General features: G+C 40.6%; 1 protein-coding gene across 1 annotated transcript; it reads left to right on the top strand.

Moving 5' to 3' along the window:
- Positions 1-41,142: 41,142 nt before the first annotated feature.
- UGCG (UDP-glucose ceramide glucosyltransferase) lies at positions 41,143-77,238 on the top strand. Its single transcript, XM_036403528.1, has 9 exons — positions 41,143-41,401; positions 65,820-65,961; positions 69,233-69,335; positions 70,246-70,347; positions 70,736-70,848; positions 72,707-72,885; positions 73,340-73,426; positions 73,847-74,036; positions 74,796-77,238. The coding sequence occupies exons 1-9, from the start codon at positions 41,304-41,306 to the stop codon at positions 74,964-74,966; spliced, it is 1,185 nt and encodes a 394-aa protein (XP_036259421.1). The 5' UTR covers positions 41,143-41,303; the 3' UTR covers positions 74,967-77,238.
- Positions 77,239-144,179: the final 66,941 nt, after the last annotated feature.

The raw sequence follows: 144,179 nt of genomic DNA, 5'->3' as shown, positions 1-144,179 counted from the left end.
TCTTCCTTTCTCAAGCTGTTTTTCTCTGCTTCAATAGGGCATGAGATAAGCATATTTCCTTTATATATATTCTAAAGGTATAGTTTCAAGGATATAAGTAATATTCTAAAATTTTATATTCTAAAATTATACTTCAAAAGGTTATTATTGAAGAACTCTTTATGGATTAACTGCAAGCAAAAAGCAACATCCTTAACGCTTTAATTCCAATCCTCCTAAATCAACCAGGGTTTATTGCAAACAAAAGATAGGTTCAAAGGCCTTTTTCCATGCTTTATTTTCCTCAGTTATTATTAGAATTCACAGCTCTCCCATTGTCGGTGTCCACACATTTCGCACTCACAAATACACACGTCGCCTGTTTGTACCTGACACGAAACACAGCTTTGTATTTCACAATAGTAAGAGTACAATGCTGTGAAATACAGAGGTCCAGACTCAGGGAAGGTACCTCTGCAATGTCCTTAGTGATATAACAAATCAAACAGGAATTATCTGAAACCAGATATTGTGTTTAGGTGGAGGAAACCAAACAGAAAACTGGAGAAGGAGCAAAGATGAACACAAAATTTGCATGTGTTATTGGGTGGTTCTCTTTACTGAAGACAGTTTTCCAAGTCTCAGTGTGGTTATTACACCAACTAAGCCTCTCAGACATTGTTTCATGCATATTTTCTGCACTTGCTAAATATTTGTAGTGGTTGTTAGTTTCTCTGAGCTCATTTGATGATGGAGCTGAGGCATTTACATTTGTTTTTCTCCTGTGTATCCAGAACTGTGAAAATTTAGGTATTAATGAAATTCTTAATAAAAAGGGCAACAGTTAGGCTATTCATAGTACTGACATGGAGTTGGTGATAAGCTGCAGCTTTTTTATTCTCTTGACTTCAGTAAGTATTTGTAAATAGCTTGAATAGTTCTCTCCAGGATAGGTCTGTGGCTGACCAAAACTGCCCTAACATCTTGGGCAGTCATCTTGAACAAAGTGTCTTGGGATTTGGACATGGAGAAGCTAAGTGCTTCAGCATTACAGTATTTATTCATTAAAGTCACAGTATTTATTGCTGTTGTCACTGGGTTTTTTAATGAATAGCAAATTAACAAATTTTGAATAACACAGTTGAAATAATAATTTTTTAAGTCAAATAATTGTGATGTATTTGTAGACTGAGGTAGCTGATAGAATGCTAAAGCAAATCCATGAGGCTCAGCTTATCAAGTGTTGCATTCTAATGTAAAAGTTTAGTAAAAATCTATTTGCTTGAGTGACATATGCTTTTTTACTTAGGAGGCTTACATATGGGTTAAAATATGGAGATCTCTTCTACTGAACGTTTTTGCACATAAAATGAGTAACTGTAGTAAATACACAGAAATATGATTTGTGTCTCCAAATGTCTTGACTTTGGCTAATGTTTAGCAATTTTTTACAGTAGCACTTCAGTTAAACCTGGCAAAATACATTAATCAGGATATAAAACTGTAACAGAAACAAAGAGATGCTGACAGTGGTAGGAAGCGTTACATCCCATGAGTTTTCATAAGTCTCCTGAACAGGGAGAATGCATTGTTGTAGTTTGTTCTTAATGGCTTTAATGGCATTGATATGCACTAAATCACAGAGAAAATAATAATTTTTTCATGTAGGAATTGCAGGAAGATATTTCTGATGTTACAGTGAAAAGCACAGGTGTACCTAGAAACTATCTGAATGTTGTGGCTATTGTAACTATGATGGAGCGGTTTTCCTGGATAAATGGGGTTTTCAGAGATATTTGAGAGTTTCTCCAGATGCTTTCTTATCACAGTCAGACTCAACATCTTCTGGTCTGAGCTGAAATGAAGCCAAGTTGTTGACATTCCGCATACTAAGTTTGACAGGTCATAGTATTTTCCAGCTCTGAAAGCCAGTTAACTATCAGATTAATGACAGGACTATAGTTCAGATACCATCTCAGGAGCTTCTACTGCACTTACAGTGCTTACAAATGGGACTTACAAATGGGAGGGCAGGGGAACAAGTCTGAGCATTGAATCTCTGCTGCTGGAAGGATGGCCTGCTCTTTCTGTCAAGCACTTCAGGCGATAATGAGAAAAAAGAACAAAATTAAATTGGTCTTTCTCTCTGCCAAAGGAATCAGCAGCCCCCAGTGATTGTTAAAATGGAGGCCTTAAATAAATACTTGTAGCAGGAGAGTCTAAGGAAGTAAGAACCTGCAATGAAAAATTCTTTGTGTATGAGGTAAGTGTCCCACTCTGTACTACAGTGGGCAGTGAGCAGGGATGACATCATGATCTCACGAGGACTAACAGCTGGTTGTGAATTCTTTTTATATAAGCTTAACTGTTCACTGAACACTTCCAGACTGTTAAGGTGTTGACAGATTCTTGGACATTAAAATCCAAAACAAATGCAGTTTTTTTGCAAGGCTGTGATGTAATACATCAGATAACACACTAATGGGTATTTGGAATGCACTCAGAAACCGTGATGTCTGGTATAGGGTAGGGCCTCTAAAAAATAGGCTTTAAAATATATGTTTTTTAAGAGCTAGAATAAGTACAGGTCTGCAATTAAATATTTCAAGGCTTTGTAACAGCAGTGGTAGTTCGAAGGAGAGCTCAGTTTTTCGAACTAGACAGAATCTTTGACATAATGATCAAGCTCAGAATTTATCTGAGTTCAGGAGATGTCAAGATGTCTGCCTTGGGACTGTGCTGATAATATTCCTGCTGCAATTTTTAAACTGTCCTTCAAACAGCTCGTGGAGGTGAAAGGCAGCATTATGGTCAGAAAACTTCAAGTGGACCAATAATGACAGACTTATTTCTTTCCCCTTCACCTTTCACCGGTCATTAGGTGTTGCCAGACCAATATGTATTATCTATTTATTTTGTCAGCAGATGCAATGAGTATTGGTGGCTGTTGGAGGAGACCAGACTGGAAGTAAAGGGTTTTGATATAGGAAGCTACATTGAACATTTCAAAACATCTGTGAGTCCCTGTGCATTTTTACTTGGTTTTTCCATACTTGTGTCATCTGTTTGGCTTCATCTTCCACATCTGATAGACCACAGAGGGAGGCTTGTTTTGAACTGACATTAAAAAGCCATAAAAGTTTAACTACCGAAAAACCATCACCCACTGTTTACTGAAATGTTGTATTGCTGACATTGTAAGCATTGTTGAGTAAAATATTTTCCAAATTGTAGCATTTAGTAAATATTTGTAAGCACCAATGCTTTCTCTTTATGTGGATGTGTAAAACCTAGTGACAAGGGTTTGGTATTTTTTTTAAAGGGAAAACAAAAGAAATTATCACATAGAAAATAGACACTATAGGTACTTCATAGCAGGATTTGATTGTTTTAAAGAAAAGGTCCTAAAATGTATGTTACTGATGGTAGCCACAAGATTTTATTAACAGTATATTAGACAGTGTCTAATATACTCTGGGGACTGGCAATTTTGAGGATGTTAGTTGCCCAAGAAACAGAGGTAAAACTAAAAGTATGCAATGTGCTTTGCCTTATCAAAGTGTCATCTTCTCACTTCTGATGCCAATTCTTATTCTTATCCAAACCTGACTTTGAGTAATGTATTACAACAGAAAATGCTTTCCGAATAATGGATCAAAGTGTCGTAATTATTGCAAAATATTTTAAAGTCAAGTTTCAGCTTATGAATGTATTTGAACAAATTATTTGGTGTAGTGAGAGGGTAATTAATGTTCTGTTCTGGAGTTCTTTCTTATTTTTGCTGCAGTACAGCAGGTCAGATTTTTTTATACCACAGAAATTAATGAAAGTGATGTTGCCTGGTTTCCTGCTGAAACATTACATTTAATGTTAACAGCTAGAGTCATGGAAAAGAGGAAAATGTAACTGGTGCAAATTCTTAGGTTATTGATGTAGCTGGCACAGCTTATATGCATAAACTGTCCGAATAGGATATAATTACTTTGTTCTTAGGGAAAGGTGGAAGAAACACAGCCTTGGAAGCTGTAGCAGTAGCAAAGAGTTCACATATAGCAATAGTTGTCTAAAAGAGAGTTTGTCATGTGTCCCTAATACCACTGGACTGTGCTTACAGTGACAAGCATCATTTGCTTCTGTTTCACAAGAGTATTGCATCCCTGTTATGTATGTCATCTGAGCTTTTGTGCTGGGAGTGCCCTCTGACTGAGATGAATTTGTACATAGATATGTTTTAAGTGCCTTCATGTGTCCTCTTATTTACCCTCCTTCAGTTCTGTGTCAGTAGCAGTATCTAAGTCCATTTCTTCTACTCAACTGGAGACACCTGTACTGTTATTTGAGTAGAGGGGTCATTTTTGTGTTGACAGAAAGTCAGCCGGAGAGAGCAACTTTAGTTAGTAGGCTTCATCTCCAATTCCTGCAATAGTCCTAACTCCTGTCTTAGGCCTACTTGGTCTACAATAACTCACACTACTGTGCACTTTTTGTTTGGGAAGTTCAATCCAAGTTCATAAAGGAAGATGCTTAAAAATCAAACACCCTTTCCTTAAACTCAAGATCAGAAAAGAACCCAGACTTGGACCCTCACAGCATGCCATGTAATCCCATTCTGATATCCACTTCCTGATGCCCATCCATTCCATTCATCATGTGTATAGTTTCCTTGCAATGCCACACAGCAATGTCAAATTATAAAATTAGTAAGTTATTTGAATGAGAAAGCTTCTTGCACTGCATGATTTGTAATGTAAAGGTATAAGAATGATACAGTCACGTAAGAAGTGTTTGCATAACACTCATGATGTTACACTTCCAGAGCCTAATTGCATGTTCCATCGGTATTGCAGGGAGGACAGGAGCATAGTTACAAGACTCTTTGACATATTGTCTTCTGCAGTGTTATTATGTCATGTCATGTCATGCTTTTGACATTCACTGTCAGAAGTTTCAAAACTGTCAGAATTCCCATGTAACTAATATGACATTGGTTAGTAACTAATATGACATTGGTTATAGCTTTTGCACAGCACTGGAAAATTAGGGAATGTTTTCATAATATGCGTTGTGTGGACTAAGAGGAAGTCCAACTGAAGTTTCAGTCCAGCCAGCTCTCCCTACCTGAGCAGGGTGACAGGAGTAAAGAATTACTATTGGAGAGAACTCTTGAGCAGCAAAAGTATAAAACTAAAATTTCTGTTCAGAGATGCAAACTTAACAATGCTTAATTTGTATTTTTGTAAATTAAACAGAAAGAAGCAAGCTAAAAGTCCATATAGAGATATTTCTGGTGTGTTTATTGCCCTTATGAATTTATCTAACATGAAGCAAACAAGAAAGAATAGTCTTTGGTACTTGAAATGACAGAAGAAATGTAAAAGCTTTAAGCTGTTTTCAATAAACTGCACCCCATGCCTGTGTCCCTTTTTTTATGTATTATTCCAAAACTGTGGTGTTCTTTTCAGGAATGAGACTCTCAGCTGTAAAAGTTAAGAGGCATACCTTGATTATTCATTAACAACAGACTCAGGCAAGGAAATTTCCTTGTTAGTATGTGCCATGAACTGAAATTGATGGGCAACACTACAGTTTCAAACAGTTTTGTTTGGTTTTGGGATTGTTTTTGTTGGTTTGGTTTGGTTTGTGGTTTTTTTGGTTTGTTTGGTTTTTTTGTTTGTTTGTTTCTTTGTTTTGTTTTGGGGTGTTTTTTTTGTTATTTTTGTGGGTTTTAAAAAATTTGAACTTCATTTTCACTATAATAATAATTTATCTAACTTTTACTTGAAAGAAAACTTCTTGATCGTTTTTATTCTTAAAGCTGTCCTATAAGATAGCAGGTAGTGAAGGGAGCTAAAAGGTTCCTTCTGTTCTTTTGTGGTGGATTGTTACACTCTGGAAGCAGCTGTAATGTAAAATGTCTTTTGGGAAGTTCAGCACTTTACTAAAAGCTACAAGAGCAAGATTGAGCAACAAAGCAATCCCATTTATAATTTCTTTTGGCAGGCATCTAGAGGCAAAGAAGCAATTCATACCTCACAGATTACACAGAACACAGGAACACAGGGAGAACATAGAGTCTTTGTTGCTGGGAAAAAAAATCAAAGCAGCAAAGACTTTCTTCAGTTTTGATGGTCACTTTCTGAGGGTAGCTATGTCCCTACCTGCAGCTGATGCTGGAGACACTGAAATATAAGAAAGCAAAGATAAAATTCACTCTTCGAAATAAGTCAGCTACTCCATTCCCTGATCTTCATGTCATCCATCGTTGTGCTTTGTGCAATCTTATATTGATCAAGCAATTTCCTTTTTTTTTTTTTTTTGCTAACATGAACATTCTTGCTGTGACTAATACTTGTTCTGGTAGTTGGAAGATATGAGTGTAAACCAGGGCACTATTATGCTGCACTGGGAATGTAGATTTCATGAGAGAGTGAGCTTTGGTTTCAAATGTGCTTATGAGCAAATCAGGTTTTGATTTACTCAGGATCAGTATTGTATACTGAAGTATTTACTCAGTAGGATATTTTTGGAAGAGAGAAAAATTTTTAATATTATAAAACTCTTTGTGTTGATGACTCAGCTCCCAGTGAGTCATACTCTATACTCATATTTCATTTAGTTTTCACATCCTGAAATCTGGGTCTTGGATGACACTTTTATATGGCTGGAAGATTTATCACAATGCAGGACAAAGATAAGCCCATTTGTTTTTTGCCTTAGCCTGCCAAAATCCACTCCCTCCTACTCAGTACTTAGCTATGTGAAACTTGGTGATAAGAAGCTCCACCCCTGATTTTGTGGCTAGTTCTGCGTAATTCTTTTATTGTCATAGTGAATAGATAAATGAAAGAATCCATCCCAAAGAGATTGCAGTTTAGACTGGATAAGATTGAAAAAGATAACAAGAAAATAGAAATGGGAGGAATGATTACAAGTGAAAGGTAATAGGCACCTTTCTTACTAGTATGCATATATTAAGCCTGTTGGTATCATTAATGAACACTTTTTGGAGATGCACATTGTGTTTCACAAATTCATGCTGAATTGTGTTGCAATCCATGTGCAGTTCAACAGGAAACTGCTCAGGAGTTAGCAGGACTGGCTAATCTTGGAAATGTACCCAGCAACGAGATGTTTTGATTTTGAGGAGACGTTGTCTAAATCCGGAAGAGAAGGGAGTTTTAGAAAATGTGGCAGACAAAACAGAGAAACAAAAGGAATCAGTAAATCTGAAATCCCCACCTATGATATTAAAACATGTATGGTGCTTGTTTAAAACACATGCTGCCAAAAAGAAATGTCCATAAAGTCAGAAGGCTACAGAGTATATAATAGGAATCAGTATAAGGGAATCTAAGGCTGAGAGGGCCTTTTCTGACACTGTAGTAGAATTAAATTTGTAGCAACCAGTAATCCTCAGTTGAACAGCTCTTGAATGTGGCAATATGATAAAGCTTGCTTTGTGCCAGGTCTCTTTCATGTGAAAATGTCATTATTTGACCTCCACTCACAAGGGCTTCACTTCATGTTGACAGCAAGACTTTCCAGTACAATGTGTAAGAGCAAACCAAAGAGCAGTTTGCAGAAATTGTTGGCATACTGTGTTTCACAGTTGTGCAGTCCGTGTGTGCCATCAGCATGCCTGGAGTAGTCAGTTAATTTTTGCATTGGACTGTACATATTTACAAAGCCATGACTTTGCTTGCAGAGTGCTTACCCAGTCCCTATTCTCTAAAGGACTATAAAGAGTACCTATAAAGATGAAGGATTACAGAAGTCACCATGAGAAACACATAACTGGATTTGAGTTTCGCCTCCTCTTCACTGAATCCTTTCCTTCACTGTAGTAAAAGGGCAGAATTGGAAGGAAAGAGGGCAGGACTCAGCTCCCCTGCTAAAACTGGGCTATGAAGGGAATTTGTCTTGTGGGAGCATATAATTGCCTCAGACTTCTTCGGGACAATGCTGCTGGTCAGCCATCAGTAGGGCTTGTCCTGTTGGTGAGTGTGATGCGGTTTTTGGGTAGTAGAATGTCCCACTGAGCCAAGACAGCTGGAGGTTAATGGACCGGGAAATTCAGAGCATGAAATTTGCTTACTGTCTTAAACACTTGTAAGGTTTGTCATCCCAGCTGCGGCTGCTAGTGAGCAACACACAAAAGGAGGCTCAGCATGACTGGCTGTGAGAACACACATTCATGCAGCTGTATGGGGCAGCTGGTTTTATCATGTGATTAAACTGTGGGAATATCTTAGAAACTTACTAAGCCTTGTAGCACACAACTTTATTTAAAGATGGTGAAGGTTATTTCTTCACTAACTCATACCTAACATGAAAGCCAGGAAAGATATTCCAAGATTTTTCTTTCTAGGAAGTTTTGGGGACATTGATTATTCCTTTATTAATATATTTAATAAACTTTTGTTAGATATAATATTAGTTATGCGTACATTTGCAGAGTGTTGCAGCACATACACTATGCAGCCACAGACCTGGTAGGGGGGTAGTGTTGCTGTCCTGTAGGGGCTTGTCCTGTGTGTGAAGGTCCTGAGGTTTTGGGGTAGTATGGTCACACTGAGCCAAGTCAGTTCCTGTTTTAATATGTATTACACTAAGGGCAAAACAATTAGTGAAGTTTTGGTGATACCTAAACCTAAAACAAATGCACTTGATAGGATTTCTTTCTGGTTTTCTTACAGGGTTCTCTCAATGTCACAAATATCTTCTAAGGCTGAAAAGGTAGAGTTTGTGCATGGAAGCATGGAAGTTTAATGCTGAGACAAAGCTTCTCTCATAGGCTTGGAGGTGTCCAAAAGCATGCCCTTTAGCCTTCACAGTACATGAGATTGTAGTGGAATAGCCTTTGCTACCAACCAGGATGTAAGCCAGCCAGGGTGTAAGCCATGTCCAGCAAGCCTGGACTCCATTTTTCCTGTGTTCTCAACATGCAGTGAAGCCACTCTGACCTTGTAAGCAAATTGCTTTGATGACTTATGGCCAGACGATTCAACAGAATATTATAATACCTTCCACCTGCAAAAGCGTATAAAACCAGCTGATTGTTCCAGTCAAATCTTAGAAAAATCATCCCAGATTACATGTCTGCTGATGAGGCTGATGGATCATTTGAGCATCCAAGAACAGACATCTTGGTATCACTCCTATGCTGTGGTTGCAACCACCTGATGTTTTTTGTCTAGCTGTGGCCATCTTCTAGCACTTTAGATAATGGCAAACTCCACCCCAGAGCTTCCCTCCCACCCCCGCATAATACATAAAAAGCTGAGTGTTGTTGTTCTCAGAAAAACAAAATCATTCCAGGTTTTGGGGGTGTGACTGCATGAACCTTGCAGAGCAACAAATTCTATAGGGACACCTAAGGTGTCTGCCCTGACAGCTCTCTCTGGAGACCTTAGGAAGAGGTGAAGAAGACCTTAGGAAGAGGTGAAGATTTATGGGAATGTACATCTCAGCAATATTTAAGACTGATAATAGTGAAATAAGAGATTATAAAAGTGCTTTTTCTTGTGCTGTTTCCACAGTTGTACAGCATAGACACCAGTGCCAAGGGACCAACAGTACAAGAAGAATTGCTGTCTGGAAGTCAAAACTAGTTCAATTCAGGCTTGAAGTAATGCAAGAACTTTTAAAAATAAAGCAAATTATTGCCTGGAAGTAATATTTTCTCAGAGATTCTTCATCTCCAGCATTGGAGGTTTGTTGAAAAGCAGTGCAGAAATGTTCAAACAGGAGGTACAGACTTGATGTAGAAATTGCTGAATTTCTGCATCTAAGGAATTCTATACTGTCTGTCCTCAGAAGCTCTGTGCCAAGTCATTGAAGAAAACACTTCCTCAGTATCACGTAGCTGCCCTTAAACTTATTACCCTCAAATCTAATACTAGCAAACCCAAACAAATTAAGCCAACACATTCTGGCTAATGCTGATGCTTTCTGATATATGAGATAGGGTACAACTATGATGTTTGGAGGGGTAAACAGTGCACAAAAACTAGAGCAAACTGCATGGGTGAAGTGGTGAGATGAGTCAGTTCAGGAAGCCAAACAAGAGTAAAACCATTTGACCACTGTCTTCAGCAGTAGCTAAAATTATAGTTCATGTGCACTGTACCCTAACCCTGAGAGCTGCTTTTTTAAAGCAGACAAGGTAGCCACTTGAATCCACTTCCTCTTTTCTTGTGGGAAAGATGAGTAAGAGCTGGTGTTACTTTGGTTAGTATTTATTGTTTGTATTGTACTGGAGCCTCATGTATTGTACTGGGCCATCTTGTGTAACTATCCATTAACTGGGAATTATTCCCCCCCACCCCCCCCCCCCCCCCATATCTGATTTCCTTATGATAGATATAATGGTTGGTGAGTTCCATCCCTTAATTCTGGCAAGATGGGACCTATGTAAGGCTTGTCAAATGACATGTCATTCAGACACTACAATGATGGGATGAAGTGTAAACACAGAAACAGTTAGGGAGAGCAGATTTGCTTCTGGAATTATCTGGATCTCAGATTGGAAGAAATGGTTGATCCATAACCAGGATAATTTCTTAAGCCCCCAGACAGCTGTATGGCAGTGATTAGGAATGTGGGAGGGCCTACAAGTGCCAAGCAGGCAGCAGGCTAGGAAAAGCAGGGAGGCAGGACCTTCTCAGGAAAACTTCATCACTGAAGTAAAGGCACCACTGAGCCAGGCTGTTGGGTTCTCTATTTTTGGATCCCAGATAACTTTAGTTTCTTTAGTTTTGGGAGGGGTTGCACCAAGAGCCTGAATACAAGTTTGTAAATACAAAGAGTATTTGCACATTTAAATTATTCTGTGACCTCGTTTTAGACCTAAACTAAGCACTGTACATGAGTGATAAGGTGGCTTAGAGAGAGAGAGCAACTTTGCAATTATATATAAAAATCCCCCGGACAGCTATAATATCCATAGTTTGTATTTGATCTCTAGCAGACAAACAACTTTTTAAAATAATTATCCTCAAATCATGAAAGTCTCAGTCTCTAATATATAGGTGTAACTACCAGGTAAATCAGGAATTCAGTAATACATCCATAAAGACCTTTCACCATAGTTGAAGGCAGAAAAAAATAAGTAATACTTAGTCCCTATCTATGATTTCCCTATTTGATATTTTTTCTTTTGTATTCTTGTGTTTTCAGGTAGCTTGTCATTGTTCTCTATGACAGCAGATATAGATTGCCTAAGTGCATGTCAAATAATTTCAGTCTGCATAATTTCTCTCTAAGCCTATACAAATTGCAAGTATATATTTTTCTTTCCATGCTTTGCACTAAAGAACACCTTAAAGGTTATGATAGAGATTAGATCCTAAGTATAAGCACATAACAAAAGATATTTTCATGTAATTTAAACTAGCCTGAAATGGATTTTTTTTTCTTGAACTTATGTTCTTCAACAAGCTTTTAAGTTCTGAAGTACTGTATTACCACTTAAAAAAATAATGTCTTACCTAAAGAGGAGCATCTTTGAGATAGGCAAATAGTTGGCTGAAAATGCTATAGGGACACATTCAGGTGTGGTCCATTGTTCTCAAGGTATCATAGGTATCACTTTAGTTGGTGCTACATCCCATTAGACACCTATTTAAATTTTTTTTCAAATGCTGCACACTGAAAGCACAAACCAAGTTAAAATAAACTGAGAGGCAAAGTCTCATTAATAACCTTCTTTCAAACTCTTACATGTTCCACTTTAGCCTTCTCAAAAAGATGGTTTGAAAGCACCCTGCCCCACTAATTACATGTATTCATTTTCTGTTTTCGTTATGTTTTCTCTCCACAGGTTTTTAGAAAATTAACTATTTTACATTCACAAATCCTCACAGTTAGGTAGCGTCAATATTCTCAGTGTGTGTATGTATATATATATATATGTATGTAATGGAGTTTGTCTTTTAAAACTTGGTGACAAAGCTAGAAGATCACAGAGTTGTTAATGATGAAAAATATCTCTAAGATCATTGAATGCTGTTAACCCAGCACCACCACACTCAACCACTACACCACTACAAACACCACATCTACATGTTTTTTTAACACTTCTGGGATGATGATTCCGTTACTTCCATGGGCACTCTGTTTCAATGTTTGACAACACTTCTGGAGAAGAAATTTTTTCTAGTATCCAACCTAATCCTCCTCTCACACAGCTGTTTCTTTTGTCCTGTCACTGGTTGTCAGGGAGAAGAGAGTGACCCCCACCTGGCTCCACCCTCCTTTCAGGCAGCTGCAATGCCTGACAAGGTCTCCCCTGAGTCTCCTCCAAGCTAAACACCCGCAGCTCCCTCAGCTGCTCCTCATACAACTTCTGTTCCAGACCCTTTGCCAGGTCCGTTGCCCTTCTCTGGACTTGATCCATCTGTTTCTCGTAGTGAAGGGCCCAGAGCTGGACACAGCACTCAAGGTGTGGCCTCACCAGTGCCCATTCCAGGGGCACAGTCACTGTCCTCGTCCTGCTGGCCACGTTGTTGCTGATACAGGCCAGGATGCTGTTGGCCTTCTTGGCCACCTGGGCTGGGTCATGTTCAGGCACTGTTGACCAGCACCCCCAGGTCCTTTCCTGACAGGCAGCTTTCCAGCCACTCTGTCCCAGCCTGTAGTGCTGCATGAGGTTGTGACCCAAGGGTGCTTCACCTTGTTAAACCCTCATGAATTAGCTTTGCCTCCCCACTTGAGAATGGAAATTTGCAGTGTAAGACTACTTATCAAGAGCTAAATGATACTTCAGATTCACATCTGGGATTGCTACAAGCAAGGGCTAGCTCCGTGAGCTAACTCCTTACTCAAAACAGCTGGCTGAAGAGAATTCTCAGCTAGTATCAAACTGCACTAACGCTTAAGAGAGATGCACAGAATGAAATGGCTTTATTTTTTTGTTTTGTTCTCAAATTACTAATCTGAAATACCATGTTTCTCTGTCGATGCCCTTTCCCTCCAGCCCATGTGGGAAACAGAAAGCACAATTCCCTCCACTCAGACCATTTATAGCACCTTTGAGAAGATAAGTTCTGCTCCTTCAAGCTTTGGATTTGCTCTTATAACTCAATGTGGTTTTTTGTTACTCTGTATCTCAGGTTGTTTTCAGTCCTGCCTGTTAATTTTAAATTAACACTGTACCAACTACCATCTCATAGCACCTAAGCCTATATGCAGTTTGGATTTCTAAATGTATTTACATAATAATAAGATATAAATGTACTCCCATGCACAATAATCAAACCTTCCTTGATTTCATTGTAAGATAGTTATTTGATCTACTGAGATATTTTAGGAAATCTCCTTCTAAGGCTACCAAGCTTTGCCTGTCAATCTTTGCTTCATATGTTAGCTGAAATGTTTTGTTCCTTTACTTTTAACATAGTGATTGAGAAGATGTGCCATAAATGAGTACAAGAATGGGGAAAAGGCAGTTTTATGCACTTATCTTTTACTCAAATTGACTTTTCTTTTCTTTTCTTTTTTTTTTTTTTTGTGGGAAAGGAAAGAAAAGGACAGACACTGACTTAAGTAAGATATATTGGTAGCTCTGAGTATAATTGCAGTTTCACTGTTGGCCACAGGACTGGCTTTGCACTAAAGGCCTTCTTTGAACTGCAGGCTGTACATTTAGATTTCATCAGCAAAAGTACTTTCTGGTGCAACTGGCTTGCAGTATTTTCATGCAAATGACACAGAGGATAAAACTAGATCCTAACTACTATAAGATCACCAGGCAGATTTAGTGTAGCAAACACATTGCAAAGAATAATAATCATCAATGACAGGAGTGAGTTGATTCTTCCCACATTGTGCAACACTTTTATGCAACATTCTTCCTCTTAACATGATGCTTTTTTTTCTCCCTCCCAAGATTTTTCCCCTAGTATGATATTTTACAAAACAAAGAGAAGCTACATTGATATATGATCAAAAGTTCAGTTTAAGGTGATTAAATGCTCTGAATGCAACTAGACACACATTTGTTTCACTAAGAAAAAAATGCAGACTTCATAATTTTTAAACAAAACCATCATTTTTGTGGTGGGACTCATAATGGGCAATATATATACAGATGTATTTAGCCACTTGTCTTCATCTTTAAAGCTCAAAAGATAGACAATTTGCAGCATAGTGTGTTTGGGAAAATTGCAGCTTGGAAATTGTCCCAGTTATGGGCTTTCTGCATTCTGAGTTTTGTGTTGGCTCATGTATACACACATTGGTGATTTTAATAGCAGCACAGCTCACCTAATCATAAAGTTAGCTGGGGCCTGCAAAGAGACAGATCTTTTCAAAATGTTGTCTTACTCAACAGGATTTCCAGGGAAGACGAGTGAGGAACTTGAAATACCTAGACTACTGATATATCAGTTATTATTATTTGTCTAACTGAGCCTTTTTTAACTAAATTTTTATATAGACTCTGCTGTGTGGCTTCTGCTGATGGTTTATAGCTGGTCAGTTTGCCAACATAGATGTGTATCTGGAGAAGAGTCCCTTTTACAAACAGCTATGAGTTTGATTTAGGAAAGGTTGGTTAGGAATTGGCAACACCCAAAGGAACAAGAAGGCAAACATTTGAATAATTTGTATGTATTCTCTCTTTAAACCATAATAATGGGAGTGTTGTAAGTGCAGAAGGTGAGGCACAAAGAGATGGTAGATCCTGCACAGATGTGTGCCTGTGATTCGGACATCACAGCAAACTGCAGAAGGTTGCAGCATTTTATAAGTTGGAAAATCTCCAAAAAAGCAGTAAATATGGGACCGTAAGTTTGAAATACTTGTTGTAATAAGAATATTTACTTAAATAAAACAAAGTAATGAAGGTATTCACAAACATATGGTTTTTAGCCCAAGCACTAATGACATAAAACCTTCAACAACTAGAAAGAAAATAACAGGGTGGTAATTCATAAATGAAGAAAAAATTGAGGCTTGCTGTCACTATACCTCAGCCTAAGATCGTAGGTGCTCTTTATTGCCTGCAGAATAAAACTGCAACATTCATCACAGCACACTGTTTCCCAGCTATTAAAGACCACAGATGAAGATCACACAGTTGACTATTCTCAGAGAATCCATCCAGGATTTACAGAACAGCATCATGAACGACTCCTCTGCTGAGGCACATGGCTAAAAATATTTCCTTCCAGTCAAAGTACCCTTTTCTAATTTTGCAGTCTGCAAAAAGCTGCTTTAGTAGAGCAGTTCACTTGGCATATTTTTTAGCAAAAATCAGTGCAATAAAAATTTTTAACACCAATGCAGCATTAAGAAACAAGCATTCTTTATTTAGCACCAGACACATGAGGGGATATTTCCTCTGAAATACCATGCGTCCTGAGTACAGAAAAGGTTTCTGTGTGCATACTATATTTCAGATACTAGATAGGCTTTTCAGAAGAAATATATATATGATAACTACTTCTCTGGAGTCATTAGCTTGTATTTCCTCCCACTGGCACATGCGTTCTCTTGTCCCAGGTGTCTCTCCAGTGGTCTCCAATGGCTGATGATCGTGAAGTTATACTTGACTGCCTAATGAACTTGGTAATACATCCTGAATTAGGAGAAAAGTTGGCATAGCTAGCCAGGTTCATTAACTTGCAAGTCCTTAGATCAATGAGGTATAGTCTCTTATTCCTTTCCTTGGTTAATGTTTATTGTAGTTGTAATTGTATGGTTCCACAGGCTAATGATTTTGCAAAATGATCATTGTATTAACTCACCAGGTGCAAACAATTCCTCCACCCTCCCATATTCTCTCCTGTGTTGTGGTGGGGAAACTGTATAACAAAATAGTTTGAAATGATGTCACTGTCCATACAACTACTCTACAGTTTCTATGCATGAGGTGTTTATAGCAATGTGTCTTGACATGAGAAATATCATAGGAAACTCTGTGATCCTCTATGGAACTTGAGCAATCTGGACAATCTGCTGTCAGAATCAAAGATGTTTTATGTGTCTGTGTCTGCAGAACCACAGACTTCTGTCCAGTTATTGGTATTCACAGTATTAGAAAATGATTCTGTGCTTCTTGCAGACACCAGTGTAATGTAGTTTTCATTAACACCTCTTTTCTTGAAAAGTTGGTGATATGAATTGATACTTGCACATTTGTGACCAGCAGCTTTTAGAGTTTCTATGTGGAAAATCTCAATCTGAACCAGAACCCAATCTGAACCAGTTTGTCCCATGTGAAGACTACTACTCTGCTTACAACACCAGAAACACCAGTTTGTGACAGACTGCTAAATGATGTGAGGGCCAGTCAGCACAGTAGGGCCACCTCACTATCAATCTTTGTGCAAAGCGGGGTCAGAGGACCTCAGAGAGTGAACAAAAATCCCTTATATTTTCTGTTTGACCTTTCAGTTCACTATTAGAAGTTAACATGGGTGACAAGAATGTCAGTCCCCAAGCCCCTGACATCCAGACATTTGCATTCCTCAGAATGGAAAGGAAATTACACAATGCTGGCTATCTCCTAAACCTAATGCCAGCCCAATGCTGACCTACCTGGTCTCCAACAACTGCAGATGATCTCTTCCTCTCAGAGGACATGGGAGGATCACACAAAAAATAGTAGACAGAGCATTTTTGTAAGCACATACTGATTAAAACAGTAGAGAGAAAAGATAATTTCTCTTGATGTCTAATTTAAAATGGCTGTACCCTGTTTTTAAGTGCAGCTTTGGTCTCCTACTTGAATAGCAATATATTTCAAAGCTATATTTCACAGAAAATAGAACATTAGTGAAACTTGCTGTGCTTCAGATTAAAATGAACTGCCATAAAATTTTTCCAGAAATATTATTGTTGAATTATTATGAAAAGAATGACTAGATACAAACAGAAATGACCCAAGAATACTAACACTTTGTGTTAATTCCCATTTACTTCTTAGGTTACATCAACTACTTGTTGATGTAACCTAAGAAGTAAATAGGAATTTTTTGCTGGATCAGAAGGGAAGTGAAACAGCACATTAAGTTAAAACCAGGATATCCAAGAAGACAGATGACTCTGGGTCATATTCCAGCATTAATTTCTGATGTGTCTTTGGGTAAGTCAAACAGAATGATTAATCCCAACCAGCTAATGTTGCAGTAATGCCTAATTAAAACTAATTATGTAAATTATTCCTGAAAAGGGGGATTATTCACATGTATTTGAGTTGTATGCTCCTCTGCAGTCATGGCCCTCTCTCCATTTACTATAGAAGAAAACTCTGGGCTCACTTAGATATTTAGCTTGTGCCTTCTTCAGATATAGGTAGCATGAATCTGTTTATTAGTTTTCTTTAAGTTCTAGTTAAGACTTTGTTTATTTTCTCTAAATCCATATGTTTAAAACATAGTTATTCTTCTTTTCATCATGTCTTCTACAGTTGAGTGTTTAGCTCTTTGGAGATAGGACCGTCCCTCAATAAGTGCATGCAGTACCACACAAAATTCCTGGAGGGTTAAAGCACTACTGTAAGATAACCTCTTCTCTGACTCTTGAAATAGGTGATATTTGCCTTGCAGTCTGTAGTCCAGTGGTTACAGTACAGTCTAAGCTTTTGCTTCAATCAGAAATGAGTTTATTTGCTAGTGAAGGTGACTAAAAATCAGAAAGAAAAGCTCAAACTAAAAAGCGTTAAGATCAGCTCTTTCTCTTTTTTTATTTTATTTAATCCCTTGTGTTGGAAATAACATAGTACTTACAGAGACAGTAGATCTCAACTGGCTCTTGGCTCTGATGAATATTTCACTTCATGTTGACAGACTAGGTGGATTCCAGCATCTCCTGAGATCCGGGGTAGGAGCCTCATTAGGAATGTGCTTTTTGAATAAATTTCTGTTGCAGATCTCTTCCTGAAGTACTAACTGTTTTGAATGTCACAGAGAAGGGAGAATATCTTCTTGCTCTGTCTGCTATCAACTCAGATCAGCAGGGCCTTAGTCTCCACTAGCTGTGGGGAAAGACTATGCAACTGCAATAAGTTGTCCAAATAAAGGACGTATATGTGCTCTGGCACAAACACAAGACATTTTGTGGGAACATATCTGCCCTCAGAACAGCCACTGGAATTCCATCAGCCAGCAACCTCACCTCTGGTCTGCAGCTACTGGAACTCTGGTTTAGGATAGTGGCAGGATAGATGAATGCATTGCATTCTTTAGAGACTTCTGTGGGGATGGGTATTTCTTGGGCAAGAGAGAAACTTAATGAAAATTAAGTATTTTTACCCCAAATCTGCTTTCTTTAATATTTACATCCCCAGTTTGTTGCCTGAAGAACACCTGCACAAATGTTTACACCTGCTTTTGCAGTGGGGCCCACACAGAGAAAAGTGTAAGGTGAGCACAGTTTTGTGTGCCCCAGCAGCAGATACACATATCTGGCACCACCAGTGCCCAGCTGTCCAGACAGCAAGGAGCTGCATCCCAAGTTTGATTTATTATCTTTGTCTCTTCTTCCTTTGTAGAGTATGGCATAATAAACATTAGGATCTTTAGAGCAAGGGCTACCTTTTCATTCTTTGTCAGTGTGACATCAATCACTGTGGCATCCCTATCCATGTCTGGAGTTTCTATACATTACCCACCATTTAAATAGTAACTAAGAAAAGTAAGTGATACCTGTGTGCCAGCAGCTGAGATTTTAAGGGTATTTATGTTTATAGTTCTTAAAGAACTGTGGAATCCTCCCTTTTCAAATAGCACTTTATAAATCCAAGTCATATACTTTTCAAAATTTTACCCATTAAAAAAAAATATTTTGCAGTTTTAGCTATGAATGATGGCAATCATCCTTATCCTGTGTTGATCTGTAAATAAAAGTCTGAATGCTATAGAACTTGGGGTAAACTCTGGGTAAGGATTAGGGACACCATGCACTGCATGGTCAGCTGATGCCACTGTGACAGTGATGACTCTTGAACCCTGCAGCAGCCCATGACATAAATCTGATGTAAACCATGGATGACCAAGACACCTCCAATTCTGCAGCTGTAGACCTTAGGTACTCCTCTGTCAGTGGTGCTGTGTCCCAGATTTGCTTGTACGTTGGGTGAAGCGGAAACCCAGCACCCATGAACTCACAATGACAAGAGCCTGCATTGGGCTAGCCCCGCTTAGACTGAGCCAGTGCTGATGCAGAACAGGAAGACATCAATTCATTCAGGAAAGGAGAAGAAACTGAAGGATCCTAAGCTTAAATTTATTCAGAGGACATAGACCTGGCAGTGAGCTTAGGACTTAGAGGCGGCATAGATCCTGCCCCAGTCCTTGTAGCAGCAAAAAATGAAGATACCATTGCTAAGATTATTTATATGGAAAAACATAATTGGATAAATTTTTTTTAATGTTCTGATAGGATAATGTAATGGCTGGAGGGAGGAGGTCACATTGCCCAGTCTTAATAGTATTTATCACATAAGGAGCAGAGATATATGGGCTACTTTTACTTAACTGTTAGCTCCAAAACCAGCTTTTTGTGTAAAATTAACAGCAATTATGAATGAGCTGAATAGCTGCATCTCATAATGGATGTTGCTATAGAAATTGTAAAAATATGCTTGTTCTTAGAATTACAAGGAGTCCCAGGAACTTTTAGGTCCCTTCCAACCCAAGTCATTCTATGAGTCTATGACATGCAGAATAATAGAAATAAAAAAAAAATTATAATCATTCTCCTTAAGTGGTTCCATGACACTAGACAAAAATGTGTAGGCCTGTTATAATTCTTATCCACAAAGTCAGTCTCATGTCATTTATTTGTTTTCTAACACTTCACATGATCACTTCAAGCAAACACTCTTGAACAATCAGGATACAAGCGTGAAACTTCATTTACAGCTTGGGCTCAGGCAGTTCTTCAATATATTTTGCATTTTTTATGCCATTGCTTTCATGGGAACCTCCAACTCTGCTGCTAGTAATTGAGAAAGGAAAGATTCAGGAAGTTCTGCAAAACCAGTTGATAACAGTGGCTGCAAGCAGTTTATGTGTCCTAGATGAGACAGAACAAAGGGAGCTTTAGTAGGAGACAGGATGGAAGAAACTGTAGTCTCTTGAAAATAAATCTGTATACTTGAAGAAACAAGGTATGTATTTTTAGTGTATTGGTCCCATCAGTCCATAAAGAGCAAAATCCATGTGAAAGTACATATCACACTTATAATAGCTTCAGGCATTATTGAAACTGCCAAATTAGGGGCAAAATTTACTTGACTGGGTAAATTGCAAGCAACACACAAACCACATGTGAAAGTAAGAAGCAGCAATGCTTCCTTAATTTTGGCCAGAGCATGAAAAACTGAACCTGGCCACATTCTTGGTTTTCCCTTGTAATATACTGTATTTCTTGGGCTCTTAAGTGCCAGGGATGCCACCTATGTGCATTATACTAGCTTCTGCTCCTTTATTGCCACACTAGGAGTATATTTTTTTGCCAAGTAGAAATGAAGGTTGGGGCAAAGCTTCCTGGGGCTCTGTTTACCGGCTAGGCATTCAGTCCTACTAAAATTGTTACCAAATGAGGGAATGTCGCCTCTGAACTATCAAAACCAAAATATCGTGACTTGTCAATAGACAAGGACAAATGTCACTTTAAGTGTACTTTATTAACAGAAAAATATAGATAAGTGAAAAAGATCTATGGATTGAACCTTTCTATTAAACTAAAAGAAGGAAATTTACTTTTTCTCAAAGGCAACTTCTTAGATTTGTACAGTTTATTTGTTAATTTGTATAGGACACAGTTGTAACCTAGAATTTTATGAAGCATTAATTTTATGAAGCATAATTATAATATGAAAATTTGAAATCACTGTTCTTGATCCTGAGTTTGCTCTTGTAACATTGCTGAATTAATCCTACCAGGATTAAAGGAAACTGGTTTTTGAGCAAAATCATGACCATTTTCTAGCAGAAACTAATTGCTAATTTCTGGGGAATTATTTTATTTTTGTCTTCCTGGAAATTCTCAACTTTGACAAGCTCAAAAAGTATTTCATCTACTGTGTCTTTTAAAGCAGCACTTCAAGGAATATATTTGGCAAATGCAGTTTGATACTTTTGCTAGCATATGGAGTGATGCTGGTATTTTTGATGATGGCTTGGTGTGTTAGTGTTGTTTAGCCATGAAACTAAGGCAAGACATTGCAGTTCTACCCTATTCTATTGCTGATAAGATGGGAAGATGAAAACAGGAATGCAGAAGCTCAGGGATTTGGGGGTTTGTTCCTGTGTTGTGTGGCTAGGTCGTGTTGCTACAAAGGGAGTAAAACATCTGTGAGAAGAGTGAAATGACTGTCTTTAACTCCAAGCTGAATCACAGTACAAGTGCTCCTACTGCTCATTGCCAGGTAGCTTTAGAAGTCCATCACCAGGGCAAAGGGAATCACAGAAGACAGGTTTACACTGAGTGAAAGATTACTGATGGAAGACTTTGCACATACACTATAAACGTGCTTTAAAAGTGATTTGCAGTAAAGCTTGTGCAGAATCCTGCTGTTGAGTGCAGCTGTCGTAGAGAAGGATGATGGTATTGGTTCTGGAGGGGGATAGCTGGACTGCTAAGTGAAATTTAACCAACTGCTGATCTCCCTGGCTGACATGAAGGAAAGTAATTTACTCTGGAGTCAATGAATCTCATTTACTGCTGGGTGAAGTAAATTATTGCTTTTGAGATTCCTTTCTCTGAATTGTTAAAAAAACTGAACAAAAATAAAACCTTAATTTTATCACCTTAAGAAGTCCACTGAACTTTGCATTTCAATTATCCTTTCAGCAAAATGTGATAACTCTGTCTAGTTGCTTCCCTGAACAGTTGTGAGAATAAGTTATTGTTCCTAAACATCTTGCAAGCTGAAAAGGGATGAAAAAGGGAACAGTCAATGTTAACATTTAGGAAAAGGAGAGCAGAAGAGGGAAAAGGTTATAGGTATGCTTTTTACCGTTTCCTCACCCAATATAGCAGTCACTTCAGAACAAAAGAGGCCAGGCACATGAAAACAATTCTGAGACACTTCTGTCAGGATTTGCAGGCCAATACTGCAGCAATGTCTGCTCATGGGTCTTCAGGATCATCTCTCATCATACTGAAAATGTACACGAGAGTGGGGGTTGATTTACAAGTGCAGGAAGAGAAGGCTAATCATTTACTGTTGCTTAACATGGGCTCAGGCAGTATTCTTCCCAGGCCTTCTTGAACACACCCTGGTACCTGGGAACACTTTCATATGGAACAGTTATGAAATACTGTGGCTGATGTAGTTCTGATAAGAAGCTGTAGCAATATTTATAAACTGCTGAGCTCTATAGATAGCAATACACTTGGTAACAGGAAATGGGACATGGTTGCTTCACCTGTGCAATTAGTGAAGCAAGTCTCTGCATGTTCATATACTCTTATACGACATGAACTCAATAGCAAGACCCTATTGGCACTTGGGCTCATCAAAATGCCATGGAGATAGTAAAGTACCAGAAGGCACTGTGCTAAACTAAAGAGCTTAGAAGGCACTGCCTTCTTACAGTAAAATTCTCTAAAACCTGTACTGCTGTGTAAATAATTACAGCACTGAAAATGCTTGACTGTTGGTTTGAATGGTATACATTATTCTCAAGTTGGGATTGCTTTTTGCATCCATACAGAAAGGTTTTAATTTTCTAAAATGCCTTTCAAACTAAGGACCTCTGTGAATGCTGGGCCTCTGCCTTCAAGCAAAACCAAATAAAGCAAAATAAATATAAAATAATTGAGAGAAATTAAATTAGAGAAATTAGTCACAGCATCTTGTGTCAAAGTTTTGCTCATGTCCCTCAGCAAAAAGATTTAATTTACTTTTTCCCAAGCACTAAGTTAAATTGGTTATAAATAGCATTTTCCCAGCTCCCTCTCCCCTAAATTCCAGATCCAAGGAATTTAATCTGATTGGAATCAAAATCCATGGTCTCAGTGGCCATAAACTTCAGATCAATGTGGTCAGGTTTTGTTTAATCATTACCAAATTTCACACCATTTGAATCCATGTGATCTGAAGTGAGTCAAATTAGCTTTTTTCCTGAGAGTTAAGATTTCAAAACATGTTGCATAAATATGATTGTCTTACTTTTAAGAAGTTTTGTCAGAAATCTACTGTGTATATAGAAGAAGGGGAAGGCAATGGAGAGTTAGCAACAGAATATCACTGACCATCTGCTGGCGTGGGGGGGGGGGGGGTGCTTAGCACACAGTGGAAGAGGGAGATGGGGGAAAATTTTGGTAAGTTTCTAAAATCTTTAAATGTATGACTCTAAAGACACAGAGACCACATAATTGTAGGGTTCATGTTTAACATTTGTAATAGGGAAAAGCTTCTGTAAGATGACAGCAAGTGTGATCTTGGTGATGGAAAACCACTGCCCTGACAACATGAATAGAAACAAAGCTCTACTCGTCTCTGTACTGGCTGCAAATAAGTATAGCATTTTAGTCCTGTCTGTTGTGCAAAAAGGAGGTTTTTCTAGATCTCATATACCTAAAAATACAGAATAAAAAAATTAAGAAGTCATGTAAGTGGATATAAGTTGGAAGAAAAAGTTGGGAAAACATGTTGAACCTTGGGAAAGGAGGAAGAGGTTTATTTTCTGTCCTGTGTATTGCTGATGGCGTGGTTGGCACTGTGTGCACTGTAATCACAGCCATTAGAGATACACAAGTGTTTGCTGCAGATACTCTCAGTAAAGTTCTTAGCTAGTAATGACTTTTACTAGTGTTTCCCTTTATTACATGTCAGCAGAAATATATTATTCTATGGACCAAACATTCCTGCGCATTGCTGTGCCAGCTGGCCACTAATTCATTTCAGTGAGAAATCCAACTTGCAAAACATGATCAGGGTGTCTCTCTTTGGTAAGCTGCACACACAGTGCTTATTGCAAGCTGGACACACACATGGGCTTTGACAGAGTGCCACAAAACCACACACCACTTAGGTATGTTTCCAAACACTCTTGCCACCTATTTTTCTGTACTGCAGTATTAGAACATATTCTGGTGACTGTCAAGGTTTATGAAGGCCTGCACGTCTCTGACTTGATCCCCTTTTTCTGTTGCTGATCCAGGCTGAATTATTTCTCTTTTTTTTCATTTGGTTGGTCTGGGGTTTTTAAAAATAATAACCTCAGCTTTTTGTTTTACTTTACCACAATACCATTTCATCCTCTTTTTTTTTATGGGGTCCCTCTTCTCAGATATGTGAGATCTTTTCTCCTTTACAGCAGATTTGAAGCAAAAGTGATAATAAAGGGAAAACTGCTGTATCTATCCAGGAGAGAATTTTTTTCCATGCAGGCACTTCAGAAGACAGAGTGTTCTCTGAGCCATAGACCTCCTCAGAAACCTACTTTGTGGGAAACAAAGCTTGGGATGGTGAAGGTGAAGAAGCTGGAACAAGCTGCATGTGCTGAGAAGGGTCTAAGCAGATGTGTAACCTGTAGAAACATGCCAGAAGGCTTTCTGGAGTTAAGCTAATCCTCCAGGACTAAGTATCTGGAGAGCTTACAGCTACCATGATCATCTTTTTGCATGGCCTACATATATGGTAGACAATCTCAAACCTGTATTTTAAGTATGACTTACCATGTACCTCATTTTACTGTCATTTGTATCACTACGGCTTGAATGCCTTAATAGCTCTCTTTAGAAGTCAAGGGTCTGAAAAGACATCTCAAATAGGTAGTAAGAGAGATGAAGTTGGACTGAAATGAAAAAATTACTCATAAAACAAAGTTTAGGCAGTGGAGGCTCCTGACTACCTAACACACAGAGAGCACAAAACAAGTGGATGGCTGGAAATTTTAGCATCAAGTTATACTGAGTAGTGAGAGCACAAGAATCTATGTGCTGTGTCAGTAAATGCACATAAAAGGTTCTAAAAGTGAGCATTGGAACAAGGGCAGTGCTCCGGCAGCTGGGTTGCTGAGAAGACATAGGTATGGAGGTTCTCCAGCCTATGAAGATCAAGATAGCTCTTTGAACATCTGGCTCTTCATTCCTTTATCACTGTTCAAGCATTTACATCAAACACAGCAAATAAATTATGCCAAGTCTCTTACAGACTTTTAGAGTACTCATTCTCATATTTTAAAGTATGCCTTACCTTCCCTCTTACTTCAAGCCCATTTCAGCCCATTTCTCCAGGAACAGATCTTCAGCTGTATAATGGGAGTGATCTTCTGAAGGGAGAGAAAGAAGGGCAAATTCAGAGCAGAGTGTCCACTACAGATGTGGGGCAGCACAGCCAGGGTGCATGGCAGAGGAAAGCCCTTTGAAGTCAGATGGGCACTCTCCTCTTTCACTCATGTGTGAAAGGATGAGGTTCATAAAAAAGAGAATTACAGGTTCACAGATTCAATTAGAAGTGCATAGCACACAAAAATGCAGAAAGTATTCAGGGAGCATTTACTTTGCTCAGGGACATCCAGATATTAAGTGTATTGAAGCCAAAATTGAATCCACAGACAGTAATCTATATATGGCACAGCAAAAATGTGTGGCATTTGCAGTATCAGTGTCACCTCTCATATTACCTTTTTGCTTTGGAAATGTTCTTATGGAGCCCTTTGCCACCAAATACGAGCCCAGTACTTGGGTGGAAAGGTTTTTTAACATGTTGTTTCCTTTGTGGTTCCAAAGAGGCTATAACGTATCTCTGAATCTCTGTACAATAGACTGATCTGGGGCTTTACACTGGGAAAATGGATGTTAGAACAGATTCCCATTCAGAAAAAAATGTGTGGATTAGAAAAATAGGAGAAGTGCAGCAAGCTTTGGGACTAAAGGGGGAAAGTGTTTGAGATATGAATATCAGAAAATAATAGTAGTATTTAGATACTAAATAAAGAAACTAAATAAACTTACTAAATAAACAAATATACTAGAACAAAATTATTCTTCATAATTTATTTATTCTTCATAATTATTCTTCTTTAGTGTCTTGAAAAACAAGCCTTAATTCATTTGAGCTGGCAGATAGGAACAACTCTAATGTTACCAACTCTCTTAGAAAGTATAACAAAGAAAGAAAGATTGTCTTTCAATGAAAACATTTCGCAAAACACTTTGGTAACCTTCAGAATCAGAAAGACTGTTGTAACAAATATTTAGTATTCTTTATGTCCTGAAGCCAATTTTTGCTGTTTACAAAGCTCTCTAAAGTTGCTGAGGATCATTTCACTGTTCTACCAACACATCCACTGAAATTGCCTTTACTTTTAAGTTGATAACAAATAGAAGATCTTGGTAATGTGCCCAATGAAGAGGGACACAGAGTTTACTTTCTTAAGGAGAGCATGGTTTAAAATTAAGCCCTAATTTAGGGACATCTTAGAAAGTGATTTTGTACCTTACATAGCAAAATAATTTTGTAATTTTTGAATCATTTTTATTTCTGGGTACATGGCAACTACTTGCATTCTTATATGCCAAAATTATCACAGCAAAATTGATTCAGCTACTGCACTTAAATATGTGCTTTAAGCTCTAGTATTTTATATTTGTTCCATTGCTCTAGAGGGACTATGAATTGGATTTCTATATATGAATGAACATCTTTATACTCCACGGTATTGCAATTAAATGTTTTAGCTGTAATCTTAATTTCCCTTATTTATTGTGCCATCTTTGTTTATTGCCTTTGTAGAATCATGACTAAAATCTGACAAGAAGCTGCCTGAGGAACAGTCTGGTCTCTTTGTAGTACTACAGAGTATGCAACTTAGAGCAGAAGTGAAATGAAATTATACTAAAAAATCTAGAATATTTTGCATATAAGTACCCATGATTTTATTACATTTGCTCACATAGTAAAATGCTCACACAGTGAACATTTTAAAATTGCATTAATTGGAAATTGTAGCATTGGGAATGATTTTCCTAGCTCTCAGAAATATGGGTAAAAATTACAAACATATATATAATAATGTTGGTATTCACTGTGTCAAAGGAAATAATCTGTTAGCAAAATTTCAATTTCATAAGTATAGATAAAGTAGGAAAAGATAAATATAAATTAATTTGGCATGATCAGATGTGAAACACCATATATTTCAGATACCACAGTGCGATTCAGGAGAGCAAAAATTGGATTTGTTCTGTTTCAGTCCTTGCAAAAGTATTGGCACTGAGGTTTCTTTAAAACTTCAGAACATTTCTAGGACAAATAATGAAAATTTCAATAATTACTTGGACATGCAGCATGGACTTACTTTAATATCTAGAAGTGGGTCTTTCTAATGTTGGGTCAGACTTTAGGCTGGTAGAGGTGAATATAGTTCCATTGCAGTCAGGGTTAAATACTAGGATACCAAAAAAAGCATCCTGGGCTGCATTATGAAGAGCAGTGCCAGCAGGTTGAAGGAAGTGACCCTGCCCCTCTGCTCAGCACTGGTGAGGCCTCACCTGGAATGCTGTGTCCAGCTCTGGGCTCCTCAGTAAAAGAGAGGCATGGAGCTCTTGGAGTGGGTCCAGCAGAGGGTATGAAGGTGATTAAGGGACTGGAGCATCTCTCTTATGGGGAAAGGCTAAGAGAGTTGGCCATGTTCAGCTTCAAAAAGAAGTGACTGAGAGAGGGCCCCATCAAGTATTTGAAGGGAAGGTATTAAGAAGCTGGATTCAGGTCCTTCTTAGTGGTGCCGTGCAATAGGACAAGGGGCAGTGGGAATAAATGAGGAATATGAGAAAGGACTTCTTTACTGTGTGGGTGATCTTGCACTGCAACACATTGCCCAGAGAGATTGTGGAGTCTCCCCAATGGACATTTTCAAGAACCATCTGAATATAATCATATGCCATGTGCTTCGTATGACCCAGCTTGAGCAGGGAGCTTGGAAGAAATGACCCACTGTGGTCCCTTCCAACCTGACACATTCTGTGATTTTGTGAACTGTCAGTGCATTGCATCAGTGTGGAGTCGGCTTTGGGACACCAATTAGGACAGTTGCTGACATGTTGCTTACTCTTTTGCTTTAGCAATACTTTGTCATGGGCTACATATTTAATGCATAATAGCATGTATGAACATATATTACCAACCTATCCACCCCATAACCCAAGTGCTGATATCTGTCCTTTAAATAAGAGCGTATTTACTAATGTGGTAAAACATAGTGAAGTAATTTATTTTGCATTTCCCAGAATAAGATAAATGCTATGGAAGTAGTCACAATCATAATTTTACATTCCTTAATTAATTGGCTTTGTCTGTCACATCATTGTCACATTTCCTTGATATTTAACTGTCTCCATACAAGGTGGAATACATGTAGGCAAAGGTACAGAAGAATATTGGGGAGTACTTTTGCTGGAACCTTAACTCTAATGCAGCTACAACCTTTAAGTACCTAAGTGTAGACTTGTACCACTGTGCCAAACTCTGCCATAGGACTCCAGTGCTCTGTGCTCTCACCCCTTTTAAGTTTCCATAAAGTTTCTCAAAGAGGTTGCATTCAGATCCCGTGTGGTATCCTTGCTTCCCATGAAAGGTCTGACACCTGCTCCTTATTCCTTAGGGATGAAGAGAAGGACTGCAGTCAATAAATCCCAATTTCTTTGGCACACAGCCCTCTAACCAAAGAGTAATTTGCCATGTAAATGTCTGGATCAGCCAGAGGAGTTTTTTCCTAGCCTTTGGAAAAGCTGATTACTTCATGCCAAGCATAGCTGTATTGCTCAATGAGAGTTTATCAGCCCCACTCTCTACACAAGTAGCTAACTGTGAAAAGACTCAGTGGTGAATAAGTTCCTGCTGGAAATAGTCTGGAGTTTCTTTCAAAGCCACACCTGTTCATGTGATACAAGCCTCTTAGCTGAACTGCTTGCTCTCTCATGGCATTGAGAAACAGAATGTCACAGCCCAATGAAAAGCAAATGCATATTGGGCATACAAACATATGCAAGCAAGGAAATGGCTTTAGCCTGCAGAGAAATATTGCCCATTTAACCATATCTAATGCTTGTACTCTCTCTCACACACAAAACGTTTGATGCCTGAGTATTATTTCTACTTGCTTGAGAGGGAAAAGGAATGAAAGGGCAAAGGACAGGTTACTAGGAGGGGATGCATAAAATATTTCTGATTCAACTGTGATGAAGTCAGCTGAAAACAAAATGCCTACTGGTTTTCACAATTGACCAGGACCTCACAGTTGTGATACTCAGAAACAGAATATAGCCTTTCCATATTCAAACTTACAAAAATTACATGCCTGAAAAGAACCTTTAACTGTAATAAAAACCAGAACAAGTCACAAATAAATGGATGAGAATATATATTATTGTAATAGTCCCTTGGAGTCCATGGAGGATGCAGTAATTTGTAGACTCTTCCTATTTATCAAAATCAACTGTCACACCTTGCACTGACGCCATGGGTTTGGAATACATGATGCAATGCAACAATGGCTCATGATGACAAGCATGCAGAATTAACCTGTTCCCTGTATTACAGCTGATCCACCCAGTTATGACTCACTGGTAAAGGACTGAACTTTTTGTCCTGAGGCAAAAGGGCACAGCAGCTGTGTCTCCCAGACACAGTGCCAATGCTTTCATGACATCTTCAAGTGCACTCAAGATAAGACTGATCCAAGAGCAGGTTTTTTGTACCACAGGGATTTTTGGCACAACAGGCAAATAGCAGGCTTGCAGAGAAACAAGACAGATCAAAAACCCCGTGGCTTTCGCTTTCGCTCTCTGGGCTGAGGTCTCAAACTTAAATGAAACTGGGGCAAATTACCCAATCATTTGTTTGTTCACTTTCGTCAGTATCTGAAACAGATCACACTCCTGAACAAGGTTGTCCTGGTATAGGGCAAAATAGGGAGGAAATTTGGGGTGAAATTTTGATGGATACTGCAGCTGTTCCCACTGTTTCATCCTTGGTGTCCAGATTGATAGCAGTAACCCTAACACAAAAACAACCAACTGCTTATACTTCTGTTCCTGGCAAGACTCTACTCTTACAAATATATGCAAGGCTGAAGATAGACACTGGTGGTTGCTAAGACCAGTTGATTCCAGAAGTAGGTGAGTCAATATTCCATTTCAGGGGCATCCTTTTGGAGAGCATTCTACCATTTATCCACACCAAATCATGTTAATTCTGATCCGTACATCTTTATATAACAGTCACTCTCTGGGTCAACATGAAAACCAAACTGAAGTGAACTGCTGAGTAAAACAGAAGTCACTACCTGAAAAGACCATGAGCTCTAGTAAGCCTCTGTCTCTTCTACTGCTGAGCAGTCCCCAGCATGAAACTAGTTCACACAACACCTAACAACTTAGTATTTGCAACAAACTAAAACAGGTTCTGCTTAGAGAAGTGAAAATGTACATAGAATTTGTTAATTCACTATTTAAAAAATAGAGTTATTTTTTCAGAGCTGACTCCATTGTAAAAAATCAAAATAATTTCCTCAGCAGTTTTCCTCACATTTTTAAGGTTTAAGTCCTCTCAAGGACAATGTAACAGCACAAGTAAGGATGATCTTTCCTTTGCAAAGAACAGGAAAATGCTATGGAAATACTGAATGTTTTTAGAAACAGAAATTCAGACTGCATCATTTATATTGGTTATCTAGAGAGAAGCTGAAAACTCAGGTTTCAAACTGTGCCTGTCTAGACTCAATGTATATAGTCCTGTGAGCCACTTAACAGCTGCTTCACTGTGAAAGTGGTAAATAAATAACCACAGCAAAAATACAAATGACCGACAACAGAGAAAACTTGGCAGACATCTCAGGTCACCCTGATTGCTTCTAACTGGATGCAAATCACTGTGCAAGAGTCTGTAACTGCTGTGGAAAATGGGCAAAGGTCAGAATAGATGATCCCTGTGAGCTGGGTAAGGAACATCCAAGGCACCAATTTTGCAAACACTCTGCATGAAGGACTGCACTGTTTCAGCTAGTCTCGGCTCACCACACCCTGTGCACTTCCCAGACATGCAGGAGTAGCCACTGAAGTCGTGACCTATCAGCCCAATTCAGCACACAACTGGGAAAATGGCTCTGTCCTGAGCAAAACTGCAAGTCCTGAGCAAAACAGTTCTTTTATTCAGGAAAAAACCACTTCTCTGTTTGAAATAGCAGGTCTGGACTATGCTATAAACACGTAACACAATTTGGAACAGTGGAGCTTCTCAGGTCCAGGGGCCTTGCAACTCTTTTAAAGAAATGCAAGTACAGCTTTTTCAGGATGTATACCTGTATTAGACATGGTAAATAAAAGATGTTCCCAAAAAAGAGTTGGGAAAACTTGCTCAATGTGGTTGTGAAATATATTTTCACAGTGGCTTTTATCATGTTCCTGTGACCTCTATTATTGAGCTTAGTTTCACAAAATAAAAGAATTGGAATATCAGAAAGCATTGTGGTAAGATGGAGGAGCAGCAATAACAGCTAAATGAGCAACTCTGAAATCATTCATATCTGATTGAAATATTGTGTTAACAACTATTTAGAAACAACTGTTTATAAACCACTTCAGGAATAGTGTTTAGAATAGCTTTTTAAAATGATGTTTTTAAAATGCCAGACAAACTTTTCCTCTTGACAATTTTAACTGTGCATTTTTGTCTTTAGGTTACACTATCTTCAAGTTCTTTCAGCAGCAGCCAGGCAGAAATTGAAGAAGATGTCCCTTTCAAACAGTGCTATGAAACTGTGACTCTTTGTGATGAGAACCAAGTACATGGCTAGAACAGATGTCTCAGTGCACTCTGGCTCCTTACACATAACCTTTCTGTCCATCTTCAGTCTGTACCTCCACTCATATTGTGGGAAACTGCATGTAAATACTCACAGATATCAGAAAGCAGATCCAAGCACTCCATAAATGAGTGCAGAGTGATTCCTGGATGCTTGACAATTCTGTAGTGGTTGGGAAAGATTCAAATACAAATCATATTTTCGCAGCCATTTGGGAAAGAGGCATTCCTTAGGGATGCCTCTGACGAAGCTAATGTTGTATGCTGTAAATCCAGCGCTTGAGACGTGTAGGAAACCCTGTGAGATATCTTGGACTGTATTCAATCACAAGTTATCTTGTCGTCACTGTGTTAATGTCGACTTGAGAAATTGCCAGGCACTCAGGCAACTCAAGGCAGGGCTGATCCTGATTTCTAAGACAAATCTCTTTCTAAAGCACTTACTCCCTCCGCTGTCTAAGCTTTGATAAGTAATGACCAAAACATCTTCACAATTTTGCTCACCTGTCTGGCCAAGGCAGTTTTGCTTCCAGGCCATCATGGCTGTAGTAGTGAGAAAGGACTATGAGCTTTTCAGCTGCTCCTGGATCTGCTTTGACTGAGCTCAGGAACCAGCTCAGTCATTAGCCACCATTTTTGTACTGTGGTGCTAGTGTTGGGGCCCAGGAGTTTCTTAAGGACTAATCTCAGTGTCAGTATCCAAAGATCCATTTAAATGTATTATTTGTGCCTATATGTATTCTTGGAGTATCAAATACTTGTTCTTTGAAGCAACAAACATTACCTTTAGATACAGTGTCCCATTCAGTCATGAAACATCACTATTTCACTATTTAGCTCACTTCTGTGCTAGATTCTGTTCCCTGGATTTCACCCTTTTTGGCTTTTACTCTTGGCTTATAAAAACACTCATGTTTTTGATCCCCAAGGAGGCTCTCTGACCACAATTTCTGTTGTCTTGCTCCCTGACCAAATTCTTTCCCCCAGTTCAAGCCCTTGATGTATGTCTTTGGTTCCTAAGCCCCGAAACAACCTGCCCTTCACTGAATCCACTAAAACTTGGGAGTAGCTCTTGGCTATCCTTGCTTGGGTTAACAAGAATGCAATGGTTTTGCAGTAAAAAGGGTTGAGAGATGCAAAGAACCCTTAGTGTCTGCTTGGGTCCAACAGGTGGAAAAAGAAACTTGATTACTTGTTCCTAATAGTAGTAGTATACCTTTAACTTGCACTCAGCATTTTTAATTTCCAAGAAGGTTTACATTGATGAAACTCAGAAACTGTTCTGTAGAATGAATGCTTACTCTTCTGAAAATCATGAAATACGTAGCTAGCTAATAAATTTGTAATTTTGCTTGATTTTTTTCCTTATCTTTATAAAACTGAGATATCCATAGAAGATATTGGCCACTATGAGGAGATGTCAATGGCCAGTTGAGTTCCATGAATAAAACCATGAATAACTTATAGTCTGAGTGAAAAGTCCAGGCATAGTGGGTATCCAGCTTGACAATTAACAGTAAGTAATTAAGATACTTGTGAAAAAATCCAATTTTATTCTCAAAACTATTAATGAAAAATGTAAATTTACAATATTACCCAAATAGATAATTACTTTCTTAATTACAGTAAATGACCTTCTTCTTCCCTCTCTATGCTTGTACTCAGTATTTCTCTAACATGTTTCTTGGTTAAAAACAACAATTATATTTTGATATATATTCTGCTCAGCATGTGAAATTCCATGTACATACTGTTTCGGATGAAGAATTATTTGCTCAGCTGGTGGGAAAATACAATGGTTATGCTGCAAAACCAGTAGCCAATGGAACCAATAAGCCAATGCGTATTCTTCAGGATCGTGTTAAATGCTAACCAAGAAGCGCTGCAAAATAACGAAGTTACTTCCATGTTTGGGTAGTAACACCAGTTTACAGCAGTCAGCTGTAACTTCAGGGTTTATGATGACCAGAGGAAACCCCAGGACATAAAAACATATGTGCAAAGGGGAGGGAACATTTTATAATAATAATTTCAGGGAAATAGTTATCACATGTATGTTTATTCCAGGAAAATCAATTAATATTATGTAAAATTCAGTATAAAAGCAAGAGCTTTTCTATACTCAGCTCAACTGGTGGAGATATCCCGTGTGCATCCAGTGCCACAATAAAGAATGTCTGCTTCTTAATGCCACATTGGTAATAAGGAGCTTTATTTTACTGATTTTTTTTGATAATAATATCTGCAACAGATTTTGTTCTTAAAAGAAACCTGTTTCCTTAATATTCCTTAGAGATATGACTTTTAAAACACGAGAGCTGGTGGAGTCACTGTCCTTGGAGGTGTTTAAGGAAACACAGGATGTGGCACTCAGTGCCATGGTCCAGTTGACAAGATGGTGTTAGGTCAGAGGTTGGACTCGATAATCTCAAAGATCTTTTCCAACCAAGCTGATTCTGTGATTCTGTGGAATATATAAAGATATAGATATAGATATAGATAGATTTACTGTTTCCTTTTGTACTTCAGACATGAAAAATATCATAACTATCACACTTTTTCAATCAGATGCTCTCACCCCTGGTCACCACCCTCTTTTTCTCATACGACCTCACAGGGAGAGATTCCTGGCCATCCTCCTTCAAAATACTGTGGCCAGATGGTTTTGTTTTCCAGGAGGTAAGGATAGTATAATATGCCTAACAAGGAGCATGTAATTTGTTTATAAGAGTTTTAAAAAAATAAAAATACACTGGTGTGTAGATATGACAATTTTGTGACAGCCTGTATATTGAAAAATAATGTCTTTTCATCTCAGAGGGATAATGCTTGCTCTGAAAATTTCAAAATAAAAATGGAGAAAAGAGGGGGTAAACGAATAAAAAAGAAGCAGATAAAAAATGAAAAAATTACCTGTTAACACTTACTTATAATAAAGTCCCATTGTTCTTGTTCATTGATAATTGTAAATTAAAAGGAGACTCTGGAGTATGTAACAGAGGACAAGCCAGAGCAAACATTTGGCGGTGGGTCTTGGAGAACAAACCCTTACAGAATGTGGCTGCTGAAGTGAAGAATAAGAACTCTGAAGGAGAGTCAGGAAAGAGCAGTAAAGAAATGGAAGATATTCAGAGCATATAGAGGAAAAACGTTGAAATGATCTGTATGAATAAGCAAGGTCTCCTCATCAAAATCAAGTATAAGACGGAATCTTAGAAGCGGTGGGACCAGCAGCTCTGGAGGAATATTCACACTCTTTCTGAGCACAGAGGGAAAGCCACAGTCCATCTGGAGTTGAATCTGATGAAGAATGTGAAGGACAGTGAAGTACCTGTAGCAAAAGAAAGATTATAGAAAATTTAGGACCACTGCTTAAGCAGGGAGGATACGTGGTGACAAAGGACGTGGATATCAATGAACTACTCAGTGCCTACCTTCAGTGGAGGAAGATCAGGAGACCATTCCACCTGACAGATGCATATGAGTGCTGAAGCAGCGTGACTCTTCTGATTGTCTTTGACACATCAGCAGAACATGGGAGGTTGCTGAGCACTAGAAGAAAGCAAATGTCCCTCCTGTTTACCAGCAGGGCCACAAGCTACAGCCATGAAACTACAGGCCAATTGGCCTCACCTCAATCGCTGGGAAAGTGATGGATCAACCATCCTGGAAACCATTTCTAAACAAACAAAGAACAACAAAGTGATTGGGAGTAGTTGGCATGGATTTATGCAGTGGGAATCAACCTTCTATGTAGCTTTCTATGACCAGATTACTAGTTTTGTGAATAAGGGGTGGTAACTGGAAGTTGTGAATCTGAACTTCAGGAAGGCTTTTACCACTTGCTCCCACAATATATTCCTAGACAAAATGACAAGGAATAAACCAGATAGGGGTGTGGTGAAATAAACTGAAAGCTGCCTTGGGCAGCCAGGCTCCAAGCCTTGTGATCAGTGGCAAGAACTCCAGCTGGTGGCCAGTCACTATTGGAATGCACCAAGGGTCAATAGGGGGGGGCAGTGCTGTTTGAACCCTCAGAAAGTTTGCAAATGATACAAAACTGGGAGATGTGGCTGATAACATACAGGGGTAGATTGGAATTCAGAGGGATTTTGACAGTCTGGATGGATGGGCTGACAAGAACTACATGGAATTCATGTAGAACTCAAGGAAGAACATTACAAGTCCTGCATCTGGGGAGGAAAAACCCAAGGCAGGAGTACACACTGAGGGATAACTGTCTGGAAGGCAGCTTTGCAGAGAAGGACCTGGGGTGCTGGTGGACACAAAGTTGACCGTAAGCAGCAATGCACCCTTTAGAAAAGAAGGCAAACATCATCGTGGCTTTCATTGTTATGTGCATTGCCACTGCATGTAGCAGCATGGAAACAGACCAGCTGAGGGTCACAAAGATGACAGATACTGAAGCATCTGACATATGAGCAGTGACAGAAGAGTCAGGATTGTTCAACTTGCAGAAGGCCCTGGGGGAATGTTACCAATGCACACAAATACCTGGTTGGGTGGAGTAATGAAGATGGAGACTGACTCCAAACTCAGCAAATTAGTCTCAATGGTGCTGCTCAAGCAGTAAGCTGGAATAGATGATCTCCAGAGGTCTATTCAAAATCCAACTATTCTAAAATTTTGCAGGTGACTCTGCAAAATTATTTACCTTGGTTATCTAAATGTAACTATTCTCCAGGTATTCCACAATTTAATGCTGAGTGCATAAGCCTAGTTATTTCCAATAGCAATACATGGGAGGTGTATAGGCTAATCAGCCTAGATCAACTTGTCAAGAAAAATACATATACCTGAAACACCGTTTGACTTTTTTTTTTTAAACTGCTTTCATGTTCTATTACAAAATTATTTCTGAAGATCAAAAGTACTGAGGCTTTATTCCTTTCAGACTTCTACTTTGAAGTTTCACTGCAACCTGTAGTTTTAACTTTTTCAACCCTTGGGCTTAAGAGCTCTGGTCTCGGTTTTTTCTGGTGTTTAATTTTTTGAGACAAAGACTGTGTTATGGGCTAGCCTAGAACTATATTTGTTAAACCTCACAAGCCACTTCACACATGCAGATCAGATTGCCTGTTACTGCCAAACAAAGAGGATACTGGCAGAACTGTCTCTTTTTGGTCTCCCTTTCTTGCCCCTTCTAGACAGGTTTTTATATACGCAAATGCTCTAGGACTTAAATATAAGTTCTAAACTCACTTAGGCATGGAGGCTAACAAGCAGGAAGCAATTGCATAGATTTCTGTTTCAAATCCAACTAATAATTGCAAACTTCATTCTTAATCGAAACATTTAGGAGGAAGATACAAGGCAGAGTATTTATGTAGTAAAAAACATGCAGAGCTGTAATACACACATTTCTTTGATTTAATTAAAAGGAACAAAAGTGGAATTTAGTAAAAGAAGACAGACATCTCAGAGTTTAAATTACTAGAACCAAGTTTCAAAGACACACAATCCTTACCAATGCATGTTCCCTTTACAATAAGGTATTTTACAAAGCAGTTTCAGAGTGCAGATGCATAAATGGATCAAATCATTAAGCAAAGAGAAAACTTCCACGTCTGTCCCCTTACTTTATATTTGCATAAGGAAAATGACACATAAGCAAGAGAAAGCTAATTTATTCTTGCCTTCTATTTGCCCAGAACCGCAGTGTACCATTCTAAATGGAAACAGTAATAGTAAAGTGAACTGGAGAAAGTGTACTTGAAACACTAATAAAAATTCTGAAATAGCATTTCAGCAGATTTTAAATACAATTTTAACTGACATCCAGGTGACAAGCTGTCTTGCCATCTGAGGATGGAGACTCAATTTTCTGTCTCCAAAGCTTATGTAAGCAATGGTTTTCAACAGAAACTGATGGTTGAGAAGAAAACTGGGAGGTCTGTATAGGGATAAAACCTTTCATAGGTATACCAGTAAGAAAAACTTTAGTGGTTTTGGTTTCCACAGCCTTCTCAGCATTCACACCAGTATCACTACAGGTTAATCCACTATTGTTCCTTTGTTAACTAATTATATTTATCCCTTTTTATCAGTTCAAGATTACGTGTTTCTATTGCATCATTTTTGTTGTGGGAACAAGTCTCATATCTAGGCCACCTAAGATTTTTATGATGAAGATTTGTATTAAATTAATCTTTTTCAGTCTGCAACAAACTACACTCAAATGCTGTTAAAATTAATCAATATGTTGGCAAAATGATGAATGAACCAAGAACAGCAGCTTTATGGGATATGGGAGGGCTAATTTTTGTTTTTATTTTAAACATAGTACACATTTGCATTAAGTCCCAAGCACTTGATTAAACACCAGGGTGTATCATGCCCCAAGGCACAATGAGGCACCTTTGAGTAGGCAGATTTGTCCTGCTTGAAGAGCACTGCTCTCCGTGAATTGCTGCCATGCTTACAGAGGGGAGACCAAGTACATGTCCCTTACTACTGAACTGTCACAACTCCGGGTGGCCCCATGCTTCAGGCAATCTTTACTCTTTGCTCCCCACTAATCTTGATTTACGTGCTGAAAGAATCCATGTGGCAGCAAATTTTACTAGAGAAATTGCTCAGGTTGAAGGCTTTACTATACCTGATTTTCCTCCCTTACAATTCTGAAAGTATACTGAAGATTCTGGTTTTAAACCTTACATCAACTTGAACATTGAGTGCTGCAGCTTTTTACCTTAAACACCTCATGAGAGAGTTCTTTCTCCCCATACAACCAGAGGGCAGAATGACATCCCAGAGAGCATGACAGAAAGGTGGATCCTTTTCTAGACAAAGTTATTTGTACTACCTTGGTGTTTCCCCATGGAACACTGCTTGAGGACTGTTCATTCATCAGTATGGCTAGCTGAAGTACAGGAGTCAGTACCTCTATTCATTTTATTTATGAAGAATCCTCAGCAAAGTTTGTTTGCATGGAGTCATTGACCCTACCTGTTGCACAATAAGCAGCCTCTCAATCTAATCTCCCAGGCAAACACCTTCTAGGACAAAAAAATAAGCTTTACTGCTTCAGTTTAATAAACTCTGATCATTTGCTTTACTGATAACTGGAGACAGGCCCTCAATCTTCTTCAATTCCCTGTACTGTCATATTTTAAGCCAAGAGAATCTTGTGCATAGGCTGTTTCTGCCTTAGAAGAGAGATGCAGACCAACCAGGTAAGCGTTATACGAGCTGTATTCCAACAATTAATACGTATCAGCTCTGAATTCTCTGACTCAGCTAGTCTTGTGACTGTGCCAACATTAAGCATGGCAATTCAAATCATGGCTAAAAAATGCCTATAAAGCTCATTGAGGCAATTTTAAATTAATATAAATGTGATCATTAGACTCTAAATGAAGGAACAAATAGAAAAAACCCTGCCACTTTCAGTTACAAATGACATACAAACACAATAGGGGAATTTGAATATTAAGGTAATTTGTTTTACTTGAAAGGCTGTTTTTAAGGAAGTTATAATAAGAAATCACTGAAGCCAGTGAAAAGGCACGTTGCTGGCCCCATGATTTATTTATGTGGAAACTAACATTAACCAGGAACTACAGACTATAAAGGCAGTATTCACACTAGAATGGACTGATACCTCACCTGTTCTTACCAGTTACTAGTAGCTTTTCACTTTTAGTTTTAAATTATAATTTGGTCAATTCCACACCAGATGAGATGCCTTTTTAAGTGGCCTTTAAATTACTATATCCTAACTTCTCACATACAACTAGAGCTAACTTGAAACCAAATTCTTTCTATAGTTATTGTGGTGGCTATAATACTTTTCAAAACCATAACTGAGTTCTCAGCAGAATTTATGAACACTCCTGAACCTACATTAATAAGAGAGAGCTGTGGAAGAAAAAAAAAAACTAGAGAACATACATACATTGCAATGTTCAGCTTGTGTTATTGGTGAAGACTCCTGAGAAAAAGTACACCTTCTCATGTACAGGTAAACATAGTGTCTTATGTAAGGCTATTCTTATTCTGGCAAGCTCAGTATAGTCAAGGAACAGCCAGTCAAGTCATTTTATCCTCCCACAGCATACCCCAGATTAATGGAGTTAAATTTAAAACAGTTAATGCAATGCATGTTTGCCTATTACACAATAAGCAAAAAAAAAAAAAAAAAAAAAAGATAAATTTATATTTCTGACCCCAGATCAAAAATACTGAACTGTAAAAGAAAGCAGAAGTGTGTTTCTGCATATGAACCCCCTCAGAAATGGAGAATGGAGCCACATCACAGTAATAGTAACTGCCATTAACACTGTAATGAAATAGAGGCAAGAATAGCTGGCTCAGAGGATTAGGAATGAGCAACTGACTCTTTCATTAACTGGATGCTAACTCAAACGTAGCCAAGGCTGGTAGTCACCAGGTTGCATTAGCACTGCTTGGGCTCCACAGATGGCAGTATGACTGCTGAATTGCCCTAGTCCTTGGAGCACCTGCTCTGACTCACAGAGTTCAGTGCTCCCAGCCACTCAGAGGTGCACACCTATGCTAGAAATAGCAATCCCATCCTACGGCATTCAACATCACCAAGAAAGTGTTTGGACTCAAAAGCAATAAAGAAAAATAACAAAGGCCATGCAGCCCTATATCAGCCCCCCTGTACTAGATCTCCGAATCAGAAAGCAGTTTGTGTTGGAAAACACCTCTGGAGATCATCCTGTCCAGCACCCCTGCCAAGGCAGGGTCACCTAGAACAGGTGAACCAGGAACAAGTGGAGGTGGGTTTAGAATGTCTTGGGACAAGGAGACTCCATGACCTCCTTGCATAGACTGTTCCAGTGCTCTACCTGTGTAAAGAAGTTCTTTCTCACGTTGAGATGAACTTCTTGGTGAAACTTCTGATTTAGTTTATGGCCACTGTTCCCTGTTCTGTCACTGGGCCTCGCTGAAAAGACTCTGACACCTTGGTGTTGGCACTCCCTTTTGAGATATTTATATCCATTAATGAGATTCCCTCTCAGTCTTGTCTTTTCCAGACTGAACAGCTCCAGCTCCCACAGCCTCTGCTCAGAGATGCTCGGCAACACCGACAATATCCGTCTGCCCCCGATCCCCACCTCTGTGCACAAAGGGCTACCATCTCCTCAGCGGCCAACACCAAAGTTGGACGATATGGAACCAGCGCCTCCGCCGCGCCCGCACCCCTCCCCGGCGGCCGGAGCGGGCGGGGCGGGGCACCGCCACCCTTCGCCTGCGGCCGCGGCCCCGCACCTCCCTGGGCGGCCCGAGGGGGACGGGCTCGAGGGGGACGGACCCAAGGTCAGGCGGCAGCGGCGGCGGGCGGGGGCCGGTAACGGATGTGCCCGCCCGCCCCGCCTCCTGCGCTGACAGAAAGGCGGCGGCGGCGGCTCCCGGTGCGCCAGTTGCTGCCGCGCGCAGGCCGGTGCGGAGCAGCAGCGGCGTCCCCAGAGCCCGCCCGCAGCAACCGCCGCCCCCGGGCTGCCCGCGCCCCCGCCTCGCTCCGCTCCGCCGCCGGCTCCTGTCCGGGCCGCCGCGCCTCCCGAGGATGGCGGTGCTGGCCCTGGCCTCGGAGGGACTCGCCATCTTCGGGCTTATCCTCTTCGTCGTGCTCTGGCTCATGCACTTCATGTCCATCATCTACACGTAAGCGCTGGGGTGCGGGGGGATGGCGCTGGCGTTGTTCCGTCACCCACCCGCCATCGTGCCCGAAGCGCCCGCGGAGCGGGCCCCGTCCGCCGCGCCGCCTCCGCCCCGGGCTGGCGGCTCCCCTGCCCCGGGTGTCAGCCGGGGACCCGGTGTGGCCCCCGCAGACCCCGTCGAGAGACCCGGGGGTCGGGATGGCCGTGCTTAGGGCACGGCTGTATCCCTGCCGTCGGTCTTCGGGTAGAAACCGTCCTCTGGTTTTCTGCCTCTTGCGCTGTGCGGTGATCTTTGCTCCGTAGCCCTCAGTGCTGCTGGGGAAGGCTTAGTGTTTGTCGTATTCTGATATACACTTGTAAAGTGTGGCTTTCCCGGTGGTACTGGGTGACCAGGGTGCACAGGACTTACAAAATGTGTGATGTTTGACTGCAAAGGCTGTACGGCAGAACAACTAAAAGAGCACAGTACTCTGTGCCAGCCATAAGCACACTTCTTTTTGTATTGAGAAATAATGATAGTGCTAGTAAAACAAGTATATGTAGTGAGTCAGATCCTTCTTGGATAAGTCCAAGTAAAAATGCCTTTAGAGTTTGTGAGCAGTGTTTGCATTTTAGTAACTGACAAAGCAGATAGAACCTGGCAGAGGAATTTTCTATGGGCATGTGGGGAAAGGATTAAGAATGCATCTCTTTGTAGATAGTTGTTTTGCTCTCTTAAGTAAAAGGCCATTCTTGCATCACTACTAGGATTAGAAAATACCTGAATTTCTGTTTGCTTTCTTTATGCTTATCTGTTCTCCTTTCTTGTGGCTCTACTGCATCTGATAGGTACCTGTGATAAACCTCAGCCCTTACTGAAAGCAAAGCTCACAGAATGGGTCAGGTTGGAAAAGACCACAGTGGATAATCTGTTAATCTTAAAGTACATAGCACAGGACTGTGTCCAGATGATTCTTGAATATCTCCAGTGGGGGAGACTCCACAAACTCTCTGGGCAACCTGTTCCAGTGCTCAGTCACCTGCGCAATAATGAAGCCCTTTCTAATAGGTGGAACTTCCTGTGCACTGGTTTCTGCCTTTTGTCCTGTTGCTTGGTACCACTGAGAAGGGCCTGGCTCCGTCTTCTTGCCACCCTCTTTTCAGATGCTCATAGACACTGATTGGGTCCCCTTTCAGTCACCTATTTTCAACATTGAACAGCCCCAGCTCTCTCAGCCTTTCCTTATATGAGGGATGCTCCAGTCCCTTAATCATCTTCAGAGTTCTGTGCTGGACACTCTCTATTGTCTCTTTTACTGAGGATCCCAGAATTGGACACAGCATTCCAGGTGAGGCTCTCCAGGGCTGAGTAGAGGGGTGGGATCACCTCCCTTGACCTGCTGGCACTGCTCTTTCATGATGCAGCCCAGGATGTCACTGCCTTCTTGGTCACCAGGGCACTGCTGGCTCATGGAGAGCTTGTTGTCCACAGGACCCGCAGCTCCTTCTCCACAGAGCTGCTTCCCAGCAGGTCACCCCCAGGCTGTGCTGGTGCCTGGGGTTGTTCCTCCCCAGCTGCAGGACCCTGCCCTTGCCTTGGCTGAATTTCAGAAGGTTCCTCTGTGCCCATCTCTCCAGGCTGCTGAGGTCCTTCTGAAGGGCTGCACAGCCCTCTGGGCTATCGGCCACTGCTCCCAGCTTTGTGTTGTCAGTGAAATTGCTGAGGAGGCCTCTGCCCTTCATCCAAGCCATTGATGGATAAATTAAGCAAGACTGGGCCCTCTATTGGACCTTGGGGGTCATCATGAGTGACAGGCCTCCAGCCAGAGCCTGTGCCACTGATTGTGACTCTGGGATCTGCTGTTCAGCCAGTTCTCAATCCACTTCACTCTTCACTCATGCAATCCACACTTTCTGAATTGAACTTATGGATACCAAAGATTTGCTTCTGCTTCCTTTTCTCTTCTTTTCTGGTTTTGTTGTTGGTTGGTTTTTTTGTTGTTGGTTGGTTTTTTTGGGGGGTGTTTGTTTTTTTAAATGTCAAGTCACTAATAAGCTCTGATTAGTTTTATTTTCTTCTACTGTAGTTCAGTTATCCTTAGATCTTATATTCACTTGGACAATTAACTTCTTTCTTGAAAAATACCTGTATGGGTTACCTTTGACCCAAATGGCAGGATTTCACTGGGGGGCAGAAAGGGTGCTTAGTGGGCAAAGAGACTACTTTGGGCATGGCTGATTTTGGTCAGCTTTAAAGATGATTAAAACTGTCCCTTGCATGCTTAAATCTTAACCTGTCAAGTGAGCATGTGTGGTACTACTGCTCAGAACTCTTTTATTAATAAGTGACAACTGAAATGGGCGGGAGACACAAATGGGGAAGATGTGCAAGAGGATAAACAAGAGGCAGAAGGATGAGATATGCTAAGAGATGTGAGAAGAAAGAACAGGGAAGAGCTAGAGGAAAGAGTACACTTTTGGGCAGACAATGCCACAGGAGCTATGCCCTCAAAGGGACTGCCTCCTGTGGAGGCAGTACTGGAGCAGGGGCACTCCTGAGTGCACTGCGGGCTGCAGGTAAGGCATTCCTGAAGGGACTGTAACCTGTGGGCAACCCATGCTGCTGGAGAGATGCCCTGAGGGGCTACAGCCCCATGGTTGACTCTCCCCTGAGGAGACTGCAGCCTGTGGCAGGCCCATACTGAGGCACAGACTCTGCCAAAGGGATTGCAACCTGTACAGCAGTCACTCGTGAGCAGTCACACCTGCTAGAGCAGAGTAACAGTTTAAGAAAAACAAGTAGTGGAAGAAAACGAGTAAGAAGTAAGGCATGGCAAGAAAAACCATTATGTGCTGACCCTTGCCTCCTGTGTCATCTTGCTGAAGGGCTGGGGAGGGACTGAGGGTAAGGAACCACGCAAATGAGCAGTTCAGATAGAAGGGTGAGGGGGAAATGTTTCTTACTGAAGCAGAGCCTGGGGAAGGAGGACAAAAGGTACTTCCCTAAAAGTTAGGTTGTCTTTTTTTCCTCAATACCCAAATTGATAATTAGTTGCCTGATGATTGCCGGTAGTTTAAATTGAATTGCCTGAGTTGAGGCAGTTTTGTCTGTGGCAGTAATTGGTGGGGCATCCAAGCAGTAGCTGGACCTGGTATGGCCTGCATCTAGAGTATTTGCAGTGGTATGAAATCTGGAAGGATTTGTGTTTTTTGTTAATGGGAATTACAAGTGCATGTATAAATTGTATGTTAATAGGTGGAAAACTTGTCAGTTGTGGATGGAGTGGGTAAGAACTGGGGTGATCCAGTCTCTGCCTCTGAGGCCCCTAGTCTGCTTCCCGCAGGGCTCTGGAATTGCCATCTCAGTAGGGCCAGAGTCAGAAGCTGTCTTTGACAGAGTAATGGGCTGATGGCAATGGGGATATTTAGCGTTCAGTTCAGCAAAACAGTGTGCAGTGGTTGGAAGTGAGCAGCTGGTAGCACTGAGGTGACCAAATTGCAAACTGTTCTAGGTTCACAGGCAGCTGTGGAGGAGCTGCCCTGGTTACAGTGATTTGGCAGATCTGAGGAAAAAGGACTGCAGCTTCCCACAGTGTGACCACACAGCTGCCCTCTGAAGTGAAAATAAAGAAGTGGGGGACACCATCCCAAGCAACTGTCCTTGCAGCATCTGTGGTGGTGCTGGGAAACAGTAGGTGGTGGGATGTAGCCGATGGCTGGAGAGGGCACTGTGCTTTTGGAGCGTGTGCCACTTGTTAGCATTGCCCTGTGTGAGGGAGGATGGCTGGGAGGTTGTCTGATGGAGCCGTGCATGAAGGAATTGTCTGCTCCTGCAAGCAAGGTAGTCCTGTGAAGGGAAGGTGAAGGAGGTGATCAGTGGTATTTGCTTTGAATGCTGAAGCGTGTTTAGGGGGAAAGGGCTCCAGATAAATGATGATTGCTGGTGTTATGGCTGAAAATGCTGGTGGCTGGGCACTGTTACTAGTGCCCTCCATCTCATAGAGACTAGTTTTGTTCTGGATGGCAGACACAGCACACTGCACCTCTTCTGAGACCCCTGAGGTAAGAAAGGATCTTCACTTATGGACAGAAACTGCTTTTTATGTCGGAAGATGCTGTATTAAAATAGAATTAGATGATATTTGGCATATAGTGAATAACACATTGTTCCTATTACAGGCAGTAAAGAAGAAGGATGAAAGTAGTCTTCCTGTTTTCTCCTTACAGACAATATTGTTGGTTTAATTTTTTTGAAGTCATTGAGGTACTGCTTGGACTCAGTCTGCACTGTGTGTAGCCATGCTCTATTGGAGAGTTGGAAGGTCTCATATGTGCCACTGGAGTATTAAGATAATGTTGTAACATGTCAGTAAAGCTGTTGTGGACTAGACAGTCATCCTTCTGTAGTTTCCCATTGGAATTTAGGAAGTTTGATTTAGTAAAGCACTTAGAATGTGTGACTTAAGTAGGTAAATGGAGTTATTCAAGAAAGTAAGCTTTTTTGTCTTGAAATGCTCTCAGTAGTTGTTGTGATTAAGATCAAGACAGTATTTCTTCTGCATTGGTTAATACTGTACTTGCATTCAAAGTTGTAGGCTTTGGATATCTAAGGAATGTTCTTCCATTCTGTATTTGCGAAATCTGATTCTTGCCACCTCCTTCCTCCACTTTGAACGGGTTTGAAACACAGAAACACCTGGGTTAGAAAAGACCTTCAAGATCATTGATTCCAACCTTTGACTGATCACCATCTCATCAATTAAGCCTTAGCACCAAGTGCTATGTCCATTTCTTGAATATCCCTGGGAAAGGTGACACTGCAACCTCCCTGGGCAGTCCATTCCAATGCTTGACAACCCTTTCTGTGAAGAAGTTCTTCCTGATATCCAATCTGAACTTCCTCTGACAAAGCCTAAGGCCGTGTCCACTTGTCCTGTCAGTAGTTGCCTAGAAGACACCAACCCCCACCTGGCTATATACCCTGCTTTCAGAGTTGTAAAGAGCAATAAGATGTCCCTGAACCTCCTCTTCTCCACTCTGAACAACCCCAGCTCCCCCAGCTGCTTCTCACAAGACTTACTCTCCAGACCCTTCTTTGGCTTTGTTGCCTGTCTCTAGACAAGCTCCAGCACCTCAGTGTCTTCCTTGTGGGAGGCCCAAAACTGAACACAGGGTACAAGGTGTGGCCTCACCAATGCCAGGAGGGACAGTCACTCTTGGCAGCCCTGGTCAGCCCTGGTCCTGCTGACCACACTATTTCTGATATAAGCCGGGATTCCATTGGCTTTCTTGGCCTCCTGGACGCATGTCTGGCTCATGTGCAGGCAGGTGTTGATCAGGACCTCCCAGTCCCTTTCTACTGGGCGGCTTTCCAGCTACTCTGCCCTCAGCATGTAGCACTGCATGGGGTTGTCTGACTCCTGAGCACGACCCAGCAGTTCACCTTGTTGAACCACTGCCATGGCTTAAGCCCAGTAGAAATTAAGCACCCGCAGCAGCTCACTCACACCCCCCACTATTTCCACCTTGGTGGAACACCACCTCACAATTGATCCTGGCCTATTGATCCAGATCCCTCTCCAGAGTTCTTCCTACCCTCCAGCAAATCAACACTCCTGGCCTATTTAGTGTCATTGTGAACATACTGTGCACTTGATCCCATTGTCTGGGTCCTCACTAATGATATTAAAGATGTTACATAATGTTTGTCAACTCTCTAAAGCTATTTATCTTTTTGTCTTTATTTATCTGGTAAAAAAACCTGTACTAATGTGAAGTCATCTTCTGGCTTTGAGTCTTCATTGTTCTTGTCCCACTTGTCAGTGGCAATTCTAATTACAGCACTTAATGGAAATCACTTTTAAGCAGCCACAGTCAGTTGATATTGAGATTACTCATTTTCTTGGTTCATAGGTGTAAGTGGGAAGGGTAATGCATGACACTTAATTGATAAACATACTGCTGGTTTTAGGCAAATTATTTTAAAAAGCATTTAGTTACAGTAGTCAATGGACAAATAATGAATTCTGCATTTATGTGGCATTTTGGATGTAACTTGGCCTTGTCTGCTGAGTGAAAATCAAGACTTTTCAGAAACATATACAGATAATAAAAAACCCAGACGTAACTAAAAGTAATTAATATTGTGTGTATGGACACTAGGAGGAAATTCAGTTTGCACAGATGCATAAAGCTCAAGTTTCCTGAGGTACTTCTGCAATATTGAAAGGCTTAAACATGGCTTCCAAACCTAAGCAAAAACCTCCACATAGCTGATGTTTAACTGCTGCTTTTTTTTAATGTGAAGTTAATACTTTGGTTAATAATTCCTCATTGCATAGTAATTGTGATACTTAATTCTTAAGAAAAAAATAATTTGTTTCTCTTGGCCCTGTTTGTCTTGTCAGCCCTTTCTTTTTACACTTTGACCATCTGTTGCTGCTCAGTCTGTAATTTGTGTCCAGGTTTATCCTACTCTAATCTCTCTGCTTCTCATTGTCATCTCACTTTCAACTTTTTGGTGGGACTGTCTCCTCTTTTAAACTTTCTTGTATTTTCCATTGTCTGCCAATAGACTGGGTAAGATAGCTTTTAAGAGCAGCACTAGTTGCACAATTAGCCATGATCAAGTTGCATTTTCTTTGATTTGTGGAACTGCTGCAGACCCATCTTGTTGCAGATAGGAACTAGGTAGGTTGTAGTGTAAATCTAATTTAAAAGGCAGTGTTTAGAGAACTTTCCTGTTACTATCAAGTGTTACCAGGCATAAGTGAACAAACACTTTGATAGACTCTAATGGAGATAATCCAGCTACTCCTTTATAAGGTGAGAGGTACCGTTGCCTCCTGATGATAACCAAACTCAGAAAACTGCAAAGTGTGATTGTACTGGAGCTTCTCCAGGAAGTGGCTGGAATATGTCTAGCACATGCAGAATGCTATGTCTGTTTTTGGGTCTGTGACTTAAATGAACTTTTATTCAACTTGAACAACTTGAGCTTAAATGTCTTATGCAGGTTATCTTCCTCAAGGTACGTAGTTTTTCCAGTTATGTAGCTGATGACAAAGATGATGCAGAGTGTTGGTGACTCTAACAACAAACAGATTGTTGTCTGTGATGTTGTATGTATGGAACAGGGAATGAAGCAAATTCATGACCTGATTAGCAGTGTCTTTTCGCAAAAATTCTTTGAGGTTTAAAAGGAAGCAAAAGACATACTTAAGTGTTTGACCATAAACTGGGACATTGGAGAGGCAGGAAAAATTGGAAAGTTATCTGAGGCTTATGTCTGATCTCAGGTGACATTTCATCTTCCTGATTTTTCCCTGAGTAACCCTTATCTCCCATAATCTGTGCATTGATGGTGAGCCCTACTTTATGTGGAAATCCCAAGGTGTTTGTGGCAAGTGTTACATCCATAAAACTTCATGTTGTATGGGTTTTCAGCAAGTGGATAACAACATTGTAGCGAGCCAAATCTGAAAGATAGCAATGCAAAGATTGGAAGTCAAGTACAGTTACTGGGAAGGAACACAAGAAATTCATAGGGTATGGAAACACAGAAGTCAGAATAAACAGAATATCCTGAGTTGGAAGGGACCCACAAGGATCATAGAAGTTTAGCTCTTCTTCTTGCACAGGACCAGCTTTGAGAGTCACAACGACATGCCTGAGAGTGTTGTGCAAGCACTTCTTTAGCTCCAGCAGACTTGATGCTTTGACCGTGTCCTTGCAGAGGAATCTTTTTTCTAATATCCAGCCTAAACCTTCTTTGACCTTCATGCCATTTCCTCAGGTCCTGTCACTGGTCACCATTGAAGAAAGATCAGTGCCTGCCCCTCATCTTCCCCTCATGAGGAAGTTGTAACTGCAGTGAGGTCTGCCCTCAGTCTCCTCTTCTCCAGGCTGAACAGACCAAGTGACCTCAGCCAGTCCTCAAAAGGCTTCCCCTCCAGACCCTTCATCTTCTTTGTTGCCCTCCAATAGCTTTATATCTTTTTTTTTTTTGTATTGTTATGCCCAAAACTGCACACAGGACTTGAGGTGAGGCTGCACCAGTGCAGAGCAGAGTGGGACAATCTCTAACAACTTAGAGGTGAAAGCCATTTTTTTCAACACTGAAGGAAAGTGGAGTGCTTTAGGTGGGAAATGCCAATTGAAGGTTAAGTTCCATCTCTTGCTTGAAGCTGAAACAAATTTTCATAGTTTGCTGTGTACATGTTGCATTGATATGATAATAATAGCTTGTGATAGAAGATGGAAACTATTGAAGGAATGTTTAGTTTGAGATGTGCAAAATGATCAGGTGTCAATGATTGCTGGGGCCATTTGTCATCTTCATTAATGACGTGGACTATGTGACATGATCATCAAGTTTGCTGATGGTAGAGAACTGGAGAGAGTGGCTAATACACCAGATGAGTTCAGAGAGACCCAGACTAGCTGGAGAAATGGTCTGACGGGAAGCTTATGAAGCTCAACACGGGAAAATGCCATGTCCTGCACCTGGCAGAAATAACTCCACGCATCAGCACAAGCTAGGGACTAAGAGGCTTGAAAACAGCTTGGCAGAGAAGGACATGGGAGTGCTGATTTGTGCCAATCAGCCTACCAAACATCAGTTTGATTGTGAGCAGTGGCATGCTTTTGGTGGAGAAAGCCATTGCTGCACTGTTAGCAGGTTGAGGAAGGTGATCCTTCTCTTCTACACAGCACCAGAAAGGCTGTCTGGAGTGCAGAGCACAATTTTGGTCTCTCCAGTATAAGTCATGGGTATGCTAGAGCAAGTCTGGCTTAGAGCTACAGGGATGATGGTGGGACTGCAGCATACTTCAGTCAAGGAGGCACTGAGAGCTGGAAATGTGCCCGGAGAAGGCTCTGAGGGATCCCGTTAATGTGTGTGAGTACCTGATTGTTTGGGGGAGTGAAGGGTGTGAGGTCCAGGACTCATCTCAGTGGTGCTGTGTGACAAGATGAAAAGCAGCAAGGACAAATTCAAGTGAAAGACTGTAATTTTAAAGCAAAGAAGACACTCATGGCTGAATATTGAAACAGGCATTCTGGAGAGTTTGTGGAAGCTCTGTCCTTGGAGACAGGAAAAACTGGCTGGTCCTTAGCAACCTAATTGAGTTACCCCACTTTGAGCCAGGCATTTGGAGTAGCTGACCTCCAGAGGTGCCTTCCAACCTCTGCTAAATGATGATTTTTTTTGTGCGTGAAAGATGACACTGAGGCAGCTGTTTGGACTATTACAGAGCAATAAACTAAGAAAGGTTGCGTGGAGCTGTAAGTTTTGTGTGTTGCTTGTTTTAAACAAGCTGAAATTTACCTGATACCATGTAATCATAATGCTTAAATTTAGATAATCCTTAGGGGAAGTAATATTAAAAAAAAACAGGAGGTGATTTTTTTATATACTAAGATTGTGGTTGGATGAGTTTCTGTATTACAGGCTTGATAAATGGGGAAAGCAAAACAGTGCAGGACCAGAAATCTGAGAGTGGTAACAGTTTGGGAGAAAACCAATAATGTTGAAGGCAATTAAGGCAGGTCAATTCTTTAATAGGGGAGTTAGGAGGATGAGACGCAGACTATTTGGGGTAAACATTAGGGTATTAGTGTCCCTGAATGATTTAGCAGAATGCAAGAAACCTAAGCCTAAAAACTGTCTAGTGTTCATTTAAAGGAGGGGAATCATGGCAGTGGTGGATGATGTACTTATGTTGAGAAGAGGGAAGATAGTACAATAGATGCATTTTGATTTTAAAGCCCACTTGTCACATCTCTTGGAGTGGTTTGTGTGGAAGGGGAAGATAGAAGGCTCTAAGATTTGGAGTGTGTAATATGGAAATTAAATGGGTTGGGTTAGTGGAGCTCTTATAGGGCATAAAAGCATCCTGCTTTGTATGTGAGCTGGAGTGGAAGAGGATTAGTGGGATGTGGAAAAATATCTTTCGGTCAGCTTTTGTCAGGATACAAAGATTTTAAAGAAGTTGATGTTTTACATTAATTGTTTCCATAAAAGAACAAATTTTAATTAAGGTGGATGAGTAGAATGAGATGATAAATTACTCTAAAAATTGGAATCTAAAAATTCTGTCCTAGCTGCTCTATGACACGCTGAGCATATAACTAGTTTGACTTGCTTACTAGAGCACCCTTCAGTATTTCTGTCCATCACCCCCTGAGAATGGTGTAATGGTAAATAGTGGTGTCACAATTCATTAGGATTTTTAAATTGCTTTTTAACTGAAATAAAATACCATAATTTTGACACATTTAATACTGGTTTTACATTTTACTGAAGACTACTGTTTAAAATAAATTATTGATTACTTTATTGTGAGAGATGTTTTCCTATAGACTAAAAAAATTTCATTTTGCTAATTGCAAGGTGACTTGTTCTGCATTTTCTTATATACATTACTTTTAATAGTAGGTGTGAGGTACATATTGAAGACTATGTCTTCTCATAAGTAGTCTGGGTGAATTCATACCCTGAATCAAATTATTTCAGTTTCAGCATGTAGAAAGAAAGTCTTATACTATCCTTTGGACAACTAAGGTAAAAAACATTCTTACAAGTATAAACTTGTAAGATAGAAAGCTGATGGTATGCATTGTACTAAGTGAAAGATTAGGACTTGCCAGTGCTACTTTCCTGAGGAATTGCTTTATTTCTTATGGCAGTTTTTTGAACACCTGGTGCTTCCAGTGGACTAGTCTTTTTTCATTAAAGTAGTAGGATAACTAACAACCTATCTTTGCCCATTTGTGCTGGTAGCTGATCTGATCAGGTTTCGACCACTTGAGTTCCAGTCTTAGAAATACCACTTTGCAAACTAAAGATTGTTTTGTTTTCTTCCCCCTCTGTTGATAGGGCTCATCTTGGATTTAGTCCATGACAAGGAAATCTGTAAATGAAGTTAACGATTCACTTTTATGTTTGCAGCTGTCCTATTCTTGTTAAGCACTTGCCTTGATCTTGATTCAATTTGCCCATGTTGTAGTGATTTCCCAGATGACTGCTGCTTTGGTTTAATAATAGGTAGTATGCTGCACCTTATTTTATGAAGCGGAAGTGTCACTTGTCTGGTCATATGCATACATTGTTAAAATATTCAAGCTGATGAAAACCAGGTATTGGTCCATGTACTGTGCTGTTATGGAGCAAATATCCCATGTTTTATATTGAAATACTTGGAGTTAAAAATTGGATCAAAATTGAGTTCAAAATTGTTACTTCACACTTCCTTTTAAGCATTTTTAAGAGATAATACATATGTTTTATGCCTACATTTCTGAGAAGATTATTTTGTGCAGATTGTGTAGTGGTAAGGGCAGTAAACTTTTTGACAGTACAAACCAAGTATTGTAGGGTTTTTGTAGACGTAAGACAGATAAAATTTGTGAAGTCAGTTTTTCTGGTTTGTACTGTCAGAAATGTAAAAAAAAAATTACCCTTCCAAAATGCAGTCAAACATAATGTTGAGTGTAGAAGTGTTATTTTAGCTTAACATTTTCTTTTAAAGCATTTTTGTTTTTATATAATTGCTTCCTTCAGTTTCTGATGTTTCATAGAGGAGACTTATTCAATCTTTCCAAGGTATTTGCAGCATGAGGGCAGTGACCCTCTCACTGACAATTGTGTAGTGCAGACAAGATGTACAGCTTTTTTATTATCCCAGCTGTGGGTAATGTGGTCCCAGGCTGTGTGTTCAAACTTGTGTGAATTGGTATTTTAGTGTCTTTTTCAGCAGTATGCTGTTTTGTACTCTGGAAACACTTGTTGCTGAGTTAATGAAATAAAAATCAGACTGTCATACACTGGAAATAAAGAAAAAATGTTGGCATGGAACCCTGCAGTATGGTTGTTAATATAGTTCCTGATGAGGCCTTAACATAATTCTGCTACTGGCAGTTAATTGTTTTGGAAGTTTTGAGGAAGAAGAAACTGGAAAAAGCTGTGCAAAAGGAGCAGCCTGGGGTTTGTAGGATGCACAGGATGTAATGTTTAGCAAATCATGTTGTCATTTAAACTTGTGCCTTATGAAATAATTGAGGCTGAGCTAGTTTAATCTTAACAGGTTTTCAAAATAAAAGTCAGAAAACCAAATTGAATAGTCTCAAAATAAAATTGTTCTAAAGCTTTGTGTTTTAGAAGCTCCCAAACATTGATGGGTTGATCCTGTACTAAAAACTGTCGTCTGTGGTTGGTTTTTTCTGGCCCAGAGTTATGGCCATCCCCTGGAGATGCTTTCATAAACAAAATACCAATTGTGTTGGATGCAGCAGTTCTCTAAACTTGCACAGTACTTGCTGCAAGGAGTTCCAAAAACATATCTGTTTCTATGCCTTAGTGAATCTTGATTTGATGCTCCAGGGGATAATCCAAATCCCTTCCTTCTATTATACCTTTCTAAACATTTCTGCCATTCTAATCTGCCTTTAGTGAGCATGTGGCTATGTGGTGACTCAGATCAGCAAGCAAGTTTTTTCTGTGGGGTAGTTCCCTGTTTGATCAGCAGGCTGGTCCAATTTGTCTTGTGGTGCTGCCTGTTTTATAGCCACAAGTGGGCTGAGGGTGTGGGAAAGCAGAATCAGGGAATAAACTGCTATTTTGATGGCAGACTGCAGATAGACTACAAGGGAAAACAGTGTGTTTATTTTAATGTTTAGCATGGTGCAGTAATGGATGTGTTGTAGGCATCTTGCTATGTCTTTGTTAACTCCATTCAACTTGATGAATTGTGAACAAAGATTTGGTCAGTAAAAGGGTTCCTATTGCTTCGGGTTCAGGCACAGCCTATTGTATAGCTGTTTGTTTCTCACTTTATCCTGAGGGAGTGGGAGGGGAGCTGGAGAGGAAGTGTGTTTGCTGGCTTTAAGCTGAGGTCTCTAGTGTTTGCTCTTTCTTACTCCTAAAAGATAAGGTCAGGGTTTTTTCTACTTGAAACTGTTAAACAGATTCAAAAGCATTTTCAATTCCCCCCATTCAATTCTCCCCTGTTTTAGAAAAGACTGTATCAAGTTGTGTGTTGCAGGTACTGAATGTGACTTAATGGTAATACTTGGAAAATGCTGGCTAAAGAATTTCAGTAGTGCATGGAGTTTTTAAATTTGAAATGGCAAATAGCACTAGATAGGACTTCAACTGTTCTATATTTCATGATTTTTGTCCTTATTCTTAGCCACTGATTGAATGACTCCAAAATTGAAAAAGCAAATTGATATTTAGTTTTTGAGAACACTCGCCTTCTGAAAAAGAACAATGGTCACAATCTAGGTTTGTTCTTGATCAATTCCAGTTCAAGGCCTCTAATTTGACCCTTTCTCTTTTTTTTTTTTTTAAAGTTTTGAGCTTCTTTTAGCTTAACGTTTTTTTTCTAATTTCTCTTCCTCTCCACTACCTATTGTGATTTCAGTGCATTACATTGTAAGGTCCCTTTCATTTTGTCTGTGGAGGTTATGTGTAGGACAGGAGAAAATATGCATTGGAATTGAATGAAGTGTTTTATTTGCCGTGTACACTCAACTGGCATGTGATGAAGCTCAACTGTAACATGCTTTTCAACATAAACCCCTAGCATGAAAAAGGCAGGTTTGCATTTTTTGTTTTCAGTTTTTTTCAGGTTTTGCAGGCATGCACAAACCTATGACTGTTTTTCTGCTGGCAGACAGCCACAAGAAGTCTCTGCTACAAAATGCATACCTGAATCACACCTGCCATGTTTTTCTTTCAGACTCCTATACTTCCCCCTATCTCTGAACATTTTATCCAGGCCAACTGACTTGTTACATGTTTTTAATTACATTAGAGTTTCCCCTTAAGTCCTTTTCTTGTTGTCCACAGCTGCCTGTTTCTGCTCCTCCCTCTTGTTGGATCTGAAGGTTGTGTAGCTATGAGGCTGGTGAGTGGGTGGATTGACTTGCTATGTGTCCATGTGGCTGTTGAATTGGATGTGAGCAGATGACAAAAGTGGAGGATGGGAAAGAATGCCTCTCTGAGAGCAGTGACTGTCTGGTGCAATGGTTTGACCCAGGCCAGCAGCTGAGCAAGGATGCCTGGCACTGGCATAATTCTATAAGCTGATGTCTTCCTTTCAGTCAAGAAAGCTCAAAGAGGGATATGCCTGAAGTATTACTGCAAGAGTCACTTTTGAACACTGGCATTGTTTTCTGTTACTGATTAACTGAAGTTAGCTTTTTCTGGCAGATAAGGATCAACCTCTAATGGAGTGAGTGCTGTGAGGGAAAACTGTGATGTGGAGTTGGTTGTGGGACAGTTTTAGGGGCCTGACCCAAATCTGTGGTCAGCTCAGCTCTTCTGAAATCCTGCTGAAGCATGAGGTGGAGGGAGACCCTATTCCTGCTCTTCTCCTGTGATCTTGGCAGCACATTCAGAGCCTTCTTGAACATACTCCAGAGCTTTGTGCAGCCTTCCATAGGATGCCTGAACTTTAATTTGGCAGAAGACAATCTGAAGTGGAAGAAAACAAAATCCAGATTTAGCTTTCAGTTGGCTGAGTGGTTTGAAGCAGTATTGTGTGTGCATCAATACTGGCATGATGTCTTGCTTGGCTGGTATTGATGGCAGCACAGCAGAAGGATTACTGGGGGACCTTTGCTGCCTGTGAAGCAGCATGATTATCTTGCTGCATCCTTTCAAGCTTGCTAGGTTGAACTGATGAAATTCTATAATTACATATTGAGTAATAGTTATGTGGTGGTTTATGAATCTCAGCTAGTTCACTGTGGGATCAGACAGTTGTCAGCACAGGACATCCCAGAAAAAGAGGAGAAAGGGGGAAAGAGGGAGTGCCTCTGAGCAGTAGCCTGCAGTTAAACTGGTTCAGCTACATTATAAAGCTCCTCTCAAGGGGAAGAAAGGTTTAAAACAAGACCAAGGTGTTTAATTCTTGCTTTAACAATAATTCTTTCAGTTTACTAAGAGACTAGTGGCCACAGGTGATTCTGGGTTTTCTGTTTGTTTGTCTTTCAGTTTTTAAAGGTCTCTGATGTCTATGAGGTTTTTAAAAAGAGTAATAGTGTAGTAGGCCTCCACAGTAATGCAGCAGTAGTATTTCTATGGGCTTAAATCTGGACAGAGAAGTATTAGAAATAGATACTTGATAATAGTATGTTATTTGTATAATTGCAGAGTCCTCTTGTGTTTCTCTGCCTCCATGTTTTGCTTCCTGATGGGATCTACTAGAGCCAATCCCTCCCACCTTCACATGCAGACAAAAACCTGCACATACATATTTATTATACAAAATGTAATTATAGTCATAGATATTTATTATATAATACTATATATAGAAAAAATATTATTCACATAGGAAACATAGCAACATATGGAGTCATAGAATAGTTTAGGTTGGAAAAGCTCTCCAAGATCATCAAGTCCAACTGTTAACTGAACACTGCCATGTCCACCACTAAACCGTGTCCATAAGTCCCATATCTACACACCTTTTAACTATCTCCAAGTTTGGTAACTCTGCCACTTCCTTGGACAGCCCATTCCAATGCTTGCTAAGCCTTTTGATGAAGAAATTTTTCCTAATATTTGATGTAAACTTAGCCCAGTGCTGCAACTTGAGGCCCTTCCTCTTGTCTTGTCACTTGTTGCTGGGACCAGAGACTGACCCCCATGTCACCACAGTCTCCTTTCAGGGAGTTGTAGAGAATGATAAAGTCACCTCTAAGTTTCCTTTTCTCCAGGATGAACACCCCCACCTCCCTCAGTCTCTTCTCATCAGACTTGTGTTCCAAGCCGTTCTCCAGCTCCTTTGCCCTTCTCTGGACACACTCTAGCACCTGAGTGTACTTCTTGTAGTGAGGGACCCAGAACTGAACACAGCACTCATGGCACAGCCTCACCACCGTACAGGGGGACAATCACTGCCCTGGTCCCGCTGGCCGCACTATTGCTGGTGCAGGCCAGGACACCACTGGCCTTCTTGGCCCCCATGGACACATGGCTGGCTCATGTTCAGCCACTGTCGATCAGCACTCCCAGATCCTTCACCTCTGGGCTGATTTCCAGCCCCTCCCTCCCCAGCCTGCAGCTCTGCAGGGGCTGTTGTCACCCAAGTGCAGGACCTCATACAATTGGCCTTGGCCAATCAATCCAGGCTGTCCAGATCCCTCCAGCAGATCAGCTTGGTGTCATCTGCAAACTTACCGACAGTGTACTCAATCCTCTAATCCTGATAATTGATAGAGATATTAGGACTCGAGCTGATACTGACCCCTGGGGAACACCACTGATGACTGGACGCTAATTGGATTTAACTGCATTCCCCACCGTTCTCTGGCCTGGCCATCCAACCAGTTGTTAACCCAGCAAAGAGTGCATCTGTCCAAGACATGGGGAGCCAGTTTCTTCCAGGAGAATGCTGTGGGAAATGGTTTCAGTGGCCTTACTGAGCCAAGGTATACAGTATCCATGGCCCTTCCCTCATGTACCAAGTGGGTCACCTTGTCACAGAAGGTGATGAGGTTGGTCAAATAGGACCTGCCTTTCCTAAACCTATGCTGATCCTCAGGTTGTCCTGTACATGCCATATGATGGCACTCATAATCTGCATCAGAACCTTCCCTGGCGCTGAGGTCAGGCTGACAAGCCTGAAGTTAGTTCCCCGGATCCTCCTTCCAACCTTTCTTGCAGATGGCTGTCAGTTAGGTAGCCTCCAGTAAACTGGGGCTTCCCTCATGAGCCAGGATTGCTGGTTAAGTGATCGAAAGAGGCTTGGTGTGCACTTCTTGAGCTCCCTCTGTAGCCTTGCATGGATCCCATCCGGCCCCAGACACTTGTATGTCTAAGGTTTGTCCCAGGTTATGAGGCCTTCATTCTGCTCCCTATTCCTTTCTTTTCACTCAGGGACCTTGTTACCTGGAGAATAACTGGTTTCACTATTAGAAACTGAAACAAAGAAGACAGTATCTGAGCCTTTCCATATAATTTCCCAGTACGTTTCCTCTGCATCCAGTAAAGGATGGAGGTTCTTCTCAGCTCTCCTCTTGTTGCTAATGTGTTTATGTGTACATTTTATTGTCTTCTATGACAGTAGCAAGATCAAGTTCTAGTTGTGTTTTGGCCCATCTAGTTTTCTCTGTCCAAACTTAATGACACCAGAGCTGCCTGCATTGTTTTTCAAAGGTCATAAACTCTCCTTTTCATCTTGAGTTCCAGCCAAAGCTCCTTCTTTAGCCAGGTCGTTCATCTTCTTTGCCTTGTCTTTTGGCACATGGGGATAGCCTGCTGGCTGTGCCTTTAGGATTTCCTTCTTGAATGTGAGGATAGCCTCCCAAGGTACTCTGTTGAGCAATCTCCTAAACAGGCCAAAATCTGCCCTCTGGAAGTGGCAGCTTTGCTGACCCTTCCTACTTTTCCAAGTATTAGAAACTCCATAATTTTGTGATTCTTGAGCTGCAGCCAGCCTCCAATCACCCCAGCATCCACCAGTCTTCAGATCACAAACAAAAGATCCACTGGGGGGGCCCCCCAATGGGCTCATTCAGCTTCCTGACACCATCGGTATCTTCTGCACCTTCCAGGAACCTCCTAGACTGTTTCTTCTTTGCTCTACTGTATTCCCAGCAGACATCTATGAAATTGAAGTCCCCTTGAGAAAAAGGGCTAATGATTATGAGACTTCTCCCAGCTGCTTGTAGAATAATTAATCTGTCTCTTTTTCCTGGTTGGGTGGTCTATAGCTAACTCCCACCTGGGTTTCTGCCTTTTTGGCCTATTACCTTGATTACTGCCCCATAAACACTTAACCCTATCATCACCATCATTAAACTCTAGACAACCAAAACAGTCTCTAACATACTGGCTACCCCACCATCTCTCTATTCCTCCTTATCCCTTGAGAAGGGTTTATAGCCAGCTATTGTAGCACTTGAGTTGTTCCACCGTCCTTCCATGGTGATGGCTATGTCATAGTATTCCAGCTGCGCAGTGGCTTCCGGCTCCTCCTGTTTGTGGCCTATGCTGCATGCATTGGTGTAGATGCACTTCAGGTGGACAATTAGTTCTGCCACCTTTTTTTGGAGGTTTGTGACAGTTTTTCAAAGACTTCTGTTGTTTCTAGGACATCAGTAACTCTTGCGTCTTTGCTGCAACAAAGATCTCAATCCCCCACCTCCACTGAGATGGCCAGCTGACAGACCTCACTAGCACACTGTCCCTTAAATACTGACAGTGTCCCCAAGCTTTTTTCTACCATGCCTGATATTTATCCCTTTCCCCTTTAAATTACTTAAAAGCTCCTACAATGAGCTGTGATAATACCATGCAAAAATCCTTTCCCCCTCTTTGAGACAGGTATACCCCATCTGTTGCCAGTAGCCCATGGTGTCACATAAACCAATCATGGATCAAGAAACCCAATGACACCAGCTGATGACACCAGTTATAGAGCCAGGTATTATATTCTGCTTGATCTTCCTGTGATTTCTTCTCTCATGCTTCTTTGCAACTGGAAGGATATAGGAGAAACTGTTTGTGTTCTGATCCCATAACCAGTTGTCCCAAGGACATTATTCTGCGTACATTATTTTCCATATAGAAGTCCTATTTCTGTATAAAAAAGATTCTTGGTTACCTAATTTTAAAAGGATCAGATGACTGTATAAAAAGTTACTGCTGTGAGATACTTTTTTGTTAGCTGTCTATGACTTCTTACATGGAACTGTCTTTATAATATTACATTAAGGGTAGGATTTTATGTCTGCTAATATTAGTCTTGGTGAAGCAATGATGCTGTTAACACTGTCATGAATTTAGGGGTTGTCTGTAATACTTTTTGAAATCCTCCAGTCTTTTTCAGTTTTATTTAATGTACTGACCAGTGTGGTATACCAGTAGCAAATGTCATTGTTTTTTCATTTGTGGATAAAGGTACCAACTTTTGGGAGTGTTTTAATTATATATATGTGGTTAAATGTATAGCTATATAGATAGGTGTATTTCATTATATATATATATAATATGTGAAGTGAAGAAGATATGAGGAGCTCATCCTTTTTACCTTTCTGTTACCAAAAGGAGAATAATCTCACATTTTCTTATTCCTGTTTAGGATGAGACCTTATGCCCTGTATTCCATAGCAGACCAACACTCCACAAAGACCTGTTTGAGGTGTTTCAGATCACTAAAAATTCAGAAGTAGAAGCAGGAAAAAAGTCCCTTTCAGAAGTAGTAATCTGCTACCTTATCTTGATGGTCTGTGAAATCACAGTCTTCAAAGAATGTCATAAGTGCTTTCTGCATCTTGTTTTGCTGTCTGGCAATATTTAAGTATCTGTTACAAATTTCTCATCAAGATTTACTTATCTCCCTCCAGCAGGATAGTTCTTTAGTTAAACTAGCTGCTGAGGGAAGGATGACATGAGGGAATAAAGACTATTGAGCTTTTTTCAGCTGTGTTTAAAATGTGTATATCTGAGAGACCCAGCAGCTTGTCTACTGTAGCAAGGTTTTTAGTTGTGCTAGAAGATATGGTGAGGGACTTTTTACAAGGTCACGTAGCGATAAGAGAAGGGGGAGTAGCTTCAAACTGGTGGAGTAGGTTAGATTAGATATTGAGAAGAAATTCTTTACTGTGAGGGAAGTGAGGCACTGGAACAGGTTGCCCAGAGAAGCTGTGGATGCCATATCCCTGGAAATGTTCAAGGCCAGGTTGAGCAGGGCTGTTGGCCACCTAATTTAGTGGAAGATGTCCCTGCCCATGACAGAGCATTGGAACTAGATGGCCCTAAGGTCCCTTACAGCCCCAGTCATTCTGTGATAATACTCTTCTGCCCTTTATGAGCTGGGGAGAGGAAGTGTTGTCTTGGCCTTTTTCTTTTGGTTGCATAATTTGGTACAGATTAACAAGAATTCATTCTGAACAGTGATAACTTGTCAGGATTTTGTGTTTGGAGACTTTTTTCCCTTCTGCTGAGAGGAAATCTGGGGTGCGGGCTTCTGTGGGTTAATTATTATTGTGATAAGCAACCAAGTTAGAGAAGATTTTGCTTGTGCTTTTTCCATGATGCTGGATAGTGAAACTACAGCTCTTGGCATGATTCCCATATGGCTGCTTTTTCTTTTTTCTTTCCTCATCTATGTATGCCAGTACCAGACTGTATAAAAAAAATTCAGTTTCACTACCTAGGGACTTCAGGCTGATTAATTTAATAAATGTGGGTGCCAAAGTGCTTAAATATAACCTGGCTACGTTTGCACATGTTATCTGAAAGTGCTTATGAACACTGCTCTGCCAGCAGCTGTTTCAGAGTTCAGAGGTCATTGGAGGTTTTGACTGCTTGGAACTAATATCAATGCAAAATAACATGTATTGAGAAAGGATTGCTTGGCCTTATGATTTTGAACTGTGTGTGTTATACATGCAGAGTAATGTAGAAATTAAGATCTTTGCAATCACAATGTATGCCTGAGAGAACTGAACCAGCATAAGCACAAGTTAGTGCTCAAAACCACCATCTTCATCTTACTTCTCTTGGAGACTTTGGTACATATACTGTAGCAGATTTACTTAAAATGTACTTGAATCAACAGTGTTAATGAATCTTAATTTTAGTCTATTATTTTGACTTTCATGTTACATGTTAGCCTGAATTTCAATACTGTAACTTTTTTAATGGTTGGTCTGTTTCTCTGATAGGTTGTCAATTTAATTCTTTCTCAGAATATGCCACTTCACAAATAGTCCCCAGTGTAAAATGATCTCGTTTACTATTAATTTGCTGTTTGGTACATGGACTCTAGCAGAGCACCATAGTTACTTTAGTGTCATAATACCTCAGTGCTTTCAAAAGGGCAGGCTGCCCCTTTTGTGCAGTGTTATGAATAGCACATGAACTGAAGTCTTACTTAAGATAGAATGTTAGGGACAGGCTTCCAGTTGCTGTCAAAACTGTATGGTGCTTCAGAGCTGAATGGATTGTGACACTGCATCTTATTTGTGTGTTTTGCAAGGTTTCTCTCTCTCTCTTTCTGTCTTTTACTGTAATTCAGTCGCCCTCATAATACTGTGTCAGCATGGTTTGTAATAGGTTGCCTTGCAAGAGTCTGCAGTTTTTTCACTTCATGCTTATTCACCACAGTCCTGCCTCAGAGCTGTCTTTGCAACTTAGTACACTGACACTTCCTTATAGTATTTCCTGTTTGTCATGGCTTTTGTTGCTGTACAAAGCTCTATGCACTGATAGGTTTTTTTTTAGTCCCTTGCGTTACCTTTTTGACCCTCCTGGTCAAAGATGCATTCTTGACACTCTCCCTTTTTATTGGCACAAAAGGCCTTATTTCCTGTTTTGTTTTTGAACATTGCAAGGAAAATTTCTGCCTGGGGTAGCTATCTGAATTACTGCTTTTTTTACCCCTTTGGTCTGACCATCCCTTGTCAGTTAAACGGTCAGCAAGACTATTTCAATTTACCTCCAAAGAGCCTAGGCCTGGACTCAAAAACAGCACTAGGACATAATCTGCTTTGTTCTTCTGTCTTCTTGGTCAACCCATTGTTTATTTTCTGTAACATTATGCTCGTGATGTCTAGCCAGTCACCTGCCTAAAGGCAAACAATCTGGCTGGGCTGATTAGGTATCAAATGCCACTGTCCCACATCAGGGGAAAAAAAAATCGAGAGATCTACTGGAATCTTGTCTCTTACTGGATCTTCTTCATAGTTCAGTAATTTTACTTGGTGAAGATGAGAATTGATATCATTAGATACATATTACAAGAAAATAGTCTTTCAGTCTGACTGCTCTGCATGGTAGAGAATTGCAGTATGCAGTAGATATGTTAATTTGCAAATTTTGTTTCTGCGGACACTTGTCCTTCAGTTATTTGTGTATATGTATTTTCTTGATGCAAATTCGATTGTATACTTGCCCATTGTTACAAGGTGGTTTACCACAGAAAACCAAAGGAAATGAAGCCTCTGTGAATAAAAGAGATTGGACCCAGAAAGATTTGAAATATACCCAAAAAATGTGATTTAAACCGAAGGAGGTTAGATATTGGTACCAAAAAAAGATGTATTTTCTATGTAATAGTAAAAGAGGCAAAGAGAAAGGAAGAGGAAAGAAAGAAAAAGAAAAAGAAGTGTGCATGTTGGTTGGGGGGACAGGGGGAGAGTGACAGGGGTTAGGTGGAAGCATGTCACCCATCTGAGGGTCCCAAAGACATCCCATTGCTCCCCTCTGTCTGATCTTCTTGGCGTGAGGGTCCCCCGTTGCCGCCACCACACGCCCAAGAGTTCAGAATTCCGTGGGTTCATCCCCGCTTTGGGCAGGTGGGAGCGCCCAGGTGCCCCCCTGGCAGGGGCCCAGTTTGACGCTGCCCCTTGCAACACTGAGGGTCTGTGGCATTGCCTGCAGTGCTCTGGTGCAGGGTCGGGGTGGGACCCCTTTGTTGGGGCCTTTGATGGCCGTGATGCCCCCTCTGCTGTGGAGAAGCTTTTCCCAGGGTGAAGGGACCCCTCAGTTATCTCCTCTGCCCAGCAGAGGGTGGGCGGTCACTGCCTCTCACCAGAGGGTTCCAACAGGCACCCAAAACCTCTCCTTCCCCCACCCTTTGGTGCCAGGGTCTGTGGGGGCTTGGGGCTGCTGTCTCCTCCCTGAAGGTGCTACGCTTGATTGCTGTGTGAATGTATTCTTCTCTCCGTAGACCTGAACTTACTGTGTTTTATCTCCATCAGCGAGCAGTTGGCTGCCTGGGTCAGAAGCTCTGTTCAGGGTGTGGTGGTCTTCTCTGCAGTTTTTGTAACACAGTTTCACTATATAAGTGAAAGTCCTTCATGAAGATATTTAGGCCATAAATTAAAACATTCAGTCTCCAATATCCATAAATCTTTTGGAATTAAATTTTGTGTTCATTTACCCAGGAGTGTAGGATTAAACATTCATTTTAGTGAGTTTGTGATGTTATTGCCAACACATTTTAATATTCATTGTGGCAGTTAGGGACATGGTTTAGCTGTGGACTTGGTGTAGTGCTGGGTTTAGAGTGTGACTTGATGATCTTAAATGTCTTTTTAAAAACCTAAATGATTCTGATTCATTGCTGAAATACCGGAAACTATTTGAAATTGTGTGTAAAAGTTTATCTATGGTTCTGACCTAGCCTGGTGTCAGGATTTTTATGCTACAGTGAATTGATCCTTAATCTTTTCCTGAAGTTGTTAACAAACTGATCAGTAGGATCAACTATTACCACTGTTCAGTTTGCTCTGAATTTTGCATAACTTGATGCAGGAAAAAGCACCTGAGCCTTTCACTTGTTTTTTATTCTTATTTTGTTATAATACTATATTATAAATGACAATACTATATTGGCTTTTGCATTTATATATTAGCTTTTGCATGTTGTTATTAATCAGAACGAACTATTTTGATATGGTACAATATATACTTACTTTTAACTGCTTTTGGCATAGTATAATCTCTGTTTATGTAGGCACCATATAGCTTCTTTAAATAGTAGTGTTATATACATATATATATATACACATATGTATATATATGTGTGTATATAAAATTTCTTAGACCATAGCCTAATAGAGGCTGTAGGATGTTAAAGTGCTTTTTCATGTAACTAACTCAGCAAATGGTCTAAAATAATGAATTTCCCACATTCAGGGCCTATCTTATCTGAAAGACAACGTAACTCAGGCAAAAGCCAGAACACCGAGAAAAGAGAATTTATTGACCCTTGTTATCAGGGAATAAAACCACAAGAAGAAATAAAATATATTGATCTAATCAACAGGATGGCACGCAGACAAGTCAAAGGTTAAAAACTGAGCAGGAAAATCCCTGAAACATCTAAAATCACAAGAATGTTTGAATAATGAATGAAACTCATTATTAATGTATACGTTACATCATGAATATGTATGTAATGTAACAGTATATAGAGAACATTGTTTTACACTAACTGGTGTGTTTTCTGGCCCATCGCCAAAAACACCCCAGCTCTGGTTATTTGTACTTTTTTTTTTTTATCCCGTATTAAACTTTTAAAAATTCTCAAGTGTGAACTTCATTTTTTGCATACTGTGAGTTTTAATGCTGTGAAGGAATAAAAATCTCATCTCTGCTGCAGTTTGAAAAAAGGTCGTATTCCTATTGCTCAAAATGCATCGTGTAAAATGCATTAATCTGAAATATCTATTAAGTTAAATAAAGCTGAAGGGAAACTACATGTCATGCTAAGGCTTTTTTAGGTTGCCTTTGACATCAGCTGTTGACATCAACTTTGACATCAACTATTGGATAGAAAAACAGCTGTTTTTTCAACAACTAGATTTAATTCTTTTTGCAGCAATTTTAACTCCAAAGCTTTCTTAGTTTTGACTGTATTTTGAATGGCTTTCTCTAGCGTATTTTCTTAAGTGGTGTTATGTGCTGTTTCTCATTACAGACGCCTCCACCTCAATAAGAAAGCCACGGACAAACAGCCATATAGCAAGCTTCCTGGTGTTTCACTTCTAAAGCCGTTAAAAGGCGTGGATCCTAACCTGATCAATAACCTAGAAACCTTCTTTGAGCTGGATTATCCTAAAGTATGTATATTATTTAGTGTAGTTTTTTTTCCTCCTATGTCTCAAAAAGTCACATGATGAACTTGGATGATATACTGCTTGGTTGTCTTGGATTGTTCTTCCTTCTGTAGAAGATGTATCATTACATATTTTACATGTTGCAAACAAACTTAGTCCTTTTTAAAAAGCTGTCTATTGAGGACCATGTCGAAGGCTTAAGGGTGAAACATACTCTACACTCCACTAAGATTTGCTTAATCGATGTTGCTGTATTGTGGTGTTTATAGATTTAAGTGTTTCATACTGCTGCAAGAGCTTACTTGAGAGACAGGAAATTCTCCTCAGTTTAGTTGAGATGCAAGAAATTCTCCTCAGTTGACTACTTTTCTGTAAGAGATCCTCCAATAGAGAGCACTTTAACTGATAACCTGAAACTTTTTGGTGGTTCTTACTGATGGCTCATCTAATGAAGAGTTGCTCAGTGATGAGATAGTGTACCTCACCAGTTGTTGGTAGGTAGGGTATTCTCTAAGCCATGTGTTAGTGTTGAGAAGCAAATAGTTCAGAAAAGCTCACATTTGCTGTTGAACACTGTTTGAATGTGTAATACAAGCAATAAGCAATGTAATTGATAAGTGTGTCAGATGCTCTCCTTGCTCTAAAGAGCTTAAAAGAAGTAAATGTTTGCTGTATCATTCAATATTTGAAGTATGCTCCTGTGGATGGGAAAAAGTACATTTTTTACTGAATTTGTGTCTGCTGAAATTTGGAATTTAGCTTTAACATAAAAACTGCTCTTTTCTCAGTTCTTCTCAAAACTGCATCTGACACTGCTTCTCCTTCTCCAATGGTAGAAGGTCAAAGGTTTGTGTGAGCTGTACAGTCAGTGTTTGTGTATTCTGAGAGCCTTAAACTGGCACCTAAGTAGGCAGGGTAAAACAAATAAAAATCTGTATCACTTGGAACTAATCAGAAATTGGAAATTTTTTCTGTAATGAAGCTTTGAGTCTTTTGAAAAGCTTCAGACATGAACATACGAATTCTTTCAGCTCAACAAAGTGCAATAAAGTGTGGCCAAGCACATTTTAAAGCATACTTAAGGCAAGCTGCATATGCCAATATTGCAAACAGTGCAAAGAATCTTCAGCAATATCATAAGCTGTTATATGACCTATAATGAGCATCCAAACATTATGCATCTGATACATTTGGTTACATATAAAATTTGTTTAATAATTAAAAAAAATAATGTTGGATCTTGCTTTACAAAAGGTAGTTTTGGTCCTTAGTTCTGAAAACATATGGATAATAATTTTAAAATGTTGCTACTACACACAAATCTGAGTTTCAGGTAACAGTAGATAATCACGTTTTTTCCAAGGAGAGTGAAAATGCATGTGTGGATGCTTCAGTTTGCTGCAGCACAGATTAGACAGTATGAGCAAGGTCCCCAAACTGTCTGAAAAACTTTTTATAGTTACTGTCCAGAGCTACTTTAAGAGATGACCACAAAAATTAGAGCAACAGTATTGCCTGGTATTCAAAATTCAGCTGTGCAGTGAAAAATCATTATGGAAGATTAATCTGAAACTTTTTCCAGTGAAGCTGAATTCAAACTGTGGTGATAATTATTCTCTTCTGTGATACACGGTGTGAAATACTCTTCTCTTGAATGGAATCCAGTTATGCTGTCTCAAAACTACAGGACTTAAACATAATATTTTTATAAGTGAAGAGTTCTCACCTACTGTGCATATTGTAATTGTGCAAAAGTTTCTCTATTCATGTTAAATTCAAATGAACCGGATGGTAATGCTTGTGTCAATAAGCCTTTTTTTTTTTACTTTGCTACTGCATAGAAAGGCCATTTGTTTTGAATTTTTCTCTTCTCAAGTATTGGAGTCTGAAATATCTGGCTTACTTCTGGTTGAATTTCTTGGAGAATATGGGCAAGAAGTGTCATTGCTGCTGTGGATTGAAGATTGATTATATAATGAGTTGGAAAACCAGTTTTATTGTACACAATTTTAATGTGCAGTAAAAAAATAATTTCTTCAGTTATTTATTTCTATGGTGTTCATGCTGTCAAGATTCTGTTGTGATGTGAGGACCTGTCTGCTTAATAAGACAACTCTTAAAATCCATTCTCCATGCTGTAAGATGGTAGAAGTCAAACACTGCATGCTCCTTAACAAAATTGACTTTAAGTTTGCATTCTGAGAGGTAAAGATATTTGCCTGATGGTTTGTAGTGCTAGAACAAATTTAAACTCCCATTTAAATTATGTTAAATTTCCTCAGTATTCAGAATGGAGTTAGAGTAGATCAGGCTTTTGTGTAAAACAATACCATTTATTGATTTTTTACAGCAGCTGCTGCAAATGTCCAAGAAAATTGGTTCTTGTTGGATTGAATTTTTCAGTCGTAGACTGTCAAAATGGCTTTTGGGTATCTTGATCAGAAATTTGCATTTTTTGTATTTTATTCTATCTATTGGAGCTTTTAATAGCTCTAATTTTAACAGGGTAGGAAAAAAAAAAGTTGTATTAGGTAAGAAGTATTTTCTTCATTGCCAAAGCAGAAGTACCTTTATCGAAGCTGCCTCAATGTTGAATGATTTATTTCTTTGCCCACTATCACTAGCTTGTGTAAGCATATAGCATCTACAGCTTTCCCTTAACACTTGCTTTTCAACCATTACTCTATTAATAAGAAAATACACATATGTTACATATACATATTCCTGAGCTTTGTTGTACAACTAAGTATACATATGTACATATACTGGTCTCTGTGGGTTGTCTTCCAACTCTGTTCTGCATATGTATCTATAAAGTAAAGGAATGGAAGATGTAGTTCAGAGGTATGCAGTCATAGTGTGTCATAACCTCATTTTTTAATATTGCAGGTGCTGTCATTTCATTGAATATAATATTTGATTTAAGATTTCGTATGTGAGCAAAAATGGAAGTGGAAACAAAAATTTAACATTGTACACCAGAACATCTTATTTCATGACTAATAGAAACCCTTCAATAACAGAAGAAGTAATGTTCATCAGTAAAAGAGTTCATTGAGACACAGCCTTAGTTGTTTTTTCAGAAGTACTTGGCTGTGTATTAAAAAACTAGACTCATTTAGCTGTAAAACAACCCCTTTGTTTTTAATTCTATAACAGCACTCTTTATTTTTTTAGCTTACTGCGCTCTTAAACTTTTTTTCATAGACCGTATGGATATTAGCTGTATGTATGTAAATATATATGTGAGTGTATACATTTTTGTTTTTACTAGTATGAAGTACTACTCTGTGTACAAGATCATGATGATCCAGCTATTGATGTGTGCAAAAAGCTCCTTGGCAAATACCCAAATGTTGATGCTAGACTGTTTATAGGTAAGCAGTGCAACTTGAAGGTGGGACTCTGACTTGTAAAATGATAGGTCTTCAGCTCCATATGGAGTACTCTGCATTGGAGTTGTAGACTCCATATGTATATGGACTTAAATAAATAGTTGTCTTGTTCAGCCCATGTTGCTTCTGTAGCTTAATCACTGATTTGAAGTAAAAAGTAAGTTTGTAGTCAGCCTGTGACAAAAGTCCAAGAAAACTTAAGAAGGAATGGTTTGGGTAACTCCCTGCAATTTTATCTCCTAATTCCAAAACAACAGTTTAAATCCTGTCTTTGCACTGAACTAAATGTGCAGGAAGTGACTCAGAGTTGTGGCTGTATTTGAGCTTGAGGTCCTGCAGCAGTCCTTTTTAATCTGCTTAGGCTGCGTGGCTCTTTCTTCACTTTGAATTAGCGGAGGAAAGGGGAATTAGAACAAGGTAGTAAAATGTAATTGTTTTTTTTTTTCTCTGATATAAAAAGAACTTTACCATGTCCGTCAGCTGGATGTAAAGGAGTGTGTCTCACTTTATTCTGCTCCTTTTTAATTTTTCTGCTGAAATTACTGTAGAATACAGTCTTCATAATGATAGTCTCAAAGAATAAGAGATGAATAACGTTTACCTTACAAGAATGTAGTAATAAGCTTTATAGTTCTACTGCTCCTTTAATTACATTAATCTCGCTACACTGCCATTTTAAGGAAGCATTTGAATATTTTTTCTTTTTATTTTTCCAAGTATAAAATATAGAAGTGAAGGTATACATAAAATATAGACATTTTGTATAAAAGTGGACTTTAAGAATTAGTGGGTAAATATTTACTTCAGTTCATATATTTAAATATTTTGGATATTGAGTCTCAATTCTAAAAATTCCCCATACATTAATTTTTATGATGTTTGTATTTTTTAGGTGGCAAGAAGGTTGGCATCAACCCTAAGATTAATAACTTAATGCCTGGCTATGAAGTTGCCAAATATGATCTCATATGGATTTGTGATAGTGGAATCAGAGGTAGGTGTGTATGTGCTAACTGTTAAACTGTGCTTATTCACCATAAGCAAGCAGATTTTGGAGACTAATTTAACTGAGACTATAAGCAGAAATTAAAGTTAAAAGTCTGGAAAGAAATGTTTTTGTGAAATAAAAGATTAGCCTCTAATTAGAGGAGAAAATACCTTTAAAAATACAATTCAGGCTGTTTCCATTTTATTTGTTGTTGATCATAACAATTGTTAATCGCTAATATTATTTTTTTGTGAAACCATTTTTATAATATAGGACGCATCAAAGCACATGTATTCTTGATGCTGGTAATAAAATGAGAATCAGTGTCTCGCTGCAGTAGTCTGCTAATGACAGAGTTTCTCCATCAAGTGTCATTTTTTAATTTGTCACTTAGTAACACCAGACACGCTGACAGATATGGCCAATCAAATGACTGAAAAAGTGGGCTTGGTCCATGGGCTTCCCTATGTTGCAGACAGACAGGGGTTTGCTGCTACTCTTGAACAGGTGAGTGCAGTGTTGTGGGGGGGCAGATCTTGTTTTATTCTTTTTTGCTTACAAAGCCTTGCTGAGTGAAAGCTGTATTGTGCCTCTTGTACTTTTTGAGTGATGAAATGGTTATTTTTTAGCTGCAGTCACACTTCCAACTCAGGGTAACTAGGACAATTTCTAAGTACTTCAAAGTTCTTCTGTGGTGCTCTGTCTGTTGATTCAGTATTTAGGTTTACAATATGAGCAGTAAAGATTACAAGATACATGTTTTGCAGTTTATGTTTAAAATTATTAAAAAACTGAAGAATTGAACTGATGAATGCTTTCTAGTGCTTAGCAGAAAGGACTAATTAATTTTATTTAGATATCTGAAAAAGCACACAAAAATGGCCATGACAAGTCTAAGTGAAGTCTAACTCACACAGTATCTTACTTCCAGCAGGATTTACAAGCAGAGTCTTTATGGAAAGTAGAATAAAAGCAAGGCTTATATCCTATTTTCCTGTAATACTGCCTCAATGTTCTGTAATTTTCAGCTGAGAGACTACCTGAGCAGGACCCAGAACAGATTTCTTAAATTAACTTTTCCATTATTTTTTGAGTCCATATAAATCTTTAACATCTGTAATTTTCTATACCAGGAAGTTGCATAGATCTATTTGTTACAGGATCTATATCTGGTTTACTCTGACCCTTGTTCTATAGTGTTATTTCATGTCTCATAATAATTGTATTGTGAAAGAGAAAGTGAAAGTTTGATTCCTATTCACCATCTTCATATTATTCATTCTGTTCTATTCTTCCCTGTCCTCTTTCTCAGTAAGTTCTCTTTGGTAGAAAGAAGAGCTTGAGTTTGGCTTTTTGTTCCTTGTGTCTCAAGGCATGTAATCTAATCCATTTTTATTTGGAGCTGGCATGTATAAGGCATTTTGGCCCCAAGGCTAACTGGTAGGGGGATGAAAGAGAGAAATGTGAGAGATGAAAGTGTGGTGAAATTCAGTACTCTGACATTGCTCTAAGTGAGAGATGCTTTTGTGCTGATTTTTTTTCTTCCTTTTCTTCCTTTTTTTTAAATGATACAAAGTCTGAATTTTTTCTTACAAGAGAAAAGCAGAGGTCTATAGCACAAATTTCCTAGTATTGCTACTTGTTAAAGCAAGAATTACAACTCCTGCTCCTGTATTCCTGGAAGAGCTTTTTGCCTGCTGATCCAGGATACTGCAAGATGAGCACACCTTTTGTTGAATAAGTTTACTGTACCAGTGTGAAGGCAGTCTACACTAAGTAATAATGAGAGGCACTAGCACTCATTCCCTCTGTTTTGTAGGTCATTCCTAGTCTTCAAGTACTGAATCTTGTAAAAAGTTTTTCTCACAATCTGAGTTTTTTCTTCATTGTTTTTGTTTGCAAGCATGCTAAGTAAACAAATCTCCCATGCTTCTGTAGAATCATATAGTAAGTTTCTAAGAACATGTATGCAGGAATGCAGTTAATTTTCACACGTCTGTCAGTTATCACCACATAATACATTAATCTTAGTGATTAATCAGTTACTTAATGGATTTTTAACACATATATTCCCTGAGAAAAACTTCAGTAAGTTAGAAATTAAATACAAAATGAACTGCAGTAGTTCAATATGTGAATTTAAAACCTGCTTATAGATTTGCAAAAATACAGCCAATATCACCAATAGATTTCTCAGATCTGGTGATACTGTAGGTTTTTTTAAATAGTACTAAAGGTCTTTCCAAATACACCATTGTAATTGGCCACACCTAGTGTATTCTACCCTCCTTATGTTTCCAGAGGACAAAGTTGTCATTGTAGTACTTAAATACAGAGTTTTAAATGCCTTTTGTTCTTTTCACAGGTCTATTTTGGTACTTCACATCCAAGGTCATATATTTCAGCCAACTTAACTGGCTTTAAGTGTGTAACAGGAATGTCATGCTTGATGAGGAAGGATGTCTTGGACCAGGCTGGAGGACTGATAGCTTTTGCACAGTATATTGCTGAAGATTACTTTATGGCCAAAGCGATAGCTGACCGGTAAGATGACTCTGAAATAAGCTTATTGCTTTAGGTGTAGTTTAAATCTTTCTTTTTGTTTGCTTTTTGGGTTTTTTTAAAAACATAGCACATACTGTTAGTATCAGTGTTCATATCAGCTTCACATATATATAGCAAGCATATTAATGACATGTGCTTTGTCCTATCAGTATAAGGCTTTTAGGAATAATTAAGCCATATCACTGTTAATTCCTTTAGAGAAAAGTTTCAGAACTTGGTTTAAGTTCTGAGTTTAAGTTCTTGGTTTAAGTTTGTTTTTTTCCAAAGAAGAGTCTTGTTGAAATACGGTTTTAGTTTTTTTTGCCTACACCCATTGTAATAGTAGGACACATGCCAAAGAAACTTCTCAAGCCTAATGAAATTGCAGTTTTTATCTAGTTGGTTTTTGCATCTGTTATTTACAGATTTTTATTATAACAAATTCCTTTTTCAGGGGCTGGAAATTTGCAATGGCCACGCAAGTTGCAATGCAAAACTCTGGTTCATATTCTATTTCTCAGTTTCAGTCCAGAATGATCAGGTAAGATTTTGATCTTTATTTCCTCTCCCATCCATCCCTGCTCCCTTCTTTTGGTGGGGACAGCCTGATGTGAGGGAACATATTTTCCAAGTGAATTTGATCTAATGCCCAGTGTGCTAAAGTTCAGTGCACAGCTTGATGCATGCTTCTTCATTAGTGTTGGGAGAGAGGCGCTGACTTTCCACAGAAGAATGACTGTTACAAGTATTAAGAAAAATTAACACACCCCTGTCCTTAGTACCTTTTAAATGCTATCCATAGCATCTTTTAAAAGGAGGTTTTTTGCAGTATTTTATTTGGAGGTGTTAATTAAATTACACTAGCGTTTTAGAAAATACTATGATGGCTCATTTGGTGGGGCACAGGAGGAGGAGTTAATGAATAATGCAAAGTCAAAACTGATTTGTTTTTCTTTTCTAGGTGGGCCAAACTACGAATTAATATGTTGCCTGCCACAATAATTTGCGAGCCAATCTCAGAGTGCTTCGTTGCCAGTCTAGTTATTGGATGGGCAGCTCATCATGTGTTTAGATGGGATATAATGGTATTTTTCATGTGTCACTGCTTGGCATGGTTTATATTTGACTACATTCAACTAAAAGGTGTTCAGGTATGTAATTTTATTTTCCAGGAGGTTACTAAAATTACTTACTGCCATTAATTTCAGCAAAAAGCTAATCTTAATTACAACCATAAATAACTCTATTGACATGCAGGAAATAACAGATCTAATCCTGTTACTTCTCAGTCTTCCAGCTTCAGTTACAGTGTCATGAAAAGGAAGAAGTAGTTTTATTTTTTGTATTCTACAAAGTACAATGCTGTAATTTTGTGTTCTACAAAATTCTGCTCTTGCCGCTGACAGAAAGTTTGTCTGTCCCCTTAATTAATATTCATGTTCCAAATCTGCTCTACAAGGGCATATGCAGAAATTTTACGCTCATTTGACAGTACAAGAGCAGAAGCTTTGTGAGACTTCATTTTTTTTGGGGGAGGAGGTTTTATTTTATTTTATTTTATTTTAGTTGTCACTTTGTCTTATATTTGTTGAGGTGTATGTGTACTCATACCTACATTTTTAAATTCATTTTGTTAATAATGGGCAAGGAGAAAGGCCTTATAAAACTTTTAACATAGAAAGATGCCACAAATGTGAACAGCATTTGTTCTTCTAATGCTATAGAAAATATTTAATATGGGTAATTGTATCTTGAACAAGAAAATATTCTTGGGTTTTAATGAAGGATGCTATTGATACATAAATCTGCCTAGTAAGCTTTATAAAACATTATTAAAAGGTTTTAAGTTACTTTAAAATTTCTCTTGAATTATCAGTATGATTAAATACCTTGCTTTTTATTGTTTCTAGGGTGGTCCTCTGTGTTTTTCAAAACTTGATTATGCAGTAGCTTGGTTCATCAGAGAATCCATGACAATTTATATTTTCCTATCTGCTTTGTGGGACCCCACCATTAGCTGGAGGACAGGGCGCTACAGGTTACGTTGTGGAGGCACTGCAGAAGAAATTATTGATGTATAGCCACACATTTGTAGCTCTGAATGTCAGAAAGTGAAGGGGGAAAGAAAAGTATTATAAGTTGTTTATATACTTCCAAGAAGATCTACCTTCAGTAGTTTTATTACTTGTATGTTTGGTATCTGTTCTTCAATTATTTTTGCATGGCACTTGCATCTGTGAAAATACATCTGTAGTCTTGGCCAAAAGGTACCTTCCTTCTATGTACAAATAAAAATAGGGAGAATTGGTCCTGACATCTGCTTTCTATTTAGATGCTCTGCAGTAGACTTTTTTTTAAAAAATATCCTCTGGGATATGAACAGCTTCTTACTCCTTGGTGTGCTAGGCTAGCAAATCTAGGGTTCACATAGCTATTTTCCAGCTGGATTGCACAAGACTGTACCTAGTAAAATCACAGAGGTACAGCTCTTTTTTGTTTTATTCCACTAAATTGAGCTAGTAATGGGACCTTGGGAAAGAAGCTCTGAAATGTTTTATGCCTACCTCTTATAGCTGCTGCAGAACAATATGAATAGAAAGACTAAACTGCTTTGCAAATACAAACTAAAGTAAACCTGTAGTCTTGTGTTTATATGTATATAGGGAATATTTTAATCATTGCAGTAACCAAAAGTGGACTGAGTTGGATAAGAATGAGTTGGAAGGATTTACTGGTCAAGCATGTATTATGGGCATCTTTTGGCCAAGTCTGATCTGGTTCTGTCTCTTGAACCTTGTTAAGCACTGTGCTGTAACTAGCCAAGGTGATCCCCTCAGTACTTCCATCCTTTTTTAAGGGGTGTTTGTTTTTCCCTGTGAGTGAATGCTTTTGTGGTGGGGGAGGGTGTTGGATGTGTGTGTGGTACATAGTAGGGAGCAGAAATACATTTCAGAAACATTTCACACATGAGCTATTTTCTTACACAATGTCTTAAGAATGTAATTTCATGATGCAGGTATTTAATATCTTTGTAAAGTGAACATACATACCTATACTAGTCATAATTAAGTATTCAATTGCAGTAGATATTGTGAATATATTAAAGGGCCGGGTGAGTTTGCTGTTACTGATTAAAACTGTAGTCTTAATTTAGATATCAAACTAAGTTTACTCTTGGCCTGTTAGTCTAGCCTTTAAATTGGACTTCTGTATTCCAGTGGTATGACTAAAAGGACTAGATTATAATGCATGCCATGGTTTTCCTCTCTCTGTTCCATGTAACTTGGTTTTCAACCTTATTGTGATATTTTCTAATTTGTGGTGAACTGGACTTGTTTTCTTTGAACATTTTTAATTAAAAAAAAAAAACAACATAGCAAAGCTAGAGAAGACTGTTGCATAAGCCTTTTGTTTTCATAATTGTATTTATGCTGCTTTACTTTTCTTCATATGGAATAGCATATTGTCACCATGAAAGTGAACTGCTAATTACAAGGTTATGTCAACAAAGCAGCTTTAAAAGTTGGATGATGATGATGTGTAGCATATTAGCAATAATGACATGTATTTATAAAAAATGGACTTTTTACCTTACTGAGCCAATCCCTTACCCATCATATGCTACACAAGTGTAATGTGTAGGTATTTGTTGTAAAACATACTCTGGGCCAAGATGCTTCATCCACCTTAATATCTCTTTGCCTTGTTCCTATGATAACATGGAACTTTTTTAATGGGCATTTCTGTATGAACAAAGGCATCTGATGCATGCTTTATTCTTTTCATGTGAATCAGGAAGAAGCACTTTTCCTGAGGAAAGATTTACACTGAAACCTAGTATAGTTGTGACCCACAAAAACATTCTTTTTTTAATATTGTTTTTGACATAGTTGAGTTTTACTGACAATGTTTGTATCTTCATTTGTTTCATGAAGTTTGATGCCATTCATTGCACTGCTGAAGTGAAGCTTAGCTTGCTACTTAGCTTTATGCTGATTTCTATGCAAGCAATGGAACAGAACCAAAAAAAAAGGCTGAACAGACTTCCGTTTAAAAAACTAGGTGGGGATAATTGTTTAACAGGTGCTTTGGTATTAGTAGAGCCATCTTTGGCTGTGAAAAATAAAGCTTCACTTAAGCAAATGGTTTCATTTGGGTATTGTTTGGTTGATGATGAAATGGAAACCAACAGTGTCAAATGTTGTAGACAATGCTGCAACAGAACTTTTAAAAGTTATAAACAGCTTATGTAAAAGTTATGTTGATTTACAGCTGTGTAGAATACACCTTGTTTATTTAAAATAATTGTATTGTTTTTTCGTTTATTTAAAAATAAATTTTGAATACAATCTATATGGAGTACTTTTTTTTCCTTTCTTCGATGCTGTAATGGGACAGATTTAAGTATTTATGGCAGCTTTGTTAGATTATATTTCTAATTAATCTTCACAGCAGTAAAGGGATGTGTCTTTAAAGGTTTTTGCAACTACACCATCTCTTTTGGATTTTATATTGGACTGAAATTAACTCAAATGGGCTAAACTGATTTTGAGTTATTCTTAATTTTTTAGAGTAGCTTCAGTGTACAAAAATTTTACAAGTGAACAGCATAGTTCCATATCTATTGTAACTAGCTTAGATTCAGATTTTAGAGGTGATAGCTTTTGCCACAGAACATGTTGACATTGAGAAATAATGTTGATCCTTTGCTTTCAGGTACACTAACTTGAAAGCACTCTGAACTTGCTCTGCCATGCCACTTGGCTTTTTTTGTCTCTTCCCTACCCTTTATGAACATCATGTGAAACTTAGTAAGAGACTGTGTTTATGAAAGGGTTGTTGGAATCCTGCATGCATGGTGTAAACAAACACTGCTGGAATCATTTGAAAACTATTTATAGAAACTTTAATGTTCCCAAGTGCATTTTGTGCTCAGTACATTTGCAGCCACAAAGCACAATACTTAAATCCTCTTCCCTCAGTCATTTCATTACTTTCCTGCCTACTGTTAAAATAATGTTGTTGTTTTATTCTGTACTTTCAGTTGAAGTCTTTCTCCCTTGAATTCCTTTTGCCACTCTCCTGTTTCCTGCTGAATACTGCCTACCTACATTTCCTCTCAAGTCTGTTTTGACAGCTGGAAAAGCTTGTCTCTAACCTGTTTTCACAAATCACTTCTGGAAGCTGTTTCATTCATCTTAAAAGCTTTTAAGCCTCACACCTAATTTCTGATCATCTAAATTTAGGGTGAGTTTGAGCTCCAGGTGTTCTTGGATTCAACTGGTTCCCCAACAGCACTGATACTGATGATAGCTGTTGAGGCTGAGGAAGATTAAAATTTAATATAGCAATAGATATACTTTTAATAGTGTTTAATAGTTACACAAAAACGTTTCTGCTTTTACAGTGTCTATACTTGCATAAATAACACTTAGAAGAGAGAATGGCACTGTATAGAATGGCAATAATTTCAAATTTAATCCATCTTTTGAGTCTGAGAATGTTAGTTTTGAACTTATGATCAGATTATTCTGAATGGTTTACTACTTGGATATTCAGAGTGAATGCACAGGTTTACATAAGGTTTTTTCTTATCTCCTAAACTAAATCTGTGTCAAAGGCAGTACTTAGTGTTATAATGCAGTTATCTGGGGAGATGAGAATTTCCCTCCACAAAGTCATCTCTGCTTTTTATGTTGGTTTTGGAGACTATAGAAAGATTCTTATGTTAGTGTTGTAAAAATGTACTGTAATTGAAATCGGGGTCCTGGGATGTGCTTTAACAAAAAAAAATCATAAAAACAAACCAACCAAAAACACAACAGACAAACAAGAAACTCCCACAAATGAACAAAACCAAACCAAAAACCAGCACAACCAAGGAAACCACCAACCACAGAGCCAAATCCTGCTGACTTTGTGCATCCTATTGATTCTGAGCCTTTAGAGTTGGACTACTTAAAAGGTTGTTAGCTGTTCTGCACTGCACAAACCAATTTCAATTGTCAGCTATCACACAATTGAGAACAAATTATAATTCTTATGGCTAAATTCACCACATTCTGCTTTTGTTTATTTGGCAGGTCCCTAAATGTTTCTTTGTAGAAGTTTCTAAGGACTGGTGGCTGTTTTCAATTTTAAGTCTTACCTGTGATAAGTGTCCAGTTTTCCCTACAAATCCAACATTAAGTGTAAGCATACCAACCAGTCTTGTGGATCCTAAGGCTTTGCTGATGTCCAGCTATAATCTTGCAAGGTTGTGGCCAGTAGGCTTCCTTTTCAATGGCAGTTCTAGATTAGTGTCCTGTAAAAGTTCTAACTATGCTGAAGCTCTGCAGGGTCCATCTGAAAGGACAAGTGTCTAACGACCCTTTTAAGTGGAAGATGTTTGTGCTGCCCATCTTTACACTTAGCCTAGGTTAAAATAACTAGCCAGCTTGATCCTGTAACCTAAGAGACTGCAAAAAGTAAGGTATTTTCAATGCTTTCCAACACAGCATTTTGAATGCTTTATTTCTTGAATTCTCATCAGATCAAGAGTGGACTTCTGCTTATGTGTGGTTTGTGCTTCTGGGGAGAATATGCTTTTTTTTATGAGCTGAATCAGATCTAATGATTTTTCCCTAATTGTTGGTGTGACTGCAGAGGCTCAATTAAGAAATGCAGACTAGGGAGAAGTTTATGGATTGCTGCTTCTTTCTGTCTCATCCCTCCCACACATTCCCCCAACACTTTTTTTCCCAGTTTCAGACAGGAAGGAAGGGCCTCAGCCAAAAGCCCATGTGCCAGCTGGAATTAACAGCCATTTTATATGTAGCCAGTTTGTGGGTGAATGGGAGAGGTCAGGCTCATATCCCTGTGCAGGAAGCCAGTAAATTCACAGGGAGCACAAAGCAGGAGCTGTCAAAAGAAATCTCTTCACGGGGCTTTGGCATGAAGTGAATTATTATTCTTGACTTTGTCTTTGCATCCTCTGGGCCTGTGTTAAACTTAGATCTGCTCTCAGGGTGGAAGTGAGCTCAAGCCAATTTAAAGCTCTGCTAGCCCTCCCCCTGCCTTTACTGTATGATGAATTGCTTTTCTTCTTTCAAGGCTTGCCTGATGCCTGGAAGAGTGTATTTTTATATGTTGAACAGTAACTTATTTTTGGTGGCAATAACTTCACCTGTTCTCTGATACCAAAACACTGGAAGAGGTGATGAGACAAACACAGGCCTGTAAAGTACATATGTAAAATACAGTAAGACATTCAAAAGTGACTCCCTAACCCTATAGAAATGAGAAAATAGAAACTATGAAGCCTTTGGGGGAATCTGTACATACAATTTTTGGTTTTCTATTGCATGTATACACATTACATACATAAAGGTATAGGTGCATGTATGTTTATGTATGAACTTTATATATGGATATGTACTAATGCCAAAATAAAACCTTGTAAGAAGTCTTGAATTTGACAAACCTATTCTTTCTGTAAGTGGACCATGCAGGTAAATTAATGATTTGCTAGTATAAAAGGCCAGCAGCACAAAGTTAAATAAATCATGAGCCAATGGGTCTAATATCCAGTTCCATTTCACGTCTCAGTAAGCAGACAGAGGAAAGCTCAAAACCTGTAATTTTCTTCCTGGACTTTTTACTTATAAGCCTGAGCAATATTTTATCCATCTAGGCTTTTACATCTTCCACTAAGAATTCAGAAACTCTGCTTCCTTAGCTGGCAGCCCCCCAAATCTGAGCAAGGCAAGGCACATACTTTTGTCACTTGCCTCCTTATTGTTCAGTTTTATTGGCTTCCTCCCTTTTGGGGCAACTGTTGTTCCTGAGGGTCTTTATAAAAGAGTTTTCCCAAGGAGAGAAACATGTGGGAAGGAGAAATAACAGCAATAAGAGGTGGAACTGGTGAACGCAGTGTTAAATTTGCTTGTGATTAATGCTCCAGAATGAAGTACGGGCGAATCTGGCCACCTTTGCAACATACTAGATAACAAGGAAGAATAAAAGAGGTGAAACTTTAGAAAGATTCTTAAATTTTAAGAGTTCTTGCTCAGACAGAGGCTGGAGACCTCTGAGATATTCCTGAAGGCTAGATATCTAGAATAAGCCTGTTTCCATGAATTTTATGGGGCTTTCAGCATGATCTGTTTAAGGGTTATGTTGTATGGCTGGAAAAGGAGGAAAGCATTTCAGCAGGGATTGCAGTTCACTCTGCAAGACAGAGCAACTTACACCTGTTATCTCTGGATTACAAAACTCTCAAAGGCTGCTTTATTTTGGCTTCCCATGTCTTGAGGCATTCAGCTTGCCCTCCTACAGATGATTTGCAGGGAGGATAGGGACATAGGGACAACTTGTCACTGTTGGGCCATTGGCTGAGCAGCGAGGGAGCTCCAGCTGGAGCAGGTAGGTTTGGATTTTCCCCATGTTTGGGAATGTCTGCAGCCACTGACTTTATTTGAGATTAAAATATTAACTCCATGGTATGGTGATGACTGTACCATGAAGGGTCTTTGCTGATGCTGTGGGACTGGGGTTTCTAAAAGCAGACTGTGTGTCTAGTAGGGAGAAGACAGATGTTGGAAGGAGTGTAGTTCTGTGAGTACTACAGTGGTGGTGGAACTAAGAACCCTCTTACTAGATTTTAAAATCTCAGGCTTAAAATGTTGGTGTGGTTCAGACATCCTCCCGCAGTGATAAATGCACTGGTGAAGGTGAAGCAAGTCTTGCCTGTATGCAGACTGAAAGAATGATCTCATCAGTGCGTCAGCAACATGCTGGCTCTGCTGGAAGACAACAGTCACATTTGGCATTCATATTTTTATGTGTGTACATAAAAACAGTCTTTCTGCAGCCAGAATATAACTGCATAATATTTTCGTGCTTTTCCTGTCAAACAGATTGCTTTTGTATGCAACAGGTGATGATTAAAGAGATTATTTCATTTAGTTTAAAAACATAGCTGAAATGAACATCAGAAGTAAAATTTGGCATTTCCAGCTCTCTGTCCAGTGATTAAAAGAGAATCTGGTGCAGTTTTTCCTCAGGCAGAATGTTACTGTCAGTGAACAGTGGAGTCATTCTTTATGAACATATAAAGTCATAAACCAAGTCTGTGCAGCAGGAAGGACTGCACTTGTCTGTACAGTCTGTCTCAAGGCTGGTTTTTGTGGCGTCACAGCAAAGTAGGCAGCTTTACTTTCCTTGACTTAGGCCAGGAAGCCACGCACTCCATTGGGTTTTCAATGTCAAAATGCTACAAATATCCAGAGGAAATTGCCCTTCAAGTCCTTCAAATGGGTGGTGATAGCTGATTTGCAGGATCACGGAAGCCGGGATTCTAGCCACAAAATTATGCTGTTTTGCATTGCATGAGTAAGGTAGCATTTCCTGCTATTGTTTCAAGCCTAAACACAGATTATATCCTAAAGGAAAGTATCTTAGAGAATAAAGGTGTCCTTTTTACTAAAGTTGTTTCCTCCTCCAAAATCCAGTAGAATTCCCTCTAAAAAAACCCATGAACTTTGTCTAATTTATAACTCCCAACATCATGGGGTCTTTTTCCCCTTGTGGGCTGTGAAATGTTTTGAGTTTCTCATCCCCAGGAAGCTGATAGTGTCTTAAATAGGCTGGACACCGTTTTCTTCAGTTTTCTAAGTGGGAGATGGCAAGTGTCTGAAGGGAGAGAAGCTCTACCATTTCAGTGCTCTGCTGCCTTCATCTGGTTTGCACTGCAGCCACTTCTGATCTCCGCTGCACCTGTGAGAGCCATTAGCTCCCACTGCAATACTGCAATCAGTGGATAAATCTGTTTCCTCCTGTCAAGGGAATTTTACCATCTCCTTCCTGCTGCTAGCAAAGTGTGAAAATCAGAGAGCACTAAAGGGCATACTGAGTTCCAGGCTGGAGAACCTTATCTCCATGTACGACTGTGTGGAGATGCTGTAAGTCTGATACACTGATGCTTGGCAGTTGGCTTTTGGGAACTGGTTCCTGCCAAGGTGGTAATAAAAGGAGGGGGGGAAATGGTATTTGTTTAGCATTTATTTAGAGAAAAAGACATTATTTGAAAAGTCTTGCTGTGGTATTCCCATGAAAAAATGGTCCTTGCTACACATCTCCTAAACCTTGTTTCCAATTTCTGGGCTGTTCTCCATACTTAGCTGAAACCTGTTGTTTTGCAGGGAGAAAGGTGCATCACTACCCACTTGAGTTTGATCAGATCAACCCAAATGTCCATTTTCCTTTATGTGCCCAGCTGACAGATCCTTAAGGATTTTTTTCCTGTATGGTATGTTTCAGTCCTTTCGTGATGAGCTCACTTTGTTTAGTTTACTGTGTCCTCTAGAAGTACTCTACAGCTATCCACAAGTGCACAGGCAACAAATCAGAAGACACTACTCTAAGAAAACTTTATGTGGCAAAAAAATTTCTGCCTTCAGCCAGAGGGTGTCTGTGTTACCACAAGGATCTCCTCAGTAAAAATTGGTATTGGATTTTCAGTAGAAGATTGGTAATCACTGCTGCTTCAAACAGCACCAAACAACCCACCAAAAGCCTTCTTGCAGCACAGGAGCTTCTTGCCCCCTGATCCATTCAAGACTGGATGTGTGAGCTGGTTGCTTAGGACTGGGTCCAGGTGGATTTTGAGCATGCAGACAAAAACTCTCTGGCCATCCTGTGCATTCACTCTCACAGCAAAAGTGTTTCAGAAAGTCCAAAAGCAATATCCCATGTTTCAGTTTGGGCCCACCGTCTCTAATCCTGGCACTGTGCACCACTGAGAAAAAAGTGGGTCTCCTTCTCCTTCACCCTCATCAGGTATTTGTACCTGCAGATAAGATGGTCTTGAGCTTTCTCTTCTCCACACTGAGCAGTCCTAGGTCTCTCAGTTTCTCCTCATTTCTCAGATTCTTCACCTCCTTCATTGTGCTTGTGGCATTCCCATGTTCTTGCTTGAGTTGTGACCTCACCAGTGCCAAGTATTGGGAAGGGTCCCACTCCTTAACCAGCTGTCATCACTCCTTTCTGTGCAGCCCAAGACACCATTTGCCTTCTCTGTGGAAAGGGCACACTGCTGGCTAAAGTTCAACTTGGTGTCCACCAGACCTTCATTTCCTTTTCTGCCAAGCTGCTTTCCAGACTGTCAGCCCCCAGGCTCTGGCTGCTCCCTTCTGGGTTCAGGATTTAAAACTCCTCCTTGCTGAACTTCATGATGTTCCTTTTGGGCCATTTCTCCAGCCAGACCAAGTCCATATAGATGACAGCATGACCTCCTGGCTGCCACGTACATCAGCATGATGTGAAAAGGGAGCATGAATCTGGTGTTATTTTACTTCAGTATAAATATGGAAAAAAAAATTTATTAGTCTAAACCAAAAGCAAAATATATCCTTCTTGGTCTGAAATAGAAACAATGCAAATGGATTGCTGATGGTAATCACTGGCTGTGACTACTCGCTGCATCACTAATTCCTGAAATAACTTGGTGAAAAAGAGAATAAATGGGTTTTGTTAATCCTTGATATATCCAAGCAGAGACTCTGAGTGCCTTCATCGCATATTGGATATGAGTCATCTTGTCTGGGTAGGGAATCAACATCTTGTCCTTCACAATAACAATTCTTCTTTGCCTCCAGTCTCTCTGCTCGGTTTCCCTTCACCTGCCCAATGTTTCCAGGGCCAGTACCTTACTTCTAGGTTTCCTATTGCTGTTTTCTCTGCCTCTAGGTTTGCTCTCTCTGCTCTTCCTTCCTATTTCTTTTCTCCCAGCCAAGTACAGGCACAGGTTGCCGCTCCCTGTCCAACCACATATCCATGGGATTGAGGTGCATTTCCTCATTTCTGGGCCTCTCTCATGCTCATGCACCGAAAATTAGGTATAGGGTCCCAATATCTTTGTGATTAGTTGAGAATAATCATTGGTTAATGTATGTCACAGGTAAGATGGCTGACTGCGTTAGCATTAGGCTGTAGTCCTTTTTACAGAGGTTCAATTCCTCTTCTTATTGGCTCTGTAGTGAAGTTCTCTCCACCTTTGCTCTTCTCCATTTCTAGGAGGTACCAGGTCACACAGAAGCCACCCATGTGTTGCTGATGTGCACCTTCCTGGAGGACTTGCATGTGGCATGAACCTGCTCCTCGCTGGAGGAGATGCAGAGGCAGCCATGGTGCCTTGATTGTCACCATCCTGCTGACCGCCCATTGGTCTGTCCCACTGTCTCCATGCCTGGGGGGATGGTAAACAGTGGGCAGCACAGCTGAGCTTAGGGTGCCTCCAGCCTCTGTGCCCATTGAACCCATTGCTGAAAACCTAGTCAGTGTGGTCAGGGACTGCTGGAATGGAGTCCTGGATGCTCCAGAGATGCTTTGAAAAAGTGATGAAGCCAAGTTGGAGGATAAAACAAAGGATTGTAGGATTGTCTTCTGTGTTGTGCTTTTGCCTGGCTATCCTGGAACCCAGAAAGATGGTGCAAGGAGATGCAGTGTCTAGCATCTGTGTCCCTGAGAAGTGCAACTCTCCTGGCTTAGACAAACAAACATGCTGCCTGTCCAGTGGCCACGGGCTCTTGAGGTTGACAAGGCACTGCAAATTGTAAGCCTTGAAGCACATCCTTCACAGCAGAAATACGAGCCTCTGCCACCGTCCGGGCACAGGTACATTGGGCACAGGTACATTTGGGCACAGGAACATTTGGGCACAGGAACATTTGGGCACAGGTACATTTGGGCACAGGAACATTTGGGCACAGGAACATTTGGGCACAGGTACATTTGGGCACAGGAACATTTGGGCACAGGAACATTTGGGCACAGGTACATTTGGGCACAGGAACATTTGGGTACAGGTACATTTGGGCACAGGTACATTTGGGCACAGGAACATTTGGGCACAGGTATATTTGGGCACAGGTACATTGGGTACAGGAACATTTGGGCACAGGTACATTGGGCACAGGTACATTTGGGCACAGGTACATTTGGGCACAGGTACATTGGGTACAGGTACATTTGGGTACAGGAACATTTGGGCACAGGAACATTGGGTACAGGAACATTTGGGCACAGGAACATTTGGGCACAGGAACATTTGGGCACAGGAGCATTTGGGTACAGGTACATTTGGGCACAGGCTGAAGAGGTCAGACGTTACTGAATGCCACTCCATTGTACTGGTTGCAGGGATTAATAAACCCTTGGCAAGTCCATTTCAGCAAACTAAATCCAGTTGCAAATGAAGGGAAGGATTCAGGTTTGGGAGTTTTGGGCTTGATTTTTCTGTTTGGGTATTTGTTGCTTTAAGGTTGGAAGACCTCAGTGGAGGGTCTGGTGGCTGGCAGAGGGAAGCAACTGCAGTGATCAACACCAGTATAAGCTCCAGTAGGCTCATAGTCTCAGACAGCAATGCCTTTAACGGCTTAGCACAGATTTCAGTGCACATGCTCGGCTTTGCGTGTTGGGTTAAGTGATTTAGATTTTATGACTGGCCATTAAAGCAGCAGCTTAGTCATAAAATGTATGAAGCTGTGGGAATTCGAGTTGTGTATTGGATTAGTTTTAGCTTTAAGCTAGCTAAGCAACATTAACCCTGTGCATATTTTGTTTATACACAATATACACACTTTCAAACTAAATATATTTACCTTCATATTAATAATTAGTTTTTATTCTTTAGCAGGATATATTTTAAATAAATTTAAATAAACATTAGATGTGATCGCTATATCATAGGTTTTGCTTGTAAATAGAAAAAAAAGAAAATGTGGTTTTGATTAATTTCTTCCCTTTTATTTTATATTAAAATATGACATTTTTATGTTAGTAAATGAAAAAATTGTAGATTTCCATGCTTACCTGAGTGCTGTCTGGGTGTGTTTGTATTCCTACTTGCTAAATAGACCTTTTGTTCGAACACAGTATTCTTTCAACTGGGTACCAGTTTTTAGCTTTGATTTTTTCCACCAGGTGATACATCCTATTTCTGAGAAGCTTCTTTATTTATCTGGCAGCTAAAGGGTTGGATTCCTCATTGTCTTCATTTGTTCCAGTGTGAAAGAGAGGGAAAGAGTATAGAATGCTGCTATTTTAAAATCTAGTACCTTCCATCCTCTTTATTCCGGTTTGACTGACATAATGGTGCATAAGGCAGTGGATGTGTTCTCTTTGTGTCTTCTTTGAATGGCTGTAGTGGTATTTGCAGCAGTGTTACTTGGAATTAGTCTTTTTTGTCTATTACTGCTTTTTCCGAACTGATATCTTATTGAAACTTGCCTTTCTAGGGTGTCTTCTTTTGCAAATGCATCCTCTAGACTTACATCACCCTGTGTGTGTACCTTAGACTCGCTCTCTCAGGCTATGTTCCCTGCTCAGGAAAGAGCATAACATTTTGTGTCTGTTTGACAAAGTAATGCATATAAAATAACATATGCTGATGAAGTCAGACAAAGCCTCTGGACATTGCCACAGGAGGAGATGAACATTTTTTTCTTGGAAACACATCTGTCAAAATCCTACACACCTCTCATGGCACTGCATTCATGCCTGGGACAAAGGGCAGTGAGAAAACCTTGCTGTGGTATTTGCTGCATACCTGAGGAGGTGGCAGCACCCTGCAAGAGCAGGGACCAGGCTCAGGAGCTTGAGGCTTCAGTGATGTCTAAGTAAATGCTGTGAAGACCCAGAGCCCCTGCTGTGCATGATCACAACCCATGAACTTCCTCCTAACCTCCAATCTCAGAACCATAACCTGAGCCAATACATACTGAAGGTGAGTGCTTTTAACCCATGCCATGTACTAAGCTGTTTTTCTTCTAGGCTGTTTCTAATATTATTTTTATTCTCAGTATTTAGTCATGATGACCCATGAATGATATTTAATTAGCTTTTGCACTTAGATATACTTTGCAAATAGCACTGTTCTCTTTCCTATTTCTTGCATTGTTTCTCTGGTGGCTGAACAACTCTTGTGATGTAAGCTTTTTGGAAAGCCTGCTCCAGTATCACTGCATGCTGTTGTTTCTCTCATTAGCAGCCCTTTCCCCATTCAGCCAAGAGCACAGCCCTGATGATGTGTATGTGCTTTTGCTCTGCTTTTGGGAAGTGGAGCCTGTGGGATATGTGGTGCCATGGCCGCTGTGGTTCTGGGGGCAAGGGAGTTGCTGAGCAGGTAATAGCATATTTTGGAAAGCCCAGGGTAAACAGCCATTCCTCAGGTGTCCTGCTTCCACGTTAACTAACTACATGTAAACCTTGAGCAATCTAAAAATGAAAACTCATGGCTACAGATTGTGCAAACCTGTAATCAGTGCCAATTACATTGGGCCAGAGGCAGGTCTGAGGATGCCTTCAGCTGGTTTTAAGTTACTCATCCTTCCCAACTTCCTTTGCTAGGAGATGGCTGTCCCAGAGTGTGGTTCCTTCTGCTGCCAAAAGACAGCCTTGACTTGGCACCAGGATCAGGTCTCAGCTGAGTAAATAACTCTTTCACTTAGAGGGAATGCAGCTATCTGGACCACTTCTGCCTGAGCCAGGATGGATGGAACAACATTATGCACAGTTAGTTGTGAGCTTCCTACTATGGCAGCCAGGAGGCTTCTGTGGGCAGAAGCTGGAGGAAAAAGCTTTAAGGCAAATTCAGAGAAAGACAAGGAGGGCGGATGGAGATGTGAAGGCCCTCTTTTAACTCCTTAAAGCATGGGTTCCTCTTCTCCTTCCTGGGGCTGGGAGGAAGTAATTTGGAATGATATTCTTATGAGTCCTCCTTCAACCCTGCTGGAGTTATCACTGCACAGGGAAACAGAATTAAGTGGCATCCCTCTCCATCAGCAATGCCACTGAAATCAGGAATAATCCATTTTCCCTCATGGCACTGCATGGGGTGAGCCTCTGCTGTGGTCCATGAGTGGATTTTGCTACTCTGCTCTCATGCTGGAGGAGGGAGTACAAAGAGGCAGAAGTGGCAGAGTTGGCACAATCACCATGTGCAGCTGGTGCTGCCAGTGCAAGAGGTGCTGCCAGCCCTGTTGGGCCCTTGGGAACCAGTGTCAGTGTTATATAATTAGGTTTCTATTTCTCCAAGGAGCTGACCCTGCTGAAGGAAGTCTCTTTGCTACCCAAGAGGTGCCAGTTCAGTTCCAGGTCCCCCCAGCCTGTGCAGCACCAGCACTCTGAGATGCATCACAGGGTCCTGCGTGTCCCTGCAGGGTCCAAGCATCACCTTCAGGATATGTAGGGCAGCCTGCAGGAGGTGTGGGCAACACTTGTGAGATGAGTTGTTGCCTAAAAATTTTGCTGAATCTGGACTTCAGATGGAGCCAACTGTCTTGTATTCACACAGAGGGCAGGACCCTGGTGGGTAAAGGTTGGGAGCAACTAGTATCCTTTAATCAGAGAGTACCCTGTTCCTTATTCTGCCCTATAGCCAGCTCTGATCATCTGGGGACATGAAACAGGGACCTCTGCAGCCTTCATATCTGCCAGTGGTGCTGCACTGCTCATTTGTGGTGCAGCATGCTCCCAAAAACAGGTACCCACTCTCTAGACACCTTGGTGAATGGGCCTCTCCTACCAAGGGGAGTAAATCTGTTCGTGACTCTCACAAAAGCTCCCTTTACTTTTTTGTGCTCTTGGAGGTCAGGTAGGAAAAACCAGCAACCTCTCCTCAGAGCAAATGGTGCTGTGGCATTGCACAGCAGTACTGGTTATTCAATTGGCACATGCTGAATACCACAGAGGTTCGTTTTTCTTGGTTTTTTTTTTTTTTTTTTCTTTCCACAAAGGATGAAGGTAATGCAGTTTCCAGAATGTGGGGAAACATACTGAAGCATACTGAACAGAGTTATGCTTGTAGCAGTAATCCAAGATTTGTCAGTGCTGCCACTTAGGAGAAGCACATGAAAAACATCCTCTGCCCAGCTGCTCTTGTTGTGTACACATTACTCATCCCCTTGCCGTCTGGATAGGAAATAGCAATACTTAGCAGCTTAATCCAACCCACTGCCAGATAACACTGCATCTGTTTTTTGCAAGTCCAGTTCCTTTAAAGCTTAGTATGTCTCCAGAGAAATGGCAAGAACTTGTAATCCCTGGTGCTGGAGGGAAGGTTCACACCTCTCTGGAGCTGCTGACCAGCTTGCAGGCTTTCTCAGACATTTCAGACTTACTTTTTGGAGGATGAAAACTGTTCGCAAGTGCCAGAACAAACAGCAAATTATCAGCACCAGGAGAGACAGTGTTCAATCACAGGCTGGATCTCAGGTGTAGCTGTTGAAGCAAATATTTCCATGTGTGTTATCCCAAGATATCAATGGGACTGGCACCTGGAGGGCAACACCTCACATCCCAGGAAATTGCTGATTATCAGAAGAGGGTTAATGACCAGTAAACTCACATGCACATGAGCAATGTCCCAGAGCCATCTGCACTCACAGATAGCAATGCTGTTAGATAGACCTTCTGTCAGTGGGCAAACGTGTTGCTGGCCCATCCCTGATTTACCTTCTGAACACTAGCCAAAGGGTCTAGCAATAAGTTTTACAACCCCCACACCAGTCAGCCAGGACAAACAGGCTAATATTTGCTCAATATCAGAGATTTCTACTGTCACTGTTTTAGCTGCAAAGCAAGGCAAATGGCTCCCCTCCATTGTAAGGCCTGATAAAGGAGTGGGAGGTAAGATCTGAGACTCCAGTATGAAGTAAAATAACTCTCTGACTGATGTAAATTGGTGCAAGTCTTTTGTTGGTCATCACTGTTGCCAGCTGGGTTTTTGTTTCACCAGCTGCACTGATTGTCTTCACCCTGCTGAGTAGAACAGAAAGGAAAATAAGAGAGAAGAGCAACAACATAGTCTTTCTGAGAAAGAAAGCAGCCTGAACAAGCATATCTTTGGTGCTATTTTTCCTGAAACAGTCCTTGGCCTCTTTCTATCACAGCTTTACAGTGTGATGAGTCATAAATTAAAGCTTTATGCAAGGAATAAAAGCAGTATGTGTGTGGAATATGCAGGCATAGAAGCTACCTGCAGCATGATTCCTCAAGCTGAGATAATTTTAGAAGGAAATTGTTTCAAAGAAATATTTCTACTTATGCACTGAAAAAAAAAAAAAAAAGACGCAGAAAGTAAAGAGAAAAAAATCCCCAAACTTCCAAATTCTAGAAACTTCTGCATGAAATCAAATCTGCATGAAATCAGTCAAAAAACTTTGGACTGCGGCCCAAAAGGAAACTCTTATAATGCATAGCAATGGCCTGGGACAGACCTGTGGAATAAGGCTTAACAATTCTGCCTGGTAGAGGGGCCTCTCATTAAAAAAACTTCTTGAGAGAAGTCATGTGCCAAGCCAAAATATCCCTGGCTGTGGCTGTCCTGTGAGTTTTGTTCAGCATTTACTATCAGAAAAACCTGGGCACGTTGCGAGCAGACCTTGGGACATCTTGTCCTATCTCTTCCACACTCTATGACAATAGTGACACTGTTGACAGTTTTAGCTGTCACCATGAGAAGACTGGCCCTGGAGTTTGTGCTGCAAATGGTGACATATGGGTTGTTGTCTCTTGATGGACAAGACCACTACAGGCAGACATAGCTAGGCTCCATCAAACAGCCCAGTTTTTTGTTTGCAGAAGGGCCTGTGTGGCACCAAATGCGTTGTGTGGGGACAAGCTTGCCTTTATGCATCAGCACATCTTTGCAAACTGCTCTCATACATTCATATGCCATAGTTGTTTGCAGGAAATGGCTACGGAAAAAAACTGTAGGTGGTACAGTTTTCTAATGGTGCAACCATCGTAACACTGGTGGCCTGAGAGGCCTTAGTATAGAAATGGAATGTTACTATTTTTATCCTGCATGTCATATCATGGTTGTGTTTTTGCTGGTTTGTAGGAGAGGAAATACTTTTGCTTCCTTGCAGTTTTTCTTCCTGAGATTTCTTCCTGTGATGTAATGAGCATGCATAAAAATCAATGCAGTAAGTAATTTAGCAAATGTTTTCACTTTAAAAGAGAAACAAAAGCATATCTATTTTGGAGAGGAATTGGTAAAGCTGCTATTTTCTAGAAGTCCTGAAATTTTCTATTTTCCTCACCTCCCTCCAAAAGTCCAAGTAAAGACAAAGCACCAAAGGAAAACTTTCTGGCCCTGAGGAGTTACAAAAGTGTATCTGGAAATGTCTAGATAGAATTTTGACTTGGTGCAGAAAATAAAGTGCAGAAAATTGCATTTCTAGAGATCTTGGAGACAGATCCTGAATCTGCTGGCCAGTGGCTGAGGCTGACCAGTGTGAGGGGTAGGAGAAATATGGGGAGGGTGGATCTTGCAGAATGGGCAAAACCAGTAGGAGAAAGCACTGGCATGGGAAGCACTTCCCACAGTGCAGCTGGCACTGTGCTTTCCCAAGAGGAAGAAGGGCTCCAGCCCTCCAACCCAAGTTGCAAACACCATTGATCCCTTTGACTACCAGCTTCCAGATCTCCTGTCTAGGAGTCATTGTGGTCTTCTGGTAAATGCTGAAAAAAGGGCTTGGTTTTTGTTTTCTTTTGTTTTTTTCTCTACAAGGTTTTCTGAGGCTGTTCAGAGGCCTCTGTGCTGTGGGGCCAGGATGGCTGGAAGTCACTGCTCAGTGGGACCAGTGCCCCACGGAGTGCATGTGCATGCCCCAAGGCATTAGGGGCACCATGCACAGCAGGTACTGACCCTCCTATATAGAGAGAGTAAGGGCTGTCAGCTTTGGCACCTTTGGCTCATGGCCAGTCTCATACAGAGGTCCAGAGTGTATGACGCTGCATGTTGGCACACGTTGTCTTGTGGCATGTGCTAGAGGAAGGTAACTAGAACATGCATATTGGTCTTGAACTCCATAACATTTTGGATCTACTGGGAGTTTATGCTGGTTTCACAGTTTAAATTGAATAAGAATACTAGGGCAAATTACAAATTATGTGGTGCTTGGTAATTGCAAATAGGACAAGCTAGTTGTCCCTGGGCTTGGCCTTCAGAGGGTGGTCCTTGCCTATGTCCAGCATGCTCTCAAATTTACTGATTGTCCTGCAGAGAAGTGCCAGGAATGCTTGGAAATGGAGCTCCAGGCCCTTTGTCATCTTTCTGTACTTAGTCTAGTATATCCATGTCTCTCACACAGGAAGCCCAGAAAGAAAAGGTAAAGAATCCATCAAAAGCATGAACCAACTGAGAGAGCAGCTGGATTGGATGTGGCCCTTGGTGCCATGGTTTAGTTGAGGTGTTAGGGCTGATCTTAAAGGTCTCTTCCAACCTAATGATTCTGAGATTTTTCTCCTTTCAATTCAGTGAGAGGGATTCAGCTGAGTTTTTCATTTTCGTTTCAATCTGCCTCTCTGCTGAATTCAGCTGAACATTGCATGTTTAGAGAGTTTCATTTTCAGTGCACTTCAACGATTTCGTTTGCAAGTAAATGTCAGGTTGTGGTTTCTGTGCTACTCTGCACTGAACTGGCGGTTTTCTGCCTACCAGGCCAGCAGAAAATAAATCAATGGAAGAAACCTATTGTTCAAGGGCTTCACTTGCCAGATATAGATCTTTGCCTCTATTAGAAAACCTGGAAGCTTTGGATACAAAAGCAAATTGAAAACCACTACTGTAATGTCAGTCCTTTAATTCCAGACACTGCTGCCAGATCCAAACACCAGCACTCGTCATCAAAATGCAAAACAAAATATCCCTTTTCTTGTCCTCATCCTGAGCAGAACAGTATTTGGGGGGTGGGGGGGCAGGGGACAAGGGCAGGCACCAGAAGCATTCCACAGCTGAGACAGGGTCTGTGCCTTGGTCTTTCTTCACTAGCAATGGGAATAAGACTGAAGAAAAGATGTTGGTGCATGTTTGGTTGGTTGTGTGATGTACTGAAACAAACCTGAAATAAAGAAGTTTTTTTGGGCTGGAGGAAGTAGCTTAGTATGTAAAAGGAGTAATTTGACTTTTGGTTTGTTGCATTATCTCACAGTGGGGAGCACTATTCACGGATCAGGCCTTCCAAGTGGCTGGCACAGAGCAAACCCAGAGCAAGACAGTGTCTGAGTCGAACCTAGATGTTTTCCTTCCCCTGCACACTCTGCTCAAACACAGGCTCTCAGTTTTGCAGAGCACCTGTAAAACGTGCAGGTGAAATAGATTGTTATTTTTGCAATGAGCTGTTGCAGCTGACACAGCTAACAGCCTGGCTGCAGGTGTGGGCCTCTTGTGAAGCCTATTGTAGCACACCTAACAGGGAACACACCTGAGCAGTTGCAGCCAATTTTATACTTCAAGGGATGAGTTGCAAGTCAATTTATTGAAACAACTTATTCCCTTTTTAAGTGTCACCTGTCTTGCAGAACAAGGCTGCCCAGAGCAACAAGGCTGCCTATCACTACAGCAGCTGCCTTACTGAGATACACACTAAATGTACTCCTGTGGAAAGCCAAATCCCATACTTCCAGGCTTGGACCCAGCCTGCTTGGGCTAGTTCTAATGTATTTGACAGTGTTTGAGAACTGAAATGTTCTGAATTCAGTGTAAACTGAAGTTTCAACTAATTTTGATTTTGTGGTTTTAAGAAAGTTTTTTGTCTATTTCATAATTTGTCAGTGTGTGAGTTCTGTACTGATATGCTTACATGATTTTTTAAATCACATCTGGTTTTTTTTATGTGCAGCAACTTAGAATAGAAGAAGGTCTTATATCTTCTGAGATGAGAAACCAAAGGGGAAGTTGAAAACGCAATATCTGATCTCTGAAAACATGGAACTCACAGGGCTGTAGACATAATCTCCTTGTGGGGGGGGAAACCTGAGGAAAAAAATTTATCTTTTGCAGCTGATGTCTCAATTTGAAATTCTGTCTCTGGGTATAACATCTAACATGTTCCTCATAAAATTGATTGAGTGATCGCTAATTTGCAAATTTTGTGACCACAGATACCATCTGTTTCCTTTCAGGAAAGTGTTTGCCCTCAGTGCTGCACATTTTGACTTTACATGGTCAGGAATGCATTTGAAGGCAGCTGTAACAATGGTTTAAATGACTGCCCTTTGTCTAATTCAAGAACAACTGCTTTTTTCTAAATTTGTAAGAATTCACACAAATTCATTATGTTCCTTTAGAAAATGCCACTTATGTGTTGGATTAGATGTCTCAGACATATTTACAAATTCCCGAATTTATTCCTAAATACACATATTCCCCCCCTCCCCCAGTGTAAAAAAAACAAACAAAAAATGGAGGCTGACAATGAAGCCAGCTTGGGCTGCATGCTGAATGCCTTTTTCTTGTCTGCATGTACTTGCTGGAGGTGGATGGTCTGCTTTGTGTGTGCTCTGGAGTGGCAATGCTTCAGTGTCATTTACAACAGTCCAGGACAATCCAGGATAGCTGTTTTTAAAACATATAAACATATGTTTAATGCATAGTTTTAAACTACAGGTTTAAAACAATGCCATTTGACACTTCAAAAATAATCTTCAGTTCTTGGACTTGTATCAGCATAGAGATGCCTTCGTATACTTATGCACAATAAAAATGTGTGTGATTTTTAGTCTAGCAAGCATAGTAATTCCCTGAATTCATTCTCTCAGCTAAAGGCTGTCATCTGGAGGGTGTACTTGAGTCTTGGCCAGAGAAGGACAACAGCATTCAGCATTTCCTTGCTTCAGTGAGTGTTGTGGGAGGTAGTTCAAAGGAGGAAAAAACAAGGACTGTCTCACAAGAGAATAAAGTGAGGTCCTTTTTTTTCCCTCAAGTTCTCTGATAGTTTCATAATACTGGATTTAGTCCTGATGTACACAGCACCAGTGATGCAGCCCAGTGATGTTCTAGATGACTGTGTTGTGGTCCTGTTGAGTTTATGACTCAGTGTACTGTTTTCCTTAATTTTTTATATACAGATATTTACTTGATTTTTTATATATGTCTTATATATTAAAAGTTTCAACACGGTTTATCCTGTAGTTGCAAGGAAACGTGATAGCTCTGTCTGATACTACTTGGAAGGAATTAACTGGAGAGTAAGGTGAAGCGGGTTGCAGAGTGGATCATAAAGCGTAGAGTGGAGAGAGGTTGGTATGTACAGGGGAATATGGAAAAGAAGTTTGAAATAATTCTACAGGATGTAAGGTTCAGTGCAAATGAAAATGTGCAACATCCTGAGGCTTTGATGCTGTGGTTTGACTTGGTGTGATGGTCAGTGTAGCTGAACAGCCAGAGAATGGGGGTGGTTGGCGGGGATGGTAGTGTGTGTGTGTGTGTTTGGTACAAGAACTTACACTAGGGATGACTCTGCTGCAGATGCATTGGCTTGCTCATCTTAAGACTCAAACTGCATGTTGTACTCATTATGTTCTTGGGACAGAAATGTCATAACATGTTTGCACAGGCTGCAGTTTTCTTTATTACTACAGCTGGATTGCACAACTCTTCAGATTCATTTGCTTTGCAGTTTCATTAAACCTTATCTTCCCCTTTAAGGTTGTGGTTGAACAATGACTGCTGCTGCTCTAAAGTAATTATTCCCAGAGCTGCCTCCTCTAACCTTTGACATGATCCAGGCAGTGATTGCCATCAGAGCCTTTTGCAGCATGCTGGATGTTCATGCCACTGTAGGCCTTCTTCTGTGATGGCAGAAACTTTGGTCTCCCCTGTGCTGGGGGCTGCCTCCCATTCATGTACTCCTTCATCCTCTCGTGGTTTTACTCTGTAGCCTCCCAAAATATCCTTATGTTTGTCTGCTGCTCCTCTGAGGACTCAGCTCCAGAACAGAGGCATTGTCTTGGTGACCTTAAGATTCAAACTGTGCGTTCTACTCATTATGATAGAAATCTTCTAGTATCTTCTGTTGAAAGACATTTTTATCTCCACAAGATACTTTCCATATAAGTCAGTCTGTTCCCTTTTTCCCTGTAAGTGTTGTTAATATTGTCACCTGTTGCTGTTGTGCGAGCAGCTTCTTTCCACACAGCTAGCAGGGGTTAATATGATTCATGTACAGCTGGCAAAGGTTAATGTCGTTCACAAAGTTGCAAGACCTAGGCCTTATCTGCCTTGCCTGCTATTTAAATGTTGCTGCAATTCAGAGAATCACAGCTAGCTATCAATGGAAAGTTTGGGTCTAATTTCCACCAACTAATCTAGGTCTTTCCAAGATGAGTCACCACTGAAGCCACAGATTTTTGAACCTCCATCACGGTCCCACATAGCTTTCTCTGCAATGACTGATTAGTTGCTATCAGTTAATGGAAACCTAGGCATGCTGACCAGGCTTACAGGGTAAATTAGGCCCTGGGTTTTCTGGGCAGAGGATCCTTCACTGTTCTGTAACTATCACAGGAGGCAGGTGTGTGCAGAAGAAGAAGCAGGAGAGGCTGAAAGAGGCACAGAGCAATCTTAGGGGTACATGCATTGTTGGAGGGCAGTCTACCAGAGAGGCCGTTGATGGTGGAAATGCTTTATGATTTTTACAGCATGTGCAAAGTTGGGACTCTCTCATGTTTTAAACCTAGACAGCAACTAAGAGCCATACAGCTGATCACTCACTCTCCCCTGCCCCCTTGTTGGGGAGGAGAATTGGAAAGAAAAGTAAAATTCCATTCTAAACCTCACATCACACAACTTCAGGCCATTCCCTCAGGTCCTGTCACTGTCACCACAGAGAAGAGATCAGTGCCTGCCTCTCCTCTTCCCCTCACAAGGGAGTTGTAACTGTACTGAGGTCTCCCCTAGTCTCCTCTTCTCCAGCCAAGTCACCTCATCCTCTTCTCACACGGCTTCCCTTCCAGGACCTTCACCATCCTTGTGGCCTCCTTTGACACTTTCTAACAGCTCAATGTGTTTTTTATGTTGTGGCACCCAGAACTGCCCCCAGCACTGGAGGTGAGGCTGCCCCAGAGCAGAGCAGGACAATCCCCTCCCTTGCCTGGCTGTGATGCTTTGCCTGATGCCCCCCAGGACATGGGGGCCCTCCTGGCTGCCAGGGCACTGCTGACACATGTTCAACTTGACACTGACCAGGATACCCACGTCCATTTCCTGAACTCATTTCTGCTTTCCAGCCTCTCCTTTCCCTGTGTGCATCTGGGGTTTGTCTGTCTGTCTGTACATCCAGGGTTGCCCCTTCCCAGGTGCAGAACCCAGCACTTGTCCTTGCTGAATTTCATACAGTTGGTGCCTGCCCAGTCCTCTCATTTGTCAAGGTGTCTCTGCAGGGCCTTCTGGCCTTTGAGGGAGTCAACTGCTCCTCCAGTTTTGTATCATCTGTGACCTTACTTAGTAACCCTTCCCGTCCTGTGTCCAAGCCATTCATGAAGACAAAGAGCACAGAGCTGAGCATGGAGCCCTGTGGAACCCCCCAGTGACAGGTCACCAGTCTGGTGTCACCCCATTCACTGTAACCCTTTCTGACTGACCCATGAGCCAGTTGCTCACCCATCACATGATGTCCTTTCCAGCCACGTGCTGGACAGCTTGTGCAGAAGGATCCTGTAAGAAACAGCATCAAAGGCTACTGAAATCCAGAGACATTGCATCAACTGGCTTCCCTTGATCAGCTAGGTGGGTTATTTTATCATGAACGGAAATCAGGTTTGATAAGCAGGACTTCCTCCTCATAAAGCTATGCTGGTTGTGTCCAGTGACTGTGTTGCTCTTCAGGTGTTTTTCATTACCTCCCAAAATAATCTTTCTGTAATTTGACTGAACACTGAAGTGAGACTGATAGGCCTGTAGTCTCCAGGGTCATCCTTCTTGTCCTTCTTGAAAATTTGGACAATGTTCACAGATTCCAATCAGCTGAGACCTCTCTGGGTTTCAAAAGCTGTTCAAAAATCACTGAGAGAGGCCTTGCAATGACACCAGCCAGTTCTTTGAGTACTATTACATGAACCCCATCAGGCACCATGGATTTATAGGGATTCAGCTGGAGCAGCAAATCCCACACTAGTTCAAGACTGACTAGGAGTTCATCCTTCTCTCAGCTGTGGTCCTCCAGCTCAGGCCACTGCAGTTCCCAGATTCTGTTACTGGTGTTGAAGATCAAAGCAAAGAAATCATTAAACTGCTTTGTCTGTGCCCAGGTCTATGAGGTGACCATCCTCATCCTGTAACAGGCTGATGTAATTTCTGCACTCCCTTTTCCCATTAATATATTTTTAAAAACACTTTTTGTTGTTTCCCCCAGTATTGGCTAGCTATAACTTCAACTGAGCTTTGGTTTCATTAATTTTATTCTTACAGTAGCAAAAACCATCTCTGTATTGCTCCCATATCACCTGACCTTGCTTCCACTGGCCATACACCTGCTGGTTTTGCCATAGCTTCATAAGAAGATCCCTGGTCAGGCAAGCTGGCCTTCTGCCTTTTCTGCTTGACTTCCAGCATTTGGGAATTGCCTGCTCCTATGCCGTTAGGTGGTGATGTTTGAAAAGTGACCAGCACTGATGGACCTGGGCACTGGCAAAAGCATTTTCCCGGGGGACTTTACTCAGTATTGCCCTGAGCAGCCTGAAGTTTGTTCTCCTCATGTCCAGAGCTGAGGTTTTGCTGGCACTTTTCCTCCTGACAACAACTTGATGCTTTGTGATCACTGAGGCCTGGATGGCCACTTGTCTCCACTGGTCACAAAATCCTCTGTGCTAATAAGCAACAAATCTAGTACCTGTATCTTGAAACTACAACCCAGGTGTTTTAACACTCTTCCTGACCTGATTGTGTCAGCTGTGTGATATTTCCAGTTAACATCTAGCAAGCTGAAGCATAAGGACAAGGGCAGATGATTTGGAGGCATCCCTTAGTTTCTCAAAGAATAGTTCCTCAGTGTCATTGTCCTGGCTGCATGGTCTATTACAGGCTCCCACAATGACATCTGCATTATTTATGCATCCCCTAATCCTTAACCAGAGGCTGTCAGGTATGTCACTGCCAACTGCAAACTCCATACACATTCCAGCCCCTCCATTACTTACAGTGCCATACTACCTCCACCTCACCTGCCCAGCCTGTTCCTGCTGAAGAGTCCACAACTACCCATCCTGGCACAGCAGTCACAGGACTCATCCCACCAGGTTTTGCTTATCCCAGTGATGGCATATCTCTGGGACTGGGCCAAAGGTTCTGCTTCCTCTTCCTTGTTCCTCATGCTGTGTGTGTTGTTATGGGAGGGTTTCAGGTGTGGTTCATTGTACCTGTCACCTTGTGGAGCCGATCTAAGCACCTCATCAGCAATTTGTCCCTCAAATTTTGGTACAGCATCCTGCTGCAGATCACTGGCAAGACTAATTTTTTCCCATTCCCCCTTCCAATCTAGTTTAAAGATCTAATCAGCACTGCTAACTTGTGCAAAAAAGGCTTTTCCCCTTCTGAGAAAGGTGCACCATGTCAACTGCCAGTGGTTCCACTATTGTAGATCACTCTATGATCAAAACAATATAGAGTCCTTCATTTAGGATAAGCTTAGCAACAGACAAGACATCTGTGTGCTTTCAACACCATTTTCACTCTGAATCCAAAATAGAGCACTGCACCAGGTATTAAGCAGAAAATTAACTCTATCCAGGAGAGATTCCCAAGGGAAGAAGCTTTGGCTTTGCAAATTACCTTTTCCCACAACCTCTGTTTCTGCCAGAAGCTTCTGTCCCACAGCATGGTGCCCACTTTGAGAGACCAAGCTTGGGTGCATCACAGCCCTGGTTGCATCCTCCTCTGCAGCAGGGGAGGGCTGCTCACATACAAGCAGCTGTGAGAACAATCCTGCGGGAGGACTTGTCATGGACAGGCAGCTGCTTGTGGGTGCTTCTGGATCTCTCATCCCGTGGCTGTGGACTTTGCTGTCATAACTGAATCATTTAGGCAACCCTGCCATCACATCCTTAGAAACATCCCATTCAGCAGCTGTCCTTTTGCACCCTGGGGCTTGCCAGTTCCTCCAGTAATGACAAAAGACCAACACCTGATGTGTTAACAACTGAGATCTGAAGCCTTTTTTTCAGGCAAGTTATTTTTAGCTACAGGTACCTTTGCCCTCCTCCATTACTCTCTCCACCTTGCCAGCTGCCAATATCTGCTTTTTGCAAGACTGCTTTGTGCTCTCACTGTTCACCTGTGCAGGGAACAGAAAAGCAGGGTGATGCTTTCATGAAGATGCTTCCACAGACACAAGAAGAATCCTCAGCCCTCGCAGAAGTGGACACCTGCATTTATTATTTATTATTTACCAAACCCTGGCCTTGGAAATTATCTGCTGCACTCCCAGCAGATGAGGTGGCACAGTGTTTCTCTTTGTGTTTCTTCTGCAGGCCGGGTTTACAGTCTGGTCTGAACACCAAGTGACAGAAGTGTCTGGTTACAGTTAGCAGACAAAACCATTACAGCACACCAGGAGCAACGCAGGTACAAGGAATTTTTCATGAGCATATTTGCTCTTTCCCCATGACCCTCTGCAGTTGAGGACAAAATGCAAAGCAAAATAATCCTTATGCATCCAAGGCAAATACTTATCACAAATCCAGACTACATAAAGCTGAAGAAATATCTTCTGAAATGAAGTGAGACTAAAATAGCTAATATTTATAAAGCTTGCAGGAGTAAATTCTTGGTGAAATTATAAGAGAGCAGATCAGCCTGAACAAGGCAGAATTTTACCTCACTTGTTGTGATATCAAACCATCACAAGGTGAAATTATTGTCATATCAGACCACCACCATGTTGGTCTGAGCATTTTCTGCGCCTAAGAACACATAGCCCCTCTTTTGGAATATGGAAAGTCTTCCTCCAAAACCCACATTTGCTCAGACAACATATTTGCACAACTGTTCTTCCACTTCTCAGCTTACAACCACACTTGATCCAAGGCAGTCCCTGAGATGAACTTGATCCATTCATTGACTATTTTTATAAAATCTTGAATATTAAATGGAAGCCATTGTGAAAATGCAGCCAAATCTGCAGCTGTGGTAACTCTGGACAAGAGTGTGTGGACAGGGCAGAGAGACAGATGACTGCAATGGCTGTGTATGGTGTAAAATTGTCTTGTCAGGCTACTCTGGACCTCTGGGAATTCCTACAGCCTTTTCTTGAGACCCTTCTTCCTTGTGCAATAATCCCTGGGTTTTTTTCCCCAGCTGGATAGACTTCACTGTATCAGCATCAGCTATAACCTTGTTTTACTCCGGGGAAATATTTATTTTCTTTGCCTCTCTAGCCCTCAGTTCTTGTTGGTTAATTTTTCCCACTTCTGGGCAAACAACAGTATACCTGATTCTGTTGATTTGCTCTTCCACTACTGTATTTCCATGCTAAATTTTTTGTGTGGTGCTGTTTGAAGGCAGCATAAGTCTGTTTCTTCATGGCTGTATCACCAGGACCACACTTAGAACTTTTGGCTCTCTTTTTAATGGTATTTTCCTTACTAAAGTAATACTATTTTTAATATGAAAAGCCATACCAGGAGCCTGAGTATTATGAACCTAGATGTTGTGCAAGTCATCAACAGCTGATTAAGACCTCTTGTTATTTCTGACATAGAGCACAGGAATGAAAGATGCTAATTGCCTACATTTGTGTGAAATCAGTGAAAATAAGCCAGACTGCTGTGAATGTCAGAGTACACACTCTGTCTGTGACAAAGACAACGTTGTGTAATCTCCTTTTATTACAGGCCAAGCTAATAACACATTATCGCATGTTTTCATCAGCTAAATGCATGCACACAGACCCTTACCTTCCATCTGCTGGTCTCCATAAAAATTAGGATACTGCTGTGGATCCCTGCTCCCCCTGCTCTTCTTGCATTCCATAATTCTTTCCACCTTTCTTACCTCAGAGAGAACCCCTTCATCCATCCACTCCCCTTAATGTCACCTTCTTTTTCTCCTCAGCTGGGTTCTGCATCTTGTTTTGGAAACAGGGCTGGGGGGCTGCAAGAGTACTGCTCAGGCTGTAAGTCATACAAGTGATGTTTGTACCAGTATTTGTGCTTGGTAGTACCAGGCTCCTGTGCCCCAAACATACCTCACAGAAGAGGCCCAGCCTCTGCACCAGCCCAGGGTGGCTCAGGGGACTGAGCAACTTCTGCTGATTTTGCCCTGTCCCTCTCCCTGATGGATGCCACCATCTCCGTTTTCCACCTGGCTGCAGATCCAGCAGCAGCGCTGTGGGGAGATGAACAGGGACCCTGAAACTGGTGTGGATTTCCTTTGAGTGGGTGCTCTGGAGCCCTAATGCTCCCATTATACTTGTATGAGATTTTGCTCCTCCCACTAGTTCTCTGACCTTGTTCACCTGCACGTGAGGGTCAGAACGTGGAAAAAATAGGTGTTTGAAGGTTACAATGGCTGGGCTGTCTCTCTCTAAATATTGCTCCAATATGTCATGAAATAGGAAATCTGACAAAACACTGCTTTGCTCTTTATTTTTCCCACAGTGGGGGCTTTCAGCATCTTATTTGGTTGTAAGGGAAAAAATCCTTCTTTAATACAAAAATAGATGATGGCAAGCTCCACATACAGAGAGCTGCAACAGTCAACACACAGCTCAGTGTTGAAAACAGAAAATTCAGCAGCCTTTTAAGCAGGTAAAACATTTTAAAACAGTCTGAAAATATGTGCAAATTCTATTTCTTCTCTTCTCCAGATGATTAGCTTCTCACCATGGATAGCGAGTTTGCCTAGAATTCCTGGTAGAGATGCCTTTTTTCATTACTTTAGTAGCACCCTTTGTGGATACAGGCTGCCTTTGCTTAAATGATGCAACTCAGTGGTTGAGCAATTACTTCTTGACACAGTGCAGGAAAGACCCACGTGGAAAAGGATTTACCTTACTCAGTCTAGATGACTTAATGGAAAAAGGAATTGCTGCACTTTGACAACATCTCTTCCTCCTCACTCTGTTTTTTTCTCAGCACCAGAATTTTTCACACACCTCTGGACAGCTCTGCACTGGCTTGACGCCTCCCTGGAATGACTCAATGCAGGGCTCAGTACCATGGGTGTGGGATGATGCAGCCTGGCAGAATTAGGGGAGGTGCTGTCACCCATCTTCAGTTCTTGGTGTGTCTGCAGCTCAAGAAATACTCTGTTTTACTTCCAGCAGCTTGAAGGTCTCTCCAAGAAAAGCAGCAAAAGTTAATCCTTTATGATCTCTGTGTTAGCCATGACGTTGCACAAATTTCCAGGCAGGCCATGGTGTGTCTTTTGGTGAGGAAGACTGGAGGTCAGCAGAGTCTCTCTTAGTATGAAGAGATCAGCACTGTTACTGGTGGCACAGCTCAAGCAGCATCCCCCATCTGAAGCAGCCCACAGTAAAAGAGGCCCCAGGATGACTTCATTTCAGCTCTTCTGGGGGACCACTGGTGCTTAGATGACTTCCCCTGGTTGTTGGACTGCAGGAGGCTAAGCAGCAGGAAACATCCATGCCATGCTTTCAAGGCACACAGCACTCAACTGTAGGACACATCAGTGCTTTCATACCTGACTCTGGATGTCAGCAACAATTTTTAGTGAGTCTTCGGTTTGTGCCCTGTGCAAAAACAAATTTGGCCACCTGATCTGTCCACACACAGAAAGCTCATGTCACTGCAGTGATGTGGAGGCAGAGAAGCAGGATGGTAAGGGAGAAAAGCAGAGGGATGCAAAGGGGATTTTGGCTATTTGCAGGGCTGCAGCTGTCCATGGTAAAGGTGGTTGCAGACTGACTTTTAGCAGCCTCCTGCACCCATCCCTGCAGCTCCTCTGCAGCAAAGTCTGAAGCCATTGTGTGTCTGACCTGTGCAGCATCATTTCTTCTGGGGGCAACACCCCTGCATCCTTCTCCATACATCTTATCCCATCCTTACCAATACACCGACCATTTGAGAAGCAGTAAAATGAACAAGCTTCCATGTTAAAGCATGGTGTCTCAGTTCCTGTCCTTCAGCCCTGAATCTCCTGGGAGTTTGCTGCCTGTTTCCCTCAGGTCTGTTCATTGGAGGGCTCCCTGCCTCAAGGAACCTGCAAGCTCTCATTCTGTCCTGCGCCAGGGCAGAAACCTCTCACTTGCACAAGTACCGCATCCTGAGCTTGTACAGGCAGTTCTTATGAAAAAGTGTGGCACACCCAGGTTCAGAGCCCTGAGTAGGGTTTTCAGTAAAAATAGTTTGATTAAAAATGCTGCCTAAACCAATCCTGAAGGCCTCATTGTCCTTTAATTTAGTTCTTTTGTCTGGCAAATATTTCTTAATATGTACCGGGGAACGCTGAAGTTCACACTTCTTTGCAGTTTTTTTTTTATTTTGATTAGGCTTTACCATTTGTGGTCTTATGTACAGGAGGCTTAAGGGCACTGTGGTGCAGGAAGGAAGTGTGTGGAAGTGATTTTAAGAAGCAAGGCAGAAATTTGCTGGTATTGCAGCATTCTCAATGACTCCAGAGATATCATTATGTGTTTTCTGCCACTTCTCCCTGACTATCCTCCTGTTTGTGTCCAGGAGCCAGACAGAGCTGGTGTGTTGCAGCTGTGCAGTGGTTTTTCAGTGGGATGCCTTCACCAGTGCATGTTTGAGTGACCATAGGGCTGCTCCTGCTTGTGCTTTGTGCTGGTGTGGCCTTTGTGGTCTGCAAAAGGATGAAAGTCACTGAACAGTTTTGGCAGGCTACCAGCTAAAGACCTAGTGATTTAAATCATCTCAAAGGCAGCAGCTGCAGTCAGTAGTAGTTCTGCTGAAGCAGGAAGATCATGTATCAGAGGGACAGAGAGAGTGGGAATAAAATAAATAAGAAAAAATAGTTACACTGAAACTCTTGTCCAAGTAAGGGAGTTTTCCTGGCTGTCTCTGTTTCACTCTTTCTCCACCTTTCCTGTTGCACAAGTATTGTAGTTTTGTCCCTTACTTAAAGCAGACTTCAGTGGTTTTTCCATCAAAGCTACCAAGATTATTACGATGTACTTGCTTTGTAGGCTATTGTCCTGGGGTGACAAACCAGGTGGTGTCCAAACCAGAACAGCTATTAATCCCAAGTCCCTGCTGGCAGGTGTTTTGAAGCAGTTTCCTGAAGAAACTTTGTGCTATAGCTAAAGTGTCTTTTTCCAAGTAATCCCAAAACATCAACACCCTGGCAGGCATCATGTCAGGGGTGTGCAATAACTAACACACTGGAACAGTGTCAGGTGTGTCAGTGTCAGCATTTCATCACTTACATAGCTATTTCCATGCCAGGAAGAAGACCCCTGGCCTGCTCCCTAATTACCATGAAGCAAAACCTTATAACACATGCTCAGCTGGCGATCAGGTTGGGAGGAATCAGGGCTCGGGGTCATTTAGTCTCTGTACATTACAGGAGAGAAGCAAAATGCACCAGACTCTGAAAAATCAGATGGAGGTTTGATTCTGCTCCCATCAGTCAGTTCTGAGGTGTTGTCCTTCTTTCCCAGCTGAGGTACCAGGAGTTTTGTGTGTGTGTGAGTATGGCTTGCTCTCACAAAACACATCCTAGGAAAGGAGGTAGAGTGCTCCCTGCATGCCTGTGCCTCCTCTCACACACTGCTTCTTTGCTAGCACAGTGGCACCAAGAGCTTGCCTCGTAGCCTGCATCTTTGTTCAAATACTTTTTGTGGTAACACCTTTTAACCCCCCAAGTGCCTTTCAAACAAATGACAGAATCCTATTGCTGAGCTCCCTACTCAGTGCTGTGGTATTGATGAGCTTAAACCACAGCTGAAGAGAGAAACTTTGGCCAATAGGAATTTCAGTGTTGACTTCATGCATGAAGTAATGCCAGGAACATAGTATGTCTCAGCAGCTACCATTTGGAAAAGTAAGTACTAGAGCATGTGATCCTACTGCAAAAACACTTTGTGTTACTGTAGCTTGAAAATCAGAAGCTTGAGACAAAACAGAAGATGAATTTCTGCAGAGATGTCAAGCCTGTCTGATTCAGAGTGCTTGGGAGTGGTGGAGAAAGAAGAAAAGAAAAGAAAAAAGAAAAGAAAAGAAAAGAAAAGAAAAGAAAAGAAAAGAAAAGAAAAGAAAAGAAAAGAAAAGAAAAGAAAAGAAAAGAAAAGAAAAGAAAAGAAAAGAAAAGAAAAGAAAAGAAAAGAAAAGAAAAGAAAAGAAAAGAAAAGAAAAGAAAAGAAAAGAAAAGAAAAGAAAAGAAAAGAAAAGAAAAGAAAAGAAAAGAAAAGAAAAGGAAAGGAAAGGAAAGGAAAGGAAAGGAAAGGAAAAGAAAGGAAAAGAAAAGAAAAGAAAAGAAAAGAAAAGAAAAGAAAAGAAAAGAAAAGAAAAGAAAAGAAAAGAAAAGAAAAGAAAAGAAAAGAAAAGAAAAGAAAAGAAAAGAAAAGAAAAGAAAAGAAAAAGAAAAGAAAAAAAAGAAAGATAAAAGCTGCTCTCTTATTTTAGTGGAGGTTTGAGCTGGAAGCACCCATCCCAGCCTGACATTCCAGCTATGATTACTTCTGTCAATTCTTTGATCAATCACTGAGGATATTTTTCAGCTCTTTGTTACATGCTGTGGCAGTAAGGGAGACTGGAAGACATTCCTCTGTTAGCAGTGTTAAAGATTTTTGGTTGTTTTCACTTAACAGGTTCCTGCAAGTTGAGAACAATGGAGGGAGGGAGAGACAGAGGAAGGAAAACAGCTCAATAATATTTGTCATTTCTAAAACCTTTGAACAACAGCATTGTATCCTTCTCCTCTGATGTCTGTAGTAAGGTGAGGTTTAGATTCAGGGACAGGCTGCTCACTGACACCTCCCTGTAAATAAGGTTGTTGGGAGAATCCTTATGGGTGTGTTCAGAAAACAATTACTTGCAGAGCTTTTTTTTAGGCTCATTGTTCAATGACTTTTTAAAAATACACAAATGTCATGTACATAAGAGATCTCAAATCGATAGCTAAAGTTTCAGAGAAAAAACAGACTTTTTTTTTTTTAATGAGGCTTTTGTTTTTGATAAAGAGCTCAAGGTCTGCTCTTTTAATCTTCCATGGCATTTCACAGAAACACCAATTTCTAGCTGTTTCTACAGAGTACCAACCCTTTTCAGAGCTGCTTTCTGTATGAACACAAAACATATGGGAATGCTTAAAACTTATCTTGAAGAAGTAGCTAAAATAAAAATTCCGGCCCAGCTGACCTGAAACAGCAATGTTTGCTGTTGGCAGCACTTGTATGTCTGGCAATTTCAGTGTTAATTGTGCTGAACTTGAGATCCGCTGTTTGTCCCACACGTTTAGGGATGCTGGAGAAAAGAAACATGGGAGACCACTTACCCCTCTTCCCCCTCTGCTACCAGCAGTGTTTTTAGGGGTGAGCTGGCATACAATCAATTAATGTACATGAAAAAATGAACCTCTCCCAGCCCACATTTTTCAGAAAAGACAAAATAGGCTTGGCTGTATTCCACTGGCAAATTATGATTTCAACAAGGATTTCAGTGAATGTATGCTCAGAATTGTGTAAAAAGATTGCAAAGTTGAGTTGCTGATGCAGAGCAAGCAAGACCCTGTCCTCTGGACCAGTTCTGCTGTTGGCTGTCTGTCTTGGGATAGCATGTATGAGATGAATGGGCAGACCTATGGCAGACCTCAAGAGGGAAAGCTCAATCACTTTCTCCTTGACAGTGTCCCTGAAAAATCAAAGCTTTCAGGGCAAGAGAGGAAGGATGATCCTTCCCAGCTGGGTCAAAGCCACCTGACATTAACCTGACTAGTCCAGGATGATTATGGAACTGATCCCTGGGAAACCCAGTGAAATTATCATCCTGGCTTTATGGTGGCAGCAATCATGGGTTATTTACACAGACGTGTATTCACAGCTCTGCAGCATCATCTGCTTCACCTGGTCCATTCCTGAGGCTGCCACCAACCTGGGGACTTCACACTTCACACAAAGGAGCACAGCCTTGGGCCTTGCCACTCTAGATTTGCCATGTGTACTGGGCACATCAGTGATATTCACCATTTCTAGGTACTGAATTCCTAGGGTGCCTCAACTGTGTGCATCAGCTTTTCAAAGTGAGGCATGGGACATATCTGGCAGATGGCTGCTGAAAAACTGTTTCTAACACCATCTGTCTGTCAGATAGGTTGTTCTGGGGTACTAAGTTGTCCATGTCTTTGCTGAAAAACATCCAGAAAGGGGGAGTTGGAGTGGGAAACAGGCAATAATAGTTGGTAATTATATATACAATTATATTAATAGTTGGTAATTATATATACAATAGTTGGTAATTATATATATAATTATATATACATATACATGGCAAATCTTATTAAATTAAACTATCTGATTTTCAAACACACAAGGAGGCTTGCTTAAATAACTCTGATGTGGTATGTAGACACCACCTCAGGGCAGTAAATTAGGAAGTTAGAAAATTAGATGTGTTCCCATGTGTGGAGATCCCCATGGGCTGAACCTCCATGGGGTGGTTGTTGGGCTGCCTCTGCCAGTGCTGAACAGCAAAGTAGAAGTTTCACAAATGCACAGGAGCAATGCCACATCCCCACAAAGTTTTTACACGACACAGTCTTTCAGATACATATTTGGGCTGTAGAGGGACTGTGGCTGGTGTTTTGAAAAGCAAGCTGCAGAAGGATATTATTATGGGGTTGAGAGCCAGCAAGCAGTGAGCTCTGGGTGAGCTGTCAGGGTGCAGCCCTGGTGCCACTGCCTGTGTCTGTCTGCTGCCAACCCTCAGCCCACTGTGCAGGGCAGGCACAGCCACATGAGCATGGACTTCTTCCAGAGGGGTGTATCCACAGGGATTTTAAAGGCCTCTGCTAGATTGCCTTTAGAAGAACAGACAATTTTCCACAACAAACCTGGTGGATGTGCTCTGCTGGTAACTCTTCTTCTTGGTTATGTATTTTTATTGCTGTGATTCACAAGGAAGTAGATGCTTCATGTGAGTTGTGGGCATGACTCAAAGGAAACAGAAATGGTGACAAAAAGATGGAGAGGCTTACAGGCTTAGCAACAGTGCCATTTTCCTGACTTATTCTGTCAGAGGTTAGCTTGCACCAGGTCTGATTGCAGCAGAAAATCTTTGGGGTATCTAATGACCTCTCATCTTTTAAAGCACACATGTTTTACAGCAATCAGTCTAAACAGGGCTAAATATTTAGAAGTTAATAACCCACATTATTGGCAATAACTCAGGCAAGTAAACATTTCTGCCTGTAATATTTCTGATTTTCCTACCTATATGGTTTTTCTCAGTATTGTTATGTGCCAGATTTTAACTTCCTATTTATAAGGCATGCAGTACAAGGCCAAATATTTCAGATTATAAAACCAAAAGTTTGAGATTTTGCTAGCCCAATAAAGGTGAATTATTTTGTTGACAGAAAAGACCTGGTCTTTCTAAAATGGTTTACTGATTTGTACAATGCCCCTTTTCTTGACTGAGCCCCAATTCATTATTGTGAAGAGATTTTTGACATTGTAAGGAACAGAAAAAGGAAAAAGAAAGGGATTGTGCATGAACCAAGAGGATACACCACAGAGTTTAGCACACATTTGCCTGTCTCCTCCTCTTTCTCTTTTTGTACTTAGTTGCTTTGCTTGCTTCCCACACACATCTCCTTTCAAAAACATAAGTCCCAGGATAAGCACAAGAGATTTTTTTATTATGTTGTGCTTGAAAACCTTGTTGGGAGGGACAGATCAGGCTTTTGCTTCATAAATACAAGCATAAAACACCTGATTTATCCTGGTGATGAGGGAAGTTGAAAGAACAAGAAGGCTTGGGAGAAAATGGGTAATAACCCTTTAGGATTACTCAACCTATTTAATGTAAATATTTCTGTGCTTTTTGGAGGTCCCTGGCTTCTTCCCCATCACTTCTCTTCTGTGTGCACCACCTCCTGGATGGACACAACAGGGAGCAGAGTCTGGGCAGCGTGGAAGGCTGAAATTGCTAACCTGGGAAGTAGAAAAAAGGAGAAGGTGTGGAAGAACAATGCCAGGTTCCTCAGGTCCCTTTGTACTGCCACTGGAAGACAGCACTTCCTGACACCCCTGCCCTGCCCCCCAGTGATGCTCCTGGGACCAAGGCCATAAAGAGGACAGTTTTCAGGTGACAGAGGTGGAAGAGGGGGTGCAGCATCTCAGAGCACAGAGGTATCCTCATCATCAGTGAGGCAGGATACCCTCTCTGCCACAGGGCATGGACTAGCCCACATATTTTAATTTTCCTTCTGAGGACACCAGTCCAGACTCTGTTGTATAAAACAGAGGTGGTAACTCTTCAGAGTGCAACAATTATCCCTGCCAAATGTTTAGTGGCCACCAGAACAGGAGAGCAAATATGACACAGGCAAAACCATGCCAGTCTGACCCCAGAAGTTCTCGGCAGTACACAGCCAGAGTCCCCAGGGCTGCCAGGAGAGTAGTCCTCTGTCTCTCCAGCATCTGTTCAGCTCAAGCATTTATGCAGCACAGCTGCTTTCTCAGGCACAGATGTGGTACACTTCCTTATTGCTCTTTCTTGCCTGTAAGCCAAGTGTTGTAGGGAACTAAAATAGCAAATACAGCTGAAAATCTTGTTCCACAGCTGTGTCCTTGAGGAGATGCCCAGCAAGCATGGATACATGTGGTGGGGGCACACGTACCTGCCTGGTTCAGTCCCTGGGCACGCTTGCTCCAGACAGCCCCTTTGCCTCCCTGACACATCCCTGGTGGCCATGCCTCCTCACAGCAAAGCAGCTCTCCTTCCTCTGCTTTCTCTGCACACATTTCTCACACAGCGCACCTTTTCCCTGTCCCTGCAAGCCATCAGGGCATCCTGCAATGCAGGGGTCAGTCAAAGACCAAGGTCTGCCAAGCGCAATGACTTTGCAATTGGTCAGACCCACTTCAGGCAGGTCAGTTTCAGGTGGATCCCAGCTTGGTGAAAAAAGCCCCACAGACTTCCACACAGCTTGCCTTTTGCCAGAGATAGTACTGTAATTTGTGTGTCACTGTCAGAACAGCTTTAGCTGTATAAATCCAGACTCTGTAAACAGTACACAACAATTTTCATCATCAGTGCTGAAACACAACAAAAAAAATTAATCTTTCTCTCCTGAACTATTTTAATCAACAGGTTTTCATCATGACTCACTACTTCTTTTGTCTGTTGCATGCAAATTCAGGAAAACTCCAGATCCTGCCCCTTCTAAACTTTACCTATGTAAGCAGGTTACCTTACACAGTTTTTGAAATACTTTATGCCAAATTATGTTAAGCTGAGGAAAGCAGAGGGGTGACTGAGAGAATTTTTGGTCCTTGGTTTATTTAGTATGCTCTTTCACACTTATAGCTGCTAGTGCATGTTACATCTGTGTTATTGCATGTTGCAGCTGCTGGCCCAGCAGAGAAAAGGAATCCACTTTAGCTACAAAATAAATATGTATCACAGGAAGGGACCAAACAGTCATCTCCAAACTGGCTATGTTGCTGTGGCTGAGACCTCATTAGGAGAAACAACAATCTCTGTGCAGAGAGAGGTTAGGACTGTTCTCCGTTCACAAAACAGCTAACCGTAGGCTCAACATTGTTCCCATAAATTGCTCTGCTAAGCCAGCTGCCATTACCATGAGCACTCTTTTATTTAAGTGTGCCAATAAACACATCTTTCACTTTGCTGTTGAAAGCCAACATTTGGAGCACACGCACTACCCTTGCCTAGGTTTTGTGAACACCAGCATGTGCTGGCCACAGTCTTCAGTCACTGCTTTGCTTCTCTGCTTTCCTCCCTAATGACTATTCTCACTTGGCTGCTTCTTTTAGTTGCTTTGTTACTGCTTCTCTGTTTCTCCAAAGGCTTTCTGCTGAGTGATCACAACAAGGAGATGTCCTGCCTGCTTCCTCTACCAACCCACTAATATTTGGGGACACAGACACATTTCACTCAGATGAAATGTGAGTGCAGCCAGAGGAGGTACCTTCCACTAGCAGAGAAAAGTGGTTCAGCATCCAGAGGCTTGCTTGCAATCTTTTTCCACCCAATTACCCTGGAAAGCTGCTGCTTCTAGGATCATGTGTTTGTAATTTTGAAGCTTGGAATGATGGATAATAACAGTGACCCATCAAATACAGCAAATGTTCGTGAAAATATCTGGAATGCAACCTGTGGGGTCAATTCATCTTGCCAACTAGCAAGCCTGAACAGTTTAAACAAACAGAGGACACTCTGGCCCTCAGACCTTAGTTGCAGTTATTTTTCTTATAACACTAAATATTTTGGGTTTTGAAGCCTACAAAGGACAATAGAGTTTATGAGAGCTGCATTAATGTGCAAGTAACTTAGTGATCCTCTTGAATTCAAACTATTAAAAAATTCAGAAACGAACCCAAATGTGATGGAAGAAAAAGGTTTGGGGTTTTCTCCCCCATCATATCTGCAGCTGACTGATTGCTGAAAGACAGTGATGCAGGAAGGCAAGTGCAAAGTGCTTCAAGAACACAAACCTCTTACTCCCACAGGGCTGTACTCTAAGGAGGCAGCTCGCAGCTGGGTGATTATGGGACTGGAAGGGGACCCACAGGTCAGAGAACTGGCAATGGGCCTGTCATCTCCAGATCAGTGATTCCCATCCATCCTAGATCAAGCCAGGTCTCTACACTGGGGCCCTCTCTGCTGGGCTCATTTTGGATGCGGCCACTGCCACAGTCAGTAGCAGAGCAGTGATTACAAGTGACCCAAGGAGGTCAGCAAACCTGATTTTCCTGGAAACAATGGACCCAGCTGGAGAAGGAGCTTTGCCGATTTGTGAGCCACTTTGGAGAGTTTTCTCTTCTCTTTTGGATAGTTTCAAATGCACATTTTACTTCCTGTGTTTCGTGTACCACTTGCAAGAGCACTTCTAAGAGCCTAAGGGACAGACTGGAAGTCCACCCAGATCATTCATATGCTCCTAAAATTTTTTATGGGGAAAAGGCAAGTAAACAGCAACAATTAAACACATTATCCTGACTGCTGCTCAGTGAGAGCAAGCCTGACATGGGCCTGACTCCTGACACCCCTTTGCTGTGTCACTACTTTACGCAGGGTATGAAACTCATCAGGTGATGTCTGAAAGTGGACAGTGCTCTAGAAAACCCAGATCCACTCTGACAGCATGGGCAAGGGTAGTTGTTAGCAAGTCTCTGGGAAACAAGGTCATCTGACAGAGCAGGAAATCCCCTGCAGTGAGGAATGCCTGTGTGCAGTCCAGCTCTGGTTTAGCACAAACTACACAAAAACTGTTTTTTGTGACACTGGGTTGCAGTGCTCCTGGGAATAGGATACCACCAGGGTCACACCAGAAACTGTTAATGCTCAGATATGAAGGAGAGGAGGAACAGTACAGCTGTGCTAGGGAGATCTCTCTGAATTGCTGTGTGATGCTTTGATCTGCCTTTTTCAAAGAAATCTCTGTGCTGGAACATGTCATGTAACATACATTCACTTTGTGCAGTGGTCTGTGCAGCATACCAAGTGGAGAGGAAATGCAGCAAAGGCTGAAACATGAAAGGGGCCTTAAGGTTCAGGTTTGGCTTTCTCATTTGTCTTCTGGGAGTTGGCCCACTGCTGGACAAACCTTTGGTTTACAAGGAAAGCACAGGATCTTTGCCTCCAAACCTGACCATCCTGCTGACTCAGGTCATTTATCTACACTGGATTGATGGGCCAGTACTGATTTGCATTGACTAAATCATAGCTTGGCCCAACATGACAGCGGGGGTCAAACCCCATAGAACACTTGGGAATGGTCAGAGAACTCCACATGACCCTATTATCCTTACCAGAGATGTTACTAACAATCCCTGCTCTGAATATGGACTACTGTTTCACATTTGCTGCTCACCCAGCATTTGGACTTTCTACCTGTGCAGGTCACATGATGCACAGCACTTTGACTGGGATTTGTGGTGACATTAAGAGGTTGAAAATGCTTCCTGCAGCCCAAGGTTTGCCTGGATTAGCTGCATTACCTGGATTACCTCAGGCCATGAATCCTGTTGAAACCATGAGCAGCTGCCCACCTGGACCAAGATAAGAGGTTGTCTTATCTTGCTCTGCTTTTGGGAAGGGAAAGCCAAAGCATGGACTTGGTCCCCACTTGCACTACACACCCTTGGGCAGTCTGTAAAAGTCCTGTGTCTTCTGCAGCTCTAACCAGCATCAGAAATTACCAATTTGGCTTTATACTGTGTATACATACTCTGCTGACAGCAGCTAGAGGAGATCTGGGCATGTCTTAGAGGAAAATGCAGAGGATTGTGCAGGGATTCCCTGCCTGGAACAGCGGCTTCCAGTTCTGCAAACCCACCCACAAGAGAATTATTCATCCCCAAGGGTAGGAAGAACCAATGAGTTCAAGAATTGGACAGGGTCTGTTTTTCCATGCCCCAGCTGATCTCAGTGAGGATATTTTGTTCTCTGTAACCTATCTCCACATTTTTCATCAGATGTAAAACAGATAAAAAACACAACAAAATTTGGATGAAACACAAACATGGTCAGGATGATGTCCAAGCTGCATACTTCAGATCTGTCACCACTCTGTTTTTCCTGTTGGAAGGAAGGGTTGTGGCAGCAGCAGTGCTGAAGTCCCTGCAGTGTTGAGCAGTTTCACGTTTCCATTCACAGGCAGCAGGTTCGAGCCCATCTGGCCAGAGGAGGAGCCAGGCTGACAGCAGACTGCAGAGCCCCCATTACCCTTGCCAAAGGGCTGCTGCTCTGCCAAGGAAACATCATCTCAGGTGCATGTGGGCCAAAATCAGAGCACAGCAATCAAAACTGTTCCACTGAAGCACGTGGAAGGAGCCCAAACCCACAAAATACCTACGATTCCTGCGGTGCCCAGAAATCACAGCAAGCCAATAATGGACAAGACCCTCCATCTGTAAGATATTTTATTTGGATTGAGAAAAAAGAAGCAAATTAAAAAACAAAGAAGGTAGAGACTACCTCTCTGGGGAAAGCTCAGAATATACTTCCAGTTTTTGTCAGCTAATCTTCCCTCACAAGCAGCTACAGTTATCAGCCCCTTGCAAGTGTTGTGCACAGACAGTAAACCCCAATTCATTCCCTAGCTGCTACACTACAGAACAAAAGTAAAAGAAATTCCATGGTGGAACCTGAATGTCTATGTGCCTTTGTACATTTCTTTTGCACAAACCACTGATTTAATGTATCAGTCTATTGACAAAGATCAAGATTTATGTACTTGTACATTAATTTTTTCTGACTATCTTTTTGTTCTTGAGAACATTTGCAATTCAGCACCTTTTGGCTGTGTCTTGGATCAAGTTTTTTCAAAAGGAGACCATTTTCCAAATTGCATTAACTATTTAATTGACTATTGCATTTGACCATTTCAGGAACTAACTACTTTCAATATCATATCTGATGTAGGTTCTTTCCACTCTTGATGTATGTTAGCAAGATCTTTACAGCTGGAACAATTTTTTTAGCAAAAAGAAACTTCCAAGTAATGCTGTGGAGGTGGAAGGAAGTGATTGATCATCTTAATGAAGATAGATAGACTGATTTGGATCTTCTTAGGCTGCATCAACAGTATCTGAAGTCAGTATTGATTCATGCACTGATTCTATCCTTTCCTCTTGGAAGCCAGAACACCTTGAAGATCTCTAGCTCAAGGCAAAACTGGGTATCTTTTTCTGATGAAGATCTGAAGTCTGGGTCCTCAGGGCCCTCCCAGCAACTCCTCACAGCAGCTTCTCAGTTTCCTTAAATGCACTAGGGGAAAGTCCAGCCCATAGGGAAATATCATCATTATGTATGCTGTTTTATTACAGTCAGATGTTAAAAAAAAAAACAGATTTTCATGGAGAGTGGGATGGCATATGTGTGTTGCTAATGGCTCTAGGCACAGCAGGAGGTTCATACCACTGAGTAAACCTGCAAATAAGAGCATGAAAAGGAAAATAATTCCATTGGTGTCTCATGAGGAGAAAGGCAAAGAAAGAGTTTTCATTTTACTGTCCAACACAATGGTAAGGATCCATCGATGACTCTGTTATTTTGAACATATTTTGACAGTGTTGACTGATGATAATCCCAAGTAACATCAGTTCTTACCTTTTACATTGAAATACACATTTTAATAGTCTCCTTCTTCCTCAAGCATTCTCCACTGGAAAATATGTTTGGCCAGTATTAATCACCACAGTAGCCCAATCACTAGGCAGATTAGCAAGGCAAAACAGGCTTCACTGATTCAGTTTGCTATTTATTATGAAGCCAGGGAGACTTATGTCCTGCTGCCACCTGGGCTCTGTTACTTGAAATCAAGAACGGGAAGGAAGGCAAAATTACAACTTAAGTAAGAATTGTACCAGGCTGTTAATTAAGTGATAGCAGGGCTATTCAAATACCATGCATGCTGTTTCAGTGTCAAGATTATGGGTTTAAGGACAGTTACAGAAGAAGTCAGTGGCCATTGTTCAGTATCTGTCATTGGCATTATCTGACACTGAGACTCCTAGTAAAGGATGATAGGTGAAAGATGCCAGGGAGCACTGGCAGTACATGTTGGCACTCTAGTTTGCTCCCATCACAGTAAGCTCATTTCCAGGGCTTTTCTTCAATCTACACTTCCTTGCCTTTGCTTGTCCCAGAGAGAATTCCATGCAGGTGACTCACTGTGCATGCATTATTCTTGTGACTGATGTGTAAAAAAATTGTTCTGAAACAATATTTCATTCTGTGGCTCTTGAGTTCCAAAATGCTCAAAATGGAGAAGTCCCAGACTATCCCATATTCCCTAAAATCACTGGATCTTTAATGCATGTCTTCTGACAGGTTGGCCCAAAACAGAGAGACTGAAAGAGGATGTGTTTCCTATGATTCAAAATGCTTTGTTTGAAAAACAGGAGAATAGTTAAGACTACCAGAATAAAAGTGAGAAGGTGATTGTCTAAGCAAATAAAAGTTTGGGGGTTTTCCTCCACTCAAGAAAAAGCAAAGTTCTGAATGCTTCTCAACAGGCATCCTTCCACCAGAGCTGGTCTTGTCAGAGCAGCTGTTTGATTTCTTCTGGCCAAGTATCCCTGGAGGAGACTAAGCTACAGGTGGGTAGTTTTCTGCATTTTAGCACAGCACATGGGCTCTTGCCACCAGAGGTAGCTGAGGAAGTAGTAGGACCTATGGGCAGGACGTGTGGAGGGGAGGTGTCTCCCTAAAGCCCCTGCACTCAGCTGCAGCGTGGGATCAGCTGAGGGCTGTCACACAGATGAATCCAGGTGCTAGGGACAGCTGAGCTTTTAATCTTCCTGTGTCGTAACATGCCTGATCCCCTCTCCAGGTACAGACATAACATGTCTGAAGTCTCCTGCTGTTCATCCCTAGGAAGTGGCTAACTCCCTGGGTAAAAAGGAGCCAACAGCCTTACAGCAGGTTCAAGGATTGGCTGCAAGGGAAAGGTGATTGAGTGTAATGACTTTCAAAATCAGAGCTTTTGTGGCTGCCCCCAGTGTATATCTTTCAGGTCAACTGCAATTACTGGAGTCAGAGGTGTTGGTGTGGGCCACAGGAGCTGGAGGATCCAAGCATCCTGCAATTGCTCTGGTGGGGATGGGCAGAAAGGAGCACAGAGCAGGTGAGAAAGGAACCCTGTGAACAGTTAGCAATTCCCCAGGAACTCCCTCCTAAACTTCATCAGGTAAAAAAAGTAAACATAGAAAAAAGAAGAAAGCACTGCTCGTCTTCATAGGGGTTTTAATGCAATTTACAAGCACAAATCTCTGTGAAATGGGAGAAGAATTATGTCATGGGACAAAGTTAAATGCTTCCCAATTCATAATTTTTTGTGTGGTGATTTGGGACTGCAGCTAGGGACATAAAGAAGGAATGAGTGGTAATGTCACAAAGGAAACACCATTTCATTTCAAAAACATCCATGTGACTTTGAACCTTCCCTGTCCATGGCATCCTTTTGCTCCAAGATTCCTTTCCAGTTCACATAAGAGCATAGCTGCACAGCTGAACCTCAGTATCAGTGTCACTTCCATAAGTCAGTGTACAGCATGATCTGGTACTCTGAGTGAGGAAAAACAAATTTCTGTGACTGATTAATCTGGGGAAACATAGTCACTCATACAGTCTTTTGCTCTTACAGAACAATTGTGCAAAGGAGGAGATAAAACAAAACTGATGACTGTGAAGAAGGATGGGAGAAGGGGCTGGTGATCACCATTTGGGTAGTGATATTGCAGAAAGAAAGAAAGAAAAAGAAAGAAAGAGAAAGGAATATTTTTATGATTTTGACCTACTTAACAAGAACAATGTGTATGCTAGTAAAAACTTTGATTAACAAGCAAGGCTTGGCTAGGTAAAACTGTAGTAGTGGTAGTAGCTAGTAAAACCAGAAAATATTCAGAATGTAACAACAATTTTATTTTGCCACAGAGACCAGAACAGAGTTTTGATCCTACCATGCAAATGAAAGCAGAATGAATGGCAGAGGTGATTTTTGTGCTGATCTGCCTGCTTTTAAGGCTCGCTGATCCTGCTTACACCTATAAAAAGGCAGAGCCTGTCTTGGCTTCAGGAAGAGCTGGTTTTCATAGCTCATTCTGACTGCCTGCTATCACATCTTTTATTATTGTTTTATGTACATCTGTGTATGTAATGTGGCTCCTAGGGAATGTGCACAGAGCCTCTCTGCCTGCACTGCCCATATTTTCACAGTGCAAGCTAACAGTCTCCACTTGTCCTGTCTCCAGACTGTTGTTTCAAGAGATTCTCAAGTCCCTCGCAAGCCTCCAAAGTGGCATATGTACATGAAAACAGTCTGCCCCACTCCACCAAGGTGGGAGCCTCAAGCCTCATGTGCTTGCCAGAAAAGCAAAGCTTTTGAGCACACTTAGACTGGAGGGACTGGTCTTTCTCTTGTGACAGACTCCCCTGAGATGCCTGCCAATCTCTGAGAACCCCAAGATCTAAATGATGTGGTCTAAAGGAAAGCATCTCCTTCCAGATGCTCTCACAGAAAAGAAAATATCTCAGAGGAAGAAGAAATGCAGAGAAGAGATCTGACACAGAGAAAGGGAGATAGAAAGAAGTGGATCAAAAAGAATATTCCTTTAATTATGTTTTATGTGAAAAGGGAGCAATATCATAGAGTGGAGAAAAGTTTGCAATTGTATCAGGTGCGGAAGTCTAAGGCAGCTCATTATTTGCTCAAGTTTGAGCATCATCTTTACTTGCGGCAGCAGACTCCAGCACTGCAGAAGAAAGGCTTAGCCCAGAGAAAGTGAGCAAATGAAACAATCAAATGAGTGGGGAAAAAAGAGTAGGAAAGCTTGATGAAGAGCAATTTAAGAGAGAACAAAAGCAGTCTGAGACCCCCTTGAAACTTGAGAGGCTCTGTTTATGTTACAGAGCTACATATTTGTTATCTGATAACAGAACCCATTTGATGGCTGGCAAAGTTTGCTTGGGCAGATATAGGAGCTGGGGGGTGGCAAGTAGTAGCTGGACTTTTTGTAAGAAAGGAACAAGAGAAACACCTCTGCTGTTACCATCCAGCATCAGGAGGCCTTGATACCCAACATGAATTTTGCAAATTGAAAATGTGTGAGGTTTACATTGGAAGGGTGAAAGTCTTCCAGTGGCCATCCCAGAGGAAGACTTTAAGAGACGGATTTAGATTTCTTCTTATAGTTTTTATTGAAATAGTTGGATAAAACAAATTTTCTTGTTTTAATCATGTTTGCAACTGGGAAACTACCTCAGCAAATATCAGAAAGTACAGATTAAGCATCAGAGATTATTGACAGAGGTGTTCAAGTTTCTTGCAGTGAGCCCAAGTGTGTACACCCAGGCTGTCAGTGAATTCATATGGTCATCTTGACATCAGTGAGAAACAGAAGGACATGGCAGATAAGGAGAGATAAGAGAGAGAGACACCAGGAATCAGTTCTCCAAATAGCAAAAGTTTTTCCAGTGTTACCATTCTCTACAGAAACCTTTCTGAATCTGTTTCAATCATGTCAACTCATCTTACCATTCTTCTGTGGTCAAGTCAGGAAATCAGTTATCTGATGTTGGAAAGTATCAACACTGCCTCAAAGAAAGCCTCACCAAAACAACAAAAAAACAACAGCAAGGCCCAGTAAATACAAAGTTTTTGTTTTGGGCTTTGAAATCACTAAAATATTTGAAAAACAACAAAAGAATCAATTGCATAAGAAATATATCTTTAGGGGCATTGTTCCCTGATCTCCACTTTTATCTTGGCTGCAGTGGGAAAATGCAAATAATTAATCAGCTTTGGGTCAGCATGACAGTTATAATATATTCATTTTTTAAATCACAAATGTAGGAGGACAATGAATTATAACCATGCCCAGTGGTTTCATGTTCTTTCAGCATAACCAAATACATTCAGAGGTTGTCTGCATCCTGAACACAAACCCACAAATTTTCCATTTTCATTGCTTCCTCTTTTAGAGTTCAAGGTTCTTCTTCCCCATGGTTGTTCCTACCAAGTTACTACAAATAACACCAGGCTTGATTTCATACTGCTGCACTATCACCCACTTCAGGAGTGGAAGTGTCCCTTCCCATGGGTGCCAGTAAGGAATGCACTCAAGCCTCATGCTTCTCTTTGGAGTTGTCAGCTGAATATGAAGACCTTTTCAAGCAATAGGGGCTTTTCTCAAGACTTACTAGGAGTATGTGCTCATGGGCATCTTAAAACAGAGACTGCATTTCCTGTTGGCATTAGTCTGCCTGGTCACAGTGACTTTAAGAAGGAACAACTCAATTAGTTGGGTTATTGGTGACAGTGTGCCTTGGAATGGCTACCTAGAACAGAGGCTAGACAGAGCTAAAAGTAGGCATTTATTAAAGGCCTTCAATAGGCACACCTTGGGCAGTGCAAAAGCCTCCGAGATGGGCTACACCCAAGATATGGATGGTGCTCATGAGTTTTTCAGACAGATTAAAGTTTGGTCTATTTGCATATCAGAGGTCAATTGTCCAATTGCAGCTTCAGGCAATGAAGTTGCATACCCCCAGTTTGCTCCCCCTCAATTCACTTCTGTTTATACTTTTTGGGGCCTGAGGCAGTGACAGTGACCTTGGCTCTCAGGCCTGGAAGGATTGTTTTGTCTGAGCAAACAGTGAAGAGAGCTTACTAACATTCTATATGGAGATTGGAGTTATACACTAATGCAGGATCTGAAAACTGTAAAAGCTGAAACTTAAGGCATCACCCTTCTACCAAAACTTATTGGTCCTTGAATTACAGGCAGTGAAGAACAGTGTCTAAACCAGCACTGTACAATCTGCTTGGCCTGACCTTCTGTATGCAGCTATGTAGGTTGCACTTTTAAATAACAACAGCAAAAGACAAAGCTCAAGGGTGTGGCATTGCAGGTGGGGAGGCAAAACAGCTTTGTTTTCCTTTTCTAAATTGGTTTGGATAATAGTGACTACAAACTAAAATTTAAGAATGACTATTGCAAGCACCAACAAATCACATCTTCTGTCTTGTTTCAGGTGAATCAATAATTGTTCACTTACTGGACCCTCCTTTTTTACATATTTATAGAGTTAATTTTGGCCAGTATGATGGGATGGCAGCATAAGGGCAAACTTATTGTCTCTTTCCTGTAAAGCTTTCAAGAAATTCTTCTCTAATCTGTAAAAGTCGCTTTTGGAACCTCTGACACAAACTGTGTGATCAGTCCAGCAATAATCTTATCAGACTGCCATTGTACTTTACACAAGCACCAGCAAAGAGGGACAGCTGGCATTTATTTTTAAGCCTAAACATGACCATGAAAGCTGGAAGTGCTTGGGGATAAATTAGTCATGGTTCACAATGATAATCTTTGTTAATGAAGCTCCAAGCAGACTTCTATCCAGAAGCAGCAAGTAATGAGGTGCAGAAATGTTTACAAGTCCATAGAGAATTCATTAACCAAGCTCCTGTAGCAAAAGAGCTGAAGGAGTCTAAGGGATTTGAAAGGTGATATTTTTTCCTGGGAAAAAGTTAAAATACCAGGCTGGCAGTACACACATAGGAAGGAGCTGGGCTTTTTAGCAGATTGCTGACTATGCTTGCAAAAATCTTGCATGCAGCTGCCCCCCCTTCCTGCTTGTTGAGGGAGCAGAAAGATGGATATCAAGCTTGTGTTTAAAGTTATCTGTGATTTGGAAATCTCTGCAATTTCCTTGGTGACAATATAGAAATTCCATGCCCACAGTGCCAAGTTTTTCCATGAGAGCTACCTCCTCCCACCCCCACTGGTCAGTGATCCAGAAATCAGGCCCTCTGTGACACAGGGCCCAGCAGTTAGTTATGGAGAAGGATCACCTACAAGTGGGTCGATCACCACTTGTAAATGTTTGAGTGGTCATTTCTGAGTAGAAGATGGCCCTACACAGACATCAGAGAGCCTGAGTGGATGCCCACACATGGAAGGTTAAAGCTATTAAAAAGCTATGTGATTCCATGCCTGGGGCCAACAGTGACAGATGGGAGATCTTCCCAGGGTGTCATGGCACAGGAGGGATAGCACATTGCAGAAGCAAGACATCTGAGGTCTTGGACATTCAGTTGCTGATAAACAACAGCAGATAGCTACCGACTCCTAGGCCTCCCATAAGTATGAAGGATCATGAAAACAAAGGTATCTTGATACTGCTTCTGCTTAAGACTGTGAGGAAAACTCAAAATCAATGTAAAATGCCTGTGAATGCATGAATTTCTGTCCTTCTTGCTACTCAAAAATCAGAGTCACTGAGCCTCCTTTGGCTGACAGCAGACATACAGCACTAACCAATGCCACATGCTACAATCCTATCCCAGGAACAAACCCCCTCTGAAGTCAAAAGTGATATACCCTGCTCTGCCCCAGCACTGAGCTCTCCCTGCTTGCAGGGTGCTGCTTCTCATGCACAGTGGGGTGTTGACACAGGAGACCAAGGAGGTGCTCGTAGCAAGGAACAGCATTGCTTTGACATACAGGCATTTTCTCCATCCCTCTGAAGGGTTAGTACTAAGCAGGAGTGTAGACAGGTATTTGCAGCCAAGGTTGCACATTGCTATCCAGGCTTTAGGCTGAGATTTCCCTTGAATACATTCTGACTCAGGTTGCATGAGAGCTGCACAGAGCCAGAGGATCAGGGGTAGTGATAACCATCTTTCCTGCTAATCCTAAAGGAGGATTATCAAGAAGACAGAACCACAGTCTTTTCAGCGGTGTTCAGCAGAGGTAACTGTAAAAAGTTTCACTAAAGCAGATTCTGGCCTGACACAAAGGTAAAATAATTTGCCTTGAGGATGGTGAAGTAGTGGAGCAGAGTGCCAAGAAAGAAAGTGGAATTTTCCTCCTTGGGAGCTTTCAAAACCAGAGAGAATAAAGCTCTCATCAACCTCACCAGGTGCTGAAGGTAGCCCAGCCTTGTACAGGAAGCTGGATGTGAGGTTTCTAGTGGTCCCTTTCTGCCCATACCTGTCTGGTTTTCTGATTTTTTGCCCTCCTGAAGTTCTTTTATACTTCCTCTCAAGACATCTCTCAGACTGGGAGAAAGGCTTGTTAAGAATGATGGATTTAAACTAGAAACACCATCTTACAGCAGATTTTCGTGTCTAGGAGAAGGAAGAAAATGTCCAGAATTTCACAAAGTTCTTGTGGCTATTTCTGCAGCATATACAAATTAAACATGACCCAGCTGCCTTTAAGTTTTTTTGCATGCAGAGGCATGCAAATAAAGCAGAGGCGTGGTCTCCTGGTTTGTGGGGGTTTTTTTGGTTTTTTTTTTTGTTTGTTTGTTTGTTTTAGGTTTGTTTTTGTTTTTGTGGGAGGTTGTTTTGTTTTTTTGTTTTTTGTTTGGTTTTTTTTTTGCAAGATTATTTGCCTAGATTCTGTCCAAAATACACAAAGTTTCAGATGTCTACTGCCACAGTTGTCAACAGGCAATTGGTTCTGAATTACATATTTAAGGGAGTGATTTTCTTTATGTTCTTTCTATGTCTTTTTTTTTTCAAATTTCCTTTTCCCCCCTTTCATTTCACATTTCTGAAGAAATTCCCTAGTCTTGATTGTGTCACAATAAATACTTTTAAAAAATAAAAATCACTCACTGCAAATACTGGTCACCTGCTGATGACCCCAAATGGGAACAGACCAGTCACTGTGCTCAGGGGCATTGCTGCCCTGTGGAGAGGCTGGGACAGGGTGAGGAAGGGGCCAGCTTGCATGGGGCAGCCCTGACCCAGACAGGCAGAGCCCAGCAGGGATGCACTGGAGCCAGGGGCATTCTGTGCCCTGGCATGGAGCAAGCTGAGCCAGGCCAGTGAGGCTGGAGGTAGGCATAAGCTTTTTTCCCCAACACATGAGGCACATGGAGGGGAAACCACCTCTGTCCTTGGAGATTTCCAAACCTTAGCTGGATAAAGCCTTAAGCAACAACATCTGATCTCATTTCTGACCCTGCTTGGAGCAGGAAGTTGGTCTCACAGACCTCTCAAGGTCTCTTCCCCTCCTTGCTTCTTCTGTTTTATTTTGTTTTGTTTCCTTGCAAGTCTCTGGAGAGAATAATTACATAGATACAAAGGATATATAAGCTTTATATTTAGACTGAAGTAGACATTAATTTTTTTCAAAGACCTTGTCCTTCCGATGTCTTGCCAGATGCACACAAAGAACAGTAAATTGAGGAGATAAAACAAAATCAGAACAAAACAGAACAAGAAAACTCCAAATTTTGGTGTCCTTCCCCAGTCCAGAAACTTGGAAAAATCAGCTGAGAACCAGCTGAGTATTACACAATGTAATACTAAAAAAGGAAGATTAAAGGGCACATCTGCTGATTCTCCCTCATCAGCCAGTTCAATGAAATCAGACACCATGGACATTTTCCAGCTATTTACAGACCTAAAGCCTTCAGAGATGCTCCACAAGGTAAATTAGATACTTCACACCTTCATACTAATGCTTGGTCTGCTGACAGCTATCAGGTGGTAATTTGTTAGCCTTTTTATACAAACAACACTAAAAAACCATCATGTCGAATGTTATAGCTGAATCAGTGAATATTTTTACTTTAAACTTCCATTATTTCTGCAAAGGAGACATATTTTGTTTTACTCTGATTACTCAGTGGGTACCTATTAATCTTGATTCTTGTAAGAGAGGATGTAGATTTTAGTTTCTAAATCTAACAGAGGGAGAGCAGCTCTGAGAATTGGAATAGGCTCTTTGATTTTTATTGGGAGTTTTGATTCTCTACATGAGATAGCATGAGCTTGGTTACTAGGACTCTGGTTTGAGATGAAATTTTTAATGGGGCTCTTAACAGCACAGTGTAAGGAGTTACTTTCTGGTTAGCAGCCACACACTGCAGACTGACCTGAACATAAGAGGTTTTTGTTTTTCCTGGGCATATTTCTCTCCTTATCCTCACAAGACATGTGGTTGAATCAGTTGACTGTTTGGAGACAGGAAAAGCTGTCCAAAATACAGTGTGATGAATTGCAAGGATGCCCCTCGAGGGAGCAAACTGCTGACCCACAGACCAATCTGTGCTGGATGCTGTTTGGAAACCTGCCAGCAAAGGCAGGCTAGTAGTGGGACTGAAAGAAACAAATCTTACAGTAAGGAAAAAAATATCCATGATCTGGTAAATATTAATTTAGACTCACAGAAAAATTTTAACTTCAGCTATTAAACTCTAGAAAAATAAAATATGGTTTTTTTGTTGGAAATGCTTATTTCCAGGATTAGTTGTCATGTGTCTTCATTTGGTAACTCTTTTATTTAATTTGAGCCTTTAAAAAATGGAAGTAGGATTTGATGCAAGTTTCACTTATCTCTGTAATTAATAATCAAAAATAATAAAATTATAATAAACACTATCAAATGTATAAGAGAGATTTTTTATTATGACAGAATTGTTCTAAGAAATAAAATTACTTAAATGAACACTTTTTTCATATGAGTTTTGTATATTTCTATTAACAGAATAACATTAATTTTTTGCTACTTTGTAATAGAACATTTTAATAATTAATACATCATTTCAGTAAGAAACAATACAAAATAATGTTTTCTACTACCCCTCCAGGAACTAATAAATTTTGTGTTTGTGCTGCATTTATTTCCTTAAGGTTAAGCCTTTCCACTCTAAGCAAGAATAGGTCTAACAAAAAATGTAGGTAAATTACAATGCTGATCCTAAAAGAAACAGTAATTCACTATTACCATTTGCCTGAAGAATTATTAGAATTATTTCTGGTTTAAAGTCTTTGGTAAATATTGCTTATAAATTTATCTGGAAAGAGCAGTAACCATAGAACTAGACCAGCTGATAACTGATGTTCCACCTGTAGACTTTCTACCTTTCTGCTTGTATTAGTTCATCATGATGTTGAAATACAGCTGGAATATTTATTCCTGTTCATGACAAACATTCTCAAGGAATTTTTATGTTCAAAATTTTTGAAGTCATCACAGGAATGTGGAACACTAGTGAAACCACATTTAGCACAGATTTGAACACTACAAACTGTCTCATGTTGTATAAGAAAATGTAAAAGATGATTTCCAGGGATCAAAGCTCTTTCAGATGTTCCTCTCACTAGTACAGACAGCTGTTACAGCACCCTGTTAAATAAAAGCATTTTTTTGGGTATCACTGGGAACAATTTGGCGATAAACCTTATTCCTCTTCCTTCACAGAATATTCCAAGTTGGAAGCGACCCACAAGGATCATCAAGTCCCACACTTAAGTGAATGGCAGTACAGGCTCATATCCATCTATTTGATAAGTAAGACAGTGGTTTTATGATGCACTCATTAATGAATTAATGGGGGGAAAATACTAAATAAAACCCATACCCCGCCCACTCTCTTCAGAAAAAAACAAAACCCAAGAATTTAATACTTAACATGGGTTTCCTTTTAAAACCAGTCCAGCAAAATGCCACTAAGTAGAAATAAAACCATGTCTTTCTGAGAGGTCCTTTACTGCAAAAGAGTAGGCAAGTAGACATATAAATTTTTTTGACAGAATTACACAGTTCATCCACAGTATTATAGAGGAAGGCAACCTGGACTGGGAAGTGGCTTTATCAGGTAAACATTTTTAAAGTCCTTTTTCTTTCAATACTTTTCAAATAATGATTTTGCTTTGTGAATGCCTCTCTTTGGTCTTTCCAGTACCAGATTTCTAAGAGATGGATAATTACCATAGAAAGATATTAACCCTTTTGATTTCACTGCTGGTTAAAATACTCTAGTCCTGAATAAACAGCACAATCCAGAAGTAGCAGCTGAGGTTTAGTAAGGACCTAAAATGCAATTTATCCTAGGACTCAGTCTGCTAACAAGACATCCCAATTCTCACTACAGTTTTCTAAAATCTTTTTTAAGGATAAAATTTGTTATTTTTATTTTTGAAGTTATTGTTATTTTTGAAGTCAGTAAAGAAAAGCTTTATTTTAGTGTCCAGCAGTTGTGCATGAGCTTCACAGGCAACTTATGATCTTTCATTAAGAATAATTTTAAGGTAAAGGGCAATTTTGCTTTAGGATAACTCTAGCAATGACTTCTGAAGAAGTATTTTTTAAGACTGAAAGTTTCATCAATATTTCAAAACTGTTGTGGAAGCTACTAGTACTGCAACTAGGATAAGAACAACTGGTTCCCTCAGGTGGTTGTGGAAGTGACCCCAGAGGTTTGATCTGGCCTTCAGCAGGAAACTGGAAAATGCTTCTGACACTATTTTACACTTAATTTTGTAATAGGTAACTATTAAAAATTTTCAGTAGCAGTTAAATTTGGAATTCACATGCTTGGTGCATTTCTGCAGCTTATTGCCTACTAGAAGTCCTTCTATGACCTTTTTGCTTCTTTTTATCTGAAATTCTTTTTAAGTGTCACCTTCTCCCCAAGAGTTTTCAAGTTTCCTTTCTGTGGCTATAAGGCACATGATGTCTATCACAGGAATTAACTGTAAAGCACTGCTTACTTTCTCTTTAGACACAAAATGTTTTCAGGAATTGAGATGGTGGGGGAATTCATCCAGGAATTTATTTTGCCTGATTTAACTGGAACTGAAGAAAGCAGAAATGGGGGTTTTGTTTTGTTTTCTTTTTTAATAGTATTTCTTCTTTTGATTTGAAAATATGACCTGCATCTAATGAACTTCTGTCATGTTGGATCTCCAGTGGTCTAGCCAGCTGCCTCTGCAGCAGCAGGAACAACATAAATCCTTGCAGATATGAGCTGGCTGGCACCTCCTGCATGGTGGTCTCTGACCCATGATCCTTGCCACCCTCCAGGGCAATACAGTGGGTCAGAACTATTTGCATATACCCCTCTCTGCACTGTTTGAGACCTGTGCAGATCTGAACTGGAGAGCAATTAATCAGGAACAGCCTCACAGGGATCTGATCCACCTCATCTACCAGAGACAAAAGAAGGATACTTTCTTTTTTCTCTTGATTCTAAGTAATAGAATTTAAGGAATTTAACCAATTTCTGTCCTTGTAAAACACATAATGGGTTTGTTGTTCTCTTTCATTTAACATTTTTATTTCTATCAGAATCAAAAGCCTTGATACAGCTGGAGCCTGTTCATTCTGTTCACCTGAATACCTTCAGGACAAAGGAAGCCTTCCACTGCAGCAGGGTACTCCTGTTTCTCTGTATGCTCTCCTATAAATGAGGACAGACCAACTAAACATAACACAGTGTTATAGGATGGAATTTGCTCAATCTCTCCAAGGCATTTCCAGATTATAGTATTAGCCTTTCTAAAGCACTCAATGGATTGATACTCAAAAGTGTTTAGACATTTTAAAATACACCATGTTTCAAAAGTTTACAGTTTTCTGTTTTTCTTTTCAGCATATTTTCCCAAAACAATGCAAAATAAAACTAAAAAGTTCATGACTCTGCATCTTTTTAGTCCTTCATCAAATTTAAAAACAGTAAATGTTGACAAACCTTTGGACTGTAATTTTTTTTCTGCAGGTATTATCTTGGTTTCCTTAACCAAACACCCTGAGCCAACAGCACCGAGCTCCCATTCTGCTGCCAGACCCTGAACGCCTCCTCCTGGGTCTGCAGAACAGCAGATGTCAGCACTCAACACACCTCGGTTTGTTCCTAGAGATCACAGGGGAAAGGTGCCACAGGAAGAACTGGAGCAGAAGACAAACCATAGAAACGTGCAGGCAGGCATGAGCCAGGAGATGGGGATCAGCCTGGCTCACACACGGCAGCAGAGTCAGGCAATGCGATCCATACAAGAAGCAGTGAGATGTGGTTGAATTTACTTTTAAAGGTGCAGTTCCTGGCCCAGGGGTGCTCTGCAGCTGGAATCGGGGCCCAGCTGGAATCGGCCCTGCTCCGACACAGGAGACACCCGACGGGGCACAGCGGGCTCCCTGTGGTTGTGTGGCCGTGAGCTGTCACTCGCAGCTGAGGGCAGGTGGCAGGTCACTGCTGCATGAGAGGTGCCAGCCACGGTCCCCTGGAGCACGTCTCCCTGCTTTCCCCCTTTTTCCTTGCCCAGGACCGTTTAACTTTGAGGGTGTGCTGGCCCCGGGCGCTGCTGTCCCCGAGAGGAAGAAAGGCCCCTTTGTGCAGCAGAGCTCAGGCCCAGCGCGGAGCCGGGCCCGGGCGCGCGGCTGCAGCAGGGCCGTGCTGGCCAGGCCGCGCCCCGGCTCCGGCTGCACGGCTGCTCGCTGCACTCATACCTTCCTCATCATCAACAGCGTGGCGTGACATTCGCCGCACAGCAGGGCAACGAACAAAGCCACAGTCAGCAAAGGGAATCACATGAGTGGCATTTCCAGAAATGACCAGTTCTGTTGCCAGACACTACTGAATGTGGGTTGAGTTCCAAGGAAATGAAACAAGAAGGCCCAAAAAACTCCAAACCCATACTGCAGTTTGTTTTCAGATTACTTAAAAAGAGTTAACAGTATCTATGTGATGCTGGATGAACTGATGGAGATAGAATGTGCTTTCAATCTTGATGCTGTAGAAAGATTCGTAGCAAAGATTAGTTTGAAGAAGACAAAGCCTACTCCTCTCCTGATCGCTTTAGAAGAAACGGGATTAAGTAGTATGTCAAATCAAGAGAATCCGTTCTTTGGATTCTCTTGATTTGTTCACCCAGTGATATTTGCTGAACTAAATTAAAACAGATTTATCATAACAATAAAAAACAAAACAAAACAAAAACCAGAAGGCAGGATAGACTCAAATAATAGACATCTTAAATACAGGGATTTAAAGTTTATGAAATATTTCATAGTGGTGGGATAAAAGTAATGGAACCCTAAGGAAGAATGGGAATTCCACTGTTCCACTCAATATGGCTTCAAAACTGATTGGAACATGTTTGTTGGAGAACTGCTGCTGCTAGACCAAACCACAAAATTTTTCCTGGTCAGGAGGAGCAGATGCAGGGGGAAGGAGAGGAGAACCCACAGAGAATAAACAGAGACAGAGAGGGCATAACACTCACCCCAGGGAGTTGAAAGCTGGAGACATATAGTGCAGCTCTATAGTGACTTTTCTGCTGGCACTGTACTCACAAATTCCTCCTTCTACCGTGTGCTTTAACAGTACCTGGCCAATTCACATCTTTCAAAGGAGACTTGTAATCTCCCTCTAGCAAAAGAACTTTATTAAGTGAACTTCCACATCCTATAGAGATGCTGCAATGAAAAATATAGTGTAATACTGTGTGGTCAAACACATGGCAATGGAAGCTGCATAAATATTGCATGCAGAGCTAGAGCAGGACACAGATCTGTGATTGTATCCACCATGCAACCCCTCTACATGTATCAAAGGGATGCTGGAGAGCTAATAACCAAGAAATAAATTTTTAAAATCACTACTAAGCAAACATTACTATGCTTAGACATTATCCACCCTATTGGGCATTGCTCTTTTTATGGATGTGAGTTGGCTTACACATGTTGGACTGCTCTTTGAACCTCTCCTGCTGGAGAGTAAGTAAAAAGTCATTCTTCACTTTTAATGTCAGAGCTCTAGGCCTTCCGTTTTCTGTGGGGTGCATTAGCTGTACCTGTTACTTTGTTTTCAGTTCTGTAAAAGTTACTCACAGTAAACAAGACCTGCTGCCCTTGTCTCTCCTGTCCGTCCAAAACATCTTCAGTCACCTCTGTCCTCAGGAAACCTAGTTTGTAAATGTGTAGGTACCCAGATGTTTCTGGTTGTTCGCCTACCCCCAGAAGAACTACTTGCACTTAAATGCCTTAGAGAACATCTATTAAAATCCCAATGGAACAGACCAGGCAGAGGGCCTGCCTTTGGATGTGGAGTTAATGCTCAGAGGCAGTACTATGAGATTATAAAGCAATACCTTCCTATTTCTCCAGCTCTTCCCTTACATGGGGGAACTGTGAAAAAAAAAAGGTGGCTTAAATCACTGGACTTTCATAGTTTGTACCTGAAAAAATGCCTATTTATGTACGTTTCAGCAATCCTTTTGTAAAATTTTGTTCCTCAATAGCAAAAGGAGTGGTTTTGTTACAAAATTATCATTGTTCTTGTCAAAAAATTCCAAAGCTAGTACAAGTCCTTAGATATATAAATAGCAACAATTATTTATCATCTGTGGAAAATAGTATGAGGCTTTGAAACCCAGCTGTACCAGATTTTAACAATCCAAATTTCATACTTCTCCAAGTCACAGTCTTACAGAGACCTTGTGTGTAGGGAACAAGGCTGCTAACAGGTCAGCAGTGCCAAAGCAGGAGCTGGTTTTTTGGTTCACATATATTTCCCAAACAAAACAAAATAAGAAAAGAGGAGGCACTTTATTTCAACTTACCAATTTTTAAAGCCCTTTTTTTACTAAAATACGAGTTGTCAAAGCAGAGGACAGGCTACTGTGCCAGACAAAGAAATGGGTGAGGTGTGGTGGAATTCTACATGGCAAGATAGCAAGACAGCAGTCCCATGAGCATCAGAGACTGCAGCTGGTCTTCCCATGCTGTGCAGCCCAGACACAACCCAGCAGCTGGTGGGTGTGCAGCTCCTGCTCAAGCTCACATCATGGCTCTGGCTACACCTGCACCCTCCTGGAGCACAAGCACTACCTTTGTGCTTAAGTATAAAAATGGTGCAAACACCCTGCTTGTTGGAAAAAATAAATAAAAAGGAAGAGGAGCAAAACCAGCAGAAAGCTTTTCTTTCCTTAAGCAGATCACAGGGAGCTTAGCATTATTAACATTTGAGTATGATTGGATGGGTGGATGGGGATGTGCTTTCTATAGTTACTAAGAAAGTGTCTAAGATTGCAGATCAGGGTGTTCTGCATGAGGAGAGATTCAAATTGAAGCTCCTGCTTTCAGTCACAAAGAGAAAATCTGCCTTTTGAAAGATGCTGAACAACCAGGTTAGAAAGGTGTGCACAAATGCCTTCTTCCTCCTCAGCTTTGCCAAATTTAAGTCAGGGGCAATTTTTTTTTTTTTTTTTTATTTCTGGAAGGGGAAAAAAAACCCAGTTATATTTACAGGGAAAATTATGATCTCAGCTTTTACTTCAGGCTGCTTCAGCTATCCCCACTTCTTCCACTGCACCATTTTTTCTCTGTAGGTAAATATTTTTCTGGAGAAATACAATTTCTCCTGCTCCCCACATGAGCACATCTAGAGTGACCATGACACTGCAGTCACTACACCTGTGTTGCTGACCTGCAAATGACCTGTCTGGCTGGACTCTCAAACTGACAGCTAAACATGGCTGGCTATGAGGAACTGCAACAAAGAAGACATGGGAAAAAAACAGCATGAAAAGCAGAAGTGGTGCATTCATCTCTTTCCAAATTCTGTCTGCTTGCTTTTGCTTTATCTCTTGAGCAACTCATTCCCCTCCTTAATCATGTTCTTGTGACAGTTTCTTATCAGTAGCTTCTCTCCAAAGTGATAATGGTCCTTTCCCCTCAAGAATGTCTGTATTTTCCGCAAGTCACTTGACTGTGGGCTAAAAATATGATTGTCAGCCACAGTTTAGCACTGTTTTCCAGTTGTCAATGAGGTGTTTCCCACAAAGCAGAAGAAATAAAAAAACATAATTTCACTAAACATGGTTGCTTTTTATTTTCCTGACTGCTCCTCAGGCCCAAAGGAATTTCAGATGTTTGCCATGCCATAGCCACAGTATTCAGATCACAACTGTATGCTAGAGTTTCTGATATTTCTAGTCCCCTCATCTGTTTCCTTGTATCACACACTAGCAGATAGAGATTATCAGAGGAAGCAGATAACTCCACTGAAATCCCACAGGAAGTGCTCTCCTGCTCTGCCTCCCAATACTGTTTTGGAGTTGTGGAAAACAGGCCACTGCTGGTGGCCAGTTTAAAGCAATAGAAAGTGCAAAGCTTACACCAAGATTGAGGGGAGCTGTGCAGGTAACTGCCTGCTGCAATGACACCACATGTACAGGATGCAGACAGGGTGCTCTACTCATAGTTTCTTCAGATGAGTAGCTAAGAGATAAAGTAGAGACCTATAACCTCTTCCTCTTGCTGAGAACCAGTGTCAGGCATGCAGCTACAGAGTATACATAGATATAATATCCTTCAAATAACATTCACATTGATAATTTTCAATGTGTTAAAAAATAAAAACGCATTAATTCCTACAATGGAATATTTCTATTTTCTACCTACTCTCAAAATGTATCACTCTAATCACAAGCACAGTGGTGGATAAAAATGCATGGGAAACAAGCACTTTATGTAACCTTCTCATTCAGCAATGTAATGTAAAATCAGCCTGTAGTATGAAAACCAGGCCTTGATCACAGACAGGTATGTGTAGTAGAAGCAGCTTTTAAAACATAAAAAATAGTTATCAGAAAAGAAAGGAATAGCAATGTCGCTGTTGAGACAGACACACGACATACACACATTCTCGTGTAGACACAACAATGGCTTTTTCTTTATTACAAGTTGTTCTCAAGTTTTATACTCTTAACAAAGTGTGATCTTCATTAGTTAAAACAGTTTATTATATTCACTGGATAAAGCAATAGCTTATTGTATTTTATTGGTAGCAATAAAGCAATTAATGTCAATAATTAATTGGTAAGAGTTTATAACAAATCATTACTAAGGCACGTACGCTGCTCACTAAGGCACATATCCTCTAAATGTAAATATCTTTTGTGTCTATCCATTTTTATGCTAACGGCCTTATTTTTTCCTTGCTACGGATAAACTTGTATTTTATCAATTTCTTCTGCTAACTCAGTCATGTGGCCTGTAGACCAGCTGCTAAGCTGGTCCATACTTCTGTACTTCCCCTTTTTGTATTTGAGCTACAAACACAGTTGTTAAGGATTTTTGTAGGGCTCTTTGTAAAAATCTAAGTAGGTAAGGGAAACCAGTAATTACAATCACTAACAAAATTAACAACCTAGTCTTCAACAATGACCTAAGTGATGGTCTAATGACTATGTGTTAATAACAAAAAATTAATAGTTGTTTTATTTTGTAAAGTGGTATGTCTAATGATGTCTATATCTAATAGTAACCTATTTTAAGTTACAGATGTGTTATTGCTTTGTTTGTTTAGTTAACAACTAAATTTATTAAATGTGGTTAAAGTGTGAGCTGTAGCTACTCTAGGTGTTAAAACAGATGTAGAAATAATAGAACTAGGTCTTTAAAAGTTTACATCATCATGACACTGAGAAGTAAATTTGGGTCAGAGTGATCATGTATTTCTTTTTATTTTTTGATGTATTATTGTTATGTTGGGGGCTAGCAGAGTTAATCACTCTAAACTTTAGGGACCTGCTGTTATTCTACTTCAAATAATAACTTAAGTACAATCACTACAGGTCAAAGCACACCTTTTGGCAGCTGTAAAGGTATATTAAAAAAAAAGAAGAAGTTTTTTGCCTATAAAATACAAAATTTAACACACAAACTACTTTATCTAATCCTACTTAATCTTGCTGTCTAAATCAGTACTCACGATACAAAATTGACAGTCAATGATAACAGCTTCAGTTTAATGTTTTTTACCAATTCTGTGGCAGTCAGGACAACACCTAATCTCTCTGTCCCTCATACTTTCTTGTGGCAAAGTGTTTTGGGTTCTCTGGGAAAGAAGATAAGCATATCTATATATGATATAAAGAAATCATAAGGACTGACAGGCATGGGTGTAAGACGATTCTATATTCAGAACCAGACACAAGGTTTTTCATCCCAGTGAGAGGGAATTGAAGATAAAAAACTCCAGATAAGCAGCAGAGGAAACATTATAGGAATTTTGTTGTGCAAAGGGAAGAAAGCGCATTGGGCACTGACATGGTTTTCCCAAAGTACAAAGGCGAAGCAGCAGTTCAAAACAAATAAAGTGAATACAGGAATGCCTAAAAATGCAATTTGTCCATAAAAATCCACATTTATTTTTCTGAAAAGCAAAATAAGTTTTACTAATTTTTTTAAACAAAGCTTTATATTTGTTTTTTAAAACCTCTGATGGTGTTTATCAGTATTTTACAAAAAGTAAAGGAAAAATGAATCTATAAATGATTCAAAGGGTGACCAGTGTCTCTGTTGCACAAAGGCAAACATGCATACCCTGACCACCAACATGTATACAAGTCCCATATCCAGTACACTCTTTTCCTTCCCTAAAGGCACATACCCCAGATCAACCTTCCAGGAAAAATGTACCAGCATTGCCTTGGTGCAAATCCTTATGTACTTCCACAACATCTTGAGATCTATTTACCTATACTTTTCCTTCTTAATCAGATTTTATGCTTTTGGTTTTGCTGCATTTTTTTTTCCCAAGGGAAGCGTACACTTCCAAAAAGAAATCTAAAGGATTTAGGGACACTGTCTCTCCCTGAACCTGACACATCATTTTTAGAAACTGCCACTTCAAAATAACAGCGGGCCTTCAGCCTTCCGTCAGAAAGAGACCTATTTGCATGGAAATGGTCAGTTGTGACATCATCAGTCTTTTTTTTAAAAAGCTTAGCAATTACACAAAAGGATGCCTCTAATCAGTCTCAAGTCACTTCCTCATTATCCAGTTGCGTTTTTAATTGGAACTGTGGTAATGCTTCCCTACTGACACATATAAAAATTGCAGACTTTTAGAGCCTGAAGTTGCAGAGGTTCTGTCACTTGCTTTCAGTTGCTGACCCCTTGATTGAAAATCTATTGGTGAAGATCATCTCACAAACAAGTATTGAATGACTCTTCCTGTCAGACCCACTAGAAAGACTGACTGCCATGAGTGCTGGTCTTGAGTCACAGGCAGTCTGTTAAAAGTGCTGTGGACAAATGTGAAGGCTAGACAAGCAATGAATTCTGTGATTCCAAAATACATGTTCTTACATGTGATGTCATGTGTTTTAAGAGCCTGTAGGGAACCATGACAAAAGGCAGATTTAATGACTGGCAGCAGAAGAAGCAGTTACCTCTCAAAATTCTGATAGCAAAAGAGCCAGTCACATTTGGGATGATGTTCTGAAGCAGTTTGGGACAATATGACTCCTCACCGCATTTTTTCGAATATGAACTCTCACTAGAATTTTTTTAGATCAATAATTTATTGTGAAGAATCAGCAAAGTTTTGTTGTTGTCAGATTGCAAGACAGGGATTGAAGTTGCATTAAGAGGCACTTCTTTATCTCTCTCTGATTTTCCTCCTGCTGAAGAAAATTCCAAATTTAAAATATATCCATGCACTTTTTCTGTTTTGATTTGAAATGAAAGTGGAACAGTGCAAAAGAGCAAATGTCTCAGCCAGCACATTTGATATCGTCAGGCTGGAAGACCTTCTAATTGGAATATATTTCCTAAGGGTCTAACTGATTTTATTTTTTCCCCCACAAAAGAAAGAGTAATTACTCTCCCTCCTTACTCCAAAGAGGAAAAAACAGGCAATCCTATATTCCCACAGGATGTTGACTCCATTGGGAAAAAGACAAAAGGAAATTAATATAACTTACAATGGAGGAGAAAATTAGTGCAAGATAAAAAAGGTAACAAAGCAAAAGTCAAAAAATTGTAGGCTTGCTCAGGGGTGTCAAAGGTAGGAATGAGAACCATTTCTATTGGTTTTGAGAGCTCCTTTTATACTTTGAAAAACAAGGACTGATTATAGTGATTTGCATTTGGGGATGGCAGGAAAGGAAAGTGCTGCTTCTGCAGTTTCAAGACCTATATCTGTTGTCTGTGATTTTCCAACAGCTGGTAGCCAGGTTTCTACAGCTGTGAGAAGGCTAAGGTTGAAGTGAAGACTTCCCCTAGATAATTAAAAATCAGCACATTTTTGCTAAAGACAGGCAACAGCAAATTTAGCATATAAAATACAAGCTGCAAAAAACAGTAATAGATTCCTGCTAACACACACAAGGACCTTTAATCTGCAGCCTCTTAAACAGAGCGTTACAGACATAGGTTCAGACATTCATTCTCAACACAGTTTCTTGAAAGAACAAGAATGGGTAAGAGCATGCATGGGGTGTGAAGAGAATGGTTTTAGTGGACATCTTGGAAAGCCCACTGTAAATAAATATCTGAGACTCAAAGGCTTTTTTATCTGAAAGAATCTAAATGCCATCTTGATTCACTCTTAAAAATCTCCTGTCCAGTTATGTATAGCTCATAAACCTGTTTCCTCTATTCATATGAACACCAGGATTTAGATTCTCCATGCATTACATATTCCCTAGATATTGTTTGTGCTGTGTCCATGTTTCCCAGAAAACCAGAGTTAGGGAAAACCACATTCCTCAGGGAAGCCTGAGTCCTTTTGTTTATGTGTCATCATTCTGGACCAGCAACTATCAGAGATGACCTGTTTATAGAAAGATTGCACTTATATTATTTTTTTTTCTCTTAAATATGGATAGATGAGTTCAGAGAATTTCACTGTTCTTATCTAGTAAGAAACACTCCTTTGATTCTCTATGGCAGACACCTCCAGCTCCACTGATTTTCTGATTCTCATAACAGGTTTTAAGAATTAACAGACTGCAAATGAATAATGAAAAAAACCATTGCTCTGTAATACTTTAAATTTGTCTGCAGAGAACAGTCTGCAGGCATGCTGAAAGAGTTTAGATAACAAGCAGATCTATGAACACTGGGTTCAATCAAGCTTAGTTTTCTTTGGATTTGTATCTTGTTACTGACCTCAATTCTTAACATAACTTGAGTAGTGTTATTAAATGAACTCAGCTCTTAGAAGGCACGGGAGACTAATCACATACTAAGCAGTAAAAGTTTTTCATTACTGTTTGCATGCAGGAGACAGAGAGAATTGACTGTGCAATGGATTCTACTGTATTCCACACTTTATAAGGCTTGGGCAGAACATCAGTTACTAGTGCAGTAGATTCTCTGGGGTCTGACAAGTAGAGAGGCTGGATTCTTGCCCTTCTCAATTGCCTGCTTTCACCAAACTCAAAACACAACTCTCTTAATATTCCTGTTGCTCATGAATGTGCCTTAACACAGACAGGAGGCAAAGATATTATTGTGGGGAGACAGAGTTCGTAGCATGGTCATTTCTTTAGAAAACCTAAAACTGTGAGACAGCTACTTACAATAAGTAGTGCAAAAGCCACATTTGGACACACCAATCCCAAGCTTATGAATGAGAGCAGTGGGTGTCAGCAGAGGAAGATATGCTGACCTTTCTCTCTGATGACCAGCAATGGAAATGGATAAAGAAATGAAATGAAGATGCATCAGGGGAAGTTTCAGCTGAACATTAGGCAAAAGGTTCTTCAGTGAGACAACAGTGGGCACTGGAATGGGCCCCTGGAGGAGTGGTCACAGCACTGAACCTGTCCAAGAAGCTCTTAAACATTGTAATATGAATTAGTTTTAGGTAGTCCTGTGAAAAGCAAGGAGTTGGACTTAACAGTCTGTATGGGTCCCTTCCAAGTCTTCTAAGTCTTGACTCATATGCCACTCACAGGAATATATACCTTAAAAATGGAAAGGGATATAGAAGTGAAGTACATTGTAAGAGTTTCAGGTTCTTAATGGCTGCTGAGGTAAGATTTTTAAGAGGAAGTCTTAAAAAGTTTGAAATCAGCACCTGATATTTAGAGTGTTGAGAAATAGTATCTCTTTTAAATATTGTAGTATCCAGATACTGTATCAAAGTATTTGAAACCATTTTCACCATGCCTTTACTCCTATACTGAAGCGTATCCTGACTGCAGCAGTTTTACCCATACAGAGAAAGCTTATAACTAAAAGGAAAAGATATGACTAAACACAGAAAGCAATTAGTCAATACTTAAAGCAGACTTGCAAGGAAAATATCTGGGAAGGGAAAGTCCAAGGACCACATAAAATGCCTGGAGGCAAAAGTATTTTACTATCATACTGCTTTACTCTTGTCTGCTGTGACACGTTTGCACAAAACCAAGTGGCATCTAAATGGCATTAAACTGGATTCCTTCTCATATTAGCTTACTATTCTGACTTGCTGATATTCTACTAAGTGTTTTAGGTTCATCACTCCTGTGATTATAAAATCATTGTAATTTAAGTCTTACTCTGTCACCTTAAATGCAGTCCCTTTTCAATGCATGAACTCTGCTTTTTGCTTTGGAGGATGAAGCTGGGCAAAGGTAGAGCTGCTGCTTGCAATAAGTCAAATAACTGACGAAGGAATACTTGTTGCACCTTGTCAAAGATGGCATGGCTTTTCATTGCTAAATGCCCAAAGCCAATACATGAAAAATGTGTTTAAAAATTTTGGTTTATTTGAAGAATATTAAACATCCTTGTGGTAAGGTTATGCAATGAAAAAAACCCCAGGAGTCCCAGCAGAAAGCAGAGCAGATCATCAGGATCCTAAACTACCTCCTGCAATCTTATTTCATCTCATATGTTGTTGATGAACAAATTAAAAAAAGAAATCTTTCAAGAAGGAACACACACACATAAAGTATGGAATTGTATCTTCGAACAATAAAAGGAATTGCACAAAGACAATGTGCAGCTGGAAATTCCTATCCACCTTGCTTCACATTGACCTCCTGTGTAGACAACAATGGATAAATAATAGTACTGCTGAAGATTCTGTGGATACTGCTGTGGCTATACCAGGAAACATTCTTACATCTATTGTTTCAATCTTCTTGAAAAAATACACAATACATTCACCTCTCTGGTCTCCTTTCTGCCTTGAGTTAAAGCATAACAGTAGATTCTTTACTAATGTAAATATATGTCTCATTGTGCTAAATTTAGAAATAACAATGTTATTTGGCACAGGGTGAGAATGTGGGTGATTCCATAAATTCAAAGGAATTTAATGAAAATCTGGGGGAGAAAAATGAATTCCTCAGCATATCTTGATCTAGGCCCAGTTTTGAATCTGTTTTATTATAATAAAAATGAACATCTGGCAGATTGAAGCCATGAAGAGTAACATGATTAAGGTAGATTAAGGTAGTATTTAGCTGAACTGGAAGGAGCCAGGTATCATTAAGCCATAAACCACTCAAATCATCAAATCATCATTCTGAAACATGGTGTGTAATCACATAATAATAATAATAATAATAATAATAATAATAATAATAATAATAATAATATTCATTTGCCAGTTGGAGATTGGCACACTGTAAAAATGCAGAACTGCTGTTGAAGCACTCTTTCACAGAATCACAGAATATGCTGAGTGGAAGGGACCTTCAAGGATTACCGAGTCCAGTTCCCAGCCCCACACAACACTGTCCCCAAGAGTCACACCATTAGCCCAAGATTATTTTCCAAATTTCTCTTGAACTCTGTCAGGCTTAGTGCTGTGACCATTCCCTGGGAAGCCTGTACAGTGCCCATCCTCCCCTCTGGGTGAAGAACCTTTTTCTAATACCCAGCCTAAACCCTCTGATACAGCTTCAGGCTGTTCCTTCATGTCCTGTCACTGGTTACCACAGAGACCAGTTTCTGTCCAAATCCTTCACAAAGCTGTTGAAGAGCACAGGGCTGAGCATGGAGCCCTGTGGAACTCCCCCGTGACAGGTCACCAGTCTGGTGTTGCCCCATTCACTGTGACCCTTTGTGCCTGTCCCTGAGCCAGTTGCTCACCCATCACATAATTTGTTTATCCAGCTGTGAGCTGGACATTTTCTCTAGAAGGACTTCTCAAAACTGGAGGGCCAATACTGAAAGCTTTACTGAAATCCAGAGAGATTGCATCAACTGGCTTCCCTTGATCACCTAGGTGGGTTATCTTGTCATGAAAGGACATCAGGTTTGATAAGCAGGATTCCCCCTCATGAAGCTGTGCCATCTGAGACTAGCAACTGTGTTGCTCTTCAGGTGTTTTTCATTATCTCCCAAAATAATCCTTCTGTAATTTTACTGAACATTGAAGTGAAATGACAGGCCTGTAATTTCCATGGTCCTCTTTCCTGCCCCTTTTTGAAATCTGGAACAATGTTCATCAGCTCCAATCACCTGGGACATCTCTGGATTACCAAGATAGCTCAAAAATCAAAATAGGATTTGCCATGACATCATCAAGTTCTTTGAGGAAGCCCATCAGGCCCCACAGATTTGTGGATGTTCAACTGGAGCAGCAGATCCTGCACTGCTTCAGGGTCAACTGGGAGTTGATCATTCTCACAGTCAGGGGGAGACTCTCCAGCTCAGGGTACTGAAACCCCCTTGGTTCATTATCCACGTTGAAGACAGAGGCAAAGAATGTGTTAAACACTCCTGCCTTGTCCCCGTGCCTCTCAGCAGATATTTCTAATTGCCACTAATTTGGCATTCACAGTGATCTGATTCTGTTTTTCTGTGCATGAAGGAATACTCCAGGTTAGAAGAAAGGACTGGATAAGTGAATGCATGAAAATAAAATACCCAGAATGGGTCAGAATTCACAGGAATACAAAATAAAATGAAACTTCACTTTAAGTTTCATCAGCTAAGAGAAAAATTAAGGCAGCCATTCTACACAGTTGAAAGGGATAGCTGAGAGCTGGCTTTCACCAACCCTACCCTTTGTTTTCATTATATTAGTCTTTATTCAATGTATTGGCACAGCTGATTTGTGATCATTAGCTTGGAACATCTTCACCAGACTTTTCACTCCTCCCAAGATGGCTGCAGGAGTGACTTTTATATGAACTGTTACCAAATCAGGCTAAAATATTCCATGCTAAAAGCTGCTCAAGAAAATCTGGGCCTTTGGAAATTACTTTCTGTTAAGAATTTGCTTTATTTCTATAATTCTTTCTCTGTTGCTTCTCATTCTACTAGTATTTTTTATAGTCTTGGGATGGAAACTAAGGTTCTCCACTCTTGCTGGGAAATTTTGACGTGTTATTAGTTACGTGCAATGGAACAAACAGAAAAAAAATACACACACACACATGTATATACATATCATGCATGTATAGTGTACAACATGGTAATCCAACAAGGACTCCAGGGAACATAAAAAATGCACTGCAACTGAACTGCATAAATTTTGCTGCCTCAAGGCTGGGAAAACCCTAATAAATTGTTATTGGTATTTCCATTATTCCAAATTATTCCACTGTGAGATTGCAGGAACAAAGGCACTATTTCTGGAAAAAATACACAAAAAATTTGAGGAAAGAGGGGGAGGAGGAAAAAGAGGACTCCAGAGCAAGTCTCCCCTTTTTCTTCTGTGACTGTAATTGTGCCTTTTTGTCAACTTCAAAATGGAAGTAGCTTCATAATAGCAATACCAGAAATTAAATCAGTGTACTCTGACTCCTCAGACTCAGACCTCATCACTGGCAGCAATGAAAGGACAGTGCCTGTGCTGTCCAAAGAGTCATTCTGCTGCTGCTGTTGCTAGGAACTGCAGAACTTCTGCAACCCTGACACTTAATCCCTTACATTAGAGCTCAGCACTGAGATCACCAACTAATTTCACAGAATCTACTCAGTATATGATTCAAGGACACCAGTTCCCTCCTTGAAAGGATTGCAACAGTTAGATTTTTCACAGACTTTCATAACTTCCTAGCAGTTCTATCACTAGGAGTACATATCTTCTCATCTGAGCTAGAGACCTGTGAGCCCATGCTGGATTCTAGCTGAACCATGCTGAACATGAAATGGCCTCACAAAATAGTGCAAGACCTTGGAAACAGGAGTGGAAATTGAGAGTAGTTAAGTCTGAGAACATACACAAACACAAGGAGCAGACTGGCTGTCCTGGTTACAGCTGAGGTAGAATTTATTTCTTTTCAGTAGCTGTTACACTGCTGTGTTTTGGATTTAGAATAAGAATGGTGTCGATAACACACTAATGTTTTGGGTTTTGCTAAATAGTGT

This window comes from Molothrus ater, chromosome Z (assembly GCF_012460135.2).
Source record: "Molothrus ater isolate BHLD 08-10-18 breed brown headed cowbird chromosome Z, BPBGC_Mater_1.1, whole genome shotgun sequence".
NCBI classification, from domain to species: Eukaryota; Metazoa; Chordata; class Aves; order Passeriformes; family Icteridae; genus Molothrus; species Molothrus ater.
This window is presented reverse-complemented; position numbering and strand designations above follow the sequence as displayed.

What these genes read in the sequence shown, in the direction of transcription:
- UGCG (XM_036403528.1), top strand. Translation starts at nt 41,304, where the DNA reads ATGGCGGTGCTGGCCCTGGCCTCGGAGGGACTCGCCATCTTCGGGCTT. An exon ending in TTGCTGCTACTCTTGAACAG is followed by an intron (nt 70,849 to 72,706) that starts GTGAGTGCAGTG and finishes TTCTTTTCACAG; the next exon opens with GTCTATTTTGGTACTTCACA. An exon ending in GCCAAAGCGATAGCTGACCG is followed by an intron (nt 72,886 to 73,339) that starts GTAAGATGACTC and finishes TTCCTTTTTCAG; the next exon opens with GGGCTGGAAATTTGCAATGG.